This window comes from Cryptomeria japonica, chromosome 10 (genome assembly GCF_030272615.1).
Source record: "Cryptomeria japonica chromosome 10, Sugi_1.0, whole genome shotgun sequence".
Taxonomy (NCBI): Eukaryota; Viridiplantae; Streptophyta; class Pinopsida; order Cupressales; family Cupressaceae; genus Cryptomeria; species Cryptomeria japonica.
In genome coordinates, this window is record NC_081414.1 from 280,247,329 (window position 1) to 280,391,507 (window position 144,179).

General features: G+C 35.2%; 1 protein-coding gene and 1 long non-coding RNA gene across 2 annotated transcripts; one reads left to right on the top strand and one right to left on the bottom strand.

Annotated features, from left to right (window-relative positions):
• Window positions 1-13,320: 13,320 nt before the first annotated feature.
• On the bottom strand, window positions 13,321-111,431 carry LOC131075935 (MADS-box transcription factor 23). Its single transcript, XM_058012900.2, has 8 exons — window positions 110,934-111,431; window positions 110,642-110,844; window positions 76,770-76,827; window positions 39,586-39,647; window positions 39,388-39,487; window positions 13,848-13,889; window positions 13,576-13,754; window positions 13,321-13,479 (listed from the first exon to the last, which is right to left on the bottom strand). Exons 2-8 carry the CDS (start codon window positions 110,821-110,823, stop codon window positions 13,467-13,469), a joined length of 636 nt encoding a protein of 211 aa, XP_057868883.2. The 5' UTR covers window positions 110,824-110,844; window positions 110,934-111,431; the 3' UTR covers window positions 13,321-13,466.
• Window positions 31,242-34,286, top strand: LOC131041979 (uncharacterized). Its single transcript, XR_009105099.2, has 2 exons — window positions 31,242-31,961; window positions 33,942-34,286. It is a non-coding gene; the product is annotated as an uncharacterized LOC131041979 (long non-coding RNA).
• Window positions 111,432-144,179: the final 32,748 nt, after the last annotated feature.

Sequence of the window (144,179 nt, forward strand, 5' to 3'; positions counted from 1 at the left end):
ACCCATACACAATCTGAAATGGTGACTTCCATGTGCTTCTGTTTACAGTGTCATTGTAGGCAAACTCAGCCTGAGGTAAGATTGAATCCCACTTTTCAACAAATTCCCTAATGACTGGTTTACTACTTATGTCTGCCCATCCATTTGTGTATAATAGGTTGATGAGAAGGACAAATTGGTGCCAAGTTTCCTCCACAAATTTCTCCAAAAATGGCCAACAAATTTGACATCCCTGTCAGACACTATGTTCAATGGAAGTCCATGAATCCTTGCTACTTTTCTGAAAAACAAACCTGGTATATAAGATGCATCACTAGTGGACTTACATGGCAAGAAATGTACCATTTTACTAAACCTATCCACTATCACAAATACACTGTCAAACCCCTTTTGGGTCCTAGGTAAACCCATTACAAAGTCCATTGACACACTTTCCCAAGGTCTTGAGGGAATGGGTAAGGGTTGATAGAGACTAGCATTGGTATTTCTTCCTTTTGCCTTTTGGCAAATGGTGCATGTATCTACAAACATTCTTACATCAACTTGCAATTTGGGCCAAAAGTAGTGCCTTCTTACCAATTCAAGTGTATTGTCCAAACCAAAATGACCTGCCATATCTCCACTATGCTTTTCCTTGATGATATTAGTCCTCATTGAGCACTTTGGTATGCACAATTGCCCACCTTTGAAAAGAAGTCCATCTTGGATCAGAAAATTAGAAAACTCCACATAATACCTTTCACCAAATTCAGTACATGCCTTGTAGATCTCCTTAAAGTCCTCATCCACAAGATACATATCTTTCATTGCATCAATTCCAATGCTTTCTAATTGGGTTTCAGATATGGTTAGCACTCTCCTACTTAGTGCATCAACCACTTTGTTGGCTACTCTTTTCTTGTGTTTTATGGAAAAGGTATAGGCTTGTAGGGATTCTACCCACTTCATATGCCTATGGCTTAGCTTTTTTTGGCTATTAATGAAACTCAAGGCTTGGTAGTCAGTATAGACCACAAATTCATTTGGTAGCAAATAGTGTCTCCATTTTTTCAATGCCTAAACTAGTGCATATATTTCTAGGTCATAAGAATAATATTTTCTCTTTGCCTCATCGAGTTTTTCACTAAAGAATGTTATAGGTCCTCCTTGGCTTATGACTGTGCCTATGGCCACATGACTAGCATCACATTCAATCTGAAATACTTTGTTAAAATCAGGTAAAGCAAGTACCGGTTGTTGAGCTACCTTTTTCTTGAGAGTTTCAAATGCCTCATCCGCCTCCTTTGTCCAAGAAAACCTTCACTTTTGACCACCTTTTATGGTTTCCAACATTGGAGCACATATCTGATTGAAACCTCTTATGAACTTTCTATAAAATGTGGCTAATCCATGGAAACTTCTAACTTCACCAATAGTCTTAGGAGTAGGCCAAGAAAGAATTGCATTTACCTTATCCTGATCCATCTTCAAGTGACCTATGGAGATCACAAATCCTAGGTAGATGAGCTCTTCCTGCATGAAAAAACACTTCTCCATATTGATCATCAATTCCTCTTCACTTAACCTTTTCAAAACCATGTCTAGATGCCTCAAGTGGTCTTCCTTTGTCTTGCTAAATAGTAGGATGTCATCCAAAATACACTATTACAAACTTCCCTGTGAATTCTTTCAAAACTTCATTCATGAGTTTCATGAATGTATGTGGGGCATTAGACAAGCCAAATGGCATAACCTTCCACTCATACAACCCTTCATTTGTTTTGAAGGTTGTTTTCCACTCATCACCAGGCCTAATTCTAATTTGGTGGTATCCACTCTTTAAATCAATTTTAGAAAAATATTTTGCACCCCCCAAACAATCAAGCAAATCTTCTATCCTAGCCATTGGAAATCTATACCTTATGGTGATCTTGTTGAGAGCTCTTGAGTCAGTACAAAGCCTCCATGGTCCATCCTTTTTGGGTGTCAAAACTGCAGGTACTGCACATGGGCTAAGGCTCTTTCCAATCAGGTCAAAATCTAGCAACTCCTGAATTTGCCTTGCCATATCCTCATTTTGTTGTGGCATGAGTTTGTATGCATCCTTTTTAGGCAATGTAGCCCCTGGGATCAGGTCAATGCAATGACTGATCTCTCTCATTGGTGGCAAACTCCTTGGTACTCCATCTGCACCTATTCCTTGGTATCTGCCAATGATCTCCTTCAGTTCCAGATTGAGATCCTTGTCCTTCCCTTCTGCCCTATCATCTGCAATAGGGTTCCCCTTTGAGGTTGGTATTGGAAGCAATGCAAAGCATATTCCTTCTTCCATCTTTATCTCCTTGAGGAATGGTTTTCCCTCCATCATCATCACTTTGGACTCAGTTTCTTTCCGCTCTTCATTGTTTTCAGGTAGGGGCAATAGCTCTATGACCTTGCCATTCTTTGTGATGGAATAGGTATTCCTAAAGCCATCATGGTGTGATTTGAGGTCATAATGTCATGGTCTTCCAAACAAGAGGTGACAAGAATCCATGTTAACAACATCAAACAAAATCTTATCTTTATATGCTCCTATATGGAATTCTACCCATGACTGCTCTTCTACAAGAGTTTGTTGCCCTTTTGTGAGTCAAGACACCTTATAGGGGTATGGATGGGGTATCCTCCTCAATTTCAACTTCTTTAACATTTCTATTGACACAAAATTCTCAGTAGACCCTAAGTCAACCAAAACTTTACATACCTTTCCTACTGATTGGAAAGTGGTATGGAAGATAGTCTTCCTCTGAGGTGGCTCCATAGGTGTTGGTACCTTCAAGAGGGTTCTTCTCAATATTAGTGCCTCTCTGGTCTCTGGATAACCATATGAATCAGGTTTACTACAACCTTGGTAATTTGATTCTTGGGTTAGATTGGGTCTCCTTTCTCCTTGGGAACTAGACCCCATCTTCTTCGAGCATTTGCTGGCAATGTGTCCCTCTTGGTAGCAGTTAAAATTTTTTATTGGTCCTCCTCCTCTTCCTGATGATCTTCCTCTGAAATTTGGCCTTCTACCTCTAAAGTTGCCTTTGTTGTTGTTGTTATTCCTTGAGGAGTCTTGACTGCTCTCCCCTTGAAATTCAAAATTTGATCATCTTCCTTTGACGTTGCTTACCCCTTCCTCTACTGCTCTGCTCTTGTCTTCTTTTGAGCTTCTCCTCTACCTTTAATGCTAATTGATAGCATCTATGAATAGTGTCAGGGCACAAGAGGCTCAACTCCTCTTCTATGTTCCACCTTAGGCCATTTAGATACCTTGCCACTCTTTCACTTTCATCTTCAACCTTCTTAGACTTTATACTCAATTTATGAAATTCTTCAGTATAGGCACACACATCCATCTCTTTCTGTCTAAGATTCTGCTTTCTCTTGTGTAATTGGACTTCATAGTCCTTAGGTACATATAATCCCCTGATCTATATAATCATCTTCTTCCAAGAGGTGATCATTCCTCTTCCCTCTTTCACTATTTCTCCCTGCACAAAATTCCACCATGTCAAGGCTGCTCCCTGCATTTTTGACTTGGCAATGTTCATCTTTTGGTTGTCAGCAACGTCTTCACATTCAAAGAAGTTGTATAAGGACTCTATCTAGTCCATCACTCCATCGACATCCATCTTCCCACTGAAAATAAGAAGGTTTGATTTCTGGTCCATGGTTCTCCTCTCCACAGACTTCAAGGCATTGACCAAGTACCTATGCTCTGCAGGAACTTCCTCTTCATCCTGCCCTTGTGGTTTCTCCTCTTCTTCTCCCACTTCCTCTGAGGCATCAGGTCCTCTCTCCAACCTACCTTCCAAGTTCTCAATCAACTTCCTAAGCCAATCATTCTCTTCTCTGTTCTCTTGCACCATCTTGGCAAGTTCCACATCTGTCATCTGTACTATTCTTCTTTCCCAAAAGGATTCCTCCTTCGCTCTGATACCAATATGATGCAGCATCCCGCTATAGGTATAGGATAGGTTCTCCTAATCCAAGAACACACCAAGGACCCTAGAAATCACACAAAACTCCTAGGGATTAAGGAATATCAGTTTGACAAGTCCCACATCCCTTTCTTCCAAACAAAAGACTACTGGTACAAGGTCTCTTTCATTGATCGGTACAAGGGCCCTATAGTCAACAACGGTTTGGTCCCTTATCCAATGCAACACTGGATATTTAAGGTTTGATTTGAAGTCTCCTAGGTCAGGGAGACCTCCTTCAATCATTGAATTCAGGTTCCCTCTACCAGTTTGGGTAACTACTGTAACAAGGCCTATAAAACCTAGTAGCCCTGCCAGATCAGTTTTCCATACTTAACTCTTTATTTCTCCAAAATACTAGAAAAAAAATCTTGGATTTGGATACCCTTTTGGGAGTTACAAAACATATCCTAAGGGTTATTACTGGTAGGGAACACAAGAATCCAAACCCTACTTTTGTTAGGAGATCAATATAGCCCAATTAGGCCTATTTTGCAAAGGAGTGTGTAGACACAAACCTTAACTCACCAAACCAACTCAAGGAATACTCTTAAGCCATTGAAAATACACCAATTCCTAAGTCTTAGGCCATGATCAGGCCTTTAACCCCTGATGTGAGACCTGTTTGCTTACACTTGCATGGTGGCCACATGGAGTTGCCCATCTTAATGCATCAAACCCTCGCCTCCAACTGGTCTTAAGCTGCAAAAGGCCTTCAAATTCCTAAAATACATTGGCCATACTTGTATCCTCTCCAAATCCGTGAACCACCAATGAAGGATCAACAAGGTAAGGCCATTTCTTTGCAAAACCTTAGACAAAACTGTCAAATCTAGAACACTTCCAGAAATTTGCCGATTTCTTCCTTGTCTTGTCGAATTAAGACCTCAGACTTGAATCATCTGAAAAGTGATTGGCCACTCTAACACATCCCACTAGTTTCCTAATTCCCAAACGATCGTACGGTATGGTACACCGTGTAGAATAAAAGAATTGCAGGAAATTCTTAGAAATATATTACTCTAATGATGCCAAAAGTTTACAAAGTCATTCTCTCCTCCCAATGATGATTGGGGATGAAATTTTATACCTTCCTCAACGGTTATCAACCACCTTTTGAACTGAGGTGACCATTGGAAAGAAGTTGCTATTTGCAACCAAAAGTTGTCAAGTTTGAGCTACTTTTGACATATGTTAAATCCGCCTACCTAGAGGTGCTTCAACATGTCCTAAACCTTCCTAAGACATCTCCAATACATAAACACCTAGATAAATAGTCAACCAAATACCCCTAGGCCCATATGCTGATGTTGGCTTATCGATTTGCCAAATCCATGTCATTGGGTAACAAGGTGGGGTTTATTACAAACAAATCAAACATCAAACAAACAAGATTACCCTATTACATAGATTGAAAGGTCGCATTCTCATGTGTGTCCTTTAGCCTTTATTTCTCTTATTATCTTTGTCATGAGGTGCTCCTGGACCACAAGCGATACCACTAGAATATATTTAAGAGTGTCCCTACCAAGAAAAAGAAAGATTAAAAGAGATTGCTAAATTTTGTTTGTGTGCCACTAAAGAAGAATAGTAAGAGAGAGGTAGCTATGGAAACTACCAAAGGAATTTCTCAAATTATTGAAGTATTCAAAGCCATAGCTATTAAAATAAAATTACTAATTCTCCCTACCACTACATACAAGGTAATGATAAGAAACATCATTGTTTTTCAGTTGTTTATAAGTTTGAATGCCATTTGAGAGACCAATGTTGATTTTAAAAAGGATAGGGACTACAATATTTTCATGGTAAAGGAAAGACAATAGTTTGCAAAAGAGATGTTAGTGGAGAAAAGAATGAAGCCACATATAGAGTATGAAGATGGAGAACCCATGGCAGGACTGAGAGGGGGTGAGTCGGTTTGGATATTAAAACATTGATCTATCAAAATTTAAGCAACATTTAACCATTCTAAATTAATAGTAAAAACATCAATCATCAACACATGAACACCAGATATACATGGAAAACCCAATAGGGAAAAACCATAATGAGAATCACACTCGCACTATAAATAAAATTGAATCCAATGTTTTAGGCTCATTTCAAAGGAGAAATATGCACCCAATGGACTTGCAAGGCTAAGGAGCACAACCTTAGGGCAAGATAAAATTATTTGCACAACGAAAACTCATTGCTTCAAGGCAAGATGCCAAGAGACTAATTGTCTTACAATAATAGAAAGAATAGGAGATATGAAATTAAAAGAATCTCCTAATCATGAAATTGTCCTTGAACCATTGTGTCAAGCAACCAGTGTCATGGAAAACACATCTGACATCAACCACTATCTTAGAGACTGTCACATTGAATATATCATCATCAAATATCTTCACAAAATGACTTTCGCATATCTACAATACCAAATCTACTTGCACATTATTCACATTCACTTCACATCAATTCACACTTCTTCCATTACTCAACTCATACATCCCCACTCCTTAAATATAAATTAGATCATCAAAAACATATTTGAGGATTGATAATAGATGGAGTATACAATATTACATAAATTAGGCTACGTAGACCAAAACCACTCAATGTGATCCACTCCAAAGATAGAGGCACCCCAAATCCATCACAACACATCTTTCTAAGTTGAATCCAATGAAGCGCACATGCTAAAACATCCTCTAAAGTTGACATCAAACATAATATGTAGATAAACAATGAAACTCAACAACTAACTTGCCCAAAAACATCTTTCTATGCAAATCACTTCACATGGATCTCCACACACCATGGTGAGACCCATACCAATATTTTAACTCAACCTGCAATACATATCTAGACCAAAATGTGTGATATAAAAAAACATGATCCAATTATACACACTAAAAACATAACACAACTGAACATATCAAGCACAAACCAACATAACTCACGGAGAAAAAACACCACTAGAGAATTGAACTAGAATACTGCATGAACCAAATGAACATGTCCTCAAAACTGCAACACTTGAATTCACATATTTGGACACCATCAAGAATATTTTGGACTAGTCTGACATACACTCTTAGTGTCAAAAAGAAGCAACAACAAATTTATAATTTGAGCAATTAGACAACATGTAAAGTTGATAGTACACCACTTACCAAACATTAACATCATATCCAAATCCACACACCATGTATTTCATAATTCAGAGGAATATAAAATATTCTTCTATTTGGATATTGAATTATTTTTCTACATATTGAACCTACCACAATTGTAACTTTCTAGAGACACTTCATACATATTCACCAAGCACTATATAAACATCTAAATGTATACACTACTAAATGCCAATTCCTGTATCAAACTCAACGATAACACCAGACAAATAAACCTACATTAGTATAAGACCATGTCTAGACTAGACTGCATCAAGAACAACAAGTTTGACATCAATGAGAACATAACTGATCACTGGTAACAGTCTCCTCATAAAAGTTTGACATCAATGACAACACAATAGATTATTGACAATATTCTTGAAGTTTCCAACAAAAGGATGCAAGAACCCTAGAGAAAAGTCATACAAAATTATTGCTATTTAAAATGGTAAGCTATTTTTAAGCATTCATATCAAGAAGTTATAGTGCTTAATTATTGCTTAGAGAAGGTTGTAGCATTTGGAAAGGGTGTTGTTGTTAAGGGGTAGAAACCATATACGTTGTAAGAATATCACATGTTAATGATAGTAGTTTAGACAAAGAAAGATTTTTTATAAAAAAAGATTAAATTAATCGCAAGTGATAAAGCAAATAGGTGAGATTAGATCATTATCTTTTGTGTTAAAAAATTGTTAGCTGAAATAAGCTTACAAATAGGCTAAATAAGTATTCATAGTGCTTATAGTGCTTAATTATTGCTTAGGGAAGGTTGTAGCTTTTGGCAAGGGTGTTGTTGTTAAGGGGTAGAAACCATTTACATTTGAGAAGAAATTTGTAAGAAAATTGCATATCACATTTTAATGATGGTGGTTTAGATGAAGTAGGATCATTGTTTTAAAAAGATTAAATCAGTCACAGGTGATAATGCAAATAGATGAGATTAGATCGTTATCTTTCATGTTAAAAATTGTTAGCTAAAAGAGGCTTACAAATAAGCTAGATAAGTATTCAGAGTGCTTAATTATTGCTTAGAGAAGGTTGTAGCATTTGGCAAGGGTGTTGTTGTTAAGGGGTAGAAACCATATACATTTGTGCATATCACATGTTAACGATGGCGGTTTAGATGAAGTAGGATCATTGTTTTAAAAAGATTAAAGCAGTCATGGATGATAAAGCGATAGCTGAGATTAGATCGCTATCTTTTATGTTACAAATTGTTAGCTGAAAGAGGCTTACAGATAGCCTAAATAAGTATTCAAAGATTACAAAATAAAGGTAGAAAGGAACGCAAAGCAGCAAGGAAAATAAATCATTGTACCAAAATTAAGTAAGTCTAAATTAATGGAAAAATTTGGGAAAAGAATAAAGAAGTTAAAAAGTAGTCTACAATAAGAATTAAAAGAATTAAGGAAAAATAATTCAGAAATAGTAGCAATTATAAAATATAGACAAGCAGAAAAAGGTAAACTTCTATAAGGAAATTTTAACCTTTGGAAAGAATTGGTCAATGTTAAAGATGAAAATTAAGAGTTAAAAGAAAGAGTAAAATTATTTAATCACGTAAAGAATAGGAACAAAGATTTGGAAGAAAAGTTGAAAAGATTAGAGGAAGAAAATAATTTATAGAAGAAGGAAATACTAAAGTTGAATTGAAGAATTACTTGCAAAAACCAATGAATGTTTGGAAACAAAGAAATTGGTGTGTGATGTTTTATATGACATGAGATATATATAAATCATTTGCTAAATGTAATTTTACTGATCTTATTTGTAATGAAGATACAAATCTTGATAAAAGTGATCATGAGAAGAATATTGGTTTTAGAACCATTAAAAGAATGGGTTATGAAGGACAAGGATTAGGAAAATATGAACAAAGAATAAGAAAATCAATTGAGCAAACAATGAGGCCAAAATATAAAGGCCTTGGGTATAACACAAGTAGATGAAATAATGATATAAGTATTCCAACTAAAAGTGAATCATTTCGAGGAATTTAAACTATGCAGTGTTCACATTGTAACAAAAAAGGTCATACAAAAGACAAGTGTTGGGATATTCATCCTTGCAGTATTTGTGACTTGAGGAATCATTGTGAAAAGACATTTTAAAATAAGGACAAAAAGAATAAATCTGTAAAAATGGATTGTAGATGGAACCATGGATCGACTTGACAGAAGATTATATGCATGATCAAAAAATTGTTCAAGTATAAATGCTCATATGTTTGTAACAATCAAACAAGATATCAAGCTTTAAGAAGGATAACAAATGTTATTGGTGAAGACAAATCATTGTATTAACATCTATAGAAAGAAGAGTTGTGAGAAGTTTTTAGATTGAAGATATGAAAGTCAATGGATCAAGAAACTGTTGCAGTAGTTGGAAGAAGGCAAGAGAAAGGTATCGTAGTTGAAGAAAAGATTTGAAGTATTGCAGAGATGATTTGAAGATATCATACAAGAAAATAATTTGAGTAAGTTTGAAGAATTTGTTGCAACCACAAGATAAAGAAGAGAAAGAAGAAAATAGTTATTAACAAAGAAAGATGAGTATTGTGAATGTCAAAGTATTTGTAATAAAAATTAAGGGGAGTGTTGGAGAGCATTAATTTCTCCCATTCAGTCAAATTGAAAAACTTCCCACTGACCATCTAGATGTTTCTCCCACCAACCAACATTGAATACATTATATAAAAATGGCTGAAATTAGATTAATCTAGAAAAAAGTCATTTTAGAAACAATTTCATTTTTTCAAAAACCTGTATAAATAAAAGCAAATGTAAACCATTTCATAAAAGTCAATAAAAAATATTTTTGTGTAACAGCACTATAATTTCTGTGCGATTCAATTGGTAAAATTTTGTGTGTCCTGCTCCATAGAACACTGACAAAATATTCCCTTAGAGATCTAAAAAGCATTCTGAAGACATTACCTACACAATACTTTTTGTTATATCCTTCACATGCTTCACTGCTTCAATACTTTTCTGAAATTGAACATAGCATGATTGAAGCCCAAGGAATATCCTTGCACCTATACGATGCCAGTTGCCACGAAAATATCCAACCTCTCTTTCAAATGAACCAAAATCCTCTTCCTTTCACTGTAGGGCGTCAAAACCTAAAATGACATTGTAAGAGTACGATGTTGGGGGTGCAGTCCAATAAGATGGAAGGTCAAATGACAAACACGCTTGAAGAAGTAAGCATGGTAACTGGGATAGCTTCCCTGCATTCATGGCAATTAGGTCTAGAAGATAAGAGGAGTTCCACTCCATTTGGCGCTTCATGTCATCTTAAAGGTGCTTCATAAAAAGATACGGGATCACCTTCTATTATTTGCCTTTTAAACATCTAACTGAGTCTTCTTTTATATATTGACATCATTTTATCTTGTTTTTGCCCCTCAAAATTATTTCATTGTGCCCTTTGACATTCTATTAACAAGAAGGAGCTGAGTATTACTACCCGAAGGCCTCTGACTAAGCAAGGGCATTACAACTCCCCAACAGGTGCTGAGACTTTCATTTGACTGGATGTTGGGCAAATCACAATACAATCTGACTTATGCTGAGAACACCGAAAAACAAATTGCTAGGCTCAAAACCAACTCTATTTTTTTAAGACCAAGGCTAAGCAAACAATCATTTGATGAACCCATGTGTGATAGTTGTGGGCTACAAGCTCTCTGCCATTTTATAATCAACTTCCAATGGCTATATTAATCATAAATGAATTGGGTCCTTAATTTGAATTCGCATTGTCATGGATTAGTTTGTCGTCATGGCTTGCTGTCATAGATGATGTAGCCAATAATAGTGCTTCACATAAAACATTCAGAATTATATTCAAGTTGTCTTTTCTCATTTTGGTTTTTTCTTACATCTGAAGACTTGAAGCTAACTACACATTATAGGTTCCATTAAGTATAAGTTATAGAAATATCATTTATAAATTATAACCAATCTATCAAAAGGGTATTTATTAAAATTTTATAGAACAATTTGAATTGTTTATTGAAGTAGTATAAATTAGTTAAGGAATGGAAGTGTAAGTGTGCATGCTCGCATTCATTTCTTATGAATTCTAATTTATACAGATTGGATTTCCTAATAAATAACAACACAATACAGAATCTTATAACAAAATTGACCATAGACTCATTCAGCCTTTACAAGAAGTTTAAATGTATGACTCGACTTACTTATGTCTCTCAGTAGAAATCAAATAATTAACAACTATTTATATTCCTTAAGCATTATATGTCATCTCAAGACTTCATACAATATTTTACAAGGAAATCATGCAAGGACATTAAGATCTTTTTTATAATAATATCTTATATAGCTCTTTGAACTTTATAATCTCCATTTTTCAAGACAATTTGTTAACAAATTCCTTGATTTTTGTCAAAAAGACGAACTCATTATCTTACTGCACTCTTTGAAAGAATTTGGGAAACTCTCAAGTTTCAACTATTACTTATTTGTACAACATATAGGAGGGGGTCAATCCAAGAGTTTCCTTTAAAAAATATTCCTATATGTCAAAAATCAACTGCATTTAATCATAGGTGAATATAATGAATATAACTATTCTTAAATTACATATTATTATACCTACAATACACCACCGTCTCTCATAAAGTGCAACCTTCTTGACTTAAAGGACTAACCCTAAGTATCAAGCCTTCTTTTCTATCCAAACATCTACACAATAGGGTTATTCAACTTCACAACAACATTGTTGAGGTGTATGACAAGTATCAGTTTTTGCAACCTGGACCTAATAATGTAGATTTTTAATCATCCCCACCAAAAATAGTTACATCTTCCACTCAACTCTTCTATGACTCATAATCCTTGGATGTAACCATCTCACGCTCATACATAAAGGAAATGATATATATATAAACACATCTCTAACATGTGATTTACAATTTCAATCCTGACTTAGTATAGGAAGGATATAAGCACTTTGAAATGAGCATAAACAGAAATGAGCAAGAAAATACCAAACTATGACAAGGATCCACTATCCATTTTTTAATTGAAATAACCATCATCCTAAGAATACCTTGACATTCAAGGAAACACCTCATTATCACAAAGCAACACTTTATATCTTTTAATTAAAATGGCTATGATTCAATCAATCCCTACCAGATGAGCATCATCTATATTTTGGATTGACAAAGAAAAGTATTATTTAACTCAAGAAAGACAAATGACTGTGCAGCTCTATTGTCAATATCAACTACAAGCTTAATTGAAGCTTCAAGATCAAAATCTTAATCCATAACCTTACTTCGCACTAATCCACATGCATGCCACTATAATAGGTTATGTTCATACATGTAGATAGCCACTTTGACTTGACACTATGAGAGTCATGAACTCGCGAACACAAAATGACATGTTCATCCATAATCACACTGGATTCCGAGCCAAGCACAATTTGACACAATTTAACACTGACCTTTGATTTACATATATAAATTAACAATCCTTCGTCAACTTCAATGTCCCTCAATCCGCTTTTCCTTCTCTATCTACCCAATGAAAAAATTCTGATCCACAAGAATATGCTGATTCAACAACCTTAATCCAGATATACCTCTTTTACTACTTATACACTTTTTTTTAACTCTTCCCCCTTAAGTCCTTATTGGCCGTTTAGAATGGTTCATTAATTTCCAATAGTGGTCAGGTAAATCGTTTCTCTCATCAAGAAACCATTTCTTTCCTTGGTGATCTTTGTGCCAATCAGGTTTTTAATCTGCCTTTCTTGTGATACACAATCTCTTGACATCCCACCTTATTAGCTAAAGGCCTATTATCTGAGGAAGTCATCTCAGACTATCTTTACAAGGTATCAAATTATACACGTTATCTCTTTGATTGACGCTCAGTTGCTCTATTTCTCACCATCACGAAAACACCTGACAAAAATTTCCCATAAAAATATATCCTTCTTCCCTCCAGCACACATCCCTCCCTCCACTAAGTCTTACCCTCTACCTGGTCTGCACGTCAATATAAGCAGTTACCTTTATTATGACACAAATTTGTTTTGGCATCACATCTATTTAATATTAATACAATAATACAGCTTTAGGTAATAAATATGAAATCAGAAATATGAGAATCTTTGCCAACAAAATACATGATATCTAAGTCTATCACATGATAAAATCAGAACTAACATTGCAGTTTTAAAGTCGATGTCAAATCCTTAATCCATCAGTATTTTTAAATTTTAATCAACAAGCGATGTGATTGAGTCAGAAGCGTTGATAATACCAAACCAGATATCAAATGGACAACCTGAAAGAGCAAAAAGTTTATGTTAATTATCTTACCAATCAACCAATAACACCCAATAAATTCAATCAACTAGAATAATTTTTTTGAGTAGCCTACCCCAATTGCAAGGAAATGTCTGAGGCCTCGTCGTGTGGAATGCTCGTTTTATGTTGGCTCGTGGAAGTATAAGAATTATGTGTACTTTCAGATGACTGAGAATGATCACGAGTTTCCAAAGGCTCAATCAACAAGGGTTCCACTGCAGTGTTATTCTCCAAATTGAGCCGATGTTTCAACTGCTCAAAATGCAGATACACCTTTCTTTTAATCAACAGGTGGAAATGCAGTGAAAAGGAGTATAAAATGCCAATTCCAGAAAACAGAATTACCTCCAGGTGAAGCCTAGCATTCAACTCCTCAATTTGGTTCCACTGCTTACAATACGAATGAGCCAACGAAAATTTCAATGTATCTATTGACAAGGGAGGGATTTGAGATTTAAAAAAAAAAACTCTTTCAAAATTCCATTGTTAAGCTTCAGTTGCTGATATTTCATTTTATGTCCCCTGCTGACCAGCCCTACCCCATGAAACTAAGGAATTCAGTTATTAATTAATTTTGCTAAATTTATCTTAATAATGTTGTTGAACATAGATTAGAAATAGGCAGAGAAGTAGAAGATAAAGTCAAAAGAAAAATATCTTAGAAATCACTATATATATACATTGATTTAGGTTGAAGTTAAATAAATAAATAATAAGAATAGTTAAATACTTTACAGATAAAATAATATAATTTTCAATTGACAAGTTATAGGGTGTAGGTCTTAAGTAATTGCATTCAGATTTTTAATTAATATTTTTTGGCTGCTTTCTCTCTTGTATGCATATTTAGTTTTTAAAACCATTTTAGTGGAAGCTTAAGTAAATCAAATAGAAAATTGATTGAGATAGCCTCTTGACCACAATAATCAATATCTCATCTCTTCACCTCAACATATATTAAAAAAGAGACTAGAGTGACAATATCAATCATAGGAGAAACATGACAATGGATTGTCATAAGAAGCCCTAAAAGTTATAAAATTATTCTAGGAGAGAACCCTAGTGTCCTATCCATGAGGCTACTATATCTAAGGTGAGTGATTTTGTAATACGCATCTATTCTAACTCCAGAACGGACCTTTCGTACAACGTGTTAGTGACAGGTTAGTCAATCGCAGCCATTAATTGCAAAATTGACGGCATAAAACGCGCGACTAACATGTGTGTTAGTGAATCCGTACTGTCGTTTTGGACCTAGAATGAAAGCGTCTGATTTTGTACCCCTATCATAGAAAAGTATTCCAAAATGTTTGTTAGGCCTATTTTTGAATTCCCAATATCATTTTCTATAAATAAAATGATGACTGCCTTATCCACACTCTCCATTTTAGTATTTCATTTATGAATAACTCCTAAACATTCTATTTCTTAATTTTGTGATTTAACTTATTTATCAAGTAGCTCCTATACTAGTTATTTATGGGTCAAATTAGTTGTTTGTTTCTCTAATTGATATATTTTAGTCTTAACATATAATTTATATTCATAAAATTAATGTAAAGTTTTATTCAATTGCAATAAAAGAACATATTATATATGTGAGAATTTTATATGATTATATTGTCTAATAATCTGATTGTTTTGTTGCAAGCAAAAGGAGAGAGATCATTAACATTTTTATATGTCTTCTCCAAATGATTCATGTCGGGCTTTATATGTTTAGAAGACCGGTCAATAGATGTCTTGAACGGTCATTGTCTTTTAGACATGACCGATCAAGGCACCTATTGATCGGTGCACATCCCGATTTCGGTTATGTTTGTTAACTGACATTTAATACTTAACACTCGGTTGAAACAGTGTTAGTTATGATGCTTTGTTAATGGCCCGAATAAATTTTTATCCCGATAACAATAAGCATTACATATGCTATCGGGTTAATACCTCGATAGCATATTAATGCCGATTCATAAATGAATCGACATTAATATGCTATCAGGTTACCAGCCCAATAGCGTTCAGATCGACACTTAACTATGTTAAGCAAGTCGTCAATCTTTATCCAATGTCAATATCATAATCATGATCAATGTTATAATCTGATAAACATATTCAGTTCCGAAAGCATAAATCAGATAATCTAATAACATAGATGAGTAAACCAAAACAGAATAGAGGAGATTAAAGGGTTAGGAAAGTCTTATCTTGCAAAAGCTACTAATGCATTAACACTCCCTCTTAGCTTTGGAAAATAGATAAAGGAATCTGCATCATATTTCTTTTCCATAATGTCAGTCTCCAAGAATATATATCATCTATACATATGATATGAAGTACCATCAGGACATAAGATACAAATATAAAACATCACTCTAAGTATGTGACATAGAGTATCACCTAACCATGTGATATAAGAGATTCATCATTTTATTATGACAAGATATCACCTGAACACGTGATATCAGTATTGCCTAAACACGCAATACTAAGGATAAATATATGAGGATGGTTAGATTCTCATCTTATCTAGGTTGTGATATGTGCACAAACATTTTATACAAATATTTTATCACAACACCATCATGGCACATCCATGACATACCAGAGATCCAACATGATAATTGGTTTAGAGAATCATAAGATCGTCACCTTATGATGTTTGCATACAAGTGTTCATAATCTGAGAGATCGTCACCTCTTAGATATGAACACAGGGGGTGAAACCCAAAATGTCCCAACATGACAAAAGAAGTTTATACATTAAACATCTTATTTACAAAGTAGATTACCTTTCTATCATACCTCAACCTTTTCTGAAGTAATCAACCTTCACTCTGGAAAGTGGTTTGGTTAGAATATCTACAGTTTGATCTCCTATACTAACATAATCCAATTTGATCACATTTTTGTCTACCATGTGTCGTACATAATGGTATGGAATCTCAATATGCTTAGATCTGTCATGAAATACTGGATTTATAGAAAGCTTTATGCAGCTCTGGTTATCACAGTGGATGACAGTGGGTTTCATGGGTTCACCAAATAGTCCCACAAGCAACTTCCTAAGCCATACTGCCTCTTGAGCAGCCATGGAAGTTGCAATGTACTCGGCCTTGGTGGAACTTTGCGCTACAGAAGACTGTTTTCTCCTGATCCAAGATATCATGGCTGATCCTAAACTGAAGCAACACCCTGAAGTGCTTTTCCTTTCAGTCACACTCCCAAACCAATCTGAGTCTATAAATCCGTGTAGGTCTAGATTGACTTTCTTATATTTGAGACCAAGGTTTAGAGTACCTTCTAAATATCTCATAATGTGTTTTAGTGCAATCAAGTGAATTTCCCTAGGCTCATACATAAACTGACTTAAGGCATTGACCGCATAACAGATATCTGGTCTTGTATTCACCAGATACATCACGGACCCAATCATCTGTCTGTAGAGAGTAGGGTCAGTGGATTGTGACTCTGCTGATGCTGCCTTAAGTTTATGTAAATTTGTTTCCATGAGAGAGGTCATAGGTTTGCAGTTATGCATTCCGAATCTCTTCAAAATATCCAAGATATACTTTCCTTGGTTTAGTATAATATTTTTAGAATTTTTCCATATTTCCAAACCTAGGAAGTAATGAAGGAGTCTCAAGTCCTTCATACCAAATTATTTAGATAAATCTTTCTTACATTGATCTATGAGGTGATCTTCTCCTATGATTAGTAAGTCATCAAAATATAGAATCAATATTAACATATCACCTTTATTTTTTTTGTAGTAGAGATTTGGATCTACATCATTTTTTAGAGAAGTCTAGTTTAGAGAGATAGGTATCAATTCTTTCATACCAGGCCCTGTGAGCCTGTTTAAGCCCATAGAGAGCTTTCTTGAGTCTGCACACATGAGACTTTGCACCTTGAATTTCGAATCCTTCAGGTTGCTCTAGGTAGACTTCTTCTGAGATCTCACCATTAAGAAATATTGTCTTAACATCCATCTGGTGCACCTTCCACCCTTTTGCTGCTGCAATGGTTAGTACAGTTCTTACTAAGGTATATCTAGCTACAGGTGCAAATGTTTCTTCATAACCTATTCCTTCCCTTTGAGAGAACCCTCTAGCTACAAATCTAGCCTTGTCCTTTTCAATACTGCCATCTGCAGCATGTTTGATTTTAAAAAGCCATTTAGATGAAACAACAGATTTCTTAGTAGGCCTAGGAATGATCTCCCAAACATCATTTCTCATAATGGACTGGTACTCTTCAGACATGGCATCCTTCCATACTTGATGTTTAAGTGCATCTAATACATTGTTTGGTTCAACTTTAGAGAGATCATTCATAAGAGCAACATAGCTAGTGAATTTATTAGGTCTTTTGCTTTCCCTGAAGTTTCCTGAAGGAGCAACAAACTTCTAAGCTTCTGCTACAGTCTTGGTGGCCCATAGAGGTCCTTTCTTGAGGTTTTCTCTAGGTTGAATTGAAATTTCACCTATAGTTTCCTCAAGATTCTCCCTCTGAAGCTCAAGAGTAGGATCTTCTTCTATGTTAGGAGTGGGGATATAGATTTCAGGCTCTATTGTACTTAGGGCTCTTTTGAAGGCTAAATCTTCTTCAAAGATTACATCCCTACTAAGTTCAATATTTCTTTGACCATGTATATATATTCTATAGGCCTTGGATGTTTCACTATATCTTACAAGTATTCCCCTTTTTCCAGAAGGTTCTAGTTTTAGTATTTTCTCTTTAGGTACATGTATATAGACAGGACACCCAAATATCCTAAGGTGGCTGATATCTGGCTTTAGTTTTGTAAATACTTCCTCAGGAGTTTTATTTTCAAGATGTGAGTGAGGACATCTGTTTTGTATATACACAGCAGTGTTAGTTGCTTTTGCCCAAAGATTGATATTTAGATTCTGATCAAGAATCATGGCTTTGGTAGCTTCTACAATTGTCCTATTTTTCCTCTCAGCTACCCCATTTTGTTGAGGATTATAGGGTATTGTTAGCTCCCTCTTAATCCCTGAGTTTTTACAAAAATCTCTAAATAATTTTGATGTGTATTCCCCCCCCATTATCAGTCCTTAGGATTTAATTTTATTTCCTTAGTAGTTCTCCGTCAGTGATTTAAACTCTTTAAACCTACTAAGGATCTCTTCTGATTCTTTACACTTCAGAAAGTAGATCCAAGCTTTCCTAGAGTAGTCATCAACAAATATTACATAATACAAACATCCTCCTAGAGAGGGAATGGACATGGGTCCACATATATCAGAATGAACTAACTCTAAAACTTTGCTTGTCTTCCTAGTACTATTATGGAAGGCACCCTTGATATTTTTACCTAGGGCACATCCCTTGCATGCTTCTGAATGGTATTGCTGCAACTTAGGTAAACCTGTGACAAGGTTTCCCATAGATGATAAAGCTCTATAATTCAGGTGGCCTAGTCTTCTATGCTAGACCTCATTTGCATTTGTTGCTTCATGAATTAGGGCTAGGTTGGGCTTTGTGCACAACTCATTCAAATAGCCTTGTCTTTGACCAATGACTTTATCTTTCTTGATGGAAGAATTTCTTGGCCAAGCCAACACCTTGTTCTCCATGAAGGTTACCCTGTATCCGTTATCTTCTAGGGCTGATATGGAGACTAGATTTCTCTTGATGTCGGGGACATATAGTACTCCTTCGAGTTGCAATGATATGCCTGTCTTCAGTTTGATGGTGTAGGAACCAATTCCTCTAACTGGATGTGAGGAATCATCTCGGATGGTTACTTCCTCATCATTATCCTCTGTCATGGAGTATAGCACTTCTCTAAACCCTGTAATGTGTCTGGATGAGCCACTATCGATCACCTAGGAGTTAGACTTATTTGATGCATGGCTTGTAAGTGTTGAGTAGAGGACATAGTTCTGGGAGTCATCTTCTCTTTTAGATTTTCCCGCTCTAGCAAATGTGGCTTGTTTGGCTCTCTCTGGACATTTTGCAACAAAGTGCCCAAACTTATCACACCTATAGCATTGAATATGTGATAGGTCTCTCTTTTAAGTGTTCTTCCCTTGATGACCCTTCCTCTTTCTAAATTGCTTCTTCTTGGTTGTCTTATTTGTGTTAGTATTTAGAACTTGAAGGTCTTCGTCTATGTTTTTTTGTTTTATTTCCATCTTGTTCAATCTTGATTCTTCCTGGAGACAATCGTCCCTTAATATTTCAAACTTAGGATACTTGGACCTTGCACTGATGCCTTGGATGAATGTACTCCATCCACTAGGCAACCCATCTAGAGCAATGAGTGTTACCTCTTTGCTTTGGATCTCGTAATCCAGAGTTGCTAGTTCATGCTAGTTCATCTCTTAGAATTGATATCCGCATAAAGTAGGTGTTGATTGTCTCCCCCTTGTTCATGGTGATATGATTTATTTCTCGTTTTAATGCCAGAGTTTGACTTGCATTTGATATCTCAAATATGCTTTCAAGTGTTTTGAACATTTTATAGGTTGTCTGATGTTTTCTTATGATGGGCATTATGTTGTTTCTCACCCCATCAACTATTATTTTGATGGCCTTTTCATTTCCCTCAATCCATGCTGTTTTGTCAGATTCATTTTCAGGTTGATCATTTTTAGTTTGAACAAATGAATCCACTTTGTTCTCCTTTAAGATCATCTGGATTCTAAACTTCTAGGCTGAAAAATCATCGCCACCTTCAAGTCTATCTTCGAATTTGATAGCATTGGCCATTGGAGAAATGTGATGTAGTATATAACCTTGTTCTTCAATTATTCACAAAATTGAATAGCCTCAAGTTCAATCAACTTGGCTCTGATACCATGTAAAGTTTTATTCAATTGCAATAAAAGAACATATTATATATGCGAGAATTTTATATGATTATATTGTCTAATAATCTGATTGTTTTGTTGCAGGTAGAAGGAGAGAGATCATTAACATTTTTATATGTCTTCTCCAAATGATTCATGTCGGGCTTTATATGTTTAGAAGACCGGTCAATAGATGTCTTGAACGGTCATTGTCTTTTAGACATGACTAATCAAGGCACCTATTGATTGGTGCACATCCCGATTTCGGTTATGTTTGTTAACTGACATTTAATACTTAACACTCGGTTGAAATGGTGTTAGTTATGATGCTTTGTTAATGGCCCGAATAAATTTTTATCCCGATAACAATAAGCATTACATATGCTATCAGGTTACCAACCCGATAGCATTCAGATCGACGCTTAACTATGTTAAGCAAGTCGTCAATCTTTATCCAATGTCAATATCATAATCATGATCAATGTTATAATCTGATAAACATATTCAGTTCAGAAAGCATAAATCAGATAATCTAATAACATAGATGAGTAAACAAAAACAGAACAGAGGAGATTAAAGGGTTAGGAAAGTCTTATCTTGCAGAAGCTACTAATGCATTGACAATTAATACTATTTAAAAAATAAATTTATCTTCTACCCTCTTTTATTTAGATAGACTTGTTTTCTTCTAACTAATTTGGTGAAGTTGACATCCTTACACTTTCCTACTTCTATTATGGACCATTAAATGCCTATTTTTCTAATCTTGATCTCTCAACCTCTTTCTTCTTACAAATAATTCTCCCTTTTTCCAAGCCTAATAATTCTCTTAGTTTGTCCATTTACATTCACCTTGTTCCACATCTCATACACCCACCTTCATCTCTTTCTCCCAACAACCAACTTAACCTTAATGCTACCTCTCTCCTTATATCTCTTCTTAACAACACCTCTTTTGAATTTTACAATATTCCTTTTACCTTTCGTATCCCCTATTCATGTCTTACCTTCACACTTTTATTCACATTTCCTCACAAAACCTATCTTAGTTTTTACAAAACCACTTCCCCTTATTCGAACACCTTGTTTACCCATCCACTTTGCCCCATTTTTAATTTGACCCAAAACCACTACCAAGACATATTTGCATCATTCCTAACCATTACCTATCATCTCCCATAGGTCCCCTACCCACGTAGTCTTCCCACTATTCACCTCTTTAGTTCATCCCAACACCTTCATTATTATTTTCTATAATTTACTTATTTATCCCATAGCCTAACCACCTTGTTCTTAGTTTTCTATCCCTGTATATACATTTTTTTCCTCTTTAGTATCCCTTTATGCTAGATAACAATGGTTCTTAAATTCTTTTCCTTTTTAAGATAACCTTTGAATACCGGTTATTATCCTAAGCACTAAACAGTCCAACCGGTAAGACAAATGAGGATACCAAAAGAGACAAATACACAAATGAAACCCACAACACTAGATGTACGAGGAAAAGCCAATATGGGAAAAATCTCAGTGAGAAATCCTATTGGAGACTACTACTCCAATCCAACCTCACAAGTGAAACAATGAATTACAAAGATTTAGGGCACCAACCCAAGGAGCACCAACCTCTGTTGATTTAGGGCACCAACCCCTACACCAAGATCCAACCTGGTGATGTATATTGAAATACAATTTTGATATAGCTATAGCTTTTGGTTGCAACTGAGTTCTACAACACTTGATCAAATAGATTTATGTCGGTTAACAGTCTTCTCTTCTTTACTGGATCTCACACCGTCGGTTATCAGATTACTCTCTCTGATTCTTGGCCTCTCTTCTTTCTCTCTCAGCCTCACAAATCACCATGTCACACTTGGATGCCTTCTTGATCATTCAGACCTCAACGGTTAGCTTAACTATTAAACCTGTAATAGTTTATCAGTACTCCATCTCTGTCGGTTAACCATTTCACCAGTTCGCCTCCAAACTCACTCTGCAACTTTCTTAGAATAAATTCTAATGAGGATGATCTTTTTCTTCTATCAAGTTCTCTTCACTCTTCTTCTTCATATGAAGCATCATTCATTTCTGTCTCGAGCTCATATATTTATAATCTTGGATTCCCACCTAAAACCACATTCAAAAAATGTAGTGTTAGGTTTTGCCTTTTTCAACTTGAACCAAATCCGATTTGATTCGATCTTCTTTTCTAGGGATATGATCTTCATGACATCAATCAACACTAGCAAAACTTCACATTCCAATGTGCATTTTCTAATTTTGGAGGTTTGCACCATGCTTTTCTGCTTTTCTCTATCATATGCCATTAATGGCTTTGTTGTTTCCTTTGGCAAACGGGTACGTAGATCAAATCTTCTTGGAGGATTAGTTTAGTCGCTTTGCCAGCTTGCCTTCCTCAAGCTGCAATCCTCTAGCATCCTCCATGACTTACGGGTTCTTCATAAAAGTCGACCTGCTTACTGACTTGTTGCATCGATGCACACTCCACCAACCTGTGCAATATCACCACCTGACATCTAGCTGTCATGCTTGTTGACATCCATCTCTTCTTGGATTTCTATGTCAGTTTGACATTCGTTTTTGACCAAGGTTGACTACTGGCTCAGTTGACCTTACCGGTATGACCAACAAACATCCTCTTGATAATTCATCTTGCCTTCCGATATGTCTTCATGCCAACCTCTCTGTTCTTCTCACCAGGTGTTGTTGTGATTCTTTTAACATTCTGCCTCTTCGTCTCAAATAAATAGCCAACCTTCATCTCGGTTTGTGCCTTACCGGTAGATGACACAATTCATGTGTAATGGTAGCCTTCCTTTTGTCTGCTCACTCACATGTGCATTGCCATCATATATCTTTCTCTTCTTGTACTGGTCACCACTTATTACTTACCGGTGACCTTGCCAAACTAGTTGACATCGATGACAACTTAATGCCAATAATGCCAATAATCTCCCCCTTTGGTATTGATGTCAACTTTGCAAGACATTTCATACTAGTTAATTTCTCCCCCTTTGATCCATATCTAGCTCCCCCTTAGACTGCTACCACTGATCGCAACCGGTATTGAGATGTGGTTGAAGAGTTATAGATTTTGTTATGAACTCCCCCTGAACCATATAGATCCTTTCTTTCTCAAGTGCATAAGGCAGGCGACATAACTCCCAACTTGTGTCTTAGGTACTCAAAAGTGCTTACTGGCAAAGGTTTGGTGAAAATGTTTGTTACTTGTTCTTTGGTAGGGACATAGTCCATCTTTACTTCTTGTCCTTCAAACTTCTCTCTGAGAAAATGATACTTGATGGCTATATGCTTTGTCCTGGAATGTATCACCGGATTCTTCGATATGTTGATGGCACTCTAATTATCACACCAGATGAGAATAGGATCAATGTTGTCCACCTGTATGTCTTTGGGGGGTTCGCTTCATCCAAAGTACCTAAGAGAAGCATGTAGCAGCAACAATGTATTCTGCTTGAGAAGCTGATAAGGAGACTAAATCATGCTTCTTGCTATGCCATGAGACCAACCGATCACCTAGGAAGAATGCATCACCACTTGTGCTCTTCCGTTCATCAATGCAACTTGCCCAATCAGCATCAGTGCATGCTTCCAAGATGAATTACCTTTGTTTAGGATACCAAAATCCATAACTGGGTGTTCCTTTTAGGTACCTAAAAATTCTGCTTACGACATTCATATGTGACTAGTTTGGTGCAGCTTGAAATCTGGCCACCATGCACATTGCCTGTACTGTATCCGGTCTAGAAGTTGTTAGATACAATAGGCTTCCTATCATGGATCTATACAATGTCTGATCCACCACCGCTGATTCATCATTCTTGCTTAATTTGCTTCCGGTCACCATGGGGGTACTTACCGATTTGCAATCCTCCATTTAAAATTTCTTTAACATATCCTTTGCATACTTTTTCTGTGAGATAAAGATTCCCTTATCTTGTTGTAATATCTGCAAACCAAGAAAGTATTTCAATTCACCAAAGCATTGACATATCAAATTCTGACTGCATCTGATTGGAAAATTCTTTGCAAAGGGTGTCCTTATTGCCTCCAAAGATAATGTCATCTACATATACAACCACAATGATCATGTGGTTTCCATCTTTATTTATGTATAAATTGTTGTCAACACTCCCCTTTTTGAATCCTTGCTCCTTCAGGTACTGATCTAATCTTGAATACCATGCTCTAGGAGATTGATTTAAACCATATATAACCTTCTTCAACCAGCACACAAAGGTTTCATCATCATGTAGCAGAAACCCTTCCGGTTGTTCCATATACACTTCTTCCGAATTTCTATTTAGGAAGGTGGATTTTACATCCATCTGATATACTTTATAATTGCTTCTAATCTAGCTACTGATGCAAATGTTTCTTCAAAGTCAATGCTCTCTACTTGAGAGTATCTTTTGCACACAAGTCTAGCTTTATGCCTAACAATTTTACCTTCTTCATTAATCTTATTCCAATAGACCCATTTAGTGCCAATGATGTTCTTGTCTTCCAGTCTAGGGACTAATTCCCAAGTCTTGTTCTTCTCAATCTGTTGTAGTTCTTCTTCCATGGCATACATCCATTCCTGTCTTTTGTTGGCCTCATTGAATGTTTTAGGTTCTACTTCAGTCATGAGGAAGAACCTGACTTGTTCATCATTCGAGGCAAGTCTTCTTCTAGTCTGCACACCGTCACTCTTATTTCCTAGATTTTCTCTTCCAAATGATTCAACTACACATACTGATTAGGAGCCTTTCTGGATGCTTCTTCCGGTTCATTGTTTGACTGAGCTTCCTCACTGTCATCAAATAAATTATCATACCGGTTCACCTATGATTGACTTCCTTTGTGCATTTCCTCATCAACTCTTACATGCACACTCTCAATGACTCTTCTTAGTCTTTTGTTGTAGCATTTGTAGGCCTTGTTGTTAGATGAGTAACCAAGGAATATTCCTTCATCACTCCTAGAGTCAAAACTATCTAGACCATCCATATCTCTCTTGATAAAACACTTACTTCCAAATACCTTGAAGTATTTAACTGAAGGTTTTCGATCATACCACAACTCATAAGCTATCATTCTTCTATTTGTTCTTAATTGAACCCAATTCAAAGTATATGCAGTAGTATGAACAAATTCCTTCCAATATGTGTCTAGCAAACTGGCCTCATTTAACATGGTTCTGGCCATCTCCTTGACTGTCTTGTTCTTCCTTTCTACCACACCATTTTGTTGTGGTGTCCTAGGGGCTGAGTATTGCCTTCTAATTCCATGTTTTTCACAATAATCTTCAAACTCATTTGATGTGAACTCTCCACCCTGGTCTGATCTTAGACATTTTATCTTGCACCCACTTTCCTTCTCCACCATCTTCCTAAAGATCTTGAATCTATCAAATGCTTGTGACTTATCAAGAGCATAAAATATCTTTCATCGGCAAGAGATCTTGTCCTAGTTGGACCACACAAATCTGTATGTACAATTTCAAGTGGTCTTGAGGTGTTGTGCTCTTTTGTCCTAAAGCTCACCTTAGTCTGCTTCCCTTTCACACATTCATCACAAAATGTGCTTATCGGTTTGATGATGGGTGGAATATTTCTTACACACCCTTTTTTGCTTACTGCAACTAAGTTATCAAAGTTTATGTGGCCTAATCTTCAGTGCCACAGATAGATTTCATCAATTGTCCCATCATGCATTGGGAGTCATAGCATTCCTTCAGATTGTAAACATTACCATATGTCCTCTTTCCTTCTGCCACAACCTAACCGGTATTCTCTTTCTTTATCTGACAGTTAGTTGAGTCAAAGGTGAATTTGAAACCTTTGTCACACATCTAACTCACACTCAGCAGATTATTCTTTAGGCCTTCCACATAATATACATCATGTACCTTCAATTTTTCATCAATATTTAGAGTAGCTTTTCCCTTTATTTTGATGGATGAGTTGTCTCTGAATCTTACTAAACCACCATTCCAGTCTTCAAGCTTGATTAATTTATTTTTATCACCAGTCATGTGGTTCGAACAAGCACTATCTACAACCCATAGATTTTTCCTTTCAACATGTAAGGCAGTCTGCACCATCAGACTTGATTCTACCTTGTCCTTTTCTTTCTCAACCCATAGAGGTTCGGTTTCCTTCTTCTTGTTAGCTGCTATTCTGTGCTCTGGTTCAACTACCGGTTATTGATCAGGATCTGTCGTCTTTTGCTTGATCTTCCTATTTTTACAGAACTTTTCTATGTCCAAACTCTTGACAGCTATAGCATTTCATATTTTCATTTAAAGATGAATCTTTGAAATTATTGTAGGACACTGATTTATTCTTCCTACATTCAAAACTCCTATGACCAAATCTGTTGCATTGATAATAGACAACATTCATATCCTAAAGTGCATTAAAAGCATTTCTACTTTCATAACTCATAGTGAACTTATAGGTTAATCTATAGTCAGCTATTCTATGCCCAAATTTGTTACATTGGTAACAATAACCATGGAAGTTTGAAACATATCGGTTAGGTTGCCTTGGTCCTGCAAACAACCGCCTCATCAGGGGTCTTCCCTTTATGCTGCTGACTTTGGTGAATCCTCCATGGTCAACTCTTGCATTTCTCCTTAGATCCGCATGTCGGTACATTGAGTGTGGCCTTTGGTTCATTGATTGTGTATAACAGTTTGTGTGGCGATCTCTAACAACATCTGCATATGTCTTCTTATTGGTATCTTTTCTTACTATGAATATCTTCTTTTCTTCACCTTCATTTGAAGAAGTGAAATGTATCTCCTTACCAAATGTGTCTTTACTATTTGACCTTTGACCTTCTTCAAATCCTAGGCCATCGGTATCTTTTGATTGCTTTTGTTTGCTCAACATCTTGTCTAAGGCTTCAATTTTGCCTTCATATTTGCTTCTTACTTTTATTTCTTCCTTGCTTTCTTCAAGTTCCTTTCTAAGCTTCACTATCTCTTCTTCCAGATCTTGATGCTCATTTTCCTTCTTCATTAGATCAGAGGATGTGACTTCACATATCCTCTTGGCTTCTTCCAACTGAAGTTTCAAGTCACATATAACTTGATTGGTTTCATCCAGGGATCGCTCCAAGAGACCTTGTTCATCTACTACAACAAGCTTGAACTTCTTGAGTTCTCTTCTTGTTTTACTCAGCTCCTCAAGAGCACTTATAAGCTCACCTTCTAGATCCACTTCAGCCTCAATGTCTTCTTCTTCCTCATCTTCACCAATCGGTTCATCGAGTGCCATAAACAGATGAACTTCTCTTTCATTCTCTTGGTAGTCATCTTTTGATCCACTTTCTTCATCTGTGGTATCATCCTCAATAGTATATAGGTTGTTCTTCTTCTAGTAGCCTCTTCTCCCTTGCCAGTAGACATTTCTTTCTTTATCTTTACCAGCAGATCTGCTAAAGCCTCTCGACTCATCTCCATTGGTGTCATTATAAGGACATTTTGCAGCAAAGTGTCCAACTTTACCATAGTTGAAACATTTGAGTGGTAGCTTTCCTTTATACTTGTCGGATCCTCTTTTTAGATTTCTGACAAATTTTTCTACCTCTGCATCAAAGTCTTCACTGGATCCTTTATAAGCAACCCAGTGCATGACCTTGACAAACTCATTATCAGACAACCCACTCAAGGTAGCTTCTTTAGCCTTTGCATTGTTCTCATACTCCTTCTTGGCATCCAAATTAGTGGGAGGAAGACTAGGGACAACATACCCCTTCTTTACAAACATCCACACATCAAAACCAAGGGAGGAAATATAGGTCTCCATTCTTCTACTTCAAAAGGCATAGTTGGATCCATTAAACATGGGGGCTTTTGAGGAGGCAGACTCATTAATCACTCAATATTTTTGTGGAGATGCTTGATTCATTCCTACACTATGGTGCTCAATGTGGACATGATTGGAAAATTAGATATATGCTTGATTCAATGCTTGAGTCATGTTGTCTACAAGATTGTTCTCTTTGAGATCTCAATTTTGCAATTTGTTGATACAATAATGGGTTTGCATGCTTCAATCATTGGATCTATGAGTAATGAAATTTGTAGGTGTGTACAACCTAATTGGTTGCATTAGAGTGGTTTCTTTTGAGATAAGAGGATGGATGATGAGTGAGTACCTAGATAGTCGATTGTGGGGTGTCGTAGCATGCTGTATTTTCTTGGTTTGGATATCTTGTTTTCATTTGGTGTGATAAGTACACTTGTATGTGTGTAGACCTAGAAGATTTTCAGATTTGGGAGATGCTATGTCATGATTCTTACAGAGCTCTATACCATGGTTCAGTGGGAGCATTGTAAGTGACTGTTCCTTTTTAGTGATGCAGATGGTTTGGAAAGATTCTTATATCTTGTTGTTGCAGAGGGTTATTTCACCTTTGCATGTACACTATTTGAGGATGGGTAATAGTTCAATGTGATGAAGGATGCTTTAATTTTTTGGTTAAGGTGTTGGTGGTGCTTGATGGGTGATGTTGGTTTAGAGTATGTTTGGTGTTATGTCATGGTATACTCTTGATTGTGCATTAGAATTTTGGCATCATGCATTGCTCTTGACGCTGTGGTGTGTTCCAAAGAGCATGTGACATCCTAGGAGGGGATGGTTAGATCACAATGTCATGATGAGTTCATGTTTCATGATTGGAGCTTTGACATTGGTCTAGGTGCCTCTCTTTGTATTTTGTGCATTTGGTCATATGCTTGAGACCTTCACGTATGTATAGACCCTACTATTATCCCAAGAACTCTAGAAAGTAGTGGAAATTGATTTTGCAAATTCGTATGTTAACCAAAGAGTCTAGGTTTTCAACTTCTATTATGTATTGAAGTTGTATTTTTATCAAATGACATTTATAGTGAAGTTCATTTTTGACATGTGGTGTAAGGTAAGAAAGGTGCCTATTCCTAGTCATAGTAATTTATAAGTTGTACTTACATTGTATTTGGCAAGATGACCATTATGGATGAGATAGGTGTTGTTACCTGAGAAGTTTCTATGAGCAACATGTCATGGGATTAGCAAGATGTTTATGACACAACTTACTTCTTAGGCATTGAAGATGGTTTTGAAAACCACTTGCACCTACCTCTTTGTGTTGATCTCTATATATATGTTAATATCTTAACTAATTTTACGAGAGGAGAGGAGTTCATTTCATAAGGGTTATGCTATTGGATTTTCTCCAAGATGGAACAAGATGTAAATCTCCAAGTAAAGGCTTAGAACCTACAAATGTATTGTAACTTGTTGCTGAATAATATATTGGCTCGATGTTTCTGAGTGTGGGGTTTTTTATCTAAAAGACTTTTCCCCACATATATCCACGTCCTCTCTTTTGTCTCATTCTTCTTATTTCATGATTCTTTAGTGTTGAATTTGTATGCCATAATGCTGCTGAAATTTTCTTAGATCTATAAATTGAATCATTTTTTTTTAAGGTTTAATGAAAACAATTATACATGTTTCTACTTTTATGACATAGCAGTATGTGCTTGTATTGGCATGTTGTAATCTATTTTGTAGAAACACATGATACTATAGATGCATGTTGATCTGAAAGGCCCATTTCCCTTCATATCTGTAACAAGATCATCCATGTTTTTTTGCCCGACAACTCTTCTATTCTTCAATAGTAAGCCCAAAACTAATAGATATAAGCCCAAGAGCACACTCATGACTAATGTTGCTACAGAAAAAGCTTCTACCAATTACGTACTATTTGAACCAAAATTACCACACAATAAAACTATGCCCATCTTCCTAAATTCTTCCTTTGTGAGTGGTGTTACCGACACATAGGTTAAGGTTTCAACAACAAGAAGAAGTAGATTTTTCAAATAGCTTGCGAACTCCAATCCTTCATACTTCTGAAGAATCTATATTCAAATCACTACTAAACTTATGATCATTAAGCATATAATCTGATTCCTTTAATGCTGTAACTGAGAAACATGAATCCCCACAAGGACTGGTGGCAGTAATTATGAGGTATCCGCTCATAAGCAAAGATAGCCGCTCATAACTTTCTATTGTGTGTTTTGTGGTCTGTCTTTTCTTTTGTTTGCTCTTTCGCTTAATGTCATCAATTCCTCACAATATATGTTCACTTGAAAATAATTGCATAAATCTTTTTCATTCTTCTTCTTGCAATCACAATTAGAATGAAGAAAGGAGATAAAATAATCATTAAGTTACCTTGTAGGTAATAGAAACGGGCAACAAAATTTGTAAAGTGGAGGACAAATGTCTCATCTTTATAATCTGATTTCTCCTTCAGCGTTGAATTTCATCGTCAACAGAACCACTGAGGGGATCGCAGTAATGTGTAACACCAAAAGACAAATCATTATGGCTTGCAGAACTTACACATATTTCTCACTCACTCTGATCTGCAGATTTCGTGTTTCTCTTATTTCAGTGCCGCAACATCATCCTCAGTAGAACGCTCTATGTTGACGTCTAACAATCTTCTCCACACAAATCGAATTGCACAACAATTCTAAACGGCCTAATAAATAGATCTCAACTATTTCAATCCTTACACGACTCCTAGAGATTAGATGCTTCTCTCAAGTCCCTTCCATTGCAGCACAACATTATCACATCACGCATCCCTCAGCAAAGACAGCTTTTCTCTCACTTGCCTACGCTTCCTAATCTCCATTCCACGTGTAAATGGGATTAAATCATACAAATCGTCTCTTCCTAATGACAATTAGTGCAGGATCTAAATCTTGATCTACAAACCGCCAAAACCATCAACTTCCAACGCACAGGTACAAGAACATGATTTGCTCTGATACCATATGAAGGAGCGGAATGCTTCATTATTAGTTCCTGCCCCGCATGGAACTATTGTGGAGGCATAATCTTAAACAGTAATTAATCTCTCTGTTTTCAACCAATCAAACTGTAGGTATTTATTACATAGTTTTATATTTGACTATGTGCTATAAACAACTTGAACATTTTTTACTCCATATTTTGATCCCAGATATTGTGTCCGCCTATGATTGGGTTTACAAGAGGCTGCATTCCAAAAATCAAGACTAGAGAACGCACAGCATACGATGTCTGTCAGTACATCGCAGGGGCTATAAATTTTATTTTGGCCGGTGGAATCGATCCGCAACAGATTGTCAGGAAATTGCACGTAACATCGTGCATGCAAATGTTATGTGGAAGTAAATACTGTATACAGATGCCCTTTTTAGTATGACACAAATCCACTACGGTCTACACAAATCCCACAAGCGTTTGAGATACTTACAGGTAATTTCGTATCTTCTCCTCAGAACCAGGGTTTTGAATGACGTCCTTGGCTTGTCTAGACTGACATAAAATATCAGATTTATTGTGTATGGAATTGGACCGCTGAGACTGCTGGGATGCAGTCCAGGAATGAGAGATGTCTGCCTTACCAAATGGAAAGGCGGATGCCATGAAACCGTCGAAGAAATGTTTCAGCAATTTAATTTAGGGTTACAAAAGCTCATTCGCCATTTCAACAAAAATCTATGTCAATCCTTACTAACTCGTCCTCGACATCATAAATAATTGCAAAACACTGGGTAAGAATGCTCTGTCTCAGCCATTTCTGAAAAATATGTTTTAAAGAAAAGCGGTATGTGTTGTTTTGTGGCATTGGTTTTTTAGCAGGCTCTTCGCTTTTATATTTCACATTCAAAACTTTTAAGAGTAACTGAAGATTTTGTTGCAGGGTTTTCTTAGATTTATTTATTCGTTTTTCGAATAGAATAACATTCTCATTTTGTCTTAGCTAAAGTTTTTCATTTCTTAAGAAGCTCTAGGAACGTGTGAATAAACATAGATTAGGGAAAAGTTTATGGAACCAACATTTTTAACAAATTCTAAAATATTAGCAAAGAGAATTCAATAATACGAAGATGCAAGATGGTTTCTCTTGTTTATGGACATGGAACAAGAGGACATGAAACCAAATGAATGCGACTTGGTCTATGTACTGTGTGCAATTTCTTTTCTGATTTTATGTCATATGGTCGTATCAAGAATGCTATGTTACGAAGTATGTCATTTGTGGATGGAACAAGGTTGCGTGCTTGCCAAAGAAAAGATTTAGTTTCAGCAATGCTACGATACTAGGTGTGTTTATGGCAAGTAAATTCTTTTTTAACAAATGCAAGTGGAATGCACAAAGCCCATTCGAATCACCTTCTTTTTTATTCTCTTTGCATATAATTTCCTACCATTTTTGCCTCTATTTGCTTACAACTCTATAGTCCTTTTCAATCGGAAAAAAAGGCCAAAAATAAAAAATAAACTACTTCCTTAGTCATTATTTGTATATGCAATCTAATAATTCCTAGAGCCATTTTGTCATGGAGATATAATGATTTGTTCGACAAATGTTATACTCAACTTGGTTATGGTGTGGAGTTCTAAGATGGGATTATAACAACATTAGTATGCTAACCTCCTCTTTGTAGTCATTCTGAAGGAAGATCTTGGGCAGTTGTTTCAGTTTTGTAATCATTGTGCTAAAATCCTCTTTGAAGTCATTCTGAAGAAAGATCTTGGATAGTCATTTTAGTCATTTTGGCTCTAGTAACCGTTTTCTTCCCAACTCAAAGCATTACTCGGATGCAGTTCCAACTGCCCTGGTAGGCATGCATGCAGAATGTAGAAGCATAGACAAGGCACATGAACTCTTTGACATAATTCTTTAAAGAGATGCCATCCTATGGAATGCTAGGCTTGCAAGATATGCACAAAATGGATTTTGCTAGGACGCTCTCAAAATCTTTGAATTTGAAGCACTCTAGAACATACCCTGACATTGTAAGAAGAGCCTCTCCCGTGCACACAACCGCATAGCCATATAGGTTTAGTGGATGAGGGTTGCAAATACTTCAACTTCATGAGTAACCATTATTGCATAGTACAACTGGACACCGCTACCATTTTGCCTAGTGCTTCCTTGAAGGAATGAAGTAAGATATTTTTTAAATGTGTCCTCAATATAAACATTTTTGTCAGCTACGACTTAAAGTATAGTTTATTAGATTTATCATTCCATACTATTTATGACATTTGTTCTCAAAATTGATGATGGCATCTTATAATTATCTTCACAAACAAAGAATATATAAATTTTTGAAATATGCAATTTTATTATTTATGCCATTTACAAGAACCTCTCAATGCTCTGACAGTTGTGTTTTTTTGTTTTTGTTTTGTGTTGTCTCTTACAGACAAAATTGTCATCACCTGTTTGTATCCCTCAACTAAAGAAAACATAAACAAGTTTATGCTCTGCCTCTTGTTGTGAGTGTTGTAAGTTGCGTGGTTTCCAACAGACAAGGAATTTGTCACCCAGTTACAACAAGGTAATTATGATAAAGTTGTGTGAATCTTTTTGTTGTTCCCCTGCAATCTTCTAAAGCATATCTATTTGTGGATATACTTGCCCGATCTTCTAAAGCATATCTATTTCCTACTGATGCTAAGCTTGTTTTTGTGTAACTTCTTTTCAAATCAGTTCAATTTCTGGTGTTAAATTTTGATTTCAGGTGATCAGCGAGGTTGGGGATATGGTCCATTCCAATTTTTTTCTGACTGAACTGTAGAAGCAACAATAGCAGAAAGAAGAGAAAAACCTTTGTTGAAAGCAACCTGAATCAAGACACAACAATCTTGATCATTGTGTGGTTTTGATGATGCTTGTGAATTAATCATATTTTATCGTTTATGAAGATAGTTGTTTTTCCTATGGAGTTTATGTCTTCTATAATGTTGGTGTCTATGATCATTTTTAATGGCATTGTATTGTAGATCCTTTGTAATGGGGGGTTGTATTGTAAAGCCATGAACAGATTATAGACTAATCAATAAAAAAATTCAATTCTTTAGACTAACATGAACAACATTATGCCATCTTGGAAGCCATGCAATTGTTTAATTTATATGTTTGATGCATGTTTTGTTTATGTATAGATTGGTAGTCTTGATTAATTCTTCTTGGGAGCACTCACTCTATCTTTTAGGATTGGTAGTCTTGAATAATTCTTCTTGGGAGCACACACTCTAGCTTTTAGGACCTTAATGATACCCAATTCTATAGAAATCATGTGAATCTCTACATTTGTAGCTCATATGATGCTAAAAAGCTAAAGGTCCATGTACCATTTTTTTGGGTACTGTTATCACAGCTTCTAGTCTAAGCAGCCTCTTTTAGCCTTTAGCCTTCAGTCAACACTTTAGATTGTGGGTCTTTTTACTTTTTATATGTTTCCAGAAACAGATCAGACAAAAGCAAAACTGTTCTTCCAATTTTGGCAGGAACGTCGTTGCCTTGCAGCCCTTGCAGCCCTTGTTTATTTAACGACGAGGACAACCATTTATAGAGGCAAAGAAAGGCAAAGATGCAGAAAGTCATAGTTTTAGTGACTGCTATTAAATAGTAAGCGCCTATAGAATGTTTAGTCATTAAAAATTATACATGTGCAAGGTTAAATCACACGTAATCCTACAAATCAGAGCCCCAATGAATATTTCTAAACCACATAATCACATGTGCTACTCACCCCTGTATCTCATTTTCTACAACTTTCCCTCCTATTAACCAACAAGATAACACTTTTAATAATAAATATTATGCTAAGGGTCTACACCAAGCTTAATATTGTACATCCCATTCCTCTGTAAATCCCTAGATAAAATATAAATTCAACTTCAAATATCTGTACTCTCTTTATGTTTCCTAGTCCATCATTTTCCAATGTTTTACTAGGATGTAATTTGGATTCTTGGCCCTCATGAAGACAATCTCATTGAATGTAGTCTACTATAAATAATAACTTTACGAAATTGGTCTTGGATAAGTATTCGTAAACTCATCCTCCTTTTCTTATTATCCTATGTTCTTTCATCTCATAGGTGACTCTTTTATTAGAAGAATCAAATGATATTTATTTATTCCATATGCTATCCCTTTCTTAGAGAATAATTATTTCTTTACATCTCATGGTCCATGTTACTTTATCCGTTCTTCCCTTTATATGTATGTTTCATGACAAGTTCTTTATAATCTTCCCTTGGAGGCCTTATTCTCTTATTCCTCTTTTCTTCCCATGTTCCTCTACCCCTCTCACATCTTACATGCTATGAATATGAATATCTATACAAACGTCTGTTTACATCATTCATATGATTCTCCTTTCTCCTATTCCTATCATAACAACCCTTTCACTCGTGACATCTTATCATCTTCAATACTCGAGTATGTTTCACACATATTGTGTAGATTGAAAGACTCAATGGTTTAGTCTAAGGGACTATAATTTTATAGCTTAAATTTTTATATATATACTACTTTGATTTATTTATATTAAAAATTATGAAAGTAAGTCATCTAAATAATTTATTGGAATGTTATATCCACCTTTGTGCCTATAATTTATATACATCTTTGACTTGTTAAATTATCCACGAGAATTGTAAATTTACTTGGTTCCTTGAGTTTTATTTAAGCAATTTTCTTATAATAAGGTATCTTACTATCATAGCATGCATCGCTTAAGGGAAGGCTCTATAATTATTCAATGACTAGACCCCTTTATTGTGTATTCCTTGTCTATACAAAGCCTTTTTTGAACCTTCATTCATCGTTTTGTTTCTCATCTCCTCTAAAAGTAGAGTAGCAATAATATTATCCATTTTTGGCTCTACCCCACTACTACTAATGATAATAATCATTTTTTATCAGGCATTAAGTAAAGAGTGAAGTACTAAGATACATTTGTATTCTTCCTAAAACTTAATAATTAGAAAACCACACAGAACATAAATCAATTAGACATATTTGAATGGTCCATAATAGAATCACCATATTTTATTTTTTAGTGAATACAACCATTTTTAAAGATATCATCTATCCTCGACCATCTAGCCTGTAAGTAGTAGTCTTCTAAAAAATATTCAAGATGAAAGAATCTAACACATTTGAATAGTTATGTATGCCTTCTTATCTAATTTCAACCAATATTCATTAGACATACATGATATTGCTTCTTTTCTTGTGAAACAAGAAATTAGTGATATCTTTCTTCAAGTAGATCTTTTGCCTTCAACTTCTACATCTTGTATAGGATTTAGTACCACTTAATTTCTCAATTTATATAAAATATACAAAGGATTACAAGATAAGTTGCACCTTTATCCTAGCTTTTTTTCATTCTTAATAAATTAAACATTGATTTTTTTTTCTTTTATTATGATAAGTTTCAAGATGAAACACTTACTATGAGGATAATATAACAAAACATTTTTGTTTAAAGAAGCAGGAAAAACAAGGGTGTTGGCCCTTAATATAGCAACCCATAGGAAGTAAAGGCAACTTACAAGGGTTGAAACCCCTAAAAGACAAGTCCACAGAGGAAAACAAGACCATGTCAAACCAAAAACATGCCAAAACCCAACTCAAGAATGGGGGGAAACACCTGAGCCATGCCCAAGATGATTTTGGGGGTGGGAGAAAATATCCCTTTTCATCGGCGACAAACAACAGTCTACACATTTGTACCATTAGGCTCAAGAAAAGGAGAGTTAGGTAGGGAGGGACCCACAAAAGGATGATCAACAACAACAAGGCATTATAGAACATCGTGAGTAGAAACAGGGAGGAGAAGAACGCTACATATTCGGACAAGGAGTCACAAGGAAAAAGGATGCAACGATCAAAGATGCCAGAGGGTCTAAAACATGAGAAGAAAAATCATCCCAGGAGGGGGCATCATCCTCTTGAGAGGAGCCCATAGAGTTAGATTCCAAAGCATTTATCATCAGGTGTTCAGCAGCAACATCTTTCCACCAGGTAGTAGTACCTTTGTGACAAGGCAACAGACAATCTGAAGCAAGATGACCCATAGCAAAGAATCTTCAACAACGAAAGGGGAGGCCCTCAAAGTCTTGGTTGGGTCCAGGGCCTATTCCCAAGCATTAAAACCACATCCCCAGGGAGAGGCACAAAAATGACAATATCCACTAAGATGTGAGAAAGAGTGGAGTGGCCCATAGAAGAGGTAGCATCGTCAACCTTCAAGAAATGCCAATAGAGCTGCCAATGGCCTCATAGGAAGAATTCTCCCAGAAATGAAGGGGGAGATTAGGAAGGCAGACCCAAACTGGACACATGCATTAAGAAGTTCAATAAAAGGATAAAATGAAGTCATCCACGATTTAATGGAGATAGATTGGTCTCCCCAGGTCAACAGGATGCCCAAAATCAAGTCCCTGTCATGACAAGAGGTAAAGGAAGCAATAAAAAACCCCTTGGCACAAGGAAAAAGCTAAAATATATGCACAACCAAAGGCTTCCAAGAGTCACTTACCCAACGATTAAAGTCTAGAAGAGAAGGCCAAAAACCAACAAATCTGCACACCAAGGTGCAACGTTTATAGAAGCCAATGTTATCTACAATGTCATGTCTACAAACCACCACCAAGGAGGATTTGGCACAATGCAAAGGTTGGATCCCCCTAGAGGGATGCACCATAGAGTGAGCCAAACGAGAAAGTTGTGATGACCAGTGGAAAAAGTTTAGGGAGCATGCACAACAAGATCATGAGAAACATCTGCAGAGGTGGGGACATCAACGATCAATGCAGGGGATTCCAACTCATCCGAAATGATAGCTCCAAAAGCAACAACCCCCATAGTAGCATCCAAGGGGGGGAGGTCATAGTAGGGGCAGTCTGGAAGTTCAAATGCACTTGGGTGGGAGAGCTGTTAACAGGGAGAGCCATCACAAGTATTAATTTTTAAAGTGATAGTCACATATTTCCCACTGGTAATAACAAAATGTTACCCAACTTATTTGTACTCTTTATGAGTGTCCAAATATTCACTTTCTCGTTGATTACTCATTTTCTCTAGCAATATCCTCATAGCAGCTCATAACCAATTCTAAGTGTGGGATAAATGTAATAGTAAAAAATATATAAATTATATACTTCCCATTTTTTTTTAACTTTTCCTAACCAAATTTGTTCATAGTGCAATGAATAACATAAAAAATGATGAATATTCTAGTTAGGAAATAATCTATTTCTAACCCAATTCCCTCATTGTGCATCCAAAGACTCTAGATTCAACTTTCATTCTCATTTTTCCATCACACTCAATCAATTATAATAATAAGTAAAAGAACCTTATTTAGATATGTGAGTGCTAATTTGACATCTAAACAAGTATAAATTTAAACCTTTAAATATGACCCATGCCTACCCTTTGTGACTAATCATTATGATCCAACTAAAGTGCAAATATTTAAATTTAAATGTTAGGATTTTTATAAAATGGTCAACCCTAATTCATTATTAGGATTTATAGATAAAGAGGAATCATTGAACAAATTTAGAACAAAGAATCTATGGACAACAAACCATTATCATGTGCCATCAACATTACATTAGAACAATACACATTTTCCATAGTCACTAGTTATCTTTGATTGTTATATTATATTGTTGACATAGTAACTAAATTTCAACTAGAGGAGAATGAACCTAGACTAAGGAACTCCTAAACAATGTCTATCAACACCACCCTTTTTAAACACAATTTATTGACATCAAAGTAAATAATTTTTAAATAAAAAACAGAAAATTTTAGATCCTCTTATAGAGTTTCAAATACTATGGGAGGAGGTCGATTTCATAATAATAAAAGCGAACCATAACAACAAACATAATTATTTTAATTTAAAAAAAGTATTTTAAAGTTCTAATTTTCTAGCATGTTAACAAAATAGTTGATAACATAAATATTTCAGTTGAACACACATTAGACTAAAAACTAAATATCATAGAACTATATTTATTTAAATTATAAATATTACATAGATAACATAATTTGTCTCAACTTTTTATCTTAAATTGAATTATTTATTCATTAGAAATTAATTGATTATTTATGTGAAACATGTTATTTCCCCTTATAATAAAATAATAATATACCTTTGTTGATCGAATTTTATGTAGCCCCACTTCCAACTTGTGTTCCAACTCTTGTAACTCTTGTTTGGTCAGCTCTTGAAGGTCCTCTCCATCCATATGCCTATGAAAAACCAACAACAAATCTTTGGTTTAAAAAAACTATTTACTCATAATAAATACTTGCTTCATGATTTCAAATAACATTTATTTATGTTTTACCTCAAAGTACGGTTGTTGTTTTCCATTTCTTGTTTTATCCTTCCTAAATCTTCAATATCAGGCTGCAAATACCTTGAAAAAAATTAGTAAATTATTCTAGTGTACCTGTAAACTTTAAACAAAATGTCACAGTATAATTTTTATTATATATCAATATAAAAATATTTAATTTAAATTAAATGAATTAATATTAAATTGATAATAAAAATATAATAAGATAAATTTAAATTTTCATAGAATATGATTATTAAATTTTAAGTTATTACAAAACTTTAAGAATAAAAATTTAATTTAATAATGATAATAAAATATTGTTTTTATTATAAATTATTATAATGAGTTTAGAGTATAAGGTTCTTTACTTAATTAATTAAATCATATTGATTTATTAATTAAGTCACCTTTTATTTTATTTTTCACTTAAGCTAAATTTTGGAAGATAAACTTAGGCCCATTAATAATTAATTCATTAATAATTATTAATTCCTTTTAGGGTTTATGTTTTTAGGTTTTGATCTCCTTTTATAAGGATTGACCCCTTTGTAATCCTTAACAATGATTATCATTATTGCATTATTTTGCTCTAGGGTTTCAAAACAAGTTTTGTGTTATGTGTGAATCTTCCATTTTTGTGACAAGTTATTTGCATACAAGTGTTCACTGGATTCTGTGAGGTTGTATTTCACAACTTTAACATGGTATCAGAGCTTCAGACCTAAGGATTTCTTGTTTGTTTGATTGGAAGATTCTACCTATAGCTGGTTTTCTATACAATTTGTGTTGATTTGGACCTCACCATTGAATCCACGTGCAAAATAGTCAAGATTGACCTCTTGTTTGTCAATTTTTTATTCATAGGGCCACATTTGTGAGGGTTTGAAGATCCGGTGTTTTTTTTTCTGATCCATGGGGCACTTGATTTTTCAGAGCAAAATAAAATTTACATGAAAACTTTTACACAAAAAAGTTTTTTTAAAAAGGCAGGAGGTGGGGGACAGGGGGGTGTACACTTGTTGTAGTCCGTGTGGACTGCAGTAGGCCAATGACCCTTTTTAGGCCCCTCGCCACCTTTTTCGGCTCTATTTTCTGGTGCCGTCCACTTTTCAAGCCCCCATGCAACCACCGCACACCCACCTGAGATCAATGTCGCCGATTGCTGACCGAATATTTTTTTGTTGTCGGTAATGTTTTTTTTCCAACGACTTTCCCGGCAAGGTGATTTTTTTCCGGTAGGAAGGGGAATTTATTCAGCATATTTTGTTGACATCATCAGTATGGACTACTTTGTATGGCCCCTGTGACCCTCTTTTTTCCCTAAAAGAGGTCTTTTTTTCTTCTTTTGGCCATAACTTGGGCATACAATATCGTTTTTTGGCAAACAAGATATTGTCGAAAAGTTGGTTACATCTACTTTCCAAATATGTGGATCTTATCACCTATTCTTATTATTGGTGCATTATACAAGCATTTGAAGTCAGAGGTGCTATTTTTTGTCTCGAGGTCATAACTTTGATTCCCCAGTTTCTCCGCTTTTCGTGATTCTAGTGGTGTTGGGATAGTGTTTCAGAGCTCTTCACAACCATCCATGCACTTTTTCTAGATTTTTCTCTAAGTATATTTTATTCAATTTTTTGTGTTTTCACACTCTGGTGAATTACTTTGACATATGAGCTTGTGGAAACGTTTCATTTGCATGGGATGACTCATTTTTGGTTGTTCTTCATGTATTTCTCGTCTTGTGTCTTTTTTTGACATTCTGAGCTTTCACTGTAAGCATTTATTACTTTGTAAACACACTGAGATAAAGTGCCTCTGTATTGCACATGTATTATGGGATCTTGCACATCATTTTTGTACCTCATTGTACTCACACTATGATATAAAGTGTCATGGATCTTTCATGTTTGCCTTTGTTTTGCCTTCATATCTTTCTCATGTGTTTGTGCCTTGGTTTGTACACTTCCTGCAATCCATATGGACTGCAATAAGCTAGTGGCTCTTTTTAGGCCCTCGCCACCTTTTTCGACCCTATTTTTTTGGTGCCTCCTGATTCTGGCCCTCGTGCAACCACTACACAACCACCAAAGATCGTTGTTGCTGCTTGCCAACTGAATTATTTTTTGTCACTACCGATCATATTTTTTTTCCAATGACTTTCACGGCAACGTGATTTTTTTCTGGTAGGAAGGGGAATTTATTCAACATATTTTGTTGACATCATTAGTATGGACTGTTGAGTATGGCTCATGTGGCCCTCTTTGTGCCCTAAAAGAGAGGTTTTTAATTTCTTTTGGCCATAACTTGGGCATACGATAACGTTTTTTGGCAAACGAGATATCGTCGGAAAGTTGGTTTCATCTACTTTCCAAATATGTGGGTCTTATAACATATTCTTTTTATTGGTGCAATATGTAGACACTTAAAAATAATTATTTTAATTATTTTTAATTCCTTGCATAATTAATTAATTAATTATGTTAATTCAAATTCCTCTCAATATTAATTAAATATAATTAATATTGTCACTATAGCATGTGATTGATTTATTTAATAAATCAATCCCTTTCTTTATTCTTCTAAAAAATCAAATCCTCACAAATCTTCCTCTTAGCTAATTAATTTCAATTAATTAGTTAACCTACATGATTCTTACAAATCATCTTCTTAATTCATCATTAACCTAATAAATTCTTCTAGAAACTCCCTAAACTCACTTAACATTATTCTTCTAATTTTTTATTCCCTCCACTCATTCTCTCTCCTAGTCAAATTCCTCCTACAAATATTAATCCCACCTAACATTTCCTCTAATCCTCCTCCTAATGAGTCGTTAATGGTTAATCATCATGATTAGCCACAAAGTCAACTCTTTGTCCTTTTCATCCAGCCACTAGCTTTAAATGCTCTTTTCCTAGGTGAATGTAAGATTTTCGAAATCACACATTCCTCTAGGCATTCCCTCTCCCAAGGAATTTTTAATTCTTTTTTATTCCTCCAATCCCCATAATATCCTTTTTTGGAGAATTTTTAATTCCTCCAATGCACCTTGTGGTGTGTGGAGATACGAAATGCCTTTAGGGCATATTTCTTGGTCTCCACACCCTCTCTTGGAGCTTGTGTGAGCTCACAAGTAAATCTTAGCCCTTCATCTCGAATTCATCCTAGCCATTCGTTTTCCTCTCCTCTTCCTATAAAATAGGGCTCCATCCCTTCATTCAAAACATCTTGAAATCCAGTAAGCTTATGCTGCCCTTTTGAGCCCAGGAAATCATCTTCGCAACTTGATCATCTCATCCTTGCAATTTTTCAAATCCATTCCATTTGTGCACAACATTGGAGAGTCATCCACATCCAGCAATCAAAGGAGCACATCAAGTGGAACATTATCAAGGGGCGCCTTCACTTCATCAAGCTCAATCCGAAGGAGAAGGTAAAATAGCAAGGTGAAATGGTCTTTTAATGATATTTTAGCATTTTGCATGTTTATTTCATTATGTTTTGATCATTTGACCTTCAAATATGTTTTCCCCTCTTTACATTATACAACCATTTGAAGTCAAAGGTGTTGTTTTCAATCTTCAGGTCATAACTTTTCTTCACCAGTTTCTCCATTTTTTCACGATTCTAGTGGCATTGGGATAGTGTTTCGGGGCTCTTCACAACCATCCATGTACTTTTTCTAGATTTTCTCTAGGTACATTTGATTTAGTTTTTTGTGTTTTCACACTTTGGTAAATTACTTGGACATATGAGCTCGTGGAAACTTCTCATTTGCATGGGATGACTCATTTTTTGTTGTTCTTCATGTATTTCCAGTCTTGTATCTTTTTTTGACATTATGAGCTTTCATTGTAAGCATTTATTATTTTGAAAATGCACTGAGATAAAGTGCCTTTGTGTTGCACATGTATTATGGGATCTTGCACATCATTTTTGTACCTTATTGTACTCGCACTATGATATAAAGTGTCATGGGGCTTTCATGTTTCCCGTTCTTTTTCCTTTATACCTTTCTCATGTGTGTGTTCTTTGGTTTGCACACCCTTTGTATTTGCTTGTACTTTCATGTTTGTATGGTCAGATGTTCTTGGTTCTTCTTCATGCACTACATTATGGCTTTTAGATTCAGTGTACCTATCATACCTCTCCCTTGTCAGCATTATGAAGGGGTTTCTACTATTGGTGCTAATGTTTCCTTGGTTTCATGTTGGAGTGGGTTATGTATTTAATATTTGTTTCTATGTACTAGGCGGATGCAACAGCTAGGTACCCATGTATTTCGGTGAGATGGAACACTTACCATATGGACACTCTTGCATTCCTATTTCTGGAGGCAACCTTCTATTTTTTACTTGATCAATTATTTAGACTATTGGTACTTGTGCCATTTGTATCTTCGAGTTCCAAATGTTTTGCCTGTGTTTGTCATCTGATTTGGATTTGAGTAGTGTCATTGAGGGGACTCATGCAGATCCATATTTTCTTGATCTTGATCATATTTTGTTTCAGAGGAGGTTCTTATTTCAGCATCATACCAGTCATTCTACGATAGTGTTTGCAGCTTGTTCATGCTTCAGTGATTCTTCATGCCCTTCTTTTGTTTCTATCTTTTGGAACATTCTTGTTTGGAGGCTTCTTAGTCCTTCACTTGTGTTTCTCTTCTTGGAGAGGAGTTTTGTTTCCACAGGGTTTTCTCCTTTTCTCCACTTTACAAGATTTCATTGTACTTGGGTACCTCATCAAGCCTTGTTGTCGGGACCCATTTTTTTCTTTTTTTAGCTTCTCCCTAATTTAATCTTAAGGGGGGTGTTGTAGTAATAAGGTTCTTTACTTAATTAATTAAATCATATTGATTTATTATTTAAGTCACCTTTTACTTTATCCTTCACTTAAGCTAAATTTAGGAAGCTAAACTTAGGCCCATTAATAATTAATTCATTATTTATTATTAATTTTTTTTAGGGTTTATGTTTTTAGGTTTTGATCTCATTTTATAAGGATTGATCCCTTTGTAATCCTTTACACTGATTATCATTATTGCATTATTTTTCTCTAGGGTTTCAAAGCAACTTTTGTGTTTTGTGTGAATCTTCTATTGTTGTGACAAGTTATTTGTATATAGGTGTTCATTGGGTTCTGCGAGGTTGTATTTTACAACTTTAACAAAGGTTAGTACTAGTTAGCTAGGACCAAGTATGCCAAACTAAAATAAATGGAGGGCTTGGACTAAAAATATTAGATATTTTAGCAAAGCTTAGTTTGCTAAATATGCTAGAAGGTGATTAATTAGAAGAAATACTAGTGTATAACTCTAGATGCCAAATACCTTCACAATAGAGACTTCTTATTTGGTAACTCCTCTCCCAAGGGCTCAACCTTTTAAAATTTAGTTCTTAAATCTAGAGGGCTTCTTATCCAGGGTATCCATTGGAAACTTGGGAGTGATGACACTCAAAGTTTTTAGAAGGATGAATGGTTGGGGGATTTGACTCTCTCTTTGGTTAACTTCTATTTTAATCTTTAGGTCTATTTACCCAACAATTTTGGATATATAATAGATATTATTCACCCCATACCAGAAATACCAAGATTTAGAGAGATCTAAATACCTGACCTATAATGACATGGAATATGATATTCTATTGATGTCTTACAAAAGGAACTTCAATTCAATCCTCACCTGAATGAAAATAATGGATAGGAGAATTTGGAAGCTCCATCCTTAAGGGAATTACTTTGTTTCTTTAGGTTATTCCTTATTCAAAGAGATTTATTTCAGATTTCAATTCACATCAAGCTTTGAATCCTTATTTGGTTCCCAAAATAAACTTCTTCTAGTGGGCTTTTCTACATGGAAGAATTATCACCCTAGACAATTTGAGGCATGTATAATTCCATATCCCGAACAAATGTATTCTTTGAAAAAATAGTGAAGAAGACATTAATCACCTACTCCATTACTCATCTTCTACTATAGCTTGGGATTGGATCTTGGACTGATTTAGAATGCTTGGGTCCCGTCAAAAGATCTCAAAGCTTTACTTCTAAGTTGGACATTATCGTACAAAACTACTTTTTTGAAGGAATTAGGGCATCCTACTATGCCCGATACATCTATGGAAGAAAAAGAATAATAGGTTTTTTAGAGATAAAGAGCTAAATCAATTTCAACTCTACTCAATTTTAAGACTATTTTCAAGAACCTAGGCTGCTTTGGTATCAAAATAAAATATGATCTAGACAAGACTATATAACAAGAGGTTTTAGAGATTGGGAAGTTCCTCATAATAACCATCTAAACAAAAAAAGGATCAAAAATTTGTACGTTCTTTCTCTATGGAAGAAAAATAAATGGATATAATGAAAAAATTTCCAATCAGGTTACCAATGTGTTGAATAAAGTTGAAGAGGTAGAGTAACACGAGTAGCAAGAGAGGGAGAGCATCTCCTAGGGTTTTTTTAGGCAACGAGGTTGGAGGAGAGGACAGAGACAATGGGGATGGCATGGGTAAGCCTTTGTGTCCTTCTTGCATCCCCCATGATGAATGCGGGCATTTTGTGTACCTTTTTTTGTGTTGGGGTTTCCTTTCCCTATCGTATTGGGTGCCTGCAGGTTGTTTTATGCGGTTTGGGGCTCCTATGATGTGAGTATCACTGAAGAATAAGTTGTTGATGGTGTTGTCTTCCATCGGGTGGATAATATAAGAGATGAAAGAAAGATTGCTCATGGCCTCTATGTGAGGAGATGGTTGCAAATGGGTTTTTGGCATGTCTATTCTCTTCGATATGTCGCTTGCAAGAGGACCCCTGGTGACTGTTGGCAGTTTTTGGGCTTCCAGTTTTGGCCCCCTCCTACTTGTCTTGTTCAACGTTCCTTTAATCTTTCTTTCCCTTGATGGGGTTTGAGAATGTTAAACAGTGGTTGCATTCTAGAATATGTTGATTTGGTTCTATAGAGGGTTTCTTTGACCTCTACTCCTTGGTTTGCTACACCCTCGTTGGTGGTTTTTGATGAACTTATAAGACACTAAGAGGGGGGATGAATCAGTGCAAGAAAAAACTATTTGAGTTTGATCGCCAACTTAAACACTTTAAAACTCATCAAGCATAAGAGGAATATCACCACATAAGCTAATGCCCAATAAAAAAAAATCCACATAACACAAGAAATTATACGTGGAAACCCAAAAGGGAAAAAACATGGTGGAAGTTGGTACCCACAAGATTCACTATCTACAGAATGGAATTATTGACCAGTTAAGGTCTTACAACTATGTATTGTTAGGAGCAGACCTGGTTAGGAGTCACCCGGTTAAGGGATTTGAATAATAAGCCCTATTAGGAGCAATGACTTGTTGGGATCAACCTCGCAAGAGGATTTGAGACTATGATTCAGAGCTACCCTATTAGGGGATTTATAGATTAAGGTCTGTTAGGACCTACCTAGTTAGGGGATTTTGCTGCTGCAAAATGTTAGGAAAACAACAATGAAAATTTCTTCAAGTAACACCTTCTGTGTCTGATAAGATCCACTTCCGATCCTTAAAAATTTAACAAAATTTCATTACAGAACTTCCCTAATCACTGCACAATCTCATTCACAATGTTCGCTCATGAAATCTCTCTTTTCACACATATCGACTTTATACCTCATCACACTTTGTATAAACATTAACATTTAGTCGGCTACAACCTTGGAACAATTTCCTAGGTTCAATGAATCTAGATAAACTTACATTGTGCGCTTTACATATATCGAGCATCGACATAACAAATTAAAACCTATGTTATTTTACTGATTTAAGTGAGTTTATCACTATCGGTAAAGTGTTCTACCAGTTTGTCTGCTCTGTACATTGAATCTTGCTCATCTAATTGAATCTGCCAATGCGGTTGAGAGCATAACTCCAAATACTTGTCACTAATATCGTTGTAAATCCGCATCATCCAACTCTTCATGAATCGCTCGTACCAGTTGTCAGAATGAATGTCTGTCTAAATTTACTGGTTGAGATCCTAAATATCGATTCTCTGTAAAACTATCATTTGTACCGATTTTACCTTATTGGTTGGCTACCAAGACTTAAATGACAATAAAAACATTGTTGCCATCCATGACAACATAAAACTTAGTCATCAAACATGAATCTCAATCTCTTCATCACATTCACCAATCAATCATATACTACTTGCATATCAACAACAATCTTTACTGGTTTAGTCAAATGCCAACAATCTCCCCCTTTGGCATTGATGGCAACACTTAGGAAAAATTTTATCAACTAAGTGTGCAAAACAAAAATTGACTACATGACAAATTTTTTTACTCAAATCTTATACTTCCCCTTTGATAACAGTGCCAAATGAAAAATAAAAATACACGTGATATCAAAATTTGCATCACAACATATATATAGATATAAGAGTCATAAATGTTTTACATATAGGAATTCTGGCAAAAACATCACTAAAATGAGACTTCAAATTTTTATAGTCATTATGCCATGTCTCTAAAATTATGCCCATGATCTCCACATGAGTCTTGATTTGTCCAACTAGCTCCTCCACTAAATTAACAGTGCTCATTTCATGTGTAGCAAGAATCGCTTTGATGCAGAGCCCTGGTATAGGTATAGAATAGGTTCTCCTAGTCCAAGAACAAACCAAGGACTCTAGAAATCTTAAAACACTATAAGGAGTTAGGAAAGATCAGTTTGACAAGTCCCACATCCCTTCCTTCTTAAAGGCTTCCTCACACGGTCACTCCCATTGAGTGCTTTATAAGGTCTACTAGAGTCTTTTAAGGACCCTATATTCCAACAATTGTTTGATCCCCCTCTCTAATGCATAAATGCCTATTTAAGGTTTGGTTTGAAATCCCCTAGGTTAGGAAGACCTCCTTCAATGATCAAATGAGGTTCTCTCTACCGATTTGAGGTGACTGTTGCTAAGGCCTACTAATCCTAGTAGCCCTACCAGATCGGTTTTCCACACTTAACTCCTTATTTCTCCAAAAGACCCAAACAAAAAATTCTAGATTTGGATACCCTTTTCAGAGTTGCAAAACATATCCCAAGGGTTCTGATAGTTTGGGAACACAAGAATCCAAATCCTATCTTGTTTAGCAGACCTAGTAGCCCCAATTAGGCCTATTTTATAGAGGAGTGTGTAGACACAGATCCTATTTTGTCAAACCAACTCAATGATCACTCTTATTGCATGGTAAATCCACAAATTCTTGAGTTCTAGGCAATGAACAGACCCTTAACATTAGATGTGAGACCTATTTGCTTGCACTTACACAGTGGCCACATGGAGTTGCCCACATTAATGCATCAAACCCTTGCCTCCAACCAATCCTAACCTGCAAAAGGCTTTCAAAATGTTAAAATACATGGCCATACTTGAATCTTCTCTAGATTTGTGGGTCACCAATGAAGGATCAGCAAGATGAGGCCATTTCTTTGTGAAACCCTAGTTAAAACTGTCAAATCTAGACCACTTCCAGAAAATGACCGGTTTCTCCCTTGTCCAGGAGAATTAAGACTTCAGAACTGATGCATATGAAAGGTGATTTGCCACTCTAACACATCCCACTAGTTTCCTAATTCCAAAATGATTGTAGTACGGTACCCCGATCAAAATAGCAAAATTGCAAGAAATTCTCAAAATTTTATTGCTTCAATGATGCCAATTGTTTACCGAACTCTTCTCTCTCCCCAATGATGATTGGGAATGACATTTTATACCTTAGTCAACAGTTATCAACCACCTTTTGAACTGAGGTGACCATTGGAAGGAAGTTGCTAATTGCAACCATAAGTTGTCAAGTTTGAGCAACTTTTGACACATGTTAAATCCACCTAGCTAGAGTGGTTTCAACATGTCTTATGTCTTCCTAAGACATCTCCAAAGAATAAACACCTATAAAATACTCAACTAAATACCCCTAGGATAATATGCCCATGGTGTCTTATCAATTTGTCAAATCCATGACATTGGGTGACAAGGTGGGGTTTATTACAAAAAACAAACAAATAAGACTAACCTATTACATAGATTGAAGGCTCAAATTCCCATGTGTGACCTTTAGCCTTTATTACTCTTATCATCTTAGTTATGTGGTGCTCCTGCACCATACTCTTGGGGTGAGTGAATCTCAAGTCCACTTGAGATGAGGTCATGTAAGCTAGTACCATGCTTCTTGATCTGATCTTCCTCCAACCAAATGGCTTCAGATTCTAGTTTTCCTTTCCATTTGACCAAGTACTGTTTGTACTCATTGATCCTGGTCTTCTTTACAATCTTGGTGTCCAACACTTTCTCAAGTCTAGGTGGCTCATGTTTGGGAAGATCTATATCTGTTGCATCGTCTAGGACCTATTGTGAGTTACCTGCATTAAAATCACCTTTAATAGGAGTTAGATCACAAACATTAAAAATAGGAGATATGCCAAGGTTAGGTGGTAATTGAATTTCATAGGCATTGCTGCCAAACTTCTTCAAGATTTGACATGGTCCTACTTTCCTCTGCATGAGCTTAGTATGTTTTCCCTTGGGTAACCTTTCCTTCTTCAAATTCACCCAAACCAAATCTCCAATCTGAAATTATAATTCTCTCCTTTTCTGATCTACATGTTCTTTGTATTTTTGCTGAGGACTTTTGATGTTGTGTCTTGACTTGCTCATGAACTTCCTTTATGGCTTCAACAAACCTCTCACCGTTTGCACTTATGGGATCCGTATGGGGCAGTTTTCTCAAATCCAATACCCCTCTTGGATGCAACCCATACACAATCTGAAATGGTGACTTCCCTATTCTTTTGTTTACAGTGTCATTATAGGCAAACTCAACCTAAGGTAAGATTGAATCCCACTTTTTATCATGTTTCCTTGTAAGACATCTCAACAAATTCCCTAATGATATGTTTACTACTTCTATTTTCCCATCCGTTTATGGATGATAGGCTGATGATAAAGACAAAGTGGTACCAAGTTTCCTCCATAGAGTTCTCCAAAAATGGCCAACAAATTTGACATCCCTGTTAGACACTATGTTCAATGGGAGCCCATGGATCCTTGCTACTTCTCTGAAAAACAGATGTGCTATATAGGATACATCACTAGTGGACTTACATGGCAAGAAATGTGCCATTTTACTAAACCTATCCACTACCACAAATATACTATCAAACCCCTTTTTAGCTCTAGGTAAACCCATTACAAATTCCATTGACACACTTTCCCAAGGTCTTGAGGGAATAGGTAAGGGTTGATAGAGACTGATATTGGTGCTTCTTCCTTTTTCCTTTTCAAAAATGGTGCATGAATCTACAAACTTCCTTACATCAACCTGCAATGTGAGCCAAAAGTAGTGCCTCCTTACTAGTTCAAGTGTCTTGTCCAAGCCAAAATGACCTTCCATAGCTCCACTATGATTTTCCTTGATGATGTTAGTCCTCATTGAGCACCTTGGTATACACAATTGTCCACCTTTGAAGAGAATTCTATCTTGTATCAAGAAATTAGAAAACTCCACATGATACCTTTCACCAAATTTAGTACATGCCTTGTGGGTCTCCTTAAAGTCCTCATTTGCAACATACATAACTTTCAATGCATTAATCCCAATACTTTCTAATTAGATTTCACATCTGGTTAGTACTCTCCTACTTAGGGAATCAACCACTTTTATTGGCTACTCCTTTCTTGTGTTTTACGGAGAAGGTATAGGCTTGGAGGGATTCTACCCATTTCATATGCCTATGTTTGAACTTTTCTTGGCTATTAATGAAACTGAAAGCTTGGTCGTCAGTATAGACCACAAATTCCTTTGGTAGCAGATAGTGCCTCCATTTTTTCAAAGCTTGAACTAGTGCATACATTTCTAGGTCATAAGAAGAATATTTTCTCTTTGCCTAATTGATCTTTTCACTAAAGAATTCTATAGGTCTGCCTTCTTGGCTTATAACTACTCCTATGGCCACATGACTAGCATCACATTCAATCTGAAACGCTTTATTAAAGTCAGGTAAGGCAAGTACTGGTTGTTGAGCTACCTTTTCCTTGAGAGTTTCAAATGCCTCATCTGCCTCCTTTGTCCAAGAGAACCTTCACTTTTGACCACCTTTTATGGTTTCCAACATTGGAGCACATATCTGACTGAAACCTCTTATGAACTTTCTATAAAATGTGGCTAATCCATGGAAACTTCTAACTTCACCAATAGTCTTAGGAGTAGGCCAAGAGAGAATTGCATTTACCTTATCTTGATCCATCTTCAAGTGACCTTTAGAGATCACAAATCAAAGGTAGGTGAGTTCTTCCTGCATGAACAAACACTTCTCCATATTGATCATCAATTCTTCTTCACTCAACTTTTTCAAAACCATGTCTAGATGCCTCAAGTGTTCTTACTTTGTCCTGCTAAATATTAGTATGTCATCCAAATACACTATTAAAAACTTCCTTGTGAATTCTTTCAAAACTTCATTCATGAGTCTCATGAATGTACTTGGGGCATTAGACAAACCAAATGGCATAACCTTCTACTCATACAACCCTTCATTTGTTTTGAAGGTTGTTTTCCACTCATCACCTGGCCTAATCCTAATTTGGTGGTATCAACTCTTTAAATCAATTTTAGAAAAATATTTTGGCACCCCCCAAACAATCAAGCAAATCCTCTATCCTAGGCATTGGAAATATATACCTTATGGTGATCTTTTTGAGAGCTCTTGAGTCAGTGCAAAGCCTCCATGTCCCATCCTTTTTGGGTGCCAAAACTGCAGGGACTGCACATGGGCTAAGGCTCTTTCCAATCAGGTCAGAATCTAGCAACTCTTGAATCTGCCTTGCCATATCCTCATTTTGTTGTTGTGTGAGTTTGTAGATAGCCTTGTTAGGCAATGTAGCCCCTGTGATCAAGTCAATACAGTGATTGATCTCTCTCATTGGTAGAAAACTCCTTGGCACTCCATTTGCAACTATTCCTTGGTATCTACCAATGATCTCCTTCACTTTTAGACTGAGATCCTTGTCCTTTCCTTATGCTTTGTCATCTACAACAGGCTTCTCCTTTGAGGTTGGTACTGGAAGCAATGCAAAGCATATTCCTCCTTCCATCTTTATCTCCTTGAGGAATGGGTTTCCTTCCATCATCATCACTTTGGACTTGGTTTATTTCTTCTCTTCATTGTTTTAAGTTAGGGGCAATAGCTCTATGACCTTGTCATTGTTTGTGATGGAGTAGGTATTCCTAAATCCATCATGGTGTGCATTGAGATCATATTGCCATGGTCTTCCAAACAAGAGGTGGAAAGCGTCCATGTTAACAGCATCAAACAAAATCTTATCTTTATATGCACCTATATGGAATTCCAACCATGATTGCTCCTCTACAAGTGTTCGTTGCCCCTTTGTGAGCCAAGACATCTTATAGGGGTATGGATGGGGTATCCTCCTCAACATCAACTTCTCTACCATTTCTATTGACACAAAATTCTCAGTAGACCCTCAGTCAATCAAAACTTTACATACCTTTCCTCCTAATTGGCAAGTGGTGCGGAAGATAGACTTCCTTTGGGGTGGCTACATAGGTGTTGGTACCTTCAAGAGGGTTCTTCTCAACATTAGTGTCTTTCCTGTCTCTGGGTAACCATATGAATTAGGTTTACCCCCACCTTGGTAATCTGATTCTTGGGTCAAGGTTGGTTCTCCTTTCTCCTTAGGAGCTAGATCCCATCTTCTTTGGGCATAGGTTGGCAATGTGTCCCTCTTGGTTGCAGTTAAAGCACTTTATTGGTCTTGCTCCTCTTCCTAATGATCTGCCTCTAAAATTAGGCCTTCTCCCTCTAAAGTTGCCTTTGTTGTTGTTTTCATTCCTTGAGGAGTCTTGACTTCTCTCTCCTAAACTCAAAATTTGATCTTCTTCCTCTGAAGTTTCTCCTTCCTCTAGATTGCTTACCCCTTCCTCTACTACTCTACTCTTGTCTTCTTTTGAGCTTCTCCTTTACCTTTAGTGCTAATTGATAGCATTTATGAATAGTGCCAGGGCACAAGAGCTTCAACTCTTCTTGTATGTTCCACCTTAGGTTGTTTAGATACCTTGCCACTCTTTCACTTTCATCTTCAACCTTCTTAGACTTATACTTAATCTGTGAAATTCTTTAGTATAGGCACACACATCCATATCTTTCTACCTGAAATTTTGCCTTCTCTTGTGTAATTAGACTTCATAGTCCTCAGGTACATATGCTCCCTTGATCTATGCAATCATCTTCTTCCAAGAGGTGATCATTCCTCTTCCCTCTTTTAATCTTTCCCCTAGCACAAAATTCCACCATGTCAGGGCTTCTCCCTGCATTTTTTACTTGGCAATCTTCATCTTTTGGTTGTCAGCAATGCCTTCACATTCAAAGAAGTTATTCAAGGACTCTATCCAGTCCATCACTCCATCGACATCCATCTTCCCATTGAAAATAGGAAGGTTTGCTTTCTATTTCATGGTTCTCCTCTCTATAGACTTCAAGGGATTGACCAGGTACCTATGCTCTATAGGAACTTCCTCTTCTTCCTACCCTTGTGGGTTCTCCTCTTCTTCTCCCGCTTCCTTCAAGCAATCAGGTCCTCCTCTCTGTAGTTTGTCTTCCAAGTTCCCAATCAACTTCCTGAGTTGATCATTCTCTTCTATGTTCTCTTGCACCATCCTAGTGAGTTCCACATTTGTCATCTTTGGAGGCATTCTTCTATGCTGACATTTACTATTCTTCTTCCCAAAAGGACTCCTCCTATGCTCTGATACCAATCTGATGCAGAGCCCTAGTATAGGTATAGAATAGGTTCCCATAGTCCAAGAACAAACCAAGGACTCTAGCAATCTCAAAACACTATAAGGGGTTAGGGAAGATCAGTTTAACAAGTCCCATATCCATTCCTTCTTAAAGGCTTCCTCACAAAGTCAGTCCCATTGAGTACTTTATAAGGTCTTCTAGAGGCTCTTAAGGACCCTCTATGCCAACAATGGTTTCATCCCCCTCTCTAATGCATCAATGCCTATTTAAGGTTTGGTTTGAAATCCCCTAGGATATGAAGACCTCCTTCAATGATCAAATTAGGTTCTCTCTACCGATTTGAGGTGACTGTTGCAATAAGGCTTACTAATCCTAGTAGCCCTACTAGACTAGTTTTCCACACTTAACTCCTTATTTCTCTAAAAGATCCAGACAACGAATTCCAAATTTGGATAACCTTTTGAGAGTTGCAAAATATATCCCAAGGGTTTTGATATTTTGGGAACACAAGAATCCAAACCTTATCTGTTGAGGAGACCTAGTAGCCCCAATTAGGCCTATTTGACAAAGGAGTGTGTAGACATAGATCCTATTTCATTAAACCAACTCAATGAGCACTCTTAGTGCATGGTAAATCCACCAATTCTTGAGTTCTAGGCAATGAACAGACTCCTAACATCAGATGTGAGACCTATTTGCTTGCACTTACACGGTGGCCACATGGAGTTGCCCACCTTAATGCATCAAACCCTTGCCTCCAACCGATCCTAAACTGCAAAAGGATTTAAATATATTAGAATTTATTGGCCATACTTGCATCTCCTCTAGAGTCGTGGGTCACCAATGAAGGATCAACAAGATGAGGCCATTTCTTTGTGAAACCCTAGTTAAAACTGTCAAATGTAGACCACTTCCATAAAATGACCAGTTTCTCCCTTGTCCTCACAAATTAAGACTTCAAACTTGATGCATATGAAAGGTGATTGGCCACTCTAATGCATCCCACTAGTTTCCTAATTACAAAATATTTGTACAGTACAATACCCTGATCAGAAGCAAAATTGCAGGAAATTCTTAGAATTTTATTGCTTCAATGATGCCAATTGTTTACCAAACTCTTCTCTCCCCCCAATGATGGCTGGGAATGAAATTTTATACCTTAATCAATAGTTATCAACCACCTTTTGAACTGAGGTGGCCATTGGAAGGAAGTTTCTATTTGCAACCAAAAGTTGTCATTAAAAGTTGTAAACAAAAGTTGTCAAGTTTGAGCAACTTTTGACACATGTTAAATCCACCTACCTAGAGTGGTTTCAACATGTCTTAGTCTTCCTAAGACATATCAAACACATAATCACATATAAAATACTCAACTAAATACCCCGAGACCCATATGCCCATGGTGGCTTATCAATTTGCCAAATCCATGACATTGCGTGACAAGGTGGGGTTTATTACAAAAATCAAACAAACAAGACTACCCTATTACATAGATTGAAAGGTCACATTCCAATGTGTGACTTTTAGGATTTATTACTCTTATCATCCTAATCATGAGGTGCTCTTGGACTAGGCTTCAAATTTCTTGTATGCTCTTTGTAAGACTTCTACCTTTGGTATAAGTTGTGTTTGAAGTTCCTGCAGGGATCTGACTCACTTCACATGTTCCTACTCATATAATTTCAGCTTGTGCTAAAGTTATACAACTGATCTTCCAAAATGAATAACAAAGTCATTGAGGGGTTAAATGAATCACTTAGAACCTCAATTTCATGCTCAACTTCTTCCCTTTTCTTCTTCAAATCAGCACAACATAAGGAAAATGTTGAAATAGTAGAGAGGATTTTACCTCTGGTTTCTAGTGCTTCCTTCAAATAATCCTTATTAACAGTAAGAGCCACTTTACCTTTATCAATTTCAGAAATTAAGTGCTCTATTTTTTTCTTCTTTTAGTTTTTCTCCATATTGTCATAAGCTACATCCTCTAATGACTTCACCTACTCTACGACATCATAAACAAGTTGTCCAAGCTTGTCAATAGGTGTTGCAAAATTTCTTGTATCAATCTCTTGTAGGAGACTAGACAAAATATCTACTGCATTCCTTATGGTCTCTGCCTCCTTCTATTGTTCTTTCATCCTCTTCTTTTTAGCTCGGGATTGCATGGTAGTTGCAATCTCTATCAACTCAGTAGAACTCAGTTTGTCCATGTCTAGGGGTCCTTGGATGCTTAAAGCATCATCATCTTCTTCATCAACAACTTTCTTCATAGAATCAAATGACAAATGTGTCACTATAGGTTTAGTCTTTTTTGTCTTATTCTCCTTTGTTCCCTCTTTGTTTTCAGTTTTCTCTTCTTCCTTTTCCTTTTCAGTTTCTTTAGTCTTCTCTTTTTTCTTATCTTCATTAATGTTTGTTACCAGTGTTGAGTATTTATAGTTTGATTATCTATCGGTGGCTCCTCATTCTTCTTTTCTTCATGTTCCTGATTTTGCTCATGTTATTCAGACATCTGAACATCTACATTATACACATCTATATTATCACCATTATTATCAAAATTATCACCATTATCATCATTAGGAATAAACACCGGTTTTGTTTGTGTTCACCGGTTGATCATCTAACACAATGTCAACGGGCACAAAATTAGTAGGTTTAACACGATCTGGAAAATATTCACCCTTAAGCTTTTCAATTTCATCATCCTCATCATATTCATATTCAGTAGGAATTAGACCCAAAGATTTATTTAACAAAATTTCAGTCTCTTGGTGGACTGATTGGGTCTCACCGATTAACATCCTTGTCAGTCTTTTTTTAGATCTAAAGGAATATTTTTCTTTCAACAAAATATCATCTAATTCTTCCTTTGTGGCTTGCGGTTGATGATTTTTGAATGTGTACTCAACAAATTTTTTGTCCTGCTTCATTGCAGCCTACCACCTTACATCAATTTTGTTGTATAAAGAATTTGAAATTTTCCCTTGTAGTTCAATAAGGGATTTACTATATGTTTTCATCATGTAAACAACTGCATGTTTTATTAACCTTTGTTCATTCTCACCAAGATTATCAAACAATTTATTCATCCCTTACACCATATTCCTTAATACTTCTTAACAATTTATCAAGAAAAGTAGGTTTATTTACTGGTTTCTCAACAGATTTGATAGTAGAGGTTCCAACAACCTTATATTTCTTACGACTGGCCCTTAGGACTTTCTTCTCTTTCTCAGATTCAGTGTCTTCATCATCTGCATCTATTGGTGTTGGTTTTTGTGCTTGTTGCTTCTTTCTTTTACTAGTTTTAACTGGTGCAATTGGAGGATCAACAACCTTTCCTCTTTTCTAGAATTGAATCTTTGATGATTTTTCTATTGGTTTCCCTTTCTTATTAGCTTCTAGTTTTTGTTTTTCTTCATCTTTCCCTTTTCCAGCTCTTGTTTGCATACCGATGGAGGTGCCAATTGGAGTACTAGATGTTCCAGCCTATTGAGCAGCATGCTTTGCTCTAGCTTCAACAATGGCTTCCTTTGTGAATCTTGCTTGCTCGACAAAGGCTTCAACTTCCTTTATTACCTTCTTAGCAATTACTGATTGGTTAAGTTCTGAGTTCACTTGAAGGGATTTCTCCTTGTAAGTGCCAAAACATTCTGTTGTGGTATCTACCGGTTGGGTAGGCAAATGATCAACATATGCAACCAAAAGATCTTTATCTACTTCATATCCCATGAGCATCACCCATGTAGTATGGGGCTTAACTACCTCCATCATGGAAGTATTTGTGTCCACCATAAAGCAAATTGTGTTTACATACCAGTTAACTACCTCTGTCGGTATCCTTTCTCTTGCATACCTTTTTTTCTAAAAATCCTTAAACTATCCCCATGCAATCTTATCAAAATCATTACCAAGCATCCTAATGCTATTATTCATTTGCATCAAAGAAACTGTGCCTCCAATCCATTGAATATCACAAATACTAGGAAAAGAATTTTTGAAAATAAAAGAATAGACCAAGAATAAGTTGACCAAATTTGAACCTCAATCTTTTGTCCTTCTTAATGGCCTTCAGGTTCAACATCAATTGAATTCGATAAGTAGTACAAATAGTAGCTATCAGTACACTGTTCATCCTGCTTGAGTAGTAAATCCTGTAACCAATCACCATTGAAGCATATTTCACTGTCGGATCATTGATATTGTTCACTGTCATTGCTCTACCATCCCATTTGGATCCTGTTAGCTTTTCTACATCATTATTTGGAACGAATCTGAGTAATGGGACCTCACTGGTGACACAAAGTCCAGTGACAACGTGAATGGCTTCCTTAGAAATTTTATTTAGTTGGTTGAGTCACATAAACTGATCATGTATCCTGCTAAGCACATATTTAACATGTTCATTGACAAAATCATCAATGAAGTTAATCGCATGATGAAACCCTTTGTCGGTAACTCTCTTGTATTTTTCTTTCAAAATACTATTCTCATCACATAGTGCTCTATATTGATAAAAAAAGCAACCATACCTAAATCTTCCAATTTGCAATGGTAAAATGATCTAACATCTTCAACATGTAATGCACCATAAGGAACTCTAGATAGGGCTCTGTCGGGATCAGTTTCTTCAGATTTAAATGGATGTCTTTTGAATTCAGGTCATGGCCTTTCAGTAACATCAACTAGATGTGGTGTATCCATTTTCAATAAATCAATCTTAAAAAACAGATAACAAAATTCCCGATAAATACCTCTTCCCGCTTCTGCACTTAGGGTTTCAGACATTGACGAAGCTCTTTAAACCAATTGTCGATCACAAATCACACTCGATCACTTTGAATCTCTGTCAAATAGGTTAGATGTTGCAAACACAAATTCTATTGTTCTCTACTCATTCTCCAAGTGCTCATACAAAGCAATGTGACAAATAAAATTCAAAAAGTTTGTTTTATTTCCCCATTATCTACCGCATTAAATGTCATTACCGGTAAAACCCTAAAATGTCTTATAACACAATACTAGTTCACATAACACATCAAACCTATCAGTTTGATCACATTATCACTTCTTAACATCATTTTACATCAAAGTATGCAGATTTAACATACATCATGGTCCTTCAGGGGAATCTGAAATGGATCTAACATTAAGTTCCCCCTAAGTTTTTAAACAACTTAGTTTGTCGATGAAAGGTTCTCCACACTAGGTGAAGAAATAGGATCTTCAAATGATTTGACTTCAGTTATCAGATCATCCTTGTTTTTCCAAATTCTATTCATTTCAGCTTTGGTCTCCTCCACATCAAATTTCATCTTCCCTTTTCGGTCAACAGATTGATTCACCGGTTTATTCACTTTAGCTCTGTAGAACTTTGCCATATGTCCCGGTTTATGACAATGATAACAAGCCATACCAGAAGCTCTCCAAGGTCTAGCATTGCCTCTGCTAGTCCTTCTTCTACAGTTCATAGCCACATGACCAAAGTTATTATAGATTATACAAACCACATTCATCCTCTTTTCCATCTCATAGGGACTAGACCGGTTAGCATAGGGTCTCTGCCAACTTATACTTTTCCAGTCATTGAAATTCCTTCTCCAATCACCAATAGATCATTGATTCATGTGAGGGGTAGGATTATTTACTCCATACCTGCACTCAAAATCTCTATGTCCATGTATGTTGCAAGTAAAACAATAACCATTAAAGGTTCTAGGCTTATATCCTTGATTGGTATTGGGTCTATAACCATTAGCGACATCAGATCTATTTCTACAAACATTAGTAGTATGTCCTGGCTTATGAAAATTGAAACAAACAAGCTTATACATTTCTTACTGGTGGGTTTTTTAATCTTAGGTGTAGATTTACCCTCATGCATGTTGTTCCTTGTATCGGAAGGCTCACCTTTCTCAAATATATTGTAACCCAATCCCATTGTATCATCGTTCATCTTTTGAGATTGGATTTGTTCACCAAGCATGGTAGAACTTTTGTTAAACTTTGCAAGCTTCTCATTTGCATCATCAAGTTCTTTTGTAAGATCTTCATTCCTTTTCATGAGAGTCTCTCTAAGAGACATTGCCATATCTAGTTCTACCTTTATATCTTCTTTTTCTTCTTTTTCCTCATGCCATTCTGCCTATAGAGTGCCATTTTCCTAATTTATCTTGAAGATCTCATGTTCTTTCTCTTTGATTTTGTCTTTTGTTTCCCTCCTTGCTTCAAGTTCTTGACTCATCTGGATAGTTAGGGCTTCAAGCTCTCTCCTCGGGTTAGTTTTTTCACCATTCAATTTCTCCACTTCATCAACCAATGCATCTATGTTTTCTTCATCAGAAGAGTTATTTTCAAAGACTTCCAATAGTTGTTCAGTAATCTCTTTCCTTTTAGCAAGTGAAGTTTTATACTTGCCTCTCAATGTTTCTAGGGCGTCCTCAATTTCAACAAGTTTATGACACATCTCTTTATAACTCATATCCCCCATGTCTACCTTAGGGATCCTTCCCAAGTGATTAAGCCTCAAGGACGTGTGGCTCCGATACCAATTGATGAACTTATAAGGCACCGAGAGGGGGGGAGTGAATCAGTGCAAGCAAAAACAATATAAGTTTGATAACCAACTTAAACACTTTAAAACTCATCAAGCATAAGACAAATATCACCACATAAGCTAATGCCCAATAAAACAAATTCCACATAACACAAGAAATTATACATGGAAACCCAAAAGGGAAAAACCACAGTGGGAGCTGGTACCCACAAGATTCACTATCTATAGAATAGAAATCTTGACCAGTTAAGGTCTTACAACTATGCCTTGTTAGGAGCAAACCCAGTTAGGAGTCACCTGGTTAAGGGATTACTATGATAAGCCCTATTAGGAGCAATGATCTATTAGGATCAACCTCACAAGAGGATATGAGACCCTTATTCAGAGCTACCTTGTTAAAGGATTTATAGATTATGGCATGTTAGGACCTACCCAATTAGGGGATTTTGTTGCTGCAAACTATTAGGAAAACAACAGTGAAAAGATCTTCAAGTAACACCTTCTATGTCTGATAAGATCCACTTCCAATCCTTAAAAATTCAACAAAACTTCATTACAAAACTTCCCTAATCACCGCATAATCTCATTCACAATATTCGCTCATGAAATCTCTCTTTTCACACATACCGACTTGTTAGAAACAATGCACCACTGAGAGGGGGGTGAATAAGTGGTTCTCAATCTTTTCCCTTTAACTATTCTATGTGTATATACTGATTATCAAATCTAACTTAATGTAGAATCATCAGTTAGTTGGGAGACCAACACAAATGCAATCAAACACAAAGGGACATCACATAACACTAGCATATATGAGGAAAACCCAATATGGGAAAAACCTCAGTGAGAAATGTTGTTTGAGACTACTGCTCCAATCCAACCTCACAATCAATTTTTGGTTACAATATTTAGGGAACCAACCCAAGGAGCACCAACCCCTGAATTTAGGGCACCAATCCAAGGAGCACCAACCCCTAATTTAGGACACCAACCCAAGGAGCTACAAACCCTGCACTGAACTCCAACTTAGTGAATACAAAACATATTCATTCGCAAGTTACTACCCTGTTACACATAGATTTTGTAACACTTCTTCAAATCTCTTTGTTGGATCTCTTGTCTAGTTTACTGTCAGTTCTTTCTCTATTGGTTCTCTCTTCTAGTTGCCTCTTCTCTTTGCTACTTTTCTGCTCTCCACCAATACTACACTCTGCCAGCTCTATACCTACCTTCTCTGCAGTTTCCTTCACTTCTTCTTTGTCAATATGGTCACTACCGGTTCTGCACTTTTGTTGCCGGTTGAACACTTCAACCTTGTTCTTCCCCACACTCAGTCTCTTCTTCTTCTTCTTCTTGATGAGCACGTGACTGATTTCATCTTACATGCAACAACACTCCCTCATCCAGTGACAATACTCTCTCCTTCAACAAAAACATTTAATGATTTTGGCTTCCTTATTTATAACCATTTTTTCTCACCAAAAGCCAATTCAAATCACAGGCAGTTAGGGTTTCCTCATCAACCTCGAGGAAAACCAAATCCAATCAAATCTCATTCAATTTGATCTCCAATACAACTGTCTACACATCACCTCCATTAACGTGCCTTCCAATACATGTTTTCTAAAATTAGAAAACATGATCCTGTATATTGACCTACATCTATCAAAACGTCATAAATATCTTAGTTGTTTCCTTCTCGTGGTCCTCCTGCAATCTAATTTCCCTTGCTTCGATCCAGGAGCCAACAACTCCCTGATCTTTCTCTATTGTTCACTCTTCCTTGAGCTGCACTCCTCTGATCCAATCCACAAATCATGGGCTCCACATTAAATGCATACCTGTAGAAATACCTATCCCTACATGAAACTTCACCGACCTCTGAGAGCTTGCCACTTCAACTCTACGTGGCATCTATGTCGATATCCACTTTAGCAAAGATCTTTGTATCGACTAGATTCGATCATCAACAATCAACACACAACCAGTCCTTCCTTTTTGTCGGTTCACTAACCCTACCGGTTAAACCTTCAAACTGGTCTGTCATCAACCTTGCACTCTTCTTCTCTTCGGGTGGAACACTCAACCGATCAGCACTCTTGCTAACCTACCTTATGCACATCTTCATCAGATGGGAATCTTTTGCTTCTGCACCTTCTCTGTATTATGAATTTACATACATACCAGTAAACACTCTTGATGACACCATATCATCAACCTTCAACTGATTCTATCTAAGGCATATGCATACCGATCGCATATTCTCTCTATAGTTGGTCTACCTTACCTACTTCCTAGTCAAATTTGACCATGTCTCAACCAGTTTGTCAAAATGACAAACCCATCACGCTTCATTTGTTCCAGCAGCTCAACATGCCTTCTCTATTGGTCCAATGCATATCCCTGATTTCATGCACTTGAGGCATCTAAGTTTTTCACTGGTGGATCCAGTGTGAGCCTTCAAATACCAGCCTTTACCTCTCCTTCCTTATCTCATAGAACTATGATGCACACTATGCATGATAGGATATAAGCTCCACTTACTGGTGTTAGTGGATCCTTGTCATCTGCATCCTGCAATGCACTCATGTGGCTTCCCTGTTTGTGCAGCATATCTTCAAACAGGCACATGTGATCCAGTGTGGGAACATTCACTATCAATCATCTCTTCACATGGTGACTAAATCTTCATCTGATGGGAGTCTTGTTGTTCTGCATCCACATAGCATATTGGTGACTTGTACATCCTTCTCCTCCTGTGTTGATGTGATTTAGGTAACATTTTGCCTCTTCATCACAAACAATAGCTCAAGCACCTTTCTCACCCTATTTGTACACAACTCTTACCAACGATACACTGTACCAGTAACCTGTCCATTTCATCAACACAAGTCAAACACTAACTTGTGTACCAGTGACTCAACTATGATTGCAGTGGTCATTCCTTTGAATGACATTTTCTCCCTTACCTTACCGATGTTCTGCAATACAAGGTGATATCAAAGATATCTCAACCTATACTCATTCATGATAGTGTTGCACATACATCTCTTGTACCGATAGTCATCCTATATCGGTTGACATCATTGACAACACAATGCCAACAATCTCCCCCTTTTGCATTGATGTCAACTCATGTAGTATCTGGCATGCTACATAGTCTCTCTCATCCTTTGTGTGATCCAACTCTCCCCCTTTGTTTAATCCATGGCTTCTCACACATGTAGTATGCAGTATACTATAGAATCTTTTTCCCCGTTTGACAACAATGGCAAAGGACACTGCAAGATATCATTCCTCCTAGTATTTACCGGTCACTGATAGAATTATTTCTCTTCCTTTATCTTCATCGAATGCATCTCCTCCTTTGATACCACTTTTTGCACCAATTGTTTCATCTCCTTGAGTCACAACACTTGAGATGGAGGACTCAACCATCAACTGACACCAATTGAGCATGCAAATCTGATACTATTTGTTAAAGCACTCAATTGCAGAAGGATGTGTCAATGAATACAACTCACCTGCCGATCAAACTACATCACCTTCTGTTTGATCCCAAATTTCTTTAGAATCAAATGTGATTGTACTATGAATACAACCAACCAAAAGACAAGTAGATACCCTTAACCATGAAATTCTCCTGGGTATTCCTACAACAATTTCTATCATTTGCAGTTTAGGCAGTTAGTATACTTACAAGTTCAAGCATGCCATCTCAGCATTATAAGCACTTGAACTCCCCCTGATTCATACATCTCAGGTCATCATCTTCGGTCAGGTCCAATACCGAGGCTCTAGGAATCTCCATATACCAGTTGAGCTATGCAACTATGATCATCTAATGATCTTTCAGCTCCATTATATCACCATAGCCTATGCCATGATCTTGATGTAAATGCCATACAATGTCACCATCTATTCATAGATCAAACTGGTTAGCACAAAAACATGCATGCCTGCATGGTTAACAACTGAGCCATTATATGTCTTCAGGTCTTTTCCAATACCACCTAAGACATAGATTCCATATTCCATGCTACCAGGGCTAATGCAATGATCTCCAACCTTATTTCCTTACATAACCTACAAGTACCTATTAGCATTTATGACAGTAACATCTTGCACATGTCTGTTTCCTGTACCGGTCCATCATCACTACCAGAGTGCCTTCTTGTAACTCCTGACATTTTGTGTCACCTTGTATCTGATTCGAATTGTTATCTTGTCATACATTGACATAGTAGTAGTGATCCAGCACGTATCTGTAGGTGTGCAGCCCAAGCAGCCACTACACACACTTATCTTCTCATTTCTATCTTTCATACCTGTAGCATCTTGTTCTTCCATGTGTCCTTCTTCACTGAGTGGGTGAATGATCTAGTCAATATGTAACTCCCCCTGAGGTCTTACATGTCCTCCAAGCCTTAGAATATATCATATGTGCATTGAATGCATAGTGTCGATCCATGGTCTTCATCATCCATACCTACTTAATCTCATTCTTCTTCCTATGTTTAGTCTTGGGAGCAGGTCTTACCATCTTCCATTGATGGGTCCTTGTATTTCCGCACACTGCATCACAACTAGAAGTAGTGTTATAATAGCACACAACATCCATCCCAACTTCATGATTGGGGAATCTCTTAGCATACCAGTTTGACCATCTTCTTCTGGTCATGTTGTTGTGACTGACAATAGAAATCGGTGGACCTCTTGCTCCTGCAGGCAGATTTCTCCTTTGGTTCCATGCAGGTTTCTGACTTCCATATAATCTATATCCACTTTTCTGCAAAGCATAGTTGTTGTACTGACCTCCATGTGACTAAAAGTTCCTCTTCCTACATTCAACCTCTCTATGGCCAGTTCCATTGCAATTATAACAAACAATATTTGCATACCTAGGAGAGGAGGAATTCATGTATCTACTCCTGGATACATTTTTCTCATACACATGATGTCTATGAGATCTTAGATTATTCCTTCTAGATATCTTTCTACATTCTTCTTCCATTTGATCTCTTCTTCTCCTACACTTGCTTTGTCCTATGGGAAATAGCACTTCCTTGTCTTCTACCGATAGGAGGTCTTGGTTGTTGTCTTCTCATGTTCCTACTTTTGGTGAAGTTGTCTTCTCCCATTTTCCCTTTTCCTTTGGGATCTGCATTGTTCCTCCTTCTTGCAGCACCAGTCTTCATTCTTGTTTGCAAGTCTTCACCACTTGTATTTAGATCAACCTTCTTCTAGGGAGGATTTTTAACTATGAAGGTTTGTCCCTTGTTTTCTCCACTTGAGGAGACAAACAAAATGCCATTGTGGGAGACATTCTTGTTGGTGGAGCATTCACCAACACCACTTCCTAAACCTTCAGTTTCCTTGGAATGCTTTTGCTTCTTTAGCATCATGTCCAAGGCATCACTGCTACCATCAAACTGGATTCTTATCTTGAGCTCATCTTGACATTTCTCAAGGTCATTTTAGAGAACCTCCTTGTCTCCAAGCAATTGTTGATATTCTTCATTTTTTACTTCTAGAATAGATGCTAGTGATGAATACTAAGAGGGGGGGGGTGTGAATTAGTATACCAAAACATACGGAACTCAAACACTTTAACAGTCTAGCAGTAAACCGGTATAGCAGTTTAACTAACAAACCAGTTAACACAAATGCAAACCAAACAACAAGTAAGGCATTCACCCAAAGAAGCACAATCACCATAACACAAGAGATTTTGATGTGGAAACCCAAATGGGGAAAACCATGGTGAGATGAAACTCACAACTATCTGCAGAATAGTAACCAATCCTGTTAAGGTCATACAATGTTCTTTACCAGATCATCCTATTAGGAATCTCAATCTCTGTTAGGAGATAAGTCCGATTAAAGACTACCTTGTGAGAGGATTTCAAATCCACGGATGTGAATCACCTTGTTAGAGGATTTACAAAGGCTTTTCTAGGCCTACCCAGTTAAGGGTTTCTGACTTGTCAAAGATGTGAGTAATCAATAAGTGAATGATCTAGCATATAGCACGGTCTACTTGGTTAGATCCATGATAACTCATTGCTAATGCATTTTAGCATTACTTCAGTCTTCAATAAATCCACACTCTATTACAACACACAGACTTGATCTTCTCTATTAAGATCACACTTACAACAACTCATCAACCACCAAAAACCCTAGCAGCTACTCTCCCTAAAACCCTAGACATGATTGCCTTAAAAAAGAATCTGATTTCATGTCGGTCCAATAGGATTACATTGCAAGTTCCTAGGTTCAGTATATCTACACACATTTGGTAACACGACACAAAATCACCATCAAAGTGTCGATGGATGGTAACTTATCACCAAAATATAATGGTTGGTAACTCATCACAGAGTATTACCGGTTTATACAACTTTACCGATTACTGGTTGGTAACTCAGAGTAGTGTCGGTTTAATTATTAAACAGATTACCGATTGACAAAAATGAAGACTAGGAAAAATGATAACTGCCACTTTTAGTTCCTTTGCTCCGTTCTGCTTGAGATCCTCAAACCGCTTGAGGTCTTCATGCCGCTTGATAAGTAACTTCATTTCTTTTGGCATATTCCATTAAAATAATGATAAGGCCCTCATGAAGAATAGGATTTTCACAGTTCTTTGCATGATTAGAAAGACTTCTCCAAAGAAGCAAGAAAAACAACATAGAGATTTTCCTATCATGTCTAAAATAGTTCAAAATAGTCAAATGATACGAAAATATACTGACATAGTGCCATCTAGGGTAATGTACCTCATAATCACCTCTTGATGCAGAGGAAAGAAAAAAACTTCTTCCCTATCTGCATACTAAAATATCAATATCCATTTAAACTCATTCTTTAGAGGCAAACTAACAACTTCTTTCAATCATCTCTTCATTAATATCAACTTAATGCAATAACCCATATTCATGTTTCACATTTCAATCTTTAAAGTTCCCAGTCATAGACCTGTATTCTATCATTCATAACTTTTGACCCAGATATTATTTTGCAAATCCCTTTGGTGAAATTGTATATAACTAGCCTTATTAAAACATATCCAAAACTTAGGGGAATCCAATGGTTAGATTAAACGTTATGGTCTCTGCACCGAGACCCATTTCTGTTGTCCCCAAATTAGACATGTGCATGCTCAGTCCGTCTAGGGCATCAAATATCTTTCACAAAAAATAACCAAAAGACACCAAACCAATTTCATATAAAATATATATGAATATATATTCAGAATATGTAATCCATTAAATTTTCCAATGGTTAAATCATGAGATAATATCAAACCATTGCCTGCAACTCCATTGAAGATAATTTAAAACCAGTTTTCACCACAATCTTCATAACTTCCATAAATCTAAATAAAAATGACTCAAACAAAATGGAAATGAGAGAAGATTCACATATCTATCCAATGAATCTATTTAGAGGTCATAATAATTCCATATGAATCCATACCATATGCTGCAACATGACTGTTCTCAGAAAACCTCAAATCTGCAATCAACAACTTTCACCAAAAATTTCATAACTTCTTCATTTCTAAACATAATCACTCCAAATAAAAAGGAAAAGAAAGGTACTTCACATATCTAACCATCCATTATACATTTTAAAAAGGTTCCCAGGCCATACATGATCGTACAAGGCCTGGAACCAACATAAAAACTAGAAAGCCAATCAAAATAACAATAGTAGAATGCACCAAAATGTATCAAAATGTTCTCCTTTCTTTCCTTTCTTTTCTTTATGATTTGGAACGACCATAAAATGACTTTTTATAGACTTTTGGTCAGTTTTGACCTTACAACTACCTCTCATAACCAACTTTTAACCCTTTTTCAACTTTTGTTGCATTTTTGCAACTTTGCTTGACAACATTTTATTGTCAAGTTGACAACTTTTACACTTTTGAATAAATGACTTCATGGCTTTACAAAACACATCACATGACTCTTAAAATGACAACTAAATGACAATTTTACAATTTTGTTTGCCCCTTAGGCATTACATTTGATTTTATTACATTGAATATCATATCCAAACATATGGATTAAAATCTTAAATTTAAAATATCCCTCAAGATCTCCTGCGATATCTTGATGTCTAGGTGCTTCTGCACCATACTACCGACCTTGAAAGCTTTCCAAGTCCCTTGGAAACATAGAGATTATAACCTGCAAGAAAATAAAATTTGTGCTTTGGATTAAAATCATCATCTTCATATTTGTCTTTGCCTCTTCATCTTATCACCATTATCATGCCTTTGTTGCAATCAATATCTCCAAAAGGACACAAGACTGTCCTTGTATCTACCTCCTTAATAACTCCTATTAATGGAGTATGTAATGGCTGCCATCAAAGTGCTTTTACCAACCATAAGTCCACCCCTCCATGCTGCATCACCTCACCAACAACCTCTATGCCTCAACTAGGAGTCCTCTCCTTGCCTCTCTCCCTAGTCTCTTGGCAACCAATGGACCATCCCATGGCCCTGGACCATCTCTTTGGCCCTTGACAGACCTTCCTTGTCTGCCCACACACAACACCAACTTCCTCTTGCAGCTAGATGGACAAGCACCTGCAACCAAACACATTAGCAACACAAAATTTCAACTCTCCTTGGGCTAGGTCCTGGTGTGGATTGCCTCCTTCGGCGCTCTACCCACACACTCAAGCTCTTCTAGCTCTGATACCAATCTGATGCAGAGGAAAGAAAAAAACTTCTTCCCTATCTGCATACTAAAATATCAATATCCATTTAAACTCATTTTTTAGAGGCAAACTAACAACTTCTTTCAATCATCTCTTCATTAATATCAACTTAATGCAATAACCCATATTCATGTTTCACATTTCAATCTTTAAAGTTCCCAATCATAGACCTATATTCTGTCATTCATAACTTTTGACCCAGATATTATTTTGCAAATCCCTTTGGTGAAATTGTATATAACTAGCCTTATTAAAACATATCCAAAACTTAGGAGAATCCAATGGTTAGATTAAACTTTATGGTCTCTGCACTGAGACCCATTTCTGTTGTCCCCAAATTAGACATGTGCATGCTCAGTCCATCTAGGGCATCAAATATCTTTCACAAAAAATAACCAAAAGACACCAAACCAATTTCATATAAAATATATATGAATATATATTCAGAATATGTAATCCATTAAATTTTCCAATGGTTAAATCATGAGATAATATCAAACCATTGCCTGCAACTCCATTGAAGATAATTTAAAACCAGTGTTCACCACAATCTTCATAAATTCCATAAATCTAAATAAAAATGACTAAAACCAAATGGAAATGAGAGAGGATTCACATATCTATCCAATGAATCTATTTAGAGGTCATAATAATTCCATATGAATCTATACCATATGCTGCAACATGACTGTTCTTAGAAAACCTCAAATCTGCAATCAACAACTTTCACCAAAAATTTCATAACTTCTTCATTTCTAAACATAATCACTCCAAATAAAAAGGAAAAGAAAGGTACTTCACATATATAACCATCAATTATACATTTTACAAAGGTTCTCAGGCCATACATGGTCGTACAAGGCCTGGAACCAACATAAAAACTGGAAAGCCAATCAAAATAACAATAGTAGAATGCACCAAAATGTATCAAAATGTTCTCCTTTCTTTCCTTTCTTTTCTTTATGATTTGGAACGACCATAAAATGACTTTTTATAGACTTTTGGTTAGTTTTGACCTTAAAACTACCTCTCATAACCAACTTTTAACCCTTTTTCAACTTTTGTTGCATTTTTGCAACTTTGCTTGACAACATTTTATTGTCAAGTTGACAACTTTTACACTTTTGAATAAATGACTTCATGGCTTTACAAAACACATCAAATGACTCTTAAAATGACAACTAAATGACGATTTTACAATTTTGTTTGCCCTTAGGCATTACATTTGATTTTATTACATTGAATATCATATCCAAACATATGGATTAAAATCTTAAATTTAAAATATCCCTCAAGATCTCCTGCGATGTCTTGATGTCTAGGTGCTTCTGCACCACCTCTCCAACATCGGCCCATAGTTTCATCAGGTCTTTTCTTTTGCAGCCCCCATTAGCCATTTTCCTAATTTTGTCTCTTTCGCTTTGCTTATCAAAGAAAACAGAGAGGGCTTCCTTCGTGGCCATGTGTTCTCTATAGAACTTCTTCCCCTCCATTTGTAATCCAATTATACCTACAATAAGCTCCTCATCAATTCTGAACTTAGCACCATAGACACCGAGAATGCCATTATTCCAACCATTAAAAAACCCTTTCATCACCCTAGGATCCTGACCATGTAGTTTTTTAATGTATGGAACAAGGCTACCATCTGTAATCTCGGTCCATAATTCCTTATTTTGCTCCCACTTATGATATGAGTTCAACTCAAGACTATTTTTATCTCCCCCCACTTTCAAATTACCCTTGCCAATTCTGATATTTGTCATCTTATAACCACACTAAAACCAGATGACAAAAAACCAAGAAACCAAGAACAATCTAGAAGCCCTAGTAGTATGTCAATACCAATTATTATGGAGAGCGGCTTTACACATGTGAAAAGATTGCATCATTAATATTCGGTCATTGAGAATCCACAAGATCTACAAGATCCTTTCATGCCAGTTTACACAATTGTGTTGGGAAAGTTTCCCCTTCCCTCCACCATTTGATTTTTTCATAGCTCGCACCCAAGTTGGCCATGTAGTCTGCAAGTTGGTTACCTTCCCAAAAAACATGTGTAATTCGGACTTCATCCATCTTAGGAATCATGTAAAGGCAATCTTGGATAAGGTGTTTAATTGTCTAACTAGGATTCAAATGATTTATTAGATAACTAATGATGTTCAGGGAGTCACTTTCGAGCTATACATTTTTATGACCTCCCTAAAAAGCAAGTTGAAGCCCCAAGGTAAGTTGTATTTTCCTCAGCAATGTTGTACGCACCTACATTATTTAATTTATTTATAGATAAAATATTGCATGCCAAAAAAAATATATGTAACACACCACTGATCCCCTCCAATTATATGTAAGGGAGTTTATTATTATATCTTTTACAGAAAATGATGTTCAAGGGACAATAATCACCCAAGTAGACCTTCCCACATAATATTCTTCATAGCTTGTAAACCAAAACTAATGTGAGTTCATAGATGGAAACTTCATCGGATCTTTAGGGATCAAGCCTATTGTGCTAATGTTGTTTCCAATAAAATACATCTGTCTATTAGAGAAAACTTTCAGGTTATCTTTGATGAGGCTAAAGTTGATGGTTCCCTCTCTCCCTCGATGGATGATCTGGAAATTACTCATAGATGGAAACTTAAATGGGATGTCTCCAAACGTTTGTTCAAGTTGAAATGTCCCAAAGATGAGATCAAGTAGTATCCACCTCCCTCGGGATGGGTTAAAATCAATATGGATGGGGTGACGAAGGGGAATCCTAGACCTACTGGATGTGGGGGAGTGGTGTGTGATCACAATGGTAGGTTGGTCTTGGTGGTGGCCCTCCCTTTGGGTACCCAAACAAATCACTTTGTTGAGGCTTTCTCATCCTATGCCAGGATCATATTGGCTAAAGAGAAAGGATTGAGGAGGGTTTGGTTAGAATGTGACTCCTTAGCATTATCAATTGCTTAAAGGGGTCCTCCCCCATAGTTGGATTATCAAACATGTTATTCAAGATTGACTTTCTCTACTTAGAGATTTTGAGGATTTTAAAGTCTCACATATGTACCGCGAAGGAAATAAGGTGGCGGATAATTTGGCCAACATTGGGGTGGGACTGGCAAGTAGAAAAGTCTAGAATATTAATGATCAGATCCTAGTGGATCTCCACATCCTTATCATCAATTATTATAATGTGTGCAAGGTGTAAGGGGTTCTTAGAAATTTTGAAGGATAACAGGTACCAATGTGTCCCGAGCAGGATAGCTTTTATGAAGAGAGAACCAAACTTTCTAGGAGCTTTTTTATTCCTATCCATCTAGTTGTGTTTGTTCACTATTGTTTTGTAGCCTACTGTAAGTGGGGCCTTTTGTGCGATGGGGGGAGATAGAAATCACTTGGAACCCATGGTTTTTGAGAAATGGCAGGACAAGGAAGTTGTTTGGAAGGGAAATTTGGCTGGAGGTTTAACAGGTTATATGGAGACTCTACACAAGTTAGATGCCCTTGTCACCGAGGTCTATATTCAGGTGTCGAAGGACGGTGTGCTCTACGCCTATGGTATTGAGCTGGAAGTTGATGAGGATTTGGTGGCCAAGGTCTCCAATACCTTGATTGAAGGCACTAAGTTTTACAGAGACAAAAGGTGTGTGACCAAGGGTTTAGATACTTTTCTAATACTGAAAGAGAGGGAGAAAATGAGGAAGAATACAGATGGTGAGTGGGATAGAACCTCACTCCTAGAGCCTTGGAAGGTGATTTCGGAGGTCATCATGCAATACCTCACATTGGATGGTAAATTCTATTGTTTATTCCGTTATCACTTTGTCATTTTGAATTATTTTTGGCACAATAAGTGTATTTATTTGCCCTTTTATTTGGTTGTCTCTGAATCATAATATTTGAGCTCATGAGAAAAGGGATTCCTCCCTTGTTCTTTATGAGGGCTTAATCTTGTTAATTATGGAATATGCTAAATCCCTTCATATTTAAAGGAACCCTAAGGTTAAAGTGGGCATTTAGTTTCAAAAGAATGTTTGGGGGCATTGTGGGGATACAACTTCTGATGATGAGGTGGATTTTGATGGGGATAAGGTCTTTCATATTTACAAGAATCATGATCCCATGGCTCCTCTACTAAAACTCCTAATCCTAGTCACATAAAAGGATTTGTTCTTTCGGATGAGAATGATAACACTAATTATGTTCTTGATTCGGTGGACCCTAGTGTTGATGTGAAGGGTAACAAGGTGGCTAGAGCTTCTATTTTGAGTGCTAAAGGGAAATCAAAAATCTTGGGGCCCCCGATTGTCAATGCCATCAATTTGAATACTAAAAGGAGGAAGGCTTCTCTTATGGATTCAGGCAGGCTTGCGGAGGAGCACGATGTTAATATAATTACACCTAATGATGGAGAAGGGATACGTTGAAGGAGATGGGTTCCTCTATCCCTGAGACCACTGTTTTCAATATCAATTTCAGAAACTTACAAGAGAATCAAAATTCCATGTTTAGCTGGATATTTCTAGATATTAATTATCTGAAGGAGAAGGTTAAACTACATAAGGGGGGCCTGGACAACCTCAAGATAGGCTAAGAAAAATGAATCAAAGCCTTGGAAGATGATTATCACAAACTCAAGTAGAGTTTGATTGTGGTGGTGGTGGTTAGCAAGGTGGCAATGGACAATATTAGTGAGGGTCTCCATAAACTTAATGAATATGTTGAAGTCTCGCATGCCATTTCTTAGGGCAATTCCCATTCGGGCAGCATTAAGACGATTAAGAAGAGTAAGGCGGGGGATGTTGGTACTCGCAAGATTCTTAGAGTGCCATCGAACAACATGGATGTAGACTTGGACAAAATCATATTGCCCCAGCCGGGTCTAGCGATGAGGGTCTATAGCAAGGATAAAGGTATGACCCATGTGGATAATTTTAGTAAAAAAATTTTGTTGATTAATGAAGAGGTCATTCAGAAAAATGGCAAATTAGGCAAGCTTCTATAGTTTCGTTAGGGTGTTTTGTCTTGTCTCTCAAGTTGGGTTTCATTGCCCTATTTTTTGAGGACTAGTTGGCATCCTTTTTGCTGCTAGTTCTGGATGACTGAGTTTTATCTTTCATTTTGTTAACTCTGAGATTTTGGTCCCTACAAAACTAGTTTTCCTCTTTAATCAAAACACTTCATTGTCAGTTCATGTGGAAGGATGCACCAAAATCAATAAGCCACACATCTTCTAATGTCTATAATTAAGGCTATGCCAAAGACATCACCATTATCTTAGAATGATTTACCAAAATCATTCCCTTTTTTCTTTTATTCTTCTTCTCCTCTTTGTAATTCTTTTACAAATGACCAAATTTTCTATAATTCCAACAAAGTGTCTTAGACTTACCAAGAGACTTGGATCTCTAACAAGATTTAGATCTTCTTCAATTTCCATTCGAGCTCCATGAACTGAAAGTGCCTCCTTATTAATATTAAAAAAAATCATCTAGCTAGATTTCTTAAGAAAGTAATGGTGTAACCACCTCATGCATCTTGAACTTGGTGTTACTGATTCCAATGGTTATCACAAGGTTGCCCCCTAAGCCAGAAAATAAACATAATAGTCAAACAATGGTTCTTCTCATCCATTTTAACTCTAATGGAGATCAATTATGAAACTAAAATATTTAATGAATTCAAATGATTGATTATAGATCAACCATCCTCCATTTCAAAATAATATTTTTTTTACAATGATTTAGCATAATAAATTTCACCAAGTTTTTTACAATAACTTATTGTTGTACTCTATTCATAAATATTTAATAGAATAGAATCCACCAAATAGAGTTTCACAAGACCCTTAGCCTTCCTACTTATCAATTCCTAGTCTACTTGTATCAGTTATTCAACCCATAGCTCTCTATCCTCAAGTATATCCTCCATCTTAATTTTTTACAACTCAAAATTACTACCATTAAAAATTTATATTTGTATTGTTGGTTGGTTGTTGTTTGACTTCTATTTGTCTACGATCTATCTTCTTGCAACATTTTGGAAGTGGCTACTATTTGTCTATGATCTATCTCTCTGCATCAACTTGTACATGGGTTCCTGATCCCAATAAAATTCATTTGAAAGGGGTTTTGGGTCCCCTCAAAACCTATTTTACCACTAATAAAACAAAATATGGTATGAATATCAAGTTATAATATTACTTATTGATGGTGACATTATTGCTTAGGATTTTATTGAATAAGATAAAAATACTAAATATATATAGGTTACTACCTATAATATCAAATTCCACTCTTTGATGTGGTTGGTCATTTTATTGGTGGAATACAATTTTAAATTCCCGTCTACTATTTTTTTTTAGTAATATCCATGACAAGTGGACTACGATGAACTAGTATATCATTGGATTGTATCCTAATTTGAAGGGGAGGTACAAACACTAGAGCTTGAAATACTATTTGATGCAATGTGTAAGGTACAAATGGGCATGGAGAAATTAACTAGAAATTCCTACTTAAAAAAAAAATAAAGGAACTGACTAGAGTCATCTCGAAGTGTGTACATAAGAAGGTTGATACTAAGCTAACAAACTTAGGTATTGCCAATTTGCACATAGGAAAAATTACGAGTTTGAATGAAGGCAAATAAATACTAGAGATGAGATTTCTATAATTATAAAAAGGAATAATCCAAAAGAAATTATAATTAAGCAAATAAATGAAGCTCAAAATAAATAGATGTCAAACTATTTGAATTCCATTTTTTACTTAATGGAATAACCAGCTTTAAATGTCCATTATTTCATGATTTTTTTTAATTCTTTTTTTCAAAACAAGCACCTATCTCAAGGTTCTAGTTACAAAACTTATAGTACTAATGCAATAGACTTTTATTTTCCTTTGATTCCGTTAAACCATAAATTAAAGAGATTTCCTTAACTTTAGAAACAAAAAATGCTTATGTTTGAAAAATATATTGGTATCTATGCAATGAATTTTTATATATTTCTATCCATTTGTGTCTTTTGTAATGAATACAAAGTTTGTAAAAAAAAGTCTATCAATAGGTATATATATAGAAATATGGTAGTGAAAATTTACCTCAATATTTAAAATTCCTGTAAAGCTTTCAGAATACTTCGTCAAGATCATCTTCATGCTTTAGAAAACAAAAAGAAAAGAAAATTAATATAAAAATGTTAATTATATATTTTAAAACAAATTAATCCACATAAATTAATTCTTAAATAAAAAATTTACACAAGTTTAAACATTAAATACTCTAAAATAATTGTTTATTATAAAATATATATAATAATTTCAAAAAATATATCATAATTTAAAAACATAAACTAATATGACAACATCACTTCATTATTAAACTCAATGCCCCAATCTTTAAAATCTGCATACTCTCGCTAACTATAAATTAAGTATGAAATTAAAAGAATTTCAATCATTAAACATGTGAAATATTATATATTTAATGATTTTTCTGATAAAATTAGTATATATGTAATTTTTTTAGATTTGTATTTATTTTTTTGTTGTATTTTAATGTAACAACATATCAACAATGGCAAACTCTTCTATTAATTTTGGTTCATGTTTTGATCATTGTCCATATTTATTTATCTTAATTTACATTTATTCGCATATATTCAATATTTACTCATCATTATGGAGCCCTCGCTTGCAAGTACTTCCATATATTCAACCCTTACTATTGAAAATATTGTTGGCATTGATATCAAGACATTGCTAGACCAAATAAAAAGTAGAAATAAGGATGTTTGTTGTTGTTATTTATTAGTTTTTTAAAAGTTCAACTGTTAACCTCTTGGTTAGTTGACCTCTTTAATATTGAGTGCCCATTTCTCAAAATAATCAAATTTAAATTTATGGGTTGTTGTTTTTGCATCAACCTCCTTTAAAAAATAATTTTAAAAAAAATGAATTTTATGTTAGAGTCGACCTTGCATAGGGAGTCACCCTCTTTGGGAAGCAATTTTTAAATTGAATAAAAAATCCTTCTTCCTCATTGGCCAACCTACATGAAGAGGTGTAATCTTTCAGGAAGGGGTGCACTTTGATAGGTATAAATACGAAATCTTTTGGAGGTTAGTCTACAAGCAATTCATTGAATATCTTTCCTATTTAAGCAAATTTTAAGCAGATCTAAGAAACACTTATGAGAAAAATTATGTGAAGACTATGAGCAAAAAATTTTAAGACTTATAAGAAAACTTGATTAGGCTTTTGAGTAGTCTACTTCTAATCTTTTTGAGTAAAAATTTTAATGAGTATGAGTATAAATTTTGAAGAGAATAAGCGGACTTTGAAGGTTATTTATTGTAGAACTTAAGGGTGAATATTTGCAAACCTATTAATACAGATTCTTGAAGAGAATAAGCATACTTAAGGAACCAGTTGAGCAAATTTTTGGTGGTGTTCAATCTAGAGGAGACTAGTAATGAACATGAAACTCACTATTTTAAATTCAAATTCTAAGTCTCCCATCCCCTTCTACTAGTTGTATGATGACTTTACACGTTTGTACAACATGCTTTTATTTCATGTTGTTTATTTAGTATTCAATATATAACTAATTAGTCTATATAGGAATATATAAAAATAAGGAAACTAGTATATTATAGTTAAATAGATAAGAGACACAAGACTCGTATCTGCATATAAGTCATATGCATGTTTACACATGTTTCTTTTAATATTGCCCATCACCATTGATCCAGCCTACCATAAGAGTTTGAATTAAGACAACTTATTAATCCATCAAGTTAACAAACTCTTAAACTATCTCTTTAGACACTACGTTGACAAACTCAAATATCAATAAGCTAAATGAAAGTAATTTTGTAAGGATACATTCTAATATTTCATTCTCACATGACACAAATTATATCCATATGATTAATAATTTTCATGGAAATTATGATCACACTTGTAGTATTGAGATTTGAATCATATAATAGCTTAAGATAATATAGATCTTGAGGTATCATCAAACTAAGCATACTAATTTTTAAACAAATATAAATTGATTTTTTGCAAATTCAACACCATTCTTCCATCGTCATTTATAAAATATAACACACATAATTCTCATATAATACTCATACATTTATTGTAACTATTTATCCCAATACTTTGTAACCATATGTAACCATCTAAAGAGCATTACTCTACCAGAGGAACTATGCACAATCCTATGGGCATCCAATATTACTAGTCATTGCGAAATAAAAACATCACAAATATATTAAGTAGTGTGACCAATTCTAATGGGCCCACAAACCCACTCATTTAAATAAAATGTTGCTTCATCCTCAACTAGTTGCATGTAACCTTTGGAGAGATGGGGATTTTCTCTTACTAGATCCATTAGCCTAGCATCAAAAGAAAGTAATATATTTTGGTTTGCATTGGCTATGCGACCAAATGCACAAAAATGTAAGCTTTGTGAGTTTCAAGATGAGAAGTTATTGATTTAATGTAAATGAATGTTTTTTATGATTACTAGAACCCAAATTTATTGTATATAATTAATTAACGTAGTTCATTTCAAGAGTTATTCAATCCTTTATTAAGCAATACCAAGACACACAAAGAAACTTATCTTCCTACCACTCTTAATCCATTGAACAAGTCAAAGCCACCAACTAAGAATTACAAAATTTATTAACAAACATAATGATTAGTAATATAAAGAATTATCCAAATAAACTACCAAAAGCAATATGGACTGACAACATCACATGAAAATAAACTACAAGATTTACTCCCTATGAAGTAATCTATGGGAAGAGACTAATTCTTTCCATTGAATTTGAGATCCAAACTCTAATGTTTTCAACAAATCTAGGTACAAATCTTACCCAAGCAAAATGAAAGAATTTTGTATTTAAATGAATTGGATAAACATATTTTTAGAATCTTTTAAGTATGGCAAGTAACAAAGGAAGACATGGTGATAATGGTAGGTTCCTTTTACCAGTGGCACTTCCCTTGGGATGTCAAACGAACCACCTCCCTGAAGCTATTGTTGCCTACCATGGTTTAAGCATTACCAAACTTCTTAATTGCAAGCTAGTATGGTTAGAAGTAGACTCGAACAACATTATACAATGCCTTAAGGGAATTCAAAAGCCTTCATGGACTATTGAAAAGTGGGTTAATAAATATTTAGGCATTTTAAAATCTTTTGAAAAGGTTTATATTTCTCATGCCTTCTGTGAAGCCAATAGAGTAGCAGATTTCTTTGCCAATGAAGGAGTTCATGTGAATACGTTGGTGATTTGGCACTTTCAAGATTGTGTGCCACAAGATGCTAACTCCTTGATGAGATATGATAAGACTCATGCGTGGAACATCTAATTTCCTTTTCTTCAATGATGTGGCTTTCAGTTTTGGTATTAATTTCCATTATTACGTGGAGTGGGGTGTGTGTAAGGAGATTTTCCATGTAGTACCCCTACCCTAATCAATTTTTAATCTCAATTTTATCTTAGTTAGTTTATCGTAATATAATGATTATAGTCAAATGTATTGAGTTAGTGCATATCTGTTAATGTGGTTTTCACAATAGTTGTATGCAAGTTGCTTAGTGTTCCTATTTCATGGTATTAAAATCGGGCTAATGCTTTCATTAAGTTTATATATGTATGCATGTATGACTCTTGGTTGCAGGAGATTTCAGGTACCACGCCGCATGAGTGCGAGGTTTGTCTTCACCTGGATTTGCAGGTTTGAGAGTACCTCTTTAATCCTTAGAGTTGGATTAGGTGGTCGTAAGACCCTAGTTGACCATAGTCATGCTCAAATAAGCATCGCCAGTCGTCGTCGATATTCCTTTTTTGTTTGGGTTTGCGAGTCGTCTATCTGGTTGACCTTCTTGGTTTGCGTGTTTGGTGTGTATGGTTAAATTGATTAATTAGTCCTTAGTATTTAATTTGATTAAATATGTGTTTATGCATTAAAGATTAATGGACTAAATTAAACAGGATTTCTTTATGTGATTTATCGTTAATTTGAATTGCTCGATTTAAATTGGGAGCAAGTTCAACTAAATGGTTAAATTTAAATATTAAATGTATCATGTTTATGCCTAAGAAAAGAAAGATCTAATTTTAATTGAAATAGAATTAATTTTATCTTCTTGGCAGTTTTTAAATAGAAAGGTTAAATTGAATTAATTGAGAAAATCAATTTTAAATTTGAAAGGCAAGTTTAATTTATTGATATAGTTTAAGAGAATCATTTTTGTGAATTGTTTTAAATAAAAATTTTAACTCCAAAAATGAAATTTTTTGGTCAACCTTTCCCATATAACCTAGACTTTTGGAAATATTGGGGATGGAATTTTTTTTGAAGAAAAAATATAATTTTGGAAAAATATTTTGGAGGAAATTTGGGGGTTTTGGGAGGAAGAAGGTTTTTGGAGCTTGCAGGTTGGGCTCTCCTTCAAATCTCTTCCAAGAATGCATATGGAGGTAGGAATTACCTTATTTGTCTTCCTTGTTACCAAAGAAATGGTCTGTGGTTGAAAGAAAAATGTTTGTTGTTAAAAAAATCAATCTTTCAAGTTGATTTTAGATGTAATTTGGATTTGTAATTATAGAACTATGCTTATCAGCTTTTGTTTTTGCATAAATAGTTGAATCATTGTGCTAAAAATGGTTCTTTTTGCCCATATATGGATTTTTGTTGAAAATTTTATTTGGGGTTTTGATATTCCTCAATTTGTTTTGGGTATTTGAAACCCTTGGTGGTTCAAAAGAGGTATTCCCATCAATAATATGAAATAAAACATATTTCATACCAAATTGATTTTTATTGCAAATTGACATCGTGTTTTAAAAAAAAAGGATGAATATTTTAAGTCTCTGTGAGACTGTGGGATTATTTTGCTGTGTGTGAAGTTTTCTTTTTTTTTATTAACAGCAAAATTTTTTTAAAAAAAATAATAATTTATAACATCCCACGTGGCTGGGCACAAACCCCCACCACGCGGGAGGCAGCTGCTACCATGGTAGCGGACTGCTACCAAAGGTTAGCAGCGCTGCCAATGGCAGCTGCCTGCTACCTTTGGTAGCAGCGCTACCATGGGCAGCGAGAGCTCCCAAGGGGGGGCCCACGTGGGTACCCTCCCCTTTTTGCATGGTTATTTTTTTATGAAAAGAAATAAAAACGTTTTTTTTAATATTTTTTTTTATTATCAAAAAAATATATATATATTTTAATATTATTTAAATTTTTAATTAAGTTGTTAATGATGATTAATATTTTAATTAAGTTTTCATTTAGGATTAAATGTTCATTAGATAATAAATTATCATTAATTTGTTATTAATCAATTGTATGATGGAAAATATACATTTATTAATACTCAAATTCTATTTTTTTATTATTAATGAGTATTTTTCTAAATTAAATACTTGATTGTTAATATTGGGTTTTAATTATTAATTTGTTATATTTTATTAATCTTGGATTAATAAATATATAAATTAATTAATAGTTAATTTGGGTATTTGTCTTATTGAGGAAGAATAATATTTTAATTGGAAATTGTTGAAATAAATATATTTATTAATTGACTATTTTTAAATAATACTTTATTCAAGAACATATCATTTGAGTAATTGAGAAGTAAATGAAATATTTTATCATGGGAAATTTTTAATAATGTGTCGTTTGGAATGTTGGCGAGTTAATGGTATTCTCAATTTGTAAAATTAATGGTATAGTTATAATCTTCCTCTGTTTTGAGACATAGGCAAATGGACCATTGAAAATTGTGGTATTGTACTCACCTGGTAACAATGATTTTTCTGTCAATGCTTTTTGAAAACTTAGATCAATCAGGGAATTGGATCAACCTTTATGTTTAAATTAATATGGGAAAATATTGTCTTTTCCAGTTATTGCCTATGCGAGTTTAATTTTTGTATTCGCTTTTGCTTAAGTAATGGCAAGTTTTGATTTATTCGATTGGACCCTATCATATGGATTGTTTTGGGTACCTGTTCTAGTCCTCGGTTACGAGTTTGACTATTGTTTTGTGGTAGTGTCGTAATTGGTTATATCCTCTATGTGGGTGTCGAATGATGATTCGTGGTTGACCTTAGTCGGTCAGGTCTCTAGTTAGAGTACCATTTATCAGTGCACCTCGTATGAAGTCATGTTTGACCAAATGGTGGATTTCTCCATTTTGAACTCCGTTCATCTGACCATGTGTATGTCTTGGTTTTGAGTTCGTTTAAGTATAGTCTAGTGTCGTATGGGAAAGTGGCTTTCGATTGGGGGTCGTGCCCAAAGTGGCTGCTGGGTAACCCATCGAAAGTGAGTTTTATAAGTGATAACCTAATAGTAGATTAGAATGTTAATTTCTAAGTAAGATAATTGTGCCTCACCATGGGACGAGTGCTAACACAGACTCGACATGCTGTGAGAAGGCCTGAAATGGTAAACCATCATCCTTGTCTTCATGAAAGGATGTGTGGGTCCACATGAGGCTTGGATGGGCCGGAGGTTTGGATTAGGTTGCCAGGGTAACCAGTGTATGGGGCCGGAACCTATGAAGACCTGCAATGGTAACCGTACCAGGTTGTGTGATGACACTTGTCCCTACGTTCGCTAGTGTGTTGTTGTTTTGTCCTGTTAGGAGCACGTTTGTGGGTCATCCTATTGTCTATACGCTTGTGAGTACTTGGTTTCATGTTAGACCTTGGGTGGTGATGACTCAGTTTTGTGGATGCTCCAATGGACCTTTTTATTAGCTTTGATTATGTTCAGCTGGATCCTTTCCTTTTCAAGGATCGTTTATGTATTTGTTGACCGATGCGGTCGCTTGTATATTGTTTATGTTTCGCCTTGATGGCAGGATTGTAAATGGTGTAACCTCTTGTATTCTTAACTTTATTAATTATCAGAGGGGTCTTGCAGTTGAGCAGACTCGGAGATGTAGCCCTTTAGGGGTGAACTCCGAGATCATTATGGTGTTATGTGATGTTATTCTCTTATGTTTCCCTTATTCAACTTTATCATGTATGAATAGCTTATGTTAGAATGTATAAGTGGATAAGATGGAATTAACTTTAAATGCTTATATGCAGTCCTTTCTTGAATGCAGTAAATTGGAATATGAAAGAATGTAACTTAGAGTAATGGAATCTATTCAGTTGTGGTTAAGGAAATTAAATATGCATGGAAAGATCTCATATGTTTATGATAAAATTCTAGTGTGTTAGAATAGTAGATGCATGGCTTATATTTTAATGAAAAGCGTGAATGTAGATTATGAATAGATCTTAATGGATGAACTTGTCTTGTGATTTATATTTCCATCTTTTGAAAGAGATTATCCTCGTGTAAGAATTATCTCGTTATTAAGATATTGGATTAATTGTGTGAGTTAAGTGAATTGTGAAATTTAAGTAATCTCGTTGGGAAACTCTTTAGGTGTTAGTTGATGTCTTCCACTATGTAATCTGAATCTTTGATATCTTGTTGTATCTTAATGTGGTGTAACTTTAAAAAAAAATTATTGCAATCTATTCTTGTGTTATGGCTTAATCCCTTCGAGGTTTCTTGGCGGGGCATTACATTCCAGACTTAATTTTCATTGCCCTTCCCATTCTTTTTGGGTGCTTATTGTATTGTTTGTGTTTGCCTTAGCTCTACTTCTTCATTCCTATACTATAAATTTTAGTGACTATTTGAAGATGGGTGAAGAAAGAAAGAGGATTAAACCCATAAACTGTGAGGATCTCAAGAACAATGAAACAATTTGGAGAATCTTGAAGTGGGGAGGTGTTATCCCTACCTTGAGATGCTCCATAGTTTTGTCTCCAAAATTACTAGCAAATTTGCTAAAGGTTGGAAAGACATGAGGATTTCTCTCTTTGGGTGGACGTTTGACATTGACGAGCAATTCATTGCACAAGTCATTGGGTTCTCGATTGAAGGGGCCAAGACATTTAGGGATAGGAAATTCTCAAAGGCATATATTGAGAAATTCCCCAAAGAGGAGAAGGAGACGAAGAACTTAGTTAAAGGATCCAAGAGTGGTTAGGAAATTTGTAAAATCAAGTCTCTGTGGCAGGTTGTGCTTGAGGTACTTGTGAGATACTTCTCTATGAATGGTTGTCACAATAGGGATTTTAGTCATCACTTTGTGTTGCTAAACCTTTTTAGACATAAAGTAAAAATTTATTTCCCGCTCTATTTGGTGTCCTCTTTTAATACCAATATCAAGGATCAAAAGAAAGACCCTAAGAAAAATTTGGTACTCCATGAGGGTTTGTTGTTGTTAATTTATGAATATTGTAAATCCTTCCCTTCCACCTCCCAAATTTCTCCTATTCCCTCTAACGAGGAGACGACCTCTGAGGGAGAGGATTTTGGTAGTCACTTTACTGAAGAGGACGATTGGCAAGTGGATGATTATGATTTTGAGTCGATGTTTGTGGCCAAGAAGAAGGGTCTAATTTATCAAAACCTATTATGAATAAGTCCCCTATTTTTAGAACAAATTTGTGACTGGTCCTTCCATTCACAGTCTTTTTCAAGAGTCTACACTTGCTACCAATAGGGAAGGGAGAACCCCCTTTCCTAGGGATATCAATGCCAATTCTCCTCTCGTCAATCTTCATCGGGAGAACCCTAATGATGTGTTGGCTATAACCTACAATGTTGTGGTTGATATCTATCAAATGAATAAGTGGATCTTTCATGAAATTAAGGACATCAACCTAAAGCTCCATTCGATCAACAACAAATAGGACATAAGTAATGAAGGGTTGTGGAGTGAGGACGAAAGGAATTCTATTGTCGATTCTTTCCAAACAATCATGAAAAATATGGCCGACACACGTGCTACTATGGCTAGGATAAAGAGTTACACCCCCATGAAGGCAATCTAACCTCAAAAACCTAGCCTCAATTCGGATTGTAGGCTACAACTCGCTTGTATGAAGTAGGAATCGCAGGTCAGCCATATGATGATGAATTTGTAAGTTCTAAAAATGATTATGAATGAAGAGTTCAATATCTGGAGACTAATTAAAAAAAAAAAGTTGATCTCATCTCTCTTGTTAACTTTAACCACAAAATGGTAAAAAAATCTACAAATATTTTCAATAACCTGGTCAAAAAACTCGAAAAAACTCAACAAAAAGGGATGGTGGTGGATGTGGAAGCATTGGATAAAATGAAGGGGCTAGAGGAGGTTGAAGGCCTATGCAAGAAAACTAGAGCCAATCTAAAGAGAACTATAGAACAATCCTCCCAAGAAATCCAAGATTTGAAGGAAATCACCCTTAGTATGCCTCAATTGGAAGCTAAAGCCACATAGGCTATAAAAAACTTAAAATAGGTTGTTCTAGTTTTTTTTGTCAATCTACATTTTTTGTCTAATCTTTTGTTGATGATTTATTGGTTTTTATGTCTTTGTCGACTTAATGTAAAAAGGGTTTCAGATCCCTTAAAAACTTGTTTGAATCTTAACAAAAAAATAAAGGAAGACATGGCATGATCATCATATCATATTGAATAACTTTAAACTAAGAGATTAAGCCTTAATATTTGACTCAAAATATAAATATTTTCAAGGAAAATATATGAAAACACTGGTTTGGCCTATTAGAAAGAATTTTTTTGAAGAATGAAGTAGTGAAGGTAATGTCGATTGAAGTAAAAGATTGAATAATATTGGTGAATGGATAGACATTATTGCCCCCCTAGATTCTTATGACCAAGGAGGAATTATAAAATATTTATAATTTTGTTGTTTCTATGGGATCTATTATATCTTCGGCAATTTCTAATCAAAGAAAAAAACACAATAAATAAAAATTTAAAATTTAAAATAGTATTTTTCTCTACCAAAACAACTTTAGTGCCACTCTTTTTGTTAACTCCATAAATTTTATTCCTTAGAAATTTAGATTCATTCCTTCATAAGCATGGGTGTTGTCTTTCTTAGAAGTTCTGTAGCCCCTTGAAATCTCTAGAGCTAAATTTTATTTAAAAATTTGAGGCTAGGTTAAATATGAATTTAGAAGTAGTCTTCCGATAATAACTCTTTAGTAGTTATTTCATAATAAATTTAGCTTAAATTCTTGTACAAAATTTAAATTGCTTGATTGGAAACCTACCCTTAAATTTCTATTATTACCTTAATATACTCCATTTAAAACTTATTTTCAATCATGATTATGCCAAGGAACATAATTGACTCATCATGTATGGAAAATAATTTAGAAAAAGTAATAAAGAAATATTATATTGAGTAACAAAAAGAACACCCATCAAAGCATTGTGATTCCATCTCTTGGTGGTTGGACTTTGGTTCGTGGTTTGAAGCTTTGTTCTATTTGTTGATGGTTTCCTACCTTTCAGCCCGTATTGAGGTGGGTTCCTATCCTATTGAGGTGGATAGATGCTTTGATGTTAGAGGTGCGACTATCAGAAGCTTCGAGGTTGTTGGCTTCATCCTAGTGGTTCTGGGAGCCATATCAAAACCCATTTTGAAGGTTAGGGGATCTTTTTAAAACCATCATGTTTCGGTTCAGCTTTTAATGCTTCTTTTATGTAATCTTGTCTAGCTAGATGCTGATAGTTTTCAAGGGCCTAGTATAGACTATGGTTGTTTTTGGTTAAGGTCTGCTGCTTGGAGTTTTTGTTACAAGTTAAGGGAGCTGGGAATATCCCTATTGTTTGGCTGAGGGTTCTGCTAGACCCTTGTCATTTACTTTTAAGTGCTATAGCTTGAGGTTGTAGCCTTGTTGGTGTGGTCGGACTATATAATATTGGCAATATCTTGATTGTTTGGCTGACATTTTCTGCTTGTGACTGCATTGGTATTTGGCTGGCGTTAGTCAGTTCAGTTGTGTTTGGGCTCCTGGTTTTCATGATTTTTTATCTTTGGCAGCATAGTATTGTGGGTTTCAAATCTTGGTAAAATCTTAGGGTTTTGGGTTCCTTCAAAACCTATTGTACGAGGTTTCGGGTTCCTTCAAAACCTATTGTACGAGGTTTCGGGTCCCCTCACAACCTGTTTATCCTTAATCAAAAACAAAAATAACACTAGTAAATAGATCATAATGATAATGATAATCCATCGTATAATAAATAAGTTTTAATGATCAAACCCATGATCACAAAAACTCCTATTAAATTTTTTGTTATGCCCTTTATTAAATATTATACTAATAGGAGAAACTTTACATTATGCAATAGCTACTTTCTATTTGTTACAATCATATTATTATACAAGCACTCTCATTAAATATTTTAGAATATTGGCTTCACTTTATACTCATGCCTAATATATCATGATTCAACTTAAGGAACCATTGAACAAAGGTGACAAATTATCTAGAAACTAAAAATAAAAAAACTAGATGCCTTGTGCTTACATTCCAAATGTTTTGCATGGGAATATAGTGACATGGAAGAAAATCATCCTCAAATGTGTACACATCATATATATACCAATAATGTCAATCCAAAAAATTCAACCCCAAAGATGATAAAACCAAACCTTGAAGAAGTAGTGAAATCAAAATTAGAAAACTCTTTGAGAGTAGTATTTATGTACCCAATATTTGATAATTATTGGACTTCACCACAAATGATTATTCTAAATTAAAATGGAAAATGCTAAATCTACTTTAACTACAAATAGCTAAAGGGATCTACCTCAAAATATTATTTTCCTCTACTATTTATACACTACGCATTAGGCAATCTCGTTGGAAAGAAAAAAAATCTCCTTTTTCAATAAGTTTATTGGCTATAATTAAATTTAAGTAGAACCAAATGATTAAGATAAAATTACTTTTATATGCCCATGGGGTATATTTTCTCATAGGGACCTTAACCGTTGGAATTTGCAATGTTCAAACTACTTTCTGGTTAGTAGTCCTTGGAATATTTACAAGATTTACCAATGAGCATATGGAAGTCTATGTGTATGAATTCATAGTTTATAAAAATCATTTGAAGACGCTGAAAATAAATTGGATTAAGTCGTCACAAGATGTGGGTAACATAAAATTATCTTTGAGCCATAAAAAATGCCCCATGATGTTTGACTATGCTATGATTTTAGGAGATCATATCTAATCATAAATAATTAAGGTAGATGTATAAGAGATAAAAATTATGATACAACTACCTCCTCTCAATAATTAAAATAATGTCATAAGTTTCTTAGGACAAGTTGGACTCTATCATTATTTAACAAAAAAAATAAAAAATAGTAAATTAATAACACCAATGTTCTCTATTTTGATAAAAGAGTTTTTTTTGGATACAAAATACCAATAGTCATTTAAAATTACAAAAGAAAAACAAATGATGATGCCAATGTTAAGAGGACCTATTTGGAACCTTTTATTTTACATACAAATGGATGCCTCCAATATTGCCATATCAATTATTTTTTACCAACATGAAGAATGAGCTTGATTGTATGTTATCTACTGTATCAATGAAAATTCTACTCATACTAAGAGAAATCACACTAGCATAGATAGGGAATTCCTTCTTGTTTATGATATTAACAAGGTTTACCATTATATCTCAAGCTATAAGTTCATCAAATAGATGAATTACTCTTCAATTATATATTAATTAATAAAGCAATAATAAATGGGATAATTATTCTTTAGTTATTGTTCTTATAAGAATTTAATTAACAATAATGGATAAACCTAGGAAATCTAATGTAGTTGTTTGCTTTTGTCTAGGATACAAGACATAGAGGACAATGAACCAAATCAATATGACTCCCTTGATGATTTGATATTTTTAATATCATCTTGTACATCATGGTTCAACAATATAGAAAATTAGCTTGCTACATGGGAATTTCCTCCATATTTTACTTTAAAATAAAGGAAGCATATTGTTCAAGAAAGTGTTAAATTGGAATGAACAAGTGTGCATCCTTATTCAAATTCAGACAAAAATATATTTTATGAGTGTGTGTATGATCAAATGGGATTTATGATATACTTAGTGATTTCATATGAACCATGTAGAGAGCATTACTCTATAACTATGCATTATGTTTTTTATGTCAAATAATATTAGCCCTCATACATCAAAATATCAAACAATATGTTAAGTAGTGTGAATAGTATTAGTAGGACAATAAACTCACTCATTCAAATGAAATCCTATTTCATCCTCAAATACATGTAGAACCTTTAGAGAGATGGGAATTGGATTTCAATGGACTTATTAGCTTAACATCACAAAGTAAGGAATATATCTTATATACATAAGCTATGTGACCAAATAGATGAAAAAACATTTAATCTCTATAAATTAGTCGAGAAGTTATAAATTTCTTGTATGAGACCATGTTTTATGATTTAATACACCCAAATCCATTGTACCAATCAGGTACCATAGTTTATGTCAAAATATATTTAATTGATGTAGGAGCATCCCCGATCTATGAGCAATCTTGCATCAACTAGAAATATTTCCTTTCAGTTTAGTTCTTGTTTGGTTCTATGTGCAGTTTTTTGTGTTCCTACCGGTATGTTTTGGTGGTGGCTTTCTTTTCATTGCAGATCATACTTTTGGTTTCCAAGCTGGGTTATGTGCTTAATTCTAGATTTTCAATCCATTTGGATTCTTTTTCGGCAAGGTATTGCTTAAGGTTTTACTATTTTTAGGTTTCAGGGCAGTTTTTGGATAACCGATTAGAGATTCTTCCTTTCCAGAGTGGTTTCTTGGCGTGTGGATTTATTTTGGGTCTTTCTTAATGTTCCTAAGTCCTTGTCCAACCTTCCTATTGATTTGCACTTCTTGGTGGTTCTTTTCCGGAGAGTTTCCTTTCATTTTTGGGGACGACCTATTTACACGTTTTATTTTCCTGCATTGGTAAATGCAATCCTTTGTGGTCGATCCGAATATGTTCGAGAGGGTATATATATGGTATTATGTAATCATTTATAGGATAGAAGAGATCAAAATAGGGATTTAGATTCGTGATTAGAGATCCGGTTGACTTTGAGAGTTTCGGATGGATTGTATCTGGCATGTAGCCTGCATGTAACCGGTTGACTATCGGATGTTCTATGATGACTATATGATGATAACTAGTTGGTTACCAAAGATTCTAAGATAATAATATGATCCTTTTTTGTGATCTTTCTATGTTTTATTATTCCTTTCGTTGTGTTACTCTTGTTGAATAAGCTAGTCAATTCTCCTTTGAGCATTCACCAGTTATGGCTACACCAAGTGGTATCAAAGTTGGTTATGAACCATTTGGTGGAAGAGCTGGTTGCAAATCTTGAGCCATTCCTTTGGGTGAATAGATCGCCAAGTGGGGGTAGGCTACAAGTGTGTTCAATAGATCGTCGAGTGCAAGGCACTTGAAAGTGGTAGTCAGATCGCCGACTTGAGGTAGTTCATCGAAGTAGAGGAGATGCATCCTAGAAGGATGAATCCCTGGAGGGTAGAGAAAATGATGAAAGATTTCAATAATGAGATGAGGAACGAGATCCAGAACACATTGGCTAGTTTGTGGAGGAATCCGGAGTCTGAGGATGAATATGAAGAAGCTAGAGAAGAGCTCGAGGTGGAAGAGGGTGAAGGGTCGAAAGACAGAAGAGAGTAAAGATTTTTAAGAGCATTGGCACAAGAAAGTAAAGTTCATAAAGTGGAGGTTTCAAACTTTTTCGGAATGTTGAACCCGGAGGATATGATTAATTAGATTGGAGAATTGGAAGATTACTTTGAGTTTGAGGATGTCAAGGACCCACAGAGAGTCTGGTTAGCACATACTAAGTTGAAGGGCATGTTGCCTTATGGTGGAATGAATTGCAAAGAGATGGAGTGGAGAATGGTGAGATGAAGATCACCCGGTGGAGACAGATGGTTGCAAGATTGAAGGCCAAGTTCATACTGGGAGACTATGAGTTGGAATTGTTCAAGATGTTGTAGAACCCGAAATAGAGAAACATGAGTGTGAAAGAGTATAGGAATTCTACAAGGTGATGATGATATCTGGACGTAGAGAGATGGATAGAGAAAAGGTGGCGAGGTACATAAATGGACTTGCATTTAATATTCAAGATGAGATGAATAGGTTGAGGATTTCCACAATTGAAGAAGCTTACCAGTATGCTTTGAAGGTTGAGGAGAAGGTGAGGAGAAGACAGCCAAATAAACCTAGAGTGAAGGAGAGATTTAAGGGACAGATGATTATAGAGAAGCAGAATATGGAAGATGTATCAAAACCTAAGTGGAATAAAGAACTGGATCAAAAAACAAAGGAAAGGGACCGATAGTAGTAGCAGAGAATTTCCTAGCAAATGTTTCAAGTGTGGAGAAACAAAACATAGATTTTATGAATGTAAGCAGTGAATGACAAGAAGTTGTGTGGCAAATGAGGAATCGGTAGGTGAAGTTACCAGAACGGATTGTGCACTAGAGAAAGGAGAATCCCTTATGTTCAGAAGAGTCATGATAGAGAAGAGCAGTGAAGATACCGGACCTACTCAGAGGAGTCTTTTCCAGACTGTGTACAAATCGGGTGGTAAGTGTTGTAAGGTTATTGTGTATAGTGGAAGTAATGACAATTTGGTATCTGAGGAGATGTTAATGAAGCTTGGATTGAAGAGGCTTGATCACCCTTGTCCTTACGAGGTAAGTTGGTTACAAGATGATCAAAAGTTAGAAGTAAAGGAGCAGTGTTTGGTGAGTTTTAATATTGGGCCTTTTAGGGATGAGGTCTTGTGTGATGTTGTATCTATGAGTGCTTGTCATCTCTTGTTAGAAAGACCTTGGCAGTTTGATAGAGGAGCTATTTATGATTGTAGAAGAAACCTAATCACTATTGACAAGGATGGGAAAAAGTTCATATTGGCTTCTTTGAAGGAGAAAGAGAAGGAGGTGAAGAATCTGAGTCTTGAGAGAAGTTGCACTGCTGAGAAACTGGTTGCATAGGTTATAGCGGAAAGTGGCATGAATTTGCAGAAGGATATGATAGATAAGTCTAATAACAAGATAGAACTAGATGACAAAAAGCTTATGGTGACAAATCGGATGAAGTCTTATGGCAAAAATAAGTCAAAGTTGCAGAAGAAAGAGAGCAATAAACAGAGATAGTGTGTAGGTCTAAAGCAAAGGAAGAAAACTAAAGAGATTCATGAGTCAGAGAATCCGGTTGAGGTTCCGGAGGAGCTAAGGAATAGGTTTGCAAATAAGGAAGATGTTTAGATCAGAAATGAGCATGGAATCTATATTCCGAATCCTTTTTGATGTTCATGAGTTGCCTCTCATAGAACATCTCTTTCTACATGGGGTGTCTAATGCAGGAGCATCCCCGATCTATGAGTAATCTTGCATCAACCAAAAATATTTCCTTTCAGTTTAGTTCTTGTTCGGTTCTATGTGCAGTTTTTTGTGTTCCTACCAATATGTTCCAGTGGTGGCTTGTTTTTCATTGAAAATCATATTTTTGGTTTCCATGCTAGTTTATGTACTTAATTCCATATTTTCAATCCATTTGGATTCTTTTCTGGTAAGATATTGCTTTCGGTTTGACTGTTTCTAGGTTTTGGGGCAGTTTTGGGCTAACTGGTTAGAGATTCTTATTTTCTAGAGCGGTTTCTTTCTGTGTGGATCTATTTTGGGTCTTGCTTAATATTCCTAAGTCCTTAGTTGGCCTTCCTATTGATCCACACTTCTTGGTGGTTCTTTTCCAGATAGTTTTCTTTCATTCTTGGGGCTGACCTATTTACATGTTTCATTTTCCTGCATTGGTAAATGTAATCTTTTGTGGCTGACCTGGATATGTTTTGGAGGGTATATATATGGTATTATGTAATCATTTGTAGGGCAGTAGAGATTAGGATAAGGATTTAGATTCGTGATTAGAGATCTGGTTGACTCTGAGAGTTCCGAACGGATTGTACCTGGCATGTAGCCTGCATGTAACCAGTTGACTACCGAATGTTCTATGATGACTGTATGATGATAATTGGTTGGTTACCAAATATTCTAAGACAATAATATGATCTATTTCTATAGTCTTTCTATGTTTTATTGTTTCTTTCATTGTGTTACTCTTGTTGTATAAGTCAGTCAATTCTCTTTTGAGGATTCATCGGTTATGGTTGTACCATTAATCCTTTAATAAATAGTACCAACTCATAGAATAAAAATTATATCCATAACATCTCAATCCAATGGGTAGCTCAAAGTTACCAACTAGGAATTAGAAAATATATTGACAAACAAAATGGTGACCAAAAGAAAAGATTTGGAATAAAATCTACTAGAAGCAATGTGGACCTACAACATAACATGGAGAGAAACTATAATATTAACTTCCTAGGAGTTGTCTAATGGGAAGAGACCAAGTCTTCCCAATGAATTGAAGGTTAAAACTCTAGCAATCATAGTTGAGCTAGGTATAAATATTGCCTAGTGACAAAATGAAAGACTCTTAAATATAAATGAACTAGATGAGATTATATTAAAAGCATTTTAATGGACCAAGTTTTTATAGTGGTAAAAGAAGATATCACATGATTATTATATCACATTGAAGAAATTCAAAATGGGATATCGAGCCTTGACATTTGACTCAAAATACAAACATTTTTAAGTGAATTTAGGAACCCATTAGCTTAGCATGTTTGAGGTAAAAAAATACTTTCAACAATGGAGTGAAGTTAATAATGGTTGTTGGAGAATAAAATTGTTATTATAAAATAGACATATATATCGCACCCCTACTACCTATTCAAGTGACCAAGGAGGAATTCACAAACCAGCTTCTAAAAGAATAAAAAATTATTATTTCTATGGGATCTTTTCCACCTCTAATAATTTTCATTCAAAGTCAAAAGTACTATAAATAAAATGAGCAAACTTCAAAGCAAAAAAATGGTTGTTTTCACTAGAAAAATAAAAATCTTTGAAACACTCTTTTACAAAACTCTAAAGCTACTCCTTTTCTAATATTTACAATTTATTGAAAATTTATAGTTATTGCGATACATCCTATCCAAGGATGGAATAAGGACTTGTCTAGAAAAAGTCTAAGGTATTGACCTTATTCTTAGACCTACCATTATAAAAGGAGTATAATCTAGTTTAGATAGATAAACTTCTTGAGGAGATTCATACAAACTTTATTGAAATAACTAAGGTTATCTCTAAGATGTTCAAGACATGGAAATCAATCACATGGGGTGGTAAATTCACTGAAGCTTTATGGGAAGCAAGGAAGAAATTATAGATATGTTAGTCTTGGTAAGTTTTGATTATATCGAAACATTCCAACTTTTCTGATTTTCATTATATTGGATTATTGTTGTTGTGTTGGTCCAAAGGAACAAGGGGTTTTATGAGTATTCTATTTCATTCTCTAATGAGTCTTTGTAATTAGTAGAATTTCAAATATTTTATAATGAAAAAGAATATTATGTCTTAGAAAAAATAATCAAGGATTATAGGTGATATCTAACTAGAGAAAAGTAATAGCATATGCCTCACACATTATCGTAAAGGATATCATAATGCAATAAGATACCTCAATAAAATGATATAGATGGAAAAATAAGATCTAAGAATATAGCATTAGGGTCCAAATAGTGAATATGGTAAGAGCTCAAAATTTGGCTAAGCTCATGGCTGGTGTAAACCTTAAGGCAACTAAAACCAATGAGATTAATGTTGACTATGCATCAGCTTGTCATCAACTAAAGTTGATCCTTAGTACAAGGATATCATCTTCTACCTTCAAAACATGAAATTTAAGAATGGGATGAATAAGAATCAACAAAGAAGACTTCTATTGTAATTACATATATCTATATTGATCGTGGATTTCTTAATATTGGTTCAATATTCAAATGGATTATTACTCAAGTGCATAACCAAGAATAGTGTAGCAAGTTGATAGATGGCACCATCGATTATTTGTATAGTACATTTCAAGGGAAAAAACATTGTGAATAAGGGTCCTCTGAGTAATTTTCCAGTGGCCTACTTTGTCCTAGAATTTTGTTGGAAGAGTGAGGAAATGTGACACACCAGAAATTTATGGGTAATTTGAAGTTTGTAGGTGCTATTTTTGTAATGTCCATAAAGGATAATGCTCTCTTTCAACATTGGTGGATTGATTTCATAGGGATTCAAGAAAATTTGATAATAGATATAAATGAATTTTCATGGCTACTATTAAATTTTACCAAAGAAGTTGAGGAAATTAAAACCCATTATACTGCAATGAGATGGTAATCATTTTTCTATTAAACAATATAATATCCAAATTTGGTGTGCCTATGAAAATCACTATAGGCACATCATGTGTTTCATATCAAATGAAATTTTAATAATATATTAAATATATTATTCATCTAAATCACTCTACCCCATATCATCCTATATTTGATTATGATTAACCATGCTTGTTGTTGTCTTACATTTTGTTCCATATTTCAGTATGCTCCTTGAGAATTAAATTGTCATTATGCCTTTGTAAGGCACATGTCCCCAACTAGAGATGTTATTAAGAATAAATTAAAAAATAAAATATTTTTCCTAAGTATTATATTTTTTGTGTATTTTCACCCAATTTTAACCATCAACTGTATCTAATCTCAAAAAATATAAGTGGCTCTTCTTATTGTGTTGGTCAAATATAGAAAAATTAAGGTGTTTGTGTGTTGAATGTTTATGTGTTGATTATTAAGTTGTATACTCATGGGTTCATTGGGAACCTTTACACTAGGTTCTAAAGTTCCAGGTTCTCTTAGATTCCAATGCTCACCCTCTTCTTCTATCCAATACGAAGGTTTGTGGGTAACTGCAGGCTCCAAGATCTATTTGACTCTCAATCCAAATGGTTTTCCTTCCCCATTCCTTCATCACTTTACAAGAGTGGACTTCTAAAATGAATTGAGACCTTGGAACCAAATCCCATGTTCCATTCGCACCTCGATCCTTACCATCTCCTTAGCCTTGCTTTCAATTCCTTGATTTCCCTCAAACTCTATACATTTGGGTAGACTTAAGACCAAGTGACACCCAAAGATCCCAGTTCTAAGTCTATACTTACTGTTAGAGTAAAGGTTTTAATTTAATCATGTTGATTAAATTACCTTTATTCCTCTCTTAAGATTTCACTTTAGTTTGCATTTGTGACATTTAATAATTATATTAATTATTAAATGTCTACCTATTAGGGTTTCTTTTAGGGTTGCACAATATCCTTTTATAAGGATTCATCATTGTAATTTATCTCTCTTGGATGAATACATTTTTTAGCTTTCAGAGCACCCTTGCTTGTTTGTCTCCATCTCTTCTTTCTGTGACAGGTTATTTGCATGCAGGTGATCTTCGGGGTTTGTGAAGTTGGTTTTCTCAACTTCTACATGGTATCAGAGCTCCAGACCTGCTGCTTCCTGTTCGTCTTCTGAAGAATTTGGAGCTACGAGGGTTAGATCTGATTTTCCGGTTTTGGTTGCATCAGATCTGTGTGTCTTCTGTTTTTTATTTTGGAATAGGGGTATTTTTTTTCGGTGCACTTTGAGCCCAAACGGACCTCACCGTTGAGCTCGTAGTGCCCAAAAACCCCTATTTCCATATAAAATTCATCCGATTTGGACACAGTTGCACCAGAAGGCAAATTTTTTTTATGCCCCAAGGCCGTACGGCCCCAGGGCACGCAGACCGAGGCAAATCCAAAAAAAAAAAAAACGCTGTTTGTGTTTAACGGCGGGCGCAGCCAGTTTAAAACGCAGCGCCGCCTAGCGGCCACTGCTCGGCCGCCGCCGCCGGCGGTCACCACCGGTCGCGGCCAGGCAGCTCCCGCCACGCCGCAAGCGACGCCCGCAGCCGCCGCGCCACCCGCGCTCCGCCGCCCGCACCCAGCCCGCGCCTTGCCCACGTGCCGCCGCCGCCGCCACTGCGCCGCCCCCGCGCCGCCGCCCCCTGCGCCCGCCCCTGGTTGCCCAGAGGACCAGGGGCTTATTTTTTTTAAGCCCTTGAGGGCTTAAAGGGCCTATTTGGGCTCTTTTGGAACAGTTTTACTAAATCGGGTATAACTCGGGCATTTTAGCTCGGATTTTCGAATGAAAATAGGCGTTGGAAAGCTGGTTCCGAGCCCGATCTAAAAGATGCAGATCTTTTTTTCTGATTTTTCCATTTTGCAGTGTTTTTTGCCAGTCGAAGTCAGAACAAGTTTTTTGCACTCCAAGAGCCATATCTTTTGCATACGGACTCCGTTTTTCACAAACGAATAGGCGTTGGAAAGGGGTTTCTGTGCTCTTTCCAGATCTATCATTTATTTTTTCAGAATATACACCAGGTACATTTTATTCAGTACTTTGTGTTTTCACACATCTGTCACTTACTTGGATGTTTCAGACTTGGAAATGATTTGTTTGCATGGGATGGCTTTATTTGATCTACTTTATCAGTATTAAAGTCATTTAGTCTCAGATTTGTTAATTTGAAGAGTTATCATGGGTTTTTCTACTCACCCTTCAGTTGTATTTCTAGAACGGGGTAATTATGAGTCATGGGCAACGGGCATACTTACACACTGTAGGTGGCTTAATATTTTGCCTTATTTGTATGATCTCATACCTGAACCAACAACTTTAGAGGGAACACTAGCTTGGGATATCATTAGAAATCACATAGTAGGAGTTATTTTGTCTAGTGTTGATTCTGACACTGTGTGGGCTATATCGGGCATTGATTGTCCTCACTCACTGTGGACACGTCTTTGGGAGATCTATGGAGACCCCAGTCTTTCTCCATTCCCAAAGGATCCTGCTTCAGATTGTCTTGTACCCATTGGTTGGAGAGATAACACACCTTTTGATCATGATACTTTAAAGGAACTTCAATATTTAGACACCCTTACATATTCCGATGAATCAGAGGATTGTCTCACAGTTCCTACTCTTCAGACTGAGATTATACATGTATCAACATCATCTCCTTTTGTTCCTGATCAGTTTGATATTGCCTCTTCTTTGGCTCCTATTGATTCAGCTAAGCAGGACATCACACATCTTTCAGACATGGCTACTTGGGATTCTTATCTTGCAGGCATTTCATCTTTGTTTGTAGAGTCCTATATTGCAGACTTGGAGGATTACTTTGAGGATTTTCAGCTCCTCTTTGTTGACAGCCATATTCCAGCTGTTAGCCCACCATCATCTGTGCATTCAGAGGTTGCAGTTTTTGAGTCTTCAGTTCAGTTTGGATTTGACATCTTTTGTTTCAGTTCAGACAGAGGGATTCTTCAGCATCCTATTATGGCACACATCTTGAGACAGATTGATTCTTCTCTCTTCACAGGGTTTCTTCATCTTCGTCCTTTGGATCCATTTCTTCCCAAGGGGAGGAATATTATATGTCGCTTCAGGATCTCTTTCTGGCTTCTACCTCAGGCATCCATATGTGCGATAGGAGTTTCTTCATTGTGGGGGGGGCTTCTAGCCTCTTTCTTTTTCTCCTATGGAGACCATTGTATATGTACTTATATGATAGGAGTTGTCTATGGGGGGTATCATGTTATCCACCTCCTATCCTTCTGTTATTAGTGCATTTATTTCTTTCATCTCTTTTTGGAGTAGAGTTTTTCCCATGAGGTTTTCTCTATTTCTCCACTTTACAGAGATTTGGTTGTAATTGGGTACCTGATCAGGCCTTGTTGCCGGGACCCAAGTTTACTTTCTTGCATTGTAGTTACCTTTGCTTTCTTGCACATGTTTGTAACTGCACTTTTGCTCATCTTAAGGGGGGGTGTTAGAGTAAAGGTTTTAATTTAATCATGTTGATTAAATTACCTTTATTCCTCTCTTAAGATTTCACTTTAGTTTGCATTTGTGACATTTAATAATTATATTAATTATTAAATGTCTACCTATTAGGGTTTCTTTTAGGGTTGCACAATATCCTTTTATAAGGATTCATCATTGTAATTTATCTCTCTTGGATGAATACATTTTTTAGCTTTCAGAGCACCCTTGCTTGTTTGTCTCCATCTCTTCTTTCTGTGACAGGTTATTTGCATGCAGGTGATCTTCGGGGTTTGTGAAGTTGGTTTTCTCAACTTCTACACTTACTTCAACTCCTTAACGTTTTCCTCTTTATTCCCAATTATGATTCCATTTTTAATCCCAATTTCTAATTGTTTTTCCCTTCTTGTGCCCTATCCATATTCCATTCTTGACCCTACCCCCTGATCATTCCTTATCTTGTTGTTCCTTCAAGCATCAAGATCTTTCTCAAACTTCCTCACCTATTTGTTCTTTAGGTCATTCTCCCTTCCCACGCTTGACTCTTAGCCCTTTGATTATGATGTTTGTAGGTTCACCCTAAACCTAGAATCCCACCAAGAATTTTTAAAATATTACAAAACCATATATGCATCAAATATTATTTTATATACCACAACCACTTTGAGGGTACCATTAAACCTCCATGTTATCCTATCATGCATAAAAAATATCATTTAGCTATAGAGGACATTATTTAAAGAAAAAATTGATTATATTTCTGATGGGCGATAATACTCCTTCAATGTCATTTGGTAAGTTATGCCTGATTTGAAGGTTTCATGTCCATGCACCCTTCAAGCATATGACGAAGATATTTTACAATAGTTTACAATTATCAAATCTTAATTATTCCTCACATCTTTATTCTCCTAATTTATTGGGCATGAAACCCTCTGACATTATAAATATTTGTTGAAAAGAAATACAAATGGTTGATGGTTTTTAGGTTTCACAAAGAACATGGTGCTAAGAATTAGATAAGGTTGTAATTTTTTTAGCTTACTCATCATCTAAATGGTGCATGCAAGGAGCTATAGAAAGTGAGCTCATTGTAGTAATTATAAATGACCCTATTGTGTCTTGAGTCAATTACAGATATTTATAGATTTCTAAGCAAAGAGGAGTGGCAAGTTCCTAATTTGTTTGTGATTTTCCTTCCTCATATTTGCTGGTTGAATATAATAGAGATATGAAAAATCTCATATCATTTTTTCATTTCAAGTTGGCCTTTGTGATGTTAACTCTCATGTTGCATATGAATGTTTATAAATTTGAAGGATTGCTAAGTAGAATTGATTACTAGTTATCATATTATTATTAGTAGTATTGGTTTTCCTCTTAAGCTTGGATGTGACTTTATAACCCATATAAGAAACTAGTCTTGAAGATTCAACCCTCCACACACTTTTCAAAGAAGAAATCATTCACTAGCAATGTAGAAATTATTTTAATATTTGTGTATGTTATGAATCATTAATTGCAAGTATAGAAAGATCATTGGTAAGCCTTATCATACAAACAGTTTTTGAATAATAATTTTCTATTAATAACGTGAATCTTCTACGATGATGATAATTTCACCTATAATAAAGTTTATTTATATAATTGTTGTGTCTTTTAACCTAGTGGCAATCTTCAGAGTTACCTTACCTTAGATACAATTATAAATTCTTATATTGCCATATCATTAGCACTTTAATATTATTATATACACCTCTAGAAACACTCTTGTAGGTCTACCTATGTCAAAGTGTATATCTTATCCACTTTGATTATTATCCATCAATCCTCCATAACATGTTGATAAACCTTTTTTTCATACTCACAAATGACATTCCTAGGCCTTGTTCATAAAGCTATATTATAGGATTGTGGGAGAACAATTTTGGCACCTAACATTGAGAACATAATATGTTGGGAATTGGTTATAGGTCCATGAGAATGTATTGATGCTACATTAATGACTATGCATGATGGTGATGAAAGCCCTAATGCTAAATTGTCCAATTGGTAAACTTATCTTGAAATAGGAAAACTCATTCCATGTTTTTCCATGTTAACTATTATTCACTAGTTGTCATATACTATCCCATTTGTTCAATGGCCATCTAATCTATTTCAATGTGCATTCATTTTATTCTTCAATGTTTGCATATATAGGTGACCTCTTTTATGTGGTAGTATGCACTACTCATCATTGGCCTATGGGTATTTATGTGGATAATGGTAATGCATATAGACCAAGATCATTGTAACATCCAGTTATATAGTAAGTGTTAGGCCGCATCTAACATTGCTTGTTACTACAAAACACATATAGCATAATTATTCTTATATAGGTTGCATGTGTGAATTCTATTAATCAAGATAGCTACATGTTACTATGTGGTAATGAGGCAAGTATAATATGTACATGAAAGTGAGACTTTAATTGTTGATAGAATGCATACATATACAAGAAAAGAGTGATGTGACATTATTTTGGTGAAGACAACTTGTGGCAATTGGTTACTTTTTTCTTTCATGAGTGCTCTATGCTTGGGTGCTAACCAAGAAGCCAACTAGTAGAGAAATCTCTTTGTAGTATAGAATAATGTGAGTGCCAAAAGGCTCCCCACTTTATCATCTTGCTACACCATTGATCTTGTGGGCCAAAGCATGGTGGATAGATAGCAATAATCTCCACCCAAATTCAAAGATTTTAAGTAATATTTGCACCCATAATGGATAGTGTGCCATGTGTTAAGGTGCTAAATGTATTGCTAGAAAGGAATAAGCAAGATAAGAACACAAGTGGATAACTTGAGACTATGGTTACACCATGAGATCAATATTTAATAACGGATGTGGCAATTCCCTAAAAGAAAAAGAAACCTTTTGGATCCATGTATTATGCATGATACTGCTAGGAATAGCAATTTGTACTGATTTTCCTTGTGTGAAAAGAGGTTAAGGCTAAACCAAATCTATGGCATGGGTGTCCTTATTATACTTCATAAAAGCTAGAAAGTATAAGGATTTTGTTGAAAGAGGTTGAGTATGTGAAAGTAGAGTTATTTCCCTTGTTTATATACATAGTTTACATATAATGGAATTGTCTTATTTGCATATATGTTTTATGATGGAATGGTTATTGGTCATTGAGCCACTTCTTGTGCAAGGTTAATCTTGACGGTACTCTAGGAAATCAATAGTTGTGTCATTGTGTGTAAGGAGTTAAAATTTGCTTGTATAAGTCAAAGGAACATATAATCAAGTAGAGACATCCCTACATTTTGGTTTCCTACATGGTTAGCTAGGATATTTCAAGGGACATTATGAGTGTGTCATAAAATATTTGCAACCATATTTGTTGGTTTATTGTCAGAGTATTAGTTGGTGATAGGCTATTATAAAACATATGTAAAAGATGTTGTGGTGTTCTTCTCATTAATGCATATGAAATATTTTTTATTATTTGGAGTATATTCTTTAGTGTGTTTGTCTCTTGAGTCCTTAATTTGTATGTACATGTGTCTATTTCTAGTTCCATTTGTTGATCTATATGTGTTACTACCCTCTTCTAGACCTTGTCTCTACCTTCCAATGAATATGCACTATTCTTAATTGGTGAATGATCAAATATTTTACCAAAATCCATCTCCTTTATTCCTATAATAATTTAAGACTAAAGTATTTCCTACATATTTACCTGATTTAATATTTTTTTCTTGGTCTACATTTTAAGAGAGCGCAACTATGAAATATGTTTAGAGAAGTATGCCTATGTGGATTCCAAGTTGTATAAGTGTTTGCAAGGTTAAGGGGACTCACTTAAATGGATTCCTATTTATTTTATGTCATTAGTTACATGTTCAATCTTGTTTTCATTTTCTTAGTAGAGATCTATAGGTCTCTCCATTACAATTCAATATGTTTGGGAGCTTAGTAACAAGTCTTTGGGATTCTCATATACATTAGTATGGCTTACAAGGATATAAAGTGTTGTTGTTATCTCTCTTTAATTGTGTAGGGGAGTTTCTCACTCCTATTAATTGGCCAATTAGAGCTTATAGCCTAATCACGAGTTTCATCTCTTATATCTAGATCAACATACTTCCACAATTCTAGCTTTTGATAACTTTCTTTAGGGTTGCAAGGCATGCAGTTTGAGTGACACCAATGTGTATTACCATAGGATAGAACAATTGGATATTGTATGGATTGAATAGAAATCATTATGTAATTAAAGGCCCAATGTTAATATAACTTGCTCTTGGAAAAGCTTTGAATTGCATGTATGTAAATTGTAGCATGTGTGCGCAATATATAGTATTGGCAAGTGTATAATTCTTTTGTGTGCCTAATAACTCTAATTGCAACTCTATTTTGTGATCAGCAACAACTCAATACATATTAGTAAAGCCAATATTTACTTATGAGATTTTATAGTCCATGCTTTTAATTAGCCTATAATATAATTCCAACAAAATCAATTGAATGGTCTAGAGCTTGAGTAACCCACCTTAAAAGGGGCTTAAGTTCTATGACTGAATTTAGATTTTCCTGTTGAATTTCTCATTCGGGAGTCAATTCCTCAATCTTTAAGATCGCGCTAGCTCTTCATGAAATCAAGACAACCTCCTGTACAAGTTATCTAGGTTAGTTGTAATTGTATAGTTTCTGTTAATAATATCCCATTGATACCATTACCGAATTTATTATACTTTGTTTTCTTCTTGGCACTCTATGCCTACATTAGTCCAAGAATCCTAAATTAGGAACTAGTGGCATAAGGTTATACAGATGGAATTCAACCTCAATGTTGCGTTTTGGTTCGAAATGAGTATCTACCATTCGAACATCATTAGATTACCTGGTCAATAACAATTTAAGTAGCCCTCAAGTAGATCTTTTGATCTAAACGTGAATTCATGCTAATGAAGCCATGGTGAGCTCCTAAGTCACTCTAATGGCAGTCTAGTTTAGAGGCCTAAGTCTTCTATCCTTGCTCGTGCCCTTAATGATGCTTCTATCATATAGAAGCCCACGAAGTATGTTGTTCTAGGTGTAAGACATCAAATTTCTGGTTGCTGAGATCATGCATGGCAAAAGGAAGTAAATACCATTAATCTACATCCATCATAGGGCTGGTAGAATTCTTTTAGTCATCAGAGCTCTAAACCACCCTCAAGCAATGTGGGGTTGATATAATTGATCCAAAGATGTGCAGATCATTTTTTATCCACGTAGGGCAAAGATGTCATTCACGCTACAGGCCCACCTACCCCTTATGTTTGTGTTTAAGCTGTTCGGTTATACTCTATAGCCTGTAGCATATACTGAAGTAATCGACTCGTTGGCATGTTGACTTTGCTAGCCCGGCTTTGAAGATTTATTGGAATTCATCGAATCGAATCAGCCTCGAAACTCATTTCTAACATTTGCAAGAGTTTCCTTTTGGAACTCCAAGAACCAGTTGTTCCTCCAATTCACTCAATCGCTAACGTCTTACCTGCGCAATGATAAAACAAGGAACCCGGATCCCACCACTCGATGACTTAGCTACAAGTCGATCAATTATGAAGCCCATTTATTAAGCATTCTGAAAACCTCGAAACTTAAAAGAGAGTGTTGAGAATGAATGAATGAAAGTTTTTATTGAAGTTCTTATTTGGCAGAGGGCCTTAGAGATTTCAAGAAACGTCTTAATAAAGGAAAGGACCAGGTGGCAGATTCTTATTTTATCAGATGAGCTCTTCGCATTAGACATCCACAATACCCACCACCAGTTGTTCATTGATCTTGCGCCCCAATCAATGTTGACTATTGATCTAGGCTCGATGTACAATGTTTAACTAGAGTGTTAAGCCACATAGTTTTAAGGCAGATAGAGTGTCTATGTGAATTCTTATGTCAACTAGTGTCAAAGGGAAGTCATCCCATGGTGGCATGTGCCCTTCATCAATATAGTAAGATCATTTCAGGTGTTTGCGTTGACTCCTTTTAAGGTTTACACAAATTTCTAAGTCTTAAATAAATAGTTTTTCTTAAACTTAAATTTCACCACTATAAATATTTTATCCTCACGAAATTGTGTTATTTAATAAGTAATGGTTGATTTGTCAATACTTTAAGCAATAACTCAGGCAGAATGTTCTAAAAAAAATGGTCTATTTTTTGTTGTCGAATTGGAGTGTTATAGTTGGCAAATCACGTTTTGTCATTTACTACAACATTTCTAATTATCATTATTTTAATATTTTATTTTCAAAACATTTGATTCAATATATTTCTAACTTATTTATTTTGTGATAGATCTTGATTGCTTATGTTATTTATTTATTCTAGATTTATCTAAAGGATATATACCATAACCTCTTTTATTTTGCTGAACACCTCTACTCTTGCACCCCTTTAGATATTATCTTCTAATTTTTCTTTTTATTTAATTTTGAGAGTACTTTATTTCACTAAATTATATATATATTTCTTTACTATATCACTCTAGGTTTACACTTATGCTACATAATACTCAAAACCTTAATCTTCTTTCATGAAGGAGTGATCATCTTAACTCTCACATGGATAGCTACTCAAATGATCATAACTCCCTTTCCAACATGGCTGCTAATAAAATTCATACTAGACGAACCATATTGAGGAATATGAAAAAGAACAAGACTAAGAAATATTTTTCCCTCATAGGGTCTTACTACACATTGATGCACTTCCTCAAACTAAATCTCCTCAATAGTTGGCTACTACTTTGTATAGTGCTTTAATGTGTGCAGTTTATGGCACATATATTGTTCATAATATTGACAATCCTATGACTTCTACCAATATTGGATCCTCTCAACCTATGGACTCACCTACCCACCCCTTTAAGTACTCTCTTGATCCTTCTTCCGCTCATCATGTAAAATTCCACTTCCATGGGCTCCAACACCCAAGTTGTCCCTCCAAGTGACTCCTTTCTTTTCTATTCCCAGCTCTAGTGTTTCCACCAACTTTCTTTCCATTAGTGTTCCACTTTCCTCTCATCCTCTACATCTAGTCATACACGTGGGAACTGGCATTATTTTCCCACACCTATGTTATTCATACTTTTTCACCTCATGGGGTAAGACCACCATACCTTGTAGGCTGGCTTCTCCTTGCATTTTCATGTCACTACTCATTATCCCTCATCCTCTTTGCACATCCTTTAATCTATCCTATATAACTCCTACCACTTCTATTCTGACCTCTACTTTTGGTAGACAATTCATAAGAATTTCAAAATCTTAAGAATAATGAGGATGTCATGCCTTTAACCATGACTTTATTACATATACTCATAGTACGATTCTTACATTTGAGATTTTTATATATCCAATACCCACTACCTTTATGGCATCTAAATTTAAATTATTTTATGTAATTGTCTATCCTCTTGCTATGTCTTATGTCACACTTCAAAGTGCATACCCATAATATGGAGGTGCATAATCCTTCAAACATCCTTTAGTGTCATTTTGATTTTATTTGTGGGAAGGAAAAAGGTGATTGTATATAAATCCTACCTCTCAACGAAAGCTGTAAGAATAGATATCATAAAATAGTGGTAGAAATGGACCATGTGCCTTTCCCCAGCTACCTCTAATGAGGCTCAATTTGTATTTGAGATCACACAATCTCATACTATGTAGCTATTAACTATGTGGATAATCAATAATCTTTATACTAGTTTGCATTCATAGATAATATAAATATGATTATATTGGGTCACAATTAATCAATAATGTCACCAAAAGCTCACAAAATAGTGCTAGTTGAAGTTAATCCCATGTCTAGTGGATCAAATTCATGAGTATCAAAATTTAACATTTTTTTTTGAAAAACCCTAACTTTTTTTCTAAAAATTTAAAAATTTAGAACAAAAAAATAATATACCACCTCCAATTTATTACCCCACTCAATGCTATCACATACCCTAACACATCATGTTGAGATGTGACTATATCTCTATACCATTGTATCAAATAATGAAATGGACTTTGATCTCTATAAGGTAAAACTCTCAAGGGTGCTAATGCAATTGAGAGTAACTATTACTATTTTCCTTCCCTATATAGTCAAGTACACAATTTTTAAATCATACTTTATGAGCCCTACAAACCCCATTTTTGGACACCACTAATCGTATTGATAATGACACAAATGCTCAATGGTGAAAAGTTACTTAATTACACTTTCAATCCATATCGAATTGTCATGCATTTATTATGTCACTTGTCTTACACCAATGACATTTATAACATACAACATCCATTAGTGATTACACTGATTCATGAAACCTATATAGTCATTCTAAGATTCTTTAATCATACATGTGTTTATTTCCACATGATTTATCTTTACACCATATGCATATTTCATTTAGTATAAACTTGATTATAACATTATAATAAAATTGACAAAGAAAAGTTTTTGCATGCTCACATCTTACTCACTTATGCCCATATACCTATCCATTGACATAATTACTTACTTGTGACTATCACACATCATTTATTTGGCCTTCAAGAAAAAATTTCACCTCAAAGCTTTTTACATGCTCACATCATACCCACCTATGCCCATATATACATATCCATTGGCATGATTACTTACTATTGACTATCACACATCACTTAGTTGGCCTTTGAGAGAAATTTTTACCTTATCATTTTGATGGGTATACATCACAAGTGTGATATTCCTCATGCCCATGGCATTCTAGGACCACATATTACATAGTTGAGCTTGCATATTTGATCAAGTTCCTCGAGCTCTCCTACTATATTATGAATATTTTATCTCCTCCATACTATTATATGGTTACATGTTTTATCATATTCTTGGAGGCACATTGGGGACATCATACCTTCCCCTATACCACTAATTGCCCGCATGCTTTGTCTAATGCCTAGAATTTACTAATCATTATGAGCCTTGTGCCTAAAACGACACCAAGGGAAAACTCCTTTCTTGATGCTATATGTTTACATGATTTTTATCTAGCCATCAAGTCTACCTCACCTCTCTCATTTTCCCATACTTGAGAAAATTTGTGTAATTTCAAAACCATTTCCAATCTATATATTTTTCGCATTCATCATATAATATCTCTTACTTGTTTGTAGCATGATGCATTTATGACATTTATTACTTTATATGATGTTGTATTTATATTTATCATTTATGTACTATTTTCCCTATCCTCCCACATTCATATGAAACCAATTTAAAGTGGCATATTATTTGCTAACACTATATTATGTTTAGATTGTAACTAGCTACAAACTCGTATATATAGACTCATCATTGTATCCAAATAAATATTGACCATGTGACATAGTTGTGTCGAAAGTGTCATATAACTCTACTATCACCACAATGAATAAAGTATTATAAATTACCACTTTCTATACACACAAAATTTTCTACCAACTCTATCACTTAGATAGTAAAATCAAATTATAGTTGTGCTTATCTTTACTTCCATGAGAGATACTCATTGCATAGACTATTAAAATAGCCACAAATGCATATGCAAAGACTCGTCACTATGTCGAAATGGACCTCAACCACATGACATGGTTGTGCATAAAGTTTTGTATCCCTCTATTATTGTTGCATTCAAAAAAGCATTTCAAATTACCACTTTTATACAAGTAGACTCTCTCTTTCTCTCTATCTCTTTTTATAGAAATATCAACTTGTAGTTCTTATATCAAAGGAACCTTAGTCTACATCAAATTCATTTAGAATTCCTAAATGCTTGAGATTGTTGTCTTTGACATTCTTCCATAATAATAGATTGGGTCTAATAAAGGGGTTCAACCTAGAAGAATATGACCCTTGTACTCTAGTGATCTACTCACAAAATTTTAATACCGCCAATCCTTTCAAATTAACAAATATTAGAGATCTAGGAAACATAATTTCCAAAGTCTACAGTCAACCAACTCAATCTCGCATGTTACAAAGTGATTTTTCACTTCAAGAAAATTGCAAAGCATGGGATTCATCCTACACAAAACAAATTTGACCCACTCAAAATTTAAGATCTATTCCAATCTTGAAATATATTCAAATTATAAGAATTAATTTCTATATCATCAAGAAGTGAAAAATAAAACAATATTAAAATAGAAGAATGTTTATAGTTTCCTCTAGATTTTGTTATATTGTGGATATTTATGATAAAAGATGAACAACTTCAAAGTATCTAAACTCTAGATTTGCATTTCTTCTTCAAGAAAAACTAAGGAAAGTTGTTAAATCATCAAAAAATGATTTTGATTTTAAAGTGAAGAGTGGAATGTATAACATTAAGTGTTCTTATAAGATAGCTTAGATTTTTTTTTAAAATTACCATGAAATATTATATTGAAATAATGAAATAATGAGGTCAAGGTTGTCACTCTCCAAAATTGATACTTTAAACTAAATAATAGAGATTGATAAATATTTACAAAATTTAAACAAGATTTATAAAAATTAAATCTGAGAATTTTAAATATATAAATAATTTAAATAAACACACAAACTTGAATAAAATTAAACAAAAATAATAATGAAAAAAAAAAAAACACTTTAATAAATTATTAAACAACTATAAACACAAACAACTTTAAAAAAAATTATAAAAGCTAACTGTAAATCACTTCTAAATAATTTTAAAAAACGAAATTCAATAGCACTCTCCAAAACCGCTATTCGTTAGTCCACAAAAACCACTAGCATTATTTAAAAATCTAAGTTTAATACCACTCTCCAAAACCACTATACGTGGTCCAGAAACACTACTTGCATTGTTCTATTCGGAAGTCCAGAAAAATCACTTGCATTCTACAAATTTAATACCAATATTCGTAAGTCCAGAAAAACCACTAGCATTGTACAGATTTAATACCACTCTCCAAAACCACTATTCGTAAGTCCAGAAAAACCACTTGCATTGTACGTCTGTTAATGTGTGCAAATATTTAGGAAGACTGCCTTGTCATGAATTCGTCATATCTAGGAACTTTCGTATATATAGATCTAGTCAAAACTGTACTTTTTCAGAAAATTAAAAAAAGCAGGCACGAAGAAGGATACCTGGAAGTGGAGTACTCGAAGAGCCTTCCCGTAGCAGAAAAAGTGATAAGCCCCACATCCGCGTCACACAGAACGGAAAGCTGCTTAGCCTTTTTCATCAAACCCTTCCTACGCTTCGTGAAAGTTACATGCCTCGCCGATACATTTTCTATTTTCTTCAGTTCTATTCTTTCCCTGCCCATCTCAAATCTCAAAAACTTTACCTGCAAAGAGCTTTTGAAATTTCACAAACATTCATAGAGTGAGCAAAACTTAACGAAACCCTAAGTAAAATACAGAAAAATATCCATACCAGCGAGCCGTGCTCTGGTTACGATATCAAACCTCCCAAATTCAGCCTTACGTATACAACCAAAGGATAAGATACGAAATGTATAAGATGCTATTTTAGGTAGGTTTTATCACTTTTACAGGGCTATACGAAAGATTATTTCCTGATTTGTCTGATTTTACCCTGCAAATGCAGTATAAGCTGTCCGGATTAAATCTACACCTTCCACGTTTGGGAATGTACACTTTCCATTAATGGCCGATGAAATGATATGCGAGGGAGGCCTTATCCGCTAAGAGTCGCATTCACTGTACCCTAAAAGTAAAATTCTTTCATTGATGGCCGCGCAAATGAGTCGTTGATAAAAATCCTTTAATGGCTGTGTTATCTCTTAATTACTCTGTTTCCTGACACGGAGTTGCGGTAATTGGACACCAGAAACCATTGATTTTGTTAGAAGAATTGCATAAAAAGCTCGAATATCTTTTGTACGGGAGTCAGGACAGTCGGAAAGCCCTGAGAGCGGCTATGTGCAACGAATCTGCACATTAGGTAGTGGCGCGCCTTTATTGAATGGAAGAACCCAGAATATGTGTTGGTTATTGTGTACCCACGAGTTCATTACGTGGCTAACTATAATTGGTTTTTTATTTGTCCGCAAGCGGTACTTTTCGAATGAGTTCAAAATAATAACAATAATTGGTTTTTTATTTTTTGCCGTGTACTTTTGTGTTGTTAAATAGGATTGTAAGGGGTTTTAACTTTGAAGGTGGTTTAGGCACAGACGTAGGTGCCATCTCATCATTATTATAATTAAAGGGCGCATAGTATAACAATGAAGCAGGTAGTTAGTTGGTTTAGTTTGATGATTTCTATATTTGATTGTGTTAGATTTTTTAATCTTGTTTTATAGTCTATTCTTATTTAATCTTGTATTTGGTGTTCAGTTGGATTATGTAATTAAAAAATTGTTCTCATAGTTGGTTATTAATTATATGTTTGCTATAAGAAATATTATAAGAATAAAAAAATAAAAGTCATAATTTCACATTTGTGAAGGATGTATATTCTTGTTTGAAATATTTCAATCGATTTATGTAGTGCAACTTTCTTGGATTCTTTCAATATAAGGATATATGAGGGTATTGTCTTTGTGGGACATGTCATTCTTTAATTATATTACCAATTGAACACAAAAGAGATTTAGTAAATATACCATAACAATATTTTTTGAGAGCGTTATTACTTAATTTTACTAAAAATAAATTAGAGAAAGTAAACAAAGGATAAGTTTATGTATACAAAATTTTAAGTGTTATTAGCATTATGTATATAGCATAACTAAGATCCCTATATATGCAAATGACTTAAGTTCATTTTACTTATCGTCATTTCTTCAAATAAATACTTTGTAATTAGATAGATTTTATACGATATGAAGTACATATGTGAGTAAGAATCCTTTATTGTAATGTAAAATGCACAATCTTAGATACTTTTATCAAATAAATGGAGTAATAGATGATTTTGATTTATCTTGTATGATTTCCAATAGCTTGAATTTATTTATAAATAAAGTGATTAATTACTTAAGGTGTTTGCAAGGAAGACAAATAGTATAGATTAATGTTATTGAATTATTTTGTTTCAAATGGCTTGACCTTTATTACAAGGATTGATAGTAATATGTTCATAGAGAGAACAATTAGTTTTGTAGTCTCCATAGGTGTCTTACTATGCCAATTTAAATATAATATTAATCAAATTCATGCTTATAACATCTTGTTCGATGTGTTGATTTATTTGTCTTTGCCCTTCTCTCTTGGGTCTCCATTGGTGGGTGATAGATTCTTGGAAGCCCTTAATTACTGATAACATTGAGATTTTCCCTTGTGCTAAGGGCTTTATGTTGCTTCTTTTTTTTCTTCTATTGATTGTGATTTAGTGTTGAGAAATTTGTGGGCTTGGGGTGCTCACTCTCTCTCGGTCAACCTTGGACAACCTCATTTAACCCTCTTACTGAGCCACTAAGTGTGTGTCTGGTGTGTGTTCATCTTTCCAATCTTCTCCTTCATTTTTGGGAAAATTCTTAATTTGAGGCTATTGGAAACTCTAGCGGTTTCTTCTTGAAGATTGATGATATGACTACCTTCATGGGCCTTTCTACATTTTCATGCATTTTGATCAATATTGGCATCTCCATACCCCTTCCTAGAGATGTGGCTCTCATGGTTGGGCATAGACCATGGACTCAATTGTTGGATTATGAGGGCCTCCCTTTTTGATGTCATCGTTAATTTTTTATTGGTCATGTGGTCATGGATTGTTCTCCCTCACATCGTAAAGGCACTGCTACTTGGTGGAAGGACACTAGTGGTGATTACCTTATTATCTTGTCTTCTAATTATTCCTTCGATAACACTTCACAAGCTGATAATGATTCCTCCCTAGATGATATATTTCCTCTTGTTGTTGGTATGGCCTCCTTAGGCCCCATCAATCCTTCTTTGTCTCTTGTTGTTGACGCAACCCCCTTTGGACCTTTGGACTCTTCTATCTTTGTTGCTCATGTTTTGCTCCATCCTTTGTTTGTTGACATATCGCCTAGTCAATATTATGCTCCTTATGTTGATACTCTAACATAGGGGATTTTCTCTCTTTATCCCTTGGTGTTGGTGATCCAAATGATAGTATTTCCTAGACTAAATTTTTCATCAATAAAGAAGAGATTGTTCTTCCTTCTCCCAAACTCTTCCACGAGTTGTGGGTGAAATTTCACCCCACCCTTGATGTGCGTAACTAGATCTCCTGCTAGAGTGCTATAAGTGATCTATTTGGGCCTATGTTGTTAGTGGTCTATTCTTGATCAATTTTAAGTGGCTCATTTGGCCTATCTTTGTATAGATTTAACACCCTTGTTTTGTTTCTTTTATAATAAAAAACATCTTATTTGTTTTATATTCCTAGCAAATATTTATTTAGCAACCAATCTCTCCCTTTGACATGAGTATGTTGTAAATAAATTAAGAAATTCTATGCTACATGAAAATTTTAATGATATGATTTACGAAAGATGCAATTATATGTTGTAGGATTGACCTAAGCGAAAAAGTCATAATAAAGCATATGACATATATCACAGTGATATGAAAGACCATGATGTCATTACCGTGAAGTTATGCCCTTAGAGAAAACACAAAAATACAAAGAATCAAATTAATAAGTGCATATAACAAAAGAAAAATAAGGTTTTACCCTTGATCACACTAAAAACTAATGATCAATTGATGACAATAATAGCATTAATGATTTTAGAATAATGTATCTCAAGGACAATGTAAGGATTGGGAAATGTATCTCCTTTAAATAATGTTTTTTAGAGCTAATCAAGGCTTATAGCAAGGCAAAGAATATATATTGATAATCACAATAATTTAGAGGAAACATGCATATTTACTATTTTTCATGTAAATATAATTTAAAACTTTTGGTTTTACTAAAATCAAATAGATTTGGTTAGGGTTGGCTACTTTACGATTAAATAATTAATGTTGTATCCTAATAATGAGTCATAAGATCTACTAGGAAACCTTAATATAATTTAGGTTTTATAATGTGTGTTCCTTTCATTCCATACTTATGAGTTAATAGAGTGAATAAATAGTGAAGCAATTTAGGGCTTATCTATTTCTCAGATAAATATTTTTAAGTCTATTAAATTATTATCCCTAAATTTAGCTTGAGACATTATGGTGGTATTAGAGTTAGTTTTCCAATCATCTTAATTTCTTCATGAAAATATTTTTCTATATTTTGAACATTTATGCATTCTATTGAGAAAGTGGGTATGTATATTTTAAGAGAAACTAGAAAGAAAAAAAATAGGGGTCCAAAAGGGTGAACACCTTAGGTTAGGAACTATCTCAGAATATAGTAGCATCAAAAAATAGAAACTAATGAAAGATTGAAGATGTGGGTAGAAAGGGATTTTGACTTGATGTTGGATATGTTGGCACAAATCCTTTATAAAATGGGAACTAACATGGACATGTCGTGATGGCAACATGGTGAAGGAAGCCCTTTAGGAACTCACAATTGCAATGCCTCCCCTAGCTATCCTCAAAAGGTATCCCTAGTTTAATCAACTAATTTTGTCCAGCCTACATTCATTCTAAGAGAAGAGATGCACACACAAGTTCCAAATAAAAAATATCAAGTACTAATTGTAGATGGAATTACAAAGGAATACCAAGCCATCCTAATAGAATCAATGCTGAAATATATTTTCATAACTTACTAAACTTAGATATGTCAAGTAGGAATGGCTCTAGGATTGAACAAAGATTGTTAGTCACCCTAGAGAAGTGTAATATGCTCTAGAAAATTTGATACTCCCTACTTTTGATGGATATAGGATGTCTAAAACTTGTGCATGGATTAAGAAGTTGGACACATATCTATCAATCACACCCATGATTAACATTGAGGTTACTAAGTTTTCTACATTGTATCTAGAGGGAACCTCACATGAATGGTGGTACCATTGACTAATCAATGAAGGCCACAAATTCATTAAGTCCTATGAGATATTGAGAAATTACTATAAAAATTGATAAGATAGAAGCTAAGGTGCACCTTAGGGAGCTCAGCTCAATAATTAGTGAATAATTATGAGATAAAATGAAAAAAATTGTTTGTGAAGGTGCTTAATTTGTCAAATAAAAGGTTATTTTTTCAAAGGTTTGGTTAGATCCTTTTAACCACCTTCTCTCCAAGGTGAAATCAAGATGCCTTTTCCTTAAAGATGGTTAGTTCAAGGAATAAGTGTCAAAAAGTACCTTCCCTCCTAAGAATATTTCAAAAAAAATGATTAGAAATCCAAAAACACCCTTCAAAATAAGAATTGGAGTTAAGTTCAATAAATTATGCTTCTCCTATAAGGAACCTTGAGGCAAATCATAGATTCTTATGAAAAGGGCAAGTACACTACATGGAGGTCATATAGATAAAGATGAGATAGGAATTGAAAAACTCGAGCCATAAATGAAGAGGAAAAACCAAAACTAAATTTTGAAGAAGAAGAAGAAGAAGAAAATAAAGGATCCATTATAAACATAAAATACATGAATAACTAAAGAATTTGTAAGAGAGATAAGTTAAGCTAGGATAAAGCTATAAATGGATAAATGAAAGAAAACTAACAATTCCAAGAGAAGTATAGATGTCAAGATGGTATAATTACAATGTGTTCTCTAAAAGAAGCTATAACAAGAACGAAAATAAAAGCTAGGTAGTGAATTTATATAGACCAAGGAGAGAGTGGAGATGGAAAAACCAACCAATAAGGAGTAACCACCATGATATCTAAAGATAGTAAATAATCTTCACAAGATTAAATAATGGGAACTCTTGTATAGGATGATGACACCACAAGTTATCCACCCACCTAACTAAAACTACTTTATTAACTAGGGCTAAGGAAAAATAGATAACCGACTAAGAATTTTAAGTAACCCAATAGGAAAATAAAACCTACATTAACACTCCCCCTAAGTATAACTTAGGTGGGTAAAGAGATGGGTTTCAACAAATGAAGCTAATAAGCTACCCTTGTGCAATGATAGCCACTCAAAATGAGAATATTCCCCACCATAAAAATAAAGTACACCCCCCATAATAGAAAGAGATAAAACTAGAGGAAATAAGAAGGCTCCTTGAAGAGGACACTTCTTGCATCTGTAAGAAATATTTTTAAATGAAAGAACTTGTTCTTAGTGAAGGGTTTAGATAAGATTTTTATGATCTTTTTATGCTCTGATGTTTGACAGTATTGAAGATCAATTATGTGATAATGAATTAGCTCCATAATGTAGTGCATATGGATCTCAATATGTTTAGCCCTCAAATGGAAGATTAGATTATGTGAGATCTATATTGCATTTTGAATATCACAATAGATGATTTTAGGCATGGAAAAAAGAAAGGAAAACCTACTGAGATTATTTTTAAAATAAATGGTCTCAATAGTAGAATTGAATACTCTTTAATAGTTGTCCTCTTTGAATGAAAGAGAAATCACACTACTTCTTAATCAATACAAAATTAGATCAAAACCAAGTGAGAAGAAATGCCTTGAAGTATACTTGTGACCTTGAGAATTGTCTACCCAATTTGAATTAAGTATACATCCCACCAAATCAACATCCACACCAACTACATATTGAATCATATAATTATTGAATGTAGTGTAGAATATTCTTAGTTTCTTTGTAACACAACTTATATTGCACATATGGATGTATTTTTAATCATTGATGTCAAAGCTTTGTCAATCCTCTATGAACTAGTTGTTGTTGGTGATTTGGCTTTGTATATATTCAGTTGAACATATGGTATATTTGGTGTTGGAAATTGCTACTACTAGGATATGTTGTTGTCATTGATGTCAATATATTCCCGCTTCGGTGATTTCTGATTGGTTTATTGGAATCATGGCTTGGTGTATGGAGTATTTCTAGTGTCATTATATTCTTCTATATTGGTTTTGGTGATCCAGAAAGCCTAATTGATTATATCATATGATCTGGTTTGTAATTGTTTTTATGATCTGTGCTTTGCAGATTTCAGTATTTCCTTTGGTATATTCTGGTGTGATCAGATCTTAAGATGAGATGTTGGGAGATTGCTTGGGATGATCTTGTGTATATTAATTTCAAATGGTTCATGATTTGGTACTCCTCAAGTTATCTTTCTTGGTGATAGCTATTGTTGATTGAGTGTTCTTGAGTTTCAGATGTTGATCGATGAAGATTTGATAAGTGGTGTTGGTGCAACTATTGTTGATGACTCTAACATGCTTGTTGGTGTTTCCTAGTTGTTTCCTATTTGTTTTGACAATCTACATTGATCGTTGTACAAGATTTTGGTGATTTTGTTGATCTGATGATGTTCTTCATGTTATGCGGTTTTTCTGGTGGTGTAGCGTGTTGCAATTGATCTTGGCGTGACTTCGGGTGGTGATAAACATTTTGGAATTTGAATTAGGTCCATTTTATGTTATGTATATCATTATATTGATATGATGGTCAATCTTTGTATCGTGTGATGTAATTTTATAATTGTGAGTTGAGGGTTTAGTCGACCTTGTTGTCAAGGTTGATGAACTATATAAATAGGTGGTATTGTCATGTAGTTTAGGTATCGAGGTTGTGTCTGCATTATCAGAGAGTGGTGTATGTGTGCATAAGAGAATTTATCCTTCAGTGTGGTTTATTGAGCAAAGATTGGTGTTGTAGTGCACACAAAAGTGCTTAACTGAAACTGTCACCAAGCATTAGCAGATGCTATTATTGCAGTTCATTCCTTCAAGATTGTTGTCTGGATCTTGTTGTAAGTTAGTGAGACTTCCCTGAGGGTTGTATCCTTCTAGGTTATTATATCTTGAGCAGTGAGCTCTAGGTAGTGTGCCTGAATGCATGTGCATTCCCCATTGTAATATTTTCTGATACTACTGCAAAGTAATATCTTATTGTGGGTAGGCTCCCACTGTGGTTTTTCCCTTAACCAGGTTTTCTACATTAAAATCTTGGTTTTGTGTGTTGTGCTATCAGTTTGCTTATCTTTGTTGTTGCTGCAATTTATAAGATATGTATTTGTGGTTAAGTTTGTAGATCCAATACAAAACTAATTCACCCCCCCCTCTTAGTTTTCCTTCATTATTGTTGCCAACAATTGGTATTAGAGCTAGATCTTTTGGAAGAAGCTTAATCACTTGAGGAGATCTGGGATGGCAACTGGAGGTGTTATCTTTAAGAAGGAGAGTCTGAGATTTGATGGAAGTGATTATGCTATATGGAAGAACCAAATGAAGGTGCATTTGAGATTTCTTGGAGAGGATTATTGGAAGATCACAAAAAATGCCTATTATGTTCCTCAAAATGGACCGGTTACTGCTGATGAGATCAAGGAAGATGAACATAACATTAGATCCAAGGAAGCATTGTCGAGTGCCCTCACTGATTCAAAGATGACTAATGTGATGGGACTTCAGACTGCACATGAAATCTAGGAGAAGCTTGAGACCTTGTATGATGGAGATAAACAAGTAAAAGTTGCAAAGTTTGAAAGGGAAATATGAGATGTTGAAGATGGGAGAAGATGAGAACATAAACACCTTTATGGCTAAGGTGAATGACCTTGTTATAGGTATCAGATGTGCTAGTGAAACCCTTGAAGAAGATGAAATTTTTGCTAAGGTGTTGAGATCATTGCCTCCTGCTTACAAACATAAGGTAGCTACTATTGATGAGATCCAGAGTATGACTATAGTGACAAGAGATATGTTGGTTGGAAATATTGTTGCATTTGAACTAAACGAATTTGGTGAATCACATGCAAAGTCTAAGACATCTTTTAGAGCATCTATATTCGAAAAGCAAAAGTGTGATCTTGATGAATGTAGGATTTCCAGATATGAAAGAGAGAGAAGAGAAATGGAAGAGAAAGAAAGAGAATTGGATGAGCTTGAAGCATTGATTTCTCGGAGATTGCCTAAGGGAGCTGGTAAGTATGATGGAAAATTACCTTTGAAATGTTTCTCTTGCAATAAGATGGGATATTTTTCTTCTAGGTGCTTGAAGAGAATGGCTAAATATGATAAGCATGATAGAAATGATAGATATGAGAAGCATGAGAAGTATGATAAGCCTTAAAATTATAACTGGAAGTATAAGCATCAAAAGAATTGTTACTATGTTGTTGACGAAGGTGTTACAGATGAAGAATCAGAAGAAGATGAAGTAGTGTTTATTGCTATTAAAGAAGATGGATCGATACATGTTAATTCTACAAGCTGCACTATTGAGGAGAAAGCTTTAGATGCTAAAGTAGAAGGGAAAGATGAATGGGTGATTGACAGCGGTTGTTCACATCATATGACTAGTGATAAAAGAAAATTTGTGAGTATGGAAAGGTATGATGGTGGAATGGTACGATTTGGAGATGACAAAGCATATGTGATCCATGGTAGAGGTTCTATTTGCTTTGATGGTAAGCATAATAATGATGATGTCTTGTATGTTGAAGGTTTGAAGCATAATATTTTGAGTGCTGAATAGATGGTTGACAAAGGCTATGAATTACAATTGAATAATGGTAAATACAAGATCATAAATGCCTCTTGTATAGAGATTGCATCTGAAACTAAGACTAACTTAGGTAATATCTTTCATTTGAATGTTGGTGAGAAAAGTTGTTTGATTACTCAGATTGATGAAAGTTGGTTATGATATAGGAGAATGTGCCATGTTAATTTTGACTCAATGATTAAGATCAGTTCTACACAAGTTGTTAGAGATTTGCCTAAAATTATTAAGCCCGCTAATCCAGTATGTAAGGAATGTCAAATGGGTAAGAAAACAAGAATTTATTTCAAGAGCAAGTAGTATACATCTGATGGATTGCTAGATCTTGTGCATACTAACCTATGTGGACCTACAAATGTTAGAAGTGTGCAGGGTGATAGATATTTTATGTTACTAATTGATGATTATTCTAGGATGATGTGGGTTGTTTTTTTAAGGAAAATTAGAAGCATTGGACAAATTCAAGATATTCAAATCAAAGGTTGAGACTGAGACAAGAATGAAGGTGAAATGTATGAGATTTGACAGAGGAGGAGAATTTTGTTCCAGTGAGTTTGATTTATTATGTGAGAAGCATGGGATTAGAACCCCACAGCATAATGGAGTTGTTGAAAGGATGAACAAAACTATTTTGGATGATGCAAGGACTATGCTGATTGAAGGGAATGTTCCGAAGATCTATTGGAGAGAAGATGTTAGCACTATTGTTTAAACATTCAAATGAGTTCATATAAAAGGTGATACATGTAAGTCTCCTTATGAGCTATGGTTTTCTCATGTTCCTACTCTGAGATATTTCAGAATTTTTTGTAGCAAGTGTTATCAAAAGAGATGAGGATATAGGAAATTTTGATGCAAGAAGTGATGAAGGAATTTTTTGGGGATATTCAACAAAGAGAAAAGCCTACCAATGCTACAATAAGAGACTGAGAAAGATAATGGAAAGTGCAAATGTGAAGTTTGATGAAAACTATGAAAAACATATCAGAGCATGCAGGTATGATGATGGTCAACATGTTGTTCTAAAGGCCTATTAAGACTGAAGAATTGAAGAGGAATGATCTAGTAGAGACAGTTAGTCCAGATATTGTTGTTGTCGGTGGAGAGTTGTAGGAACCATAAAATCAAAGTAATCAGAAGACTCCGAGGTATGTAAGACTAAATCATTCTGAAAATCAGATTATTGGTGAAAAAAATAAAGGTGTGATGACCAAAAGAAGGTTAGATGTTGAAGAGGTATGTTTAATTTTTAAAATTGAACCTAAAGATGTTGTTGAAGTTTGAAAAGATGACAATTGGATAAGGGTTGTGGAAAAATATTTGAATCAAATTGAAAAGAATAACACATGGGAACTTGTGCCTAGACCTAAAGATAAGAATGTGATTGGCACTGAATGGGTATTCAGGAACAAATTGAATGAAGTCGACGAAGTTGTCAGAAATAAAGCAAGATTGGTATGCAAAGGATATTCACAAAAAGAAGGGATTGATAACGAGGAGACTTTTGCTCCAGTAGCTACAATTGAAGCTATTAGAGTATTGCTTGCATATGCTACCTATAAGGATTTCAAGGTATATCAGATGGATGTCAAGTCATCTTTTCTAAATGGTGATCTTGAGGAAGAAGTCTACATTGAGAAACCTAGTGAATTTCATTATCAGACGATGGAGACATGGTATGCAAACTGAAGAAATCTCTTTATGGATTGAAATAAGCCCCTAGAGTATGGTACGCTATATTAGATAAGTATTTGCTGAAATTGGGATTTAACAAAGGTATTGCTGATGGTAATCTATATTTTAGGATTGAGAATGATAACATTTTGATTGTTGAAGTCTTTGCTAATGATATTATCTTTGGAGGAGATGATGACTTGAGCAAGAAGTTTGTTGGTGATATGCAAAAAGAATTTGAGATGTCTATGATAGGAGAGATAAAAAATTTCTTAGGTTTGCAGATTTTAGAGACTAGAAAAGGTATTTTTATATCTCAAACTAAATATGTGAAGGAACTGTTGAAGAAGTTTGGGTTAGATGACTCTAAACCAATTGGAACTCCTATGGTGACTGGTTGTAAATTATCTAAAAATGATGAATCTTTGAAAGATAATCAATCTTTATACAAATCTATGGTTGGTGGTATGCTATACTTGACTCATACTAGACCTGACATATGCATGTTGCGTGCATGGCTACTAGATATCAAGATGATCTGAAAGAGATTCATGTCACTACTGTAAAAAGGATATTCAGATACTTGAAAGGAACTGTGGATTATGGTTTGTGGTATCCAAGGAATGATGATTTCATGTTATGTGGTTGCATTGATGCTGATTGGGCTGGTGATGTTGATGACTAGAAGAGTACCTCTAATGGTGCATTCTTTTTGGGTAAGAAATTAGTTTTATGGGCTAGTAAGAAACAAGATTCAATGTCCCTATCTACTACTGAAGTTGAGTACATTGTTGTTGCTAGTAACTGAACTCTGGTAGTTTGGATGAAGCAAATGTTGAAGGATATTAGAGTTATCTATGATGAGCCTACTGTCATATATTGTTATAATTCCAATGCTATCAATATGTCAAAGAACTCGGTGCAACATTCAAAGACTAAATATGTGTCAATCAAATATCATTTCTTGAGAGAAAAAGTCATCAAAGAGGAAGTAAAGTTGGAGTATGTGTGTACAAAGGAAAAAAATGATGATATTTTCACTAAGCCTTTGCCTACAAATACATTTGTCTATTTGAGAGACAAGTTAGGGGTATCTACCCCTTCTAATGAGAACTAGATGCATTGGGTTGTATCAATCCGGTGGACTTCATAGTCTTATTCTTTTGTCTGGATTGATGAGTTGGTGTTGCTACTCTGTTGCAGTAGTTAGTGTGTTTAAGGAGGAGAGAATCATGATGTTTTATCCAGGGGGGAGAGTAAGTTTAGTTTTATGTTTTCACAATCTTTGGGATTGATATCAAAGGGGGAGAGAAGCATGTGAAAAACTGTTTTATCTGCTTGATCTTAGGGTGAGTTTGTTGGAGATTTTTTCTTTCTTTGCATTAATTGTTTTTCACATTCATATGTTACCATCAATGCCAAAGGGGGAGATTGTTGGACATTGTTGCTGCTACGATATGTTGTTGTCATTGATGTCAACATATTCCTACTCCAATGATTGCTGATAGGTTTATTAGAATCATAGATTGGCGTATGTAGTATTTCTAGTATCATTATATTATTTTGTATTATTTTTGGTGATCTAGAAAGCCTAATTGATATATCATATGATCCGGTTTGTAGTTGTTTTTCTGATCTGTGCTTTGCAAAGTTCAGTATTTCCACTGTTATATTTCGGTGTGATCAAATCTTGAGCTGAGATTTTGGGAGATTTCTTAGGATGGTCTTGTGTATCTTCATTTCAGATGGTTCATGGTTTGGTTCTCCATAAGTTATTCTCCATAAGTTATCTTTCTTTGTGATAGTTGTTGTTGATTGAGTGTTCTTGAGTTTCAGATGTTGATCGATGAAGATTTGATGCGGTGTTGGTGCATCTATTGTTGATGACTCTAACATGCTTGTTGGTGTTTCTTAATTGTGTTCTATTTGTTTTGATGATCCACATTGATCATTGTGCAAGTTTTTGGTGATTTTTCTGATCCGCTGATGTTCTTCATGTTATGTGATTTTCTTGGTGGTGTAGTGTGTTGCAGTCGATCTTGGTGTCCGATGGTGATGAGAAATTGGGAATTTGAATTAGGTCCATGTTATGTCATTTATATCATTATATTGATTCGGTGGTCAATATTTGTATTGTGTGATGTAATTTTATAATTGTGAGTTGAGGGTTTAGCTGACCTTGTTGTCAAGGTTGATGAATTGTATAAATAGGTGGTATTGTCATGTAATTTAGATATCGAGGTTGTGTATGCATTATCAAAGAGTGGTCTATGTGTGCATAAGAGAATCTATCCTTCAGTATGTTTTATTGAGTAGAGATTGGTGTTGTAGTGTAGACAAATATGCTTAATCAGAATTGTCATCAAGCATTAGAAGATGCTATTATTGCAGCCTATTCCTTCTGGATTGTAGTCTGAATCTTGTTGTAAGTCAATAAACCTTTCTTGAGGGTTGTAGCATTTCAGGTTATTATATCTTGAGCAGTGAGTTCTAGGCAGTGTGCCTGAATGCATGTGCATTCCCCATTGTAATATTTTCACATACTACTACAAAGTATAATCTTATTATGGGTATGCTCCCACCATGGTTTTTCGCTTAACCGGGTTTTCCACTTCAAAATCGTGGTGTCATGTGTTGTGATATCATTTTGCTTATCTTTTTTGTTGCTACAGTTTATTAGATCTGTATTTGTGGTTAAGTTTGTAGATCCGGTAGAAAATTGATTCACCTCCCCCCGCTCTCAGTTTTCCTTCATTGTTGTTGCCAACATATGGTTGATGGTCTGAATGTCTAATTCTATGATACTATGTTACATAACTGATTGCAAAATCATGTTGTGCTAATTAGATGATATGAGGTGATGATTTAATAATATTTTGGAAGTCTGGTGCTCCCTACCTAGTCTGAAAGTGATTGGGTGAACTCACAATAATGGTTCCCACTTTTTTGCCACTTTTGACACTGAGATGAACAATTTTAAAATAATCTTCAACTTCCGTCAACTATAACTTTTAAACTATTAATAATTTGAAGATGATGTAAATTAGTGATTTGTAGAATTTTGTCTATAGATTCTATATATACTTTTTCCAAATTTTTTTGAAGGATTTTTTTTTTCATTTTTCCATCTCCCTCGAAAAGTAATTTTTTACAACAAACTACATTTTTTAAGAGTGATGTGCCTCCCGAAATGCATAACTTTTTTTCTATAAATGATTAAAACTCAATTCTTTCAAATTTTGGTTTGTAACATCAATATCCAAGGATTGCAGTTGGTTTGATAGTGATATGTTCAATATTTTCCATTTTATTAAGTTTTGAAGTCCGACTAGTCATAATTCAGACATAGGTTTAAGTTTGAACACATAACTTGTTCTATATATATCGAAATTCAATTTTTTTTTTTGTTAGAAAGAAGACATCAATACCCAGGGCTTAGATATTTTTTAGAATTTTTTTGAATTAGTTTCCTATTTTTCCCAATGCTTTGAACAGAGAAGTTTATGTTTGGTGAAAAACCTATATTTGGTAAAATTAAAAAAACAAGTGCATAATAAACTCAATATGTAATAAAATTATAATCATTAGAAATCTTGCTTCGAGGACTATAATAATACATTTTGGGTTGTCAATATCATTCTATTTGAGCCTTCAACCAGAGGTTTCAAGGCCAAAAATCTGCAAAAAAATGTAGAAATCCTCAGAGAAGTGTTCAAAAAGGGGTTCGAACAAAGGGGGGTTCGAGCCAACCCCCCATTTTTAGGGGGGTTCGATCAAACCCTCGCGCTATAATTGAAAAATGACATAAACGGGCATTAAAGGTGCTTCTCTTGAAAGAGGGGGTTCGAGCGAAGTGGGGTCTTCGCTCGAACCCCAAAGGGTATTCCGTTTGAACACCCCCACTTTGCTCGAACCCCCCTTAAACAAAATTTTCCACTTTCGCCAATTTCCTTCATTGGCAAAAGTGGGAACCAGCTTTGTGAGTTCACCCAATTCTATTATCTTTAGTGTTTGCTTTGGTGAAACTTATTGTGGTCTAGAATGAGTGTTTGTAGTAGATATGTCTCAGATGATCATATTGACTAGTGCGATTTCTTTTCTCATCGTGACTATTTTACAAATCAAGATGTTATGGTACTTTTGGGGTAAACCAATTTCTTTAGGTCCAAGATAAGATAGTATGTTTTTAGCAGTATTGTATTGTTTTATGCATATTGGTCTAAGTAGTTGAGCGTAAAGGATTTTGATGTTGATTGGAAGGTGTGCCGACTTGGTGTGAACCCTCACACATTCTTTTTACCTTTTGAATGATGTATTTTTGGATCAATTCTATGTATACATTACATATTATTTTGACTGACGTAGTGATTTATTTTGGATTCGATTGATATATATTGAGCTAATTAGTTGTGTTAGAATATAGAGGGACATATAATGAGAAAGTGGTGTGTGATTGATGGATGCAAAAGGAGTCTCATAAAAGAAGTGCAAAGATTCAAAGATGTACAGAGCAGCAGACATATGATTATATATTGTCAACTGTTATTTGCATTCTAATAGATTCTATTTTATATACAGTTTGATCTACTATTATCATTGTTTTGTAAGAGTAGTTTGTATCTTGCCTTGAAGAAGTGATCCTTGGTTAAGCAAGTCCTCTTTTGTATCTTTACTAAAGCTATGCACCTTATTCAGCAAGTCCAGAGAAGTGAGCTCTTTAGCATGAAGCCTTGTTCATTGTAAAATAATTATTATATATAATATATGAGTTTGGTTCTCATTGTGGTTTTTCCCAGTTTGGGTTTTCCATGTAAAAATCTTGGTGTTATTGTGAGAGTGTTTTGATGATTGAGTTTTTTACTTTATTCAATATCTTGATATGATCGAGTTTTTGTGAATATTGATTCACCCCCTCCCCCCCCTCCTCAACTTTTGGTAGTGCTTAACAATTGGTATCAGAGCTTTGGTTCATGAAGGGTCAACTTAACCATTGAGGTAGATCTTGGATTTTGAACACTATTTTTGAAGAATAATCAAATGGCATGGATGATATAGATTGGAATGGTTAGAATGATGTGGATGGTATTGTTGACATAGAAGATGAACTCAGATCTATTTTTGTAGACCTAGATGATATTAGAGAGAAACAGAAAAAGGTAGTTAAGAAAATTACTTTTTAAGACTGCTTGATAAAGTAAAGAGAGTCATAGATGAATTTGAAACAAATCTTGATGAGAAGACCAAAGAATGTGAAAAGCTTGAAGAATAAATCGTCAAACTGAAGGAGTACCTAGAAGATACAAAAGATCAAATTGATAATCTATTAAAACTCAAAGGTGATAGTGAAGTGCTAGATGTTGTTCTTAATTCTCAGAGATAGATTAGAGACAATAGTGGAATTTTCTTTCAAGAAGGTGAATGTTTGAAAAGGGATAAAAGAAGGGATAAGATTAATGATAACAAAGACCAGAAAAAATAAAGCTTAAAAAACTCCAGAGATGTCTAGAGATATCCTTTTGTTTCTATCAGGTATTCATCTTTTAATGGTTGTTGTTTTTCATGTAATGAATTTGGACATAGGGATAGTGAATGCAAAATTCAAATAAAAAATCAATCTATTAGCATACGATGCTACTCTTGCAATAAGTTTGGGTGTAGGGCTACTAAATGCAGAAGTAGGATAATGAGAAATGGATACATGAATTTGAGTTATGCTTGTTCTTTCAATGGAGTGTGCAATGCTTGCAATACATATGGACACAAATATTTTGAGTGTAGGACAAATAGAAGATTCAAAAATAAAAAAATGAATGGTGGCAGCAAACCTCAAAGAAGTCTAATATGTCATAATTGTAACAAGATGGGTCACATTACAAAACATTGCAGAAGCAGAACTGAAAAATCTAAATGTCTAGAAAATAAGATTGATATCAATGAAGAATAGGAGAAGATGAAGATGAAATGGGTCAAGAAATATGATTATAAGACTAAAGAAAAGGTTGAGGTTGGATCTGCACCTTCTGTGGATGCAGACCATTCTTCTGGTAACTAGCTCAGACAATTGTGTCTGATGAGGATATTTTAAAGCATATCTTTCATCCTATCTTGGCTTGGTGTTGGGTTGTTCTTAACAGAAAAGAAGTATGAAAGTCATTCCTAGTGGATTCTAAGCGAGTTTGACGGTTCAAAACTTCTTTAGTGACTTCGGGTATACCATGTATCAATTTTTTTATGAGACCCTAGATGATAATTATATATTGCTTGTTCCAAATTCATTTGTGAAAATATGATCGAAGAACTATAGACTGTAAAGAGAAGTGAAGAAGAATCACTCAAAGGTATTTTTCTTCTTTGAGATATAATCTGATGGTGAACCTTAATATTATCAGTGGTAGTCATGAGGTAATACCTAGTTCTAAATTTAGACCATTTATTTTGGTGACAAGCGATATAATTGGTGCATTTTCTATTGTTCCCAACAAGATTGGGATTGTGAAAAAAGGCAAGAAAGCAAGGAAATCATACAAAGAAGCATCTTCTTCCTCTTCTAAGGTGTCTAAAACTAAATGTATATCAAAAGGTGTCGACAAAAGTTGTTATTATTGAAAGTGTTGAAGAAAACTTAGAGAAGACCAGTTTGCAGAGAAGTGCTATAGCAAGGAAGATGGTGATTGCTTCCCCTCTCTTCAGAGGAAGTCTTGTTTGATGAATAAAAAGTACTTGAAATGCTTGGGAGGAATGATGTTAAAAAGTGTTGGTGATTTATATCTCACTATTCCGTCTTTTGATCTAGACATCATTGAATAGGCGTGTGTAATGTATTTTCTCTGAAACAATCCAGTTCCCATAAATGTTCTTGATGTTCTTTTGGAATTGCTAATAGAATTGTTAATTGAGTGAATGGATACAGTTGCTAGTAATGATAGTGAATCTAGTGAACCTTGCATAGAAGAAAATGTGGTGGAGAAAATGATATAAAAGTGCATGAAGGCGCATGATGATTTTAAGTTGAACTTGCTTAATTTAAGGAAAATGATACATAATGTATCCTAATTGTATAGACATTTCTTAAGATGGCCTATGACTGCAAATCAATTCAAAGATAAAATAGACTCTATTGAGTCTAAGCTTATGGAGTTATCCCACTCTTTTAATACTTATAAAGATGCTCATGGTGCAATGAGGTCCAATGCTCAGGATCTCCATTCTTAGTTGTTTGTGCAAAAAAAGTAGAGAGAAGAATATGTGAAGCTATTTTATGGACTCAAGGATTCCATGGAATTATAGTTGACCACTTCTCTCACATTATTGGTTGATGCAAAAAGGGTTAAGAAGAGTCTAGTTGATATCAATGTCATTGATGTTGCAATGAATTTATGTGTTGATTGTGAGTATCAGAGCAAAATTATATCTTCTATTATTCATGCATAAAGTTCTTCTTTTGTTGATTTGAAGAAACATTACAAGGATATTTGGCCTTGAAATGTTTGATAGGTATTTATGTTTTCATTTGTTTTTTTGAAATTTTTGTCAGGGGGAGTTGTAGTTTTGCTCTGTATGGCTTTTTTTTTTGGCTTAAGGAGTTACCCTTTGTCATTGTTGTCAAAGGGGGAAAAATATTGATAGGGAGAGAAATAAAGGAAATATGGTTGTGGAATTTTTTTGTTTTTTCCATCAATGACAAAGGGGGAGTTTGTTGCACATATGGATTTTTTTTGTCATTGATGTCAAACCTTTTTCAATCCTATATGAATGGGTTGTTGTTGGTGATCCAGATATGTATGTTATTAGTTGATGTATAGTGGATCTGTCTATTGGTCTAGATATTTGTGTCTATGATGCTATGTTACATAACTGCTTGCAAATTCATGCTGTGTTGATCAAATGATATGAGGTGGTTATTTAATGTGTTTTTAGAAGTCTGGTGTTTCTTACCTAGTTTGGAAGTGTTTCTATTATCTTTAGTGTTTTCTCTAGTGAAACTTATTGTATGGTCCGAAATGAGTGTTTGTATCAGATATATCTCAAATGATCATATTGACTATTAAGATTTATTTTCTTATTGTGACTTTGTTGCAAATAAAGATGTTGCATGATTATTTTGGTGTAGACCGCTTTGTTTAGGTCTGAGATAAGATAATATGTCTTTAGAAAATCAAGTATTGTACTAGTTTGTGCGTATTGGTTTGAGTGGTTGTACATAAAGGCATTTGATATTGATTAGAAGGTGTGACAACTTGGTGTGAACCCTCACACATTCTTTTTACCTTTCGAATGATGTATTTTTGGGTTGATGTGATGTATACATTACATATTATTTTGGCCAACCTATTGAAGTTTATTTTGGATCCGATTGATATATATTGAGTGAATTGGTTGTGTTAGAATATAGGGGGGCATATAATGAGAAAGTGGTGTGTCATTGATGTATGCAAAAGGAGTGTCATGAAGGAAGTGTGACGATTCGAAGATGTACAAAGAAGACAAATGAGTATACATTGGGAACTATTCTTTGCATTCTAATTGATGCTATTTTGTATACAATTCGATCTATTGTTCCTATTATTTTGTAAGAGCAATTTGTATCTTTTCTTGAAGAAGTGACCTTTAGTTGAGAAAGTCCTCTTTTGTATCTTTCTTGAGGCTATGCACCTTAGTCAACAAATCTAGAGCAGTGATTCTCACCATGGTTTTTCCTAGTTTGGGTTTTCCATGTAAATATCTTGGTGTTATTGTGAGAGTGTTTTGATAATTGAGTTGTTTACTTTCTTACATAAGTATTGGATAATGTTATTGTTCAAATATATTAATATGACCATTTTTTTGTAAATGTTGATTCAACCCCCCCTCTCACCTTTCAGTAGTATTAAACAACTTATGTGGCTCTTGCATGAATCAAGAGACACTAGCATATAAATATCAAGTTTCACATGATTCAAGTTTATGAGACTCAGGCAACAACCTTAAAGTGCCATAAGCCAAAGGTGAAAAGTACTTAGCCTCAAGTCTAACCTTGGACAAAAATAGAAATTGTGTATGCTTACAATAGACCATGTGAAATATGGAGAGCATATTAGGTGTATATGCATGTTATTCCAAGAAGATATCTTAGAATTACTGAGTAATCTCAATCCCTAAGAAGTGATGCAATAGGCCCAAGTATTACATTAAAAAATAATCATGGAGGATAGTTTTCACTACTTGAATGATGGATGAATAACTCTATATGATCAACAAGTCATCAAAATTGTTGGTGTAATCAAGGTGTTGTACCTTGGTCATTTTTTACCTAGGTCCTAATTACACATCACTTAAGATTACTTAGGGACCACATAGGATCCTTGAGGAGAATCTCTTCTTTAGGTGGTCTTATCATGCTATAATTTCCAATTTATATGGGTGATTCATATATAGTGGTTTTATTATGTGATTACTTTTCCAACTTTCGTGGGCGATCCACCTTTAGTGGATGTATCACATTATCACTTTTCCACTTTACATGGTATGATAACTTATCTTTTTTTTGTATCATTTCATAATATTATGACACTTGTCATGATCTTATGCACTCCTATGTCTCACCTTGGCCTATTTATACCAAGGGATCACTTATTTACTTTCATCCATTGTAATTCAATCCTATTGATTCTATTGCATTACTAATAGAAATACAGATTATTCTTGTCACATTTATTCTCTTTTGTTATTGTGCTTTCAATTGGGCCTCTATATCTTGGGTGGATACCTTCATAGACAAATCTTACATGGTATTAAGGATTTTAGAATATCATTGGTTAATCTTTTTTAGAGAGATTTAGTGTATTTTGTGGTTTTATTTTTCTGGCTTTATATTCCAGTTAATAATCAAAGCTTGTTGGGTCCAATCAAAAGTTAGCATTAGATTTAAAAGAGTTGAGAAATTTTTAACAATTTCTTTTTTTTAATCTGAATCGGACATTGGATGCCAAATCTATGAAGGTTTCAATTTTGGAAGTGTCACTATGATATAGGTGTCAAAATTATGCAAGCAATTTTCAAACTTGGTAACAATATCTCAATTGTCTGGGCCCCTTTCCACGAGTAAGTTTTTTTAATTTTCAGTAGAATTTTGTGCTCTTCATAGTGGTGTAGGTGTTTTTTTATTGTTGTACATGGATTTTTCAAAAAATTGTGAAATCCCTATTTTGAAAAATTTAGGGCCTCATTTTGGCTCATATGGACTCCCTTTTAGGAGCAATTTGTTTGAAAGTGTATAAATTTTTCTACATTTTATTGTGGTGCTATCATTTTGTAGTCATTATGATAAAAAAATTTACTTTCAGCACATGGCCTTATTTCATTTATTATTGGCAAATGTGATGCATAGATTACAACTCAATATTTTATATATTGATTTGAGTCTAATATAGCCTAATTGTGGTTGTTGTAAACATCAAAATCAAATGTCCACTTTATCTTTGTTTTGCAAGAGGCAATTATAATTTCACTAAGTATGAAGTACCAAATGGGTATGTGCAGGATCATGGTGTGCCAAAATAGGCCCTTAAGTGGCATTGAAATTTCAGAAAATCAGAGTTATGCAACTTGACATGAAAATTTAAATAAGTTGTGAAAATTATTTTTAAAATATGTAAGAAGAGAATCTATAGAAAATTGAATGGAGTTTCTAAGCTACTAGTTGTTTTTCGGAAAAAAAAATCCTATTTGATGAAAATTTCAAATTTCAATGGAGTGGTACTAAAATTTCAGGAAAAAGATAAGAAGTACACGTATGTCTGACCACCCTAATCACAATCAAATCATAATATTTTTTTATAATATTTATAATATAAGTATTAGACTCATGTCCGGATGTGACACATATTTTTTTATAAAGTAAATAATTATTTATGAATTTTTTACTACAACTTTTCAAAAATTCAAAAACTCCTACGTCTGACTACCTTAACTTGATCAAAACCTTATGAAATTTATTTTTAAAATTTTTTTTCCTATAGTAGACAAAGCATAGGATGTGATGCATGTTTTTGATTCAAAAAATGTTATACTATTTGAGAGTTATGAGTGTTTTTCAACCAGTCTATCAATCAGGACTATTGTTAGAATTCAATTAGAAAATAAATAATAATTATTTATTAAAGTTGAAATAAGACAAGCCTTATATTGTTGGAAAACTGAGAACGTCCTTAAAAAACCCTTTTCATTTTATCAATTTTGGCTACCAAAAAAGTCGTCAGCCATTGGTGTAAAGTCTGGAAAATCAAGGAATATTGAAAAACACATTTTTTCAGTTGACTTTCCACGCTTGTCACTTCCAAGCCAAATCCCAAAGCATTCCCGAGCCAAAATTTCAAATTTGAAAATTTGTACAACAAAAATTGAATATCCGATTTTAATAAGTAAATTCACTAACTAAATTTGCACATAATTAATCTATTGTTTATTAATATATTAATATAAAATATTTTAATATATTAATTTATAAATAAATTAGTATATGATATTATGGAGAGGGAAAGGGGGGAGAGGGAGAGAGAGAGAGAGAGAGAGAGAGAGAGAGAGAGAGAGAGGGGGGGGGGGGGGAAGGGAGAGAGAGAGAGAGAGAGAGAGAGAGAGAGAGAGAGAGAGAGAGGAAGGGAGAGAGAGAGAGAGAGAGAGAGAGAGAGAGAGAGATTAGGGGAGAGGGAGAGAGAGATTATGGGTCCCATGGTGTCCTAAGGGGTCATATTGTGTCCTACAACCCCTTAGGACACCATATAACCCCTTAAGACACTAAATTGTGTCATTATGGGTTATATTGTATTCTAAGGGGTCATCTTATGTCACATGACCCTTTTAAGATATCATATGACCCCTTAAGACACCAAATTGTGTTATTAGGGGTCATACGGTGTTCTAATGGGTCACGGGACACCATATGACCCCTAAGGATAACATACGAGCCCTTATGACACTATATTGGGTCATTAACGGTCCTATGGTGTCCTAAAGGGTCATATTATGTCGTATGACCCCTTAGGACACCATATGACCCCTTAAGACACCAAATTGTGTTGTTATGGGTCATATTGTGTCCTAAGGGGTCATGGGACACCATAAGACCCATAAGAACAACATACAGCCCCTTAGGACACCATATTAGGTCGTTATGGGTCATATTATGTCCTAAGGGGTCATATTATTTCATATGACCCTTTTAAGACACCATATGACCCCTTAGGACACAATATAACCCTTTATGACTTTATACAATGTTGTTATGGGTCATATGACCCCTTACGACACCATATGGTGTCATTGGGGGTCATATGGTGTCCTAAGGGGTCATGAGACACTATATGACCCCTAAGTACAACACATGACCCCTTATGACACCATATGGTGTCATTTTGGTGTCTTTATGGGTCATATGGTGTCCTAAGGGGTCATGGGACACCATATGACCCCTAAGGACAACATATGATCCCTTATGACACCATATTGGGTCATTATGGGTCCTATGGTGTCCTAAGGGATCATATTGTGTCCTACGACCCCTTAGGACACCATATGACCGCTTAAGACACCAAATTATGTCATTATGGGTCATATTATGTTCTAAGGGGTCATGGAAAACCATACGACCACCTAAAGGACAAGATAGAACCCCTTATGATACCATATTGGGTCTTTATGAGTCATATAGTGTTGATAGGGGTCATACTGTGTTCTAAACCCCTTGGGACACTATGTGACCCCTTAAGACACCATATTGGGTCGTTATGGGTCCTATTGTGTCCCTAAGGGGTCATATTGTGTCCTATGACCCCTTAGGACACCATATGACCTCTTAAGGCACAAAAATGTGTTATTATGGGTCCATATTGTGTCCTAATGGGTCATATTATGTCCTAAGGGGTCATGGGATACCATATGACCCCTGAGGACAACATATGACCCCTTATGACACCATATTGGGTCATTATGGGTCCTATGGTGTCCTAAATGGTCCATATTATGTCCTACGACCCCTTAGGACACCATATGACCCCTTATGACACCATATTGGGTCGTTATAGGTCCTATGGTGTCCTAAGGGGTCATATTATGTCCTAAGGGGTCATGGGACACCATATGACCCCTAAAGACAACATACGACCCCTTATGACACCATATAGGGTCGTTATGGGTCCTATGGTATCCTAAGGGGTCGTATTGTGTCTACAACCACTTAGGACAACCATATGACCTCTTTAAGACATCATATTGGGTCGTTATGGGTCCTATGGTGTCCTAAGGGGTCATATTGTGTCCTATGACCCCTTTAGGACACCATATGACCCCTTAAGACACCAAATTTGTCGTTATCGATCATATGGTGTCCCTAAGGGGTCATGGACACCATATGACCCCTAAGGACAACATACGACCCCTTATGATACCCATATTGGGTCGTTAAGAGTCATATGGTGTCGATAGGGGTCACATTCTGTCCTACGACCAATTGGGATACCATATGACCCCTTAGAAACTAAATTATGTAGTTATGGGTCATATTGTGTCCTAAGGGGTCATATTGTGTCCTAAGGGGTCATAGGACACCATATGAACCCTAAGGACAATATATGACCACTTAAGACACCATATTGGGTCGTTATGGGTCCTATAGTGTCCTATGGGGTCATATTGTGTCCTACAATCCCTTAGGAAACCATATGACCCCTTAAGACACCATATGGGGTCGTTATGGCTCCTATGGTGTCCTAATGGGTCATATTGTGTCCTACGACCCCTTAGGACACCATATGACCCCTTAAGACACCAAATTGTGTTGTTATGGGTCATATGGTGTCTTAAGGGGTCATGGGACACCATATGACCCCTAAGGACAACAGACGACCCCTTATGACACCATATTGGGTCGTTATAAGTCATATGGTGTTGATAGGGGTTATATTGTGTCCTACGACCCCTTAGGAAACCACATGACCCCTTAAGACAACCAAATTGTGTCGTTATGGGTCATATTATGTCCTAAGGGTTCATATTGTTTCCTAGGGGTCATGGGACACCATATGACCCCTAAGGAAAACATATTACCCCTTATGACACTATATTGGTTTGTTATGGGTTCTATGTGTCCTAAGCAGTCAAATTATGTCTTACGACCCCTTACAATACCATATGACCCCTTAAGACACCATATTGGGTCGTTATGCATCCTATGGTGTCCTAAGGGGTCATATTATGTCCCATGACCCCTTAGGACACCATATGGACCCCTTAAGACACTAAATTGTGTTGTTATGGGTCATATGGTGTCTTAAGGGGTCATGGGACACCATATGACCCCTAAGGACAACATACAACCCCTTATGACACTATATTGGGTTGTTATGAGTCATATGGTGTCGATAGGGGTCATATTGTGTCCTACGACCCCTTAGGACACCATATGACCCCCTTAAGACACCAAATTGTGTCTTTATGGGTCATATTGTGTCCTAAGGGGGAAGGGGTCATTGGACACCATATGACCCCTAAGGACAACATATGACCCTTTATGACACCATATTGGGTCGTTATGGGTCATATGGTGTCATAAGGGGTCATATTGTGTCCCTATGACCCCTTAGGACACCATATGACCCCTTTATGACACCATATTGGATCGTTATGAGTCCTATGGTGTCTTAAGGGGTCATATTATGTCCTACGACCCCTTAGGACACCATATGACCCCTTAAGACACCAAATTGTGTCATTATGGGTCATATGGTTTCCTAAGAGTCATGGGACACCATATGAACCCTAAGGACAACATACGACCCCTTATGACACCATATTGGGTCGTATGGGGTCCTTTGGTGTCCCTAAAGGGGTCATATTGTCCTACGACCCCTTAGGACACCATATGACCCCTTAAAGACACTAAATTATGTCTTTAAGGGTCATATTGTGTCCTAAGGGGTCATGGGACACCATATGACCCCCTAAGGACAACATATGACCACTTAGGACATCATATGACCCCTCCCCTAAGGAATCATATTGTGTCCTAAGGGGTCTCTCTCTCTCTCAAAGCCCCCTCCCCCCTCTCTCCCCCCTCTCTCTCTCACTCTCTTTCTCTCCCCCTCCCCCCTCCCTCCCTTAATCCGTCTCTCCCCCCATCTCTCTCTCTCTCACTCTCTCTCTCTCCCCCCTCCCCCCCCTCTCTCCCTAATCTCTCTCCCCCTCTCTCTCCCCCTCCCTCTCTCTCTCTCCCCTAATCTCTCCCCCCTCTCTCTCTCCTCTCTCTCTCTCTCTCTCTCTCTCTCTCTCTCTCTCTCTCTCTCTCTCTCTCTCTCTCTCTCTCTCTCTCTCTCTCTCTCTCTCTCTCTCTCTCTCTCTTTGCCCCCCTCTCTCTTTCTCTCTAAAATATGAGTAATGAAATTTGATATTGGATTTTATCGGATATCCGATTTCTGTCACTGCCATTAATGTGGCAACGGTAAAAAAAAAGGCGACAACGGGAAAAGTTTTTTGGGACCACAAATTTATACATTAAAATCGGATATCTGATATAATCTGATATCCGATTTTATCATATATCTGATTTTTGTAAATAAAAAAGAGCCCTTGTGGGCCATTTTGTGGATTCCATTGATCCATAGTCTTCACATTCTATTTTCTGTCGACAATCATGGGTTTTTTAGATAGGTTGAGACAAATTTGTGCTTTTGAGAGATTCTTAAAGTCAAATCTTACATTGTCAATCATTGAGGAGCATCTTTGTGGAGGTAAATGGGGAGTAGTAGTTGTTGGAAGTCTAAACACAAAGAAAACTTTCAAATGACCAAATTGAAGTGTATAGAGAAAGAGATAGAGAAGGTCATAGGAGGAGAAGACAAGGTATGTTAAATATTGCTAATGTTACTTCAAGTGAAGAGGAAATTGAATTTGAAAATGTTGAACAAGTTATTGAAAATAAAAAATGTAGATTTTGAAAGTGAAAATTTTGAATATGTTGAAAATGTTGAAAGTGATAATGAAAATGCTCAACATGATGTGATAATGGAAAGTGAGAATTTGGGAGTTGACAATGAAGGTGTCCATAATTTTGGTGTAAATATGAAATTTTTTGACATTGGAGGTGAAAATGTAGAAAATCTTGACATAGGAGGTGAACATGTGGAAAATTTGACATTGGAGGTGAAAATGTGGAAAACTTTGACATTGAAGGTGGAATTGCTCAACCAAGTGAACAATATGTAACACCTAATTACTTTAGAAATGAAGACCCTCTCATGGATGAAAGACAAATTCCAAATCCAAGACCTTCAAGAACCCCAAAATGGTTACTTGAAATTGATGAGAACATTATTGCGAATCTTGAAGGCAAGAGGTCAACAAGAACCGTTCGGTTGTGGGCTACACAACTTTTCGACCAAAATTTTAACAATAAGACATTGACCGAGAAATACCAACTCTTTGTTGAATTGATAAAGATGATAATGATGAGACCATTTCTAAAAAAATTGAAGAGTCGTATGAACAAGAAGATGGAGAGAAATTCTATTATTGCCAAAAATCTATTTGACGCTCTCAATTCTATGGAAAGAATACCAAAGAAAGAGATAAGAGAGTCGCTTGAAGAGTGATTACAATCTCCTTAGTAAGCCATCAAATGAGACAAACTTTTGTTGATTTTAACACAAACCATAAAAATTTGGATAGAGCACTTGCACAAAGACAAAGACTTGATGATCCACTTCAACATGATACATGGGATTTTGGTGGGAGGCTTCCACGTGTTGATAGAAAGTTGACTGACAACGTGAAGGAGGAGATTCAACAATTTTGGCACTCTAATTCTAGAGTATCACCCAATGTAAATGACACTTTAAAATTAAGAATCGACAACCGAGACCGTACACCGCATGCCAAACATTTCTTGGAATCAAGACAAACAATGTTGTACAATTTTTTTTGTCAAGTACATCCAACTTTGCAAATATCACAAAGGGCCTTTGAATCTTTGAAGCCATTTTATTGTGTTCCTCTTAAGATTCGTAATACTTGTTGTTGCAAGTACCATGTGGAGTTTTCAATGTACCATGAACTTTAATGCCATATTCGTTCTACGATGCATACTAATGAGATGTTGCAGGAGTGTGGTGCAATGTTATTTCCAAGATCATAAAGAGACTTGCAAGATCTATTTTTCTGCCCTAGAGATAATGGCTGCCATTTCTAAAGAAATGATTGTTTGAATGAAAAGTGCTCACAATGTGGTGGGCTGCCAAAGTTTGTTTCATGTTTTCATGAGGGCAGCGAACACGAGTTTGAAAAGAATTATGTTGAGAAAAAAGATATGAGATAGTGAAATATACTTTGAAGAGTGGAGGTGAAGGTTCTAGATGCGAATTAGTCTCAAGAGAAGTGAGTGTTACTGATTTTATTTTGGATTTTAAAGAAAATCTTTTCTAAAAGTATGCAAGGCACACCCATAGGTCTCAGTGGTTGGATCAATAGTTCAGGATGTGTAAGAACTCTTTCCTGATTGAAACTATTGTATCGATGGTTGATTTTGCAAAGAACTATACATTGCAACCACATAATGAGGTACAGTCTCAGTACTACAATTCAATCCAAATTGCTATTTTTGTTCACATTACATATAGACATGCTCTTGATAGTACATAAGAGGATAGGAAGATAATCAGGGAGTATCATTTTTATATGAGTGATGATAGATCACACTCCTCCGAGTATGTGCAACATTCTTTCGAGATTTTTTTTGAGTTCTTGCATGAGAAAGATATTGCAATTGATCAATATATCATATGGTCAGATAACTGTATGGGTCAATTCAAGAATGCCCATAAATTTTATTGGTTGAGTAGAATGCATGTAGAGAGGCGTATACCTCATATTTGGTATTTTTTTTAGGCAGGGCATGGGAAGGGGGAGCATGATGGAGCAGGTGCATGTTTGAAGAGAGCTCTAGTTAAGGAGGAATTGCGGATTTCAGGTGCAAATTTCTCTGATGAACATTCTATTGTTGATTGGTGTAGTTCAACATTGTCACATGGAGGTACTCTTGATTCAGTAGTGACCAAATTCTTTTGGTTGGTTGAGGAGAGAACAATGGGATATGTAGTACCCCTGCCCTAATCTATTTCTAACCTTGGTTTAATCTTGATTAGTTTATCGTAATATTATGTTATAGTCAGATGTTGATTTTACGCATAGCTATTGATGTGGTTTTCTCACTAGTTGTATGCAAGTTGTTAGGTACCTATCTCGTGGTATTAATATTCAGCTAACGCTTTCATTAAATTTTATATATGTATGCATGTATGACTCTTGGTTGTAGGAGATTTCAGGTACAACGTCGTATGAGTGCGAGGTTCTTCTTCACCTGGATTGCAAGTTTGAGTGTGCCTTTTTAATCCTTAGAGTTGGATTAGGTGGTCGTAAGACCCTAGTCGACCTTAGTCGTGCTCCAGTGAGCATCGTCAGTCGTCGTCGGTAATCCCTTTTGTTTGGGTTTGCGAGTCGTCTATTTGGTTGACCTTCTCGGTTTGCGTGCTTGGTGTGCATGATTAAATTGATTAATTAGTCCTTAATAATTATCTTGATTAAATATGTATTTGTGCATTAGAGATTAATGGACTAGATTAATCGGGATTTCGTTATGCGATTTCGTTGTTATTGGATTGCTCGTTTTATATTGGAAGTAAGTTCGATTAATGACTGATTTTGAATATGAAATGTGTTTTGTATATGCTGTTGAAAAGAAAGTTTTATATTTTATCGCAATAGATTTAATTGTATTCTGTTGGATTATTAAATTGGAAAGGTTAAATTGAATTAAAGGAAGAAATCGTTTTTGGAATTAGAAAGCAAGTCAATTTTCTGTGATAGTTAGAAAGGATTAATTTTGTGAATTATTTTTAAATAAAAATTTTAATTCCAAAAATAGAATTTTTGGTCAACTCTTCCATATAACCCAAAATTTGGGGAAAATTGGAGGATGGACATTTTTGGAGAATTTTTGGTTGGAAAAATAATTTTGGATAAAATTGGGGGCTTTGGAGAGGAAGAAACTTCTTCTGGATCTGGCAGGATTGGGCTCTCCTTCAGCTATCCCAGGATTGCGAATGAAGGTAGGATTCTGAATTAATTTCTTGTTGCCAAAAGAATTTCTGGTTGAAAGAATTGGATTTGTTATTGGGAAATCGGTTTGATTGATTAAAAGAGTAGATTGGAAATAAGATCTTGAATTATCCCTCCTAGATTTCATTCTGTGTTTTCAAATCAACTTCTGGTTTGCTAAGAATGATTTTAAATAAATAAAATTGAAATATATTTGGGGGTTTGGCAGATTAGATGTTAAATTTGGGAAGAACAATCTTGTTTGGCCATTATGCTGATTGGTTTTGGAGAAATCTTCCCCTTTCCTGATCTGGGTATATTTTGTTTTTATAATTGCTTATGAAGGAATTATAATAAAAAAAATAATATTTATTTGTCTCTGTGAGACTGTGTGTGTTCCTTGCTGTGTATGAAGTTTTATTAATAGCAAATTTTTTAAAAAAGAATATTATTTTAAACGGAATTTTATATCGCACTGTGCGTTGTTTATTTTTAATGGAGCGGACTGGGCATTTTTTATTGTTTCGAACTGTGGGTTTGGGGTTTGGAGGGCAGGGAGCGGAGCTCCACCCGCTCCTCCTCCCCTCCCCCACTCTTCCCCCTTCTCCCGCTCAGCAGCACAGCGGCTGCGGCCCACGATGGTGGCCGCAGGGCGCCACGGCACCTGCGGGCACCACCGTGAGCGCCGCCCGCGAGCTCCCTCGGTGCTAGGGTTAGGGCACGGCCCGCCCTCGCCCTTATTTTTAATGCGTTTTTTTGTTTGTTGTTTTAAAACATAGTTATAAAATGGTTTTTTTTTTAATGCATTTTTTTTTTATTATTCAAAAAAAAAATGCTTATAATATTTTAAATATTATTTTATTGTTAAGTGGAATTTAGTTTCTTAAACATGATTAAGGTGGCGTTAATTTTGATAATGTTAAATGGGATATTGATTAATTTCATAATGGAGTTTGTAGGTGAATTAAATATTCAATTTCATTTCATGACTTATGCCCCTTTCCTGATTAAGTTCTAAAACTGTTATTTTGCAATTTAATATTGTCGATTATATTCTGATTGATCTTGGATTAATAAATCTAGATCTTACCTTCTAGCTGATTAGAGCATTTGGCTAATTAAGGTAGTATTGTTTTAAAACAAATAGAGAATAATATGTTATTGGAAAATCGTTGAAATACGATGTAATTACTAATTGATGATGTTAAATATTATCGTAGAACATATCATTTGAGTAATTGAGAAGTAAGTGAAATATTTATCATTGGGTATTTGAATTTTAACGATATTCTTTGGAAATGATTATCTCCTTTTAGATTCTCTTTCTGCATTTATATTTCCGTAATCCGTATAATGCATCTGGGTTTGAGAAATAATACGAAACTGTAGAGGTTGGTTTCGAACCAGTATGTCAATGACGTTTGATTGGAGATTAAATATCTTATTTTAGTTGATTAATGGTTGTCTGATTTTTATTATATGAATTTGGTTTAAAAACTCTTTATGGCTTTATAGGTCTGTTCGATGCTTTGAACCTTCAAGAGTTAGAAAACCAAGAACAACTTATCCCTAGTTGAGGTAGATAACTGTAAGCTGATTTAGATCTTATAGAAAACTTGATCGACTTGTAATGATTAAATCAATTTGAGGAAATATTGTCTTTTCTGATTATTGCCTTGCGAGTTTAATTTCTGTATTCGCCTTTAATTATGAAATGGCATGTTTTGCTTTGTTTAGTAGGACCCTGTCGTATGGATTGACTTGGGGTACCTGTTTCAGTCCTCTATTCCGAGTTGACTGTTGTATTGTGGTAGTGTCGTTTTGATCATATCCTCCTTGTGTGTGAGTCGAATGATGATTTGTGGTTGACCGTTGTTGTTCGGGTCTCTAGTTAGAGTACCGTCAGTAAGTGTTCATCTTTGAGTCATGTTTGACCAAATGGTTGTCCTCTTCTTCTTGAACTCCGTTCCTCTGACCATGTGTATTCCCTGGTTTTGAGTTCGTCTGAGTTTAGTCTAGTGTCGTATGGGAAAGTGGCTTTCGATTGGGGGCCGCGCCCAAAGTGGCTGCTGGGCAACCCGTCGAAAGTGAGTCTAATAAGTGATAACCTTTAAGTAGATTAGAATGTAATCTCTAAATAAGATAATGTGCCTCACACATGGGACGAGTGCTATCATAGATTCGACATGCTGTGAGAAGGCCTGAAATGGCAAACCACCATCCTTGTCTTCACGAGAGGATGTGTGGGTCCACATGAGGCTTGGATGGGCCGGAAGCTCGGATTAGGTTGCCTGGGTAACCCAGTGTATGGGGTCGGGACCTATGAAGACTTGCCATGGTAACCATACCAGGTTGTGTGATGACACTTGTCCCTACGTTCGCTAGTGTGTTGTCGATTTGTCCTGTTAGGCGTACCTTTGTGGGTCGTTCTTTTGTCTCTGCCCTTGTGAGTGTCGGTTTCATGTTAGACCTTGGGTGGTGATGGCTCAGTTTTATGGATGCTCTTCTGGACCTTTGTATTAGCTTTGATTATATTCAGCTGGATCCTGTTCTTTTCAGGGATCGTTTATGTATTGTTGACCGATGCGGTCGTTGTATATTGTTTACGTTTCGCCTTGATGGCAGGATTGTAATAGTGTAACCTCTTGTATTCTTAACTTTATTATTTATCAGAGGGGTCTTGCAGTTGAGCAGACCTGGAGATGTAGCCCTTTAGGGGTGAACTCCGAGATCATTATGGTGTTATGTGATGTATTCTCTTATGTTTCCCTTATTCAGCCTTATCATGTATGATTAGCTTATGTTAGAATGGTTAAGTGGATGAATGAAATTAACTTTAAATGTTTTTATGCGGTTCCTTCTTGAATGCCATGTTGATTGAATGCGTAAGTGGTTTAGATGAGATCTATCGTTGATGCATGTATGCAATCGTCTTTTAAATGCAATAAGTTGGAATATGAAAGAATGTAACTTAGAGTAATGAAATCTATTCAGTTGTGGTTAGGAAATTAAATATGCTGGAAAAGATCTCTTATGTTTATGATGAAATTCTAGCGCATTAGAATATTAGATGTATGGCTTGTAATTTTAAATGAAAAGCTTGAATGAAGATTATGAATGGATCTTAATGATGAATCTTCACTTGTGTTTAATATTTCCCTCTTTTGAAAGGAATTATCCTGATTATGAATTATCTCGTTATTAAGATATTCAGCTTTTTGGATTAATTGTGTGAGTTAAGTGAATTGTGAAATTTAAGTAATCTCGTTGGGAAACTCTTTAGGTGTTAGTTGATGTCTTCCGCTATGTAATCTGAATCTTTGATATCTTG

Excerpts from the sequence above, each read along its gene's own strand:
- LOC131075935 (XM_058012900.2), bottom strand. The coding sequence starts at position 110,823 with ATGGGCAGGGAAAGAATAGAACTGAAGAAAATAGAAAATGTATCGGCG. Across the intron at positions 76,828-110,641 it reads TTCGAGTACTCCACTTCCAG|CATGAAGATGATCTTGACGA; the intron begins GTATCCTTCTTC and ends TGTTTTCTAAAG. Across the intron at positions 13,890-39,387 it reads ATAAAATTCGATCAACAAAG|TGGAACCAAATTGAGGAGTT; the intron begins GTATATTATTAT and ends TATTGTAAGCAG.